The sequence below is a fragment of the Haliotis rufescens genome, unplaced genomic scaffold, assembly GCF_023055435.1.
Source record: "Haliotis rufescens isolate VD_foot unplaced genomic scaffold, xgHalRufe1.0.p SCAF_23, whole genome shotgun sequence".
NCBI lineage: Eukaryota > Metazoa > Mollusca > Gastropoda > Lepetellida > Haliotidae > Haliotis > Haliotis rufescens.
The window spans coordinates 1508293-1652471 of NW_025963924.1; the positions used below are offsets into that span (position 1 = coordinate 1508293).

The 144179-nt window shown below is 41.1% G+C and overlaps 3 protein-coding genes across 6 annotated transcripts; 1 reads left to right on the forward strand and 2 right to left on the reverse strand.

Moving 5' to 3' along the window:
* Positions 1-7078: 7078 nt before the first annotated feature.
* Positions 7079-44289, reverse strand: LOC124140149 (glycine receptor subunit alpha-2-like). The gene is made up of 8 exons (XM_046507560.2): positions 43943-44289; positions 19864-19970; positions 18704-18771; positions 15824-16044; positions 13859-13941; positions 10358-10495; positions 9268-9620; positions 7079-8749 (listed from the first exon to the last, which is right to left on the reverse strand). The coding sequence occupies exons 1-8, from the start codon at positions 44002-44004 to the stop codon at positions 8570-8572; spliced, it is 1212 nt and encodes a 403-aa protein (XP_046363516.1). The 5' UTR covers positions 44005-44289; the 3' UTR covers positions 7079-8569.
* Positions 44290-55514: 11225 nt separating this feature from the next.
* On the reverse strand, positions 55515-83151 carry LOC124140148 (glycine receptor subunit alpha-2-like). Of its 2 annotated transcripts, none has more exons than XM_046507557.2 (8): positions 83034-83151; positions 79603-79824; positions 62901-62968; positions 60811-61031; positions 59554-59636; positions 58669-58806; positions 57131-57477; positions 55515-56051 (listed from the first exon to the last, which is right to left on the reverse strand). In XM_046507557.2, exons 2-8 carry the CDS (start codon positions 79775-79777, stop codon positions 55857-55859), a joined length of 1227 nt encoding a protein of 408 aa, XP_046363513.1. In that variant the 5' UTR covers positions 79778-79824; positions 83034-83151; the 3' UTR covers positions 55515-55856. The 2 variants fall into 2 exon arrangements, with proteins under 2 accessions (XP_046363513.1, XP_046363512.2); XM_046507556.2 differs by having other exon boundaries at positions 83025-83138.
* A 10311-nt stretch (positions 83152-93462) lies between these two features.
* LOC124140150 (alpha-L-fucosidase-like) lies at positions 93463-120858 on the forward strand. 3 transcript variants are annotated; one of them, XM_048401619.1, is made up of 9 exons: positions 105596-106042; positions 108447-108553; positions 109451-109581; positions 110689-110822; positions 111907-112004; positions 113210-113342; positions 117093-117263; positions 118538-118785; positions 118818-120858. In XM_048401619.1, the coding sequence occupies exons 1-9, from the start codon at positions 105690-105692 to the stop codon at positions 118823-118825; spliced, it is 1383 nt and encodes a 460-aa protein (XP_048257576.1). In that variant the 5' UTR covers positions 105596-105689; the 3' UTR covers positions 118826-120858. The 3 variants fall into 3 exon arrangements, with proteins under 3 accessions (XP_048257577.1, XP_046363518.2, XP_048257576.1); XM_048401620.1 differs by lacking the exon at positions 105596-106042 and adding an exon at positions 93463-93920 and having other exon boundaries at positions 118538-120858; XM_046507562.2 differs by lacking the exons at positions 105596-106042; positions 108447-108553; positions 109451-109581; ... (4 more) ...; positions 118538-118785; positions 118818-120858 and adding exons at positions 93481-93920; positions 95882-95988; positions 97001-97131; ... (3 more) ...; positions 99900-100070; positions 101281-102831.
* The last annotated feature ends 23321 nt before the right edge of the window (positions 120859-144179 follow it).

Genomic DNA, 144179 nt, shown 5'->3' on the forward strand with positions numbered 1-144179 from the left:
AAGGTATTGGTGGTCACACCTGAAGTGAAATGTGATGAATCATTGAATGGGTGATGTGTTTATACCGATATGTGGTCTCTGGTTTATATGAACGCAACAACAAAAGTTTTTTGATCCTGTGAATTTATTGATAACTGAAAGTGTTGTGGTGATTATTAAACAAGTTGATCTATCATCTATACACCACGAACCACTTGTTAAGACACACCCATGTAGGATTAGGCTGTTTTGATGCAATGGGTTGGTCATACGACATACGTTACACTTCAAAATGTCCTTTCCCTTCTCGGCTGTCAACGGCGCCAAAATTCGCTGTGCAGAGTTGCGTCCCTTGGACAAACTCGAAGCCTATGACCATGCATGGGCGGATACAGGATGTGTGTGTGTGTGTGTGTGTGTGTGTGTGTGTGTGTGTGTGTGTGTGTGCGCACCCCTCCCTTTTTATTTCGAAAAAATCTTTATTTCTGTATAAATTACCACCATAGACAATAAATAGATCTTAATTGTGCACCCCCCCTTTTCAAAAAAGCTGTATCCGCCCATGCCATGGCTTCATATTCACTGATTGTATTTGAAGGTTTGTCACCAGACTTGAGTTTCACAAAAGTGGTAAATGACTAAGACGTGCATCACTAGAGGTTTCATCCGTTTTCAGTTTTTTGACTTACAGATGCAGGATTTCACGTCAGGGAACATCCCTGCTGAAACTTTTGTTGTTGAGTGAAAATGACCAGAGACTTCTAGTCAAATACAGGATCAGTTTGTCATATTTTCCACAAGATGAATATAGAGATATTTTCATGGTTGTCTTGGTTGATATGTATATATTCCATATATGCCCAAATGCTTTTTGACACTTTTCACATTTATTGAATAAATTAAGTTATAAAGTTTTGTGTTTCTGTCAATTGCTTGAAATACTTCTCAGGTGACCATGTTGAATTTTAATGTTAGGGGCCGACAGAGGACGCAGTGGCAATGTTTCAGCCATCTAGAGGCATAGCTGCAAAATGTTTCCAGGTTGGTCAGCACCATACGCTTCCTCGTGGGTTTCCTCCCACATTGTTGTTGCCTTAAGTGTTGAAGAGGTCGCCTTCTGCCTTAGCAAGTTAGGGGGCACGGGTGGCCCAGTCGTCTAAGGCGCCACGATTCGCTGTGCAGAGTTGCGTCCCTTGGGCACGCCAGAAACCAATGATTGTGGGTTCGAATCCCGGTTCGCCCCGATTGTTTCTAGGGTTGTCAGCACAATACCCGTGCTCGTGGGTTTCACCAAAGTGGTAAACGTCTGAGACCTGCATCACTTCGGGCTTTCCTCCCACATTAAAACTGACGCGCCGTGATATAACTGGAATAATGTTAAAAGCGGTGTTAAACCCAACTTACTCACTCACCTTAGCAATTTCAGCTGACCTGTCCATCTTTGGGACTTATGCGTGTGAGTAGGGCACACAGGCACACACACACACACACACACACACACACACACATATATTGCGAGTTTTGGTATTCATAGAATTTTCGTTTTTGTATTGATATGATTTCTATTTTCTTATATTGATATAATTTCATTTTTATCCTTGACTGTTCAGTTTATATACGCTCGAGTAGCTGTCCATCTCTCAGAAATAGAGTTAGTTTTGCCCTCGCTATTGCATCTCTTGGCTTTAGGAGACCTATGACAGATAGCGGATCTAACTGCAATTCTTGTTTTAGCCGAGCCCGGGCTGGGGCATAGTCTTGACATTCTAGTAACACGTGAGCAATGGTTTCAGCCTGATTGCAAGATGAACAAACCTTGTTATAGTGCTTTTTGTGACCGAGTCTGAGGCGTGAGATGTCAATTTCAACTTTCCTTTCAATTGAGTATGAGAATGGCTTTTGGTGGATCTTGGGTTGAATTTTGTATAGCCATCTGCCGATCTTACTTGCGTCCCACTGGGCTTGCCATCTTTGGGCTATGGAGGCTTTGATTTTGCTTTCTATCTCTAGTTTACCAAAGGGAATAGGCTGTATCTCCACTTTGTCTGGAGCTAGCTTCGCCAGTGTGTCGCCCACATTAAGCTGACACGCCCTGGTATGACTGGAATACTGTTCAGAAAGGTTAAAATCCAACTCACTCACTCAATATGAGGGGAAATTGTCGCCTCACTCGTCCAGTGCGCCACTATTTGCTCTGCAGAGTTGCGTCCCTTAGGTGTGCCAGAAGCCTATGATCGTGGCTTCGAATCCCAGAGTCAAACATTCACGTGTTACCTGGTTTGTCAGCGCTAAACTTCTAAGATCTGTACAGCCTGCATGACCCCCTACCCAGGGAACCCGACTGAGACCTGTATCACGCTGGGCTTTCTCCCACATTAAGCTGACACGCCGTGACATTAACTGGAATACTGTTCAAAGCAGCGTTAATCTATACTCTTTTATCACAAGATCCGGGGTAGAATAGGTCTTCAGCAACCCATGCTTTCCGTATTAGGCGACTATGCTTGTCGTAAGAGGCGATTGCGGGATGGGGTGGTCAGGCTCGCTGACTTGGTTGATGCATGTCATCGTATCCCAATTGCGTGGATCGAAGTTAACGATGTCAATCACTGGATTGTCTGGTCAAGACTTGATTATTTACAGACCGCCGTCATATACATTGTAGCTGGAATATTGCGGCGTTAAACAACAAACAAACAAAAATTCACTTTGTATCGGAGTTACCTCCCATATGGAATATTGCTGAGTGCGGCGTTAACCCCCCCTTTAGTACTTATGAAGACAGGATGCAGGATATATATTTAGTAAAGTTTTGGAATAGCAAATGTTTATATTTTCAAAAGGTTTACATAAGGAGCCCATTTCGTATGAATTCAGTCTGTTTGGCTTTATTAAAGTGTCTATATTTTTCTAGTTGGTAATAATATTTAACCTCATTTTGGAAATGTGTAATGGTTGGTTGGTGTTCCGCACTTATATCTCCAAAGCTGCCAAAACTTGTAAAATGTCTCAGCTTCGTCCAAGTTAGACACTGATTTATATTTTTAGAATCTTAGGATAATGTTTCCCACTAGTTTCTGCAGAATCAAGATGGTTAATTCTGACTCCATCGCCGATTGGCAAGGGCAACTCCATGTTTGTTTGTAAACACTGACAGTAGAACCCACTTCGCCTTTCATATTTGCATCTTTATTTGTAATTGACCTCAACGGATACCGTTTTTATCCCTAGGCTTTATCCTGCCGAGAAACATACTCATTATATGATAAAAGTGACATCTCCAATACCATCTTTCTTTGACGTCATAAGAACTCCACACCAAACCCTGTGAGGAATCCGGATCAGACTGCTCCCAGCAACCTATACTGGTCGTATGACGTGCAAATGGTGGATGTAGCGTCATCATATTATACCCGACGGCGCGGATCGTTACTCATAATATCAATCACTGGCTTATATGGTCCAGAATCTATTATTTACAGGCCGCTGTATTAAAACTTTAAACCATTGCTGAGTGAGGCGTTAAAGAACAAACAAATAAACAGTCTTCCGCTCGCTACAGCTAGACAAAGATCTGAGGACATCCCATTAGGGGTCACGTCAGAACGACCTTTCATCCGACCAATCAGAGCATCGCTTACCAGATCATGAAAGTGACAGTCGGAATGTGATTTCGCATCATGCAACCTAGAAAACTTTAACACGGGGTATTCCGAACGACAGTTACGGGCTTAACGACTGAATCCATACAATCTAGACCATCTTTTAGCCATTCTAGAATGTTCTTTTGTTCAGGTTTCAATTTTTTAATCGAGAATTTGTCCAAATATGTTTCGAAGCCTAGTCGCCAAACTGAAATTACTGCCGTAAAGCACGAGAAAGCTGCCTTCTGATAGGCTTATGTCGACTTCATGTCAGTCATTCCATTGGTCGGTCAAGGTTCGCGCAAGGTCGGTCTGACGTGACCCGTAATCTGGGATGTCCTCAGATCTTTGTTTTGCGGCAGCGAGAACTAAGATCTGCTTTTAATGAGATTGGGAATTTCCCCTACGCGTTGAGAACAGTTCTAACGTATTTACATTTTCATAATGAAAATACGTGGTTATATCTTCAATCAAGGTCATTAAAATGTTAAAATGAGTTACTTTTGCTCAGTTCTTCACTCAGAAGATTTGCATTTGAATGTTTACAGCGTAACACTGTTGTTGATTTCCGACTGAAGGTGCTCCGACCCAAGTCTTTTTACAGCCGTTTCGACACAGTCGACGTGCGGGACTGTCGCTTGACGGTGCTTTGGGCTTCGAAACATAAGAGACATTATTATGTTCTCTCATCTTCCCGAGGCAAGGGAGTTAACTGACTATAATAGTCCAGTTTCTACCCTTGTCGACCTAGGCTGGAATTATGGAGTTATGTTTTGGCTGGACTAACGAGTCTATGCATAGTCCTATCAAAATCGAGTAACGAAATAGATATCCGGTTCGTAAACTGCAGTGCAGATGTCGGCCGATTGCAGGATTTGCAACACATGTGTACCGACAACTTAGCGTCAACCGATGTTTTCCAAATCTTTTGATGTTTTCAATCAATGTGCTCACGTGATTTGATGCACCTAGGAAAGTAAGACCCGTTTTATTACAAAATATCGATCAGATCGTCTTCACTTGGCGACGCCATTTTATTTGAAGCAAGTGCAAGTGATATGAGAGGTGGAATCTAATTGGTCAATAGGAGGGACATAGAAGGAACATAACTCGTAAAAGCCACTAGTGGCACTACGATTGAGCTCAGAAATTCCAGCGTAGGGTAGGCAAGGGTAGAAACTGGATGTTTACAGCCAGTTAACTCCATTGCCTCGGGAAGATGATGTTTTCTGTATGAAAGATGTCTTCCAGGGAATGAATGAAATTGATATATCTGGAGCAGGTTGTATAATCAATCTCGAATATCCGCCCAAACAGATTCCATAGGGCGGGGGAGGCTAACTGTTGATGGAAGCTATATGAAAGGATCACTGACAATCAGTGATGACACCAGGTGTTCGCGAAAACCCACTACTAACCATTGTCATTGTTAAAAGTAAGTGTTTGTTTATTGCCTCCAAGCTTTGCGCTACTCCGGCCATACGGCGGCGCTCTGCACACGTCCGAGTCTGGACAGACAAGCCCGTGATTGATATTATGAGCAACGACCCAAACCGTTTGGATACAACGAACGCCATGAACCAAGACACCGAGCCCGACCAGTGCCAGTCATTATCACCTTAACTGACTGGTTAAGGAGCGGGCAAATATTTTCCATCGGAGAAATCAATCGTAACGCACCTTAGGTAACTTGCTCATCTCGTATATGTATCGTTGAGCTGAAATAAACCGATGTATATCCGAATGCATTGGGTTAAGGGAGGTAACTCGGTTCGTTATCGTCGTCTGCTAGCTGTCCAAATGGCTGAATCAAATCGTTTTACGCGGAGATTTCGGACATGTCGTAACAGGCGACTAACGGGATCGGGTGGTCAGGCTCGCTGACCTGGTTGATGCATCTCATCGTATCCCAGTTATGTAGATCGATGCTCATGATGTCAATCACTGGGTTGTCTGGTTTAGACTCGATTATTTACAGACCGCCGTCATATAGCTGGAATATTGCTGAATATCGTTCAACAACAAACAAACAAAGAAACAAAGTAAACATCGGCTCACACACAGGGTACATTACACCATATACCTCACGAGATCGGTTGACAACTTCTATTGTACATGTATTGGAAACAACGTATCAAGTCAGATTAATGTTTCACAAATATGTTTAGATTCATTTCTATGAACGTTTTGGCTTTAGGCAAAATTTGGTTTACAATAATAATGCGTATTGAGCAATAACCGCCCTGTCGTTTTTGTGTAGTATGGCCTCTTGAAAACGATTTTATTGGGAATATCGAGAATAATCGAGAATATTACTGGAATATTACTGCAAAAAGTTCCTTTTGCAAGAGTAGTAGTAATATCACTTCAAAACTGTTCAGATGAAATTACATGTATATGTCACCCTATATATCAATAATTAATTTTCATGGTTATAATACATTTTAATAGCCTACGTTTTTGCCTTCACGTTTTAAAAAATCACTTCAGAAACAAACACGGCAATATAACCCCTTCACACAATCTTTACCGTCATGCTTTTTTTAAAAAAGCCACACCATCAAATCGATTTACTGAAGATCAAAGTATATTCTCAAGGCATTTTTAAACAAATCAAGATATTTTTTCTGTATTCCCCTATAAGTCAAATATTCCGAGCAAGTCAAAGTAATTGTTTCTTGCTTCAAATCTAAAGTCACCCACCATCAAGGATGTTTTTATCCATTCAAAAATATAATCAATATCGTTAAATCGGCTGGAGATGATGACAAGAAGAAGACTTCAAATGTTTTCTTACCCGGACTTTCATCAATATTTTGATTCTTGTTTTGCTTGAGGGCAGGACTCTGGCTTACCAGGTTTTCTTTGTGTCGTGTCTATTTCTATGACATGAATCACTCTTCACAGCTTCGTGTTTAAAAGGCATGAAGATGAAGTATATAACTTCATACATATTAAACTAGGTACCACCAAAACACTTAACAAGACGTTCCCCGTACAATGACCGACATCTATAAGGACTTCCGGTTCTGGTCGATGACATCGTGGAGGTGGTCAGGACAATCAACATGGCGCACTTCCGGTTTGGATCAATAATGGACCTAACTAACCCTTCAGCTAAGGAGAAGCGTGGTCCATTCTTCTCAATGAAAGCACAAATCACTCCACATCAAAATGTTTTATCGATTGGTAATGTCAAAGCTCAATATTGTGTTCTTAATGTGGGGCACGAACAGCATGTTTTACGAGAGTATTGGTCTATTGATATCAGGATGTATGTAAATATTTACCTTGTTACCGCGAGGTCCTTTGGTCGATTCCAATCGTTTATAGGTGTCTGAAAGATAACAAACTTATTTTTTTCCTTCCTCAAACATATTGATACTGCAAAATCTATAGACTGTAACTGTTTTGCAACATACTGTTTACAAATAAAAACAACAAAAACACGCCAGTTACCAAATATATTGTATATTTATTATGAACTGTGACTCCCCCCATATATATACTAAAAGTCCGCCGTCTCTTCGACAAAGGTACTCCATACACTCGATTTGATAAATCCGGAAATTGCTAACCCAGACGATGAGACAGTTTGGCAGCTACAAAGCCAGATATTTTTTATTTAAAAATGAGCCTCCAAAATACCACCTTGCATCAATGTTATTTATGTAGCAGTCAATTTTGTTTTTTTCAACAGTCTCAAGCAAAATTCCCATCCCCCCACCCCAGAATATCAGATGGTCGGTCACAAATCAAACATGTCAAAAATAAACATATCTCTTCTACAAAACAGAGGACGCCCTTAGTCTGGCGTTGCTTTGTGTAGACTGATTAATTTGAGCAAGTGTTTCAATTTCTTCTTTGTGTTCTTCCCTCAGCTGGACACTTCTCGTACTTCACAATAGCTAAATTTTATTGTTCTGACACGTGTATCCTGAGATCTAGAAATCACAAACTGATCCAATGTACAAAACATATATACACGTTCATGAGTTCTGCATTACTGTGAAAGGAATGTGTTTTGTGTGGACGGAGATGATTATGATGATGAACGGTTTCATCAGTATCCGTTACGCAAAGGTAATCTCTGAATAAAAATATATATAGGTGTCTACATATATATGTACATCGAGTTGTACATTTTATCAACGATGACATCATTTTTGCTGTTCTTAATTTGAAAAACTATGGTATGAAACGTTGAATTTGACGTAGATTAGAACACTTCTACGCTTTTACGTAGAATAGCATTCAAAAAGGTAAACCGACTTTTGACAAACAGTGAATTTGGTTTAACGTCGCTTTGAACAGTATTTCAGTTACATCACAGCATGTCAGCTTGGGAGGAAGGAAACACCAACAGGGATATATTCCTTATATTTTTGACAGTTTGGTGAAACCCACAAGTGAGTGAGTATGGTTTTACGCCGCATTTAGCGATGTGCCAGCAATAACACCAGAAATGAGCTTCACACATTGCACCCAAGTGGGGAATGGGACCCGGGTCTTCGGCGTGACGAGCGAACGCTTTAACCACAAGGCTACACCACTGATCCGAAACTCACCAGGTCATGGTGCTGACAGATAAAAAAAATAATAATGTTGGCAGATACGGGATTCGATCCAATAAAACTGACAATATTGTTGAGGTATCGTATGAATGACTGAGTGAGTGGGCGAGTTTTAATTGCATTGAACACTATTTTATGTGGGAGAAACGCCAGGAGTGGTGGGTCCTAGACATTTGCCACTTGGTAAAACCCACGAGCACGGGCATAGTGCTAACAAACCGAGGAACATAAGCAGGACGAATAAGGAATTCGATCCCACGACCATAGGTTTCTGGCACGCCTAAGGGACGCAACGCCGCACAGCGATTCGCGGCGCTTTCTACCCATGCCCCTCGTATTTACGGCTCCTTGAGAACGCCAGTGTTGTCGACACTATGCAATGTGGATATACGAGATCCAGTAGCCAACGTTAAATATGAGGAACGCCAGAGGGAAAATGAATCGAGAGAGTTTGTCCACGAAGCGACCAGTGTCCTTGTCCTTGGGTTTCTTGGCCTGGTCAGTGATGGTCAGGTCCACGTCAGAAACTGTAGCCATGGTCGATTTGGAATTCTGAAAATGTAGATAAACTAATAAATATTACGTGCACACTTTTTTCAGGATGAAAACTACGTTATTGCAAAAATAGATGTCACCGCTTGCTGCTGTTGTTGAACGGCGCACTCAGCAATAGTCAAGCTATATAACGTCGGTCTGCAAATAATCGCCCATCCAGTGCATCGATCTATGCAATTGGGATACGATGACATGCGTCATCCGAGTCAGCGAGTCTGACCACCCGATCCCGTTAGTCGCCTCTTACGACAAGCATGGGTTTGCTGAAGACCGATTCCAACCCGGATCTTCACGGGGAGCTCAGCTTTTAATCGTTGATTGTTTCATCATTGAATTACTGAGGTACCTATATGTTAATATTCTGGTGGTAGGAGTGAAACAGTTTTTATTGCTCACACCACATTGTTTTACAGAACATCCAGCATGTCCGATGAACCATTTTTGTTCGCAAATCCCGAGGAACAGATCATAAATTTACCTCTAAAAATAAAGCGCGTTCATAAACAAAAAAATACCTTTTTTAGTTCTTGTCTCGCCTTCCGCTTCCGGTAACTTCGAGACAGCACCGTGACGACAGCATACTCCATGTAGGCGGCAAACACAAACACGAGGCAGGACGACATCCACACGTCGATGGCCTTCACGTAAGGAACCCTGGGAAGTTGTGCGCGCGCACCTGAGCTCTGGGTGGTGATGGTGAGCACTGTTAGGAGCCCCACGGAGATTCTGGCGGGAACTGCCTCGTGGTCGATCCAGAACGAGGCCCAGGACAACACGACGATGAGGATGCTTGGGATGTAGGTCTGTGTAGCGTAGAAGCCGATCTCTCGTTTCAAGCCCAGTCTCGCCTGAATACACGTGAAGCTACCTAGAACAGGTCACTAAACTCTTATACAAAGGTCAAATAGTGAGTGAGTGAGTGAGTGAGTACGGTTTTACGCCGTGTTTAGCAATATTCCCGCAATATCACGACGGGGGACACAAGAAATGGGCTTCACACATTGTATCCATGTCGGGAATCGAACCCGGGTCTTCGGCGTGACGAGCGAACGCTTTAACCACTAGGCTACCCGACCGCCCCAAAGGTCAAATAACGAACTGAACTTGATCCTCAGGGTAAAACATCGATCTTGTTGAGTCCCTTTTGAATGGGCATCTCATAACCGTTATCCAAGAGTGAAGAATATATCATATCTATATCCAGATTCCAAAAACTTTGCAAGTGTCCTATGCAATTAATTCTGAAAATTCATAAACTTTGCTAGTGACATAAACATTTAATTCAGAGATTCCATAAACTTTTCAAGTATTCAAGGCAATTAATTCAGAGAATTTACAAACTTCACAAATATAAAAAAAACAATTATTTCGGATACTTCATGACTTCTGGAAAACTCTTTGTTAATTCAGAATTTATAAACTTTGCAAGTGTCATATGCTACTGATTCTGAGAATTCTTAAAGGTTGTCAATAATTAAGGCATTTAATTCAGAGAATGAACGACTAACCAATCATGAATCCGGAAATTCGTAAATGAGGACAATTACATGTGGACGATATCGCCCGGATAGACGAGGTCTCTCTGTATCATGAAAGATAACGTACCTGTTTCATATTTAGCCGTGCAGTCGTGTGCCGTGACGTTCGTGAGGGTGAAGTCAGGGATGTAGGCGTTTGGCATGACACTGGTGGACTTCCGTTCAGATGACCACGTGAAGTACACATCGTCAGTAGTGTAACCGTCTGTGGACACACAGTAGGACGGTCAGTAAGTGGTATCTTAGCAGCTATCGTATCAATGAAGAGTTATGGAGTTAACATCTTAGTATTTGATGGGGACGTTTCTGTACAGACGCTAGTACATGCGCCTTCACCAAGCAGTTTATGATGGCTCACGCCATTACCGTGTCTGGCGCCTAAAGACATTACAATGAAGATCCGGGGTAGAATATGTCTTCAGCAACCCATGCTTGCCGTAAAGGGCCACTATGCTTGTCTTAAGAGGCGATTAACGGGATCGGGTGGTCAGGCTCGCTGACTTGGTTGATGTATGTTATCGTATCCCAATTGCCTAGATCGATGCTCATGATGTCAATCACTGGATCGTCTGGACCAGACTCTATTATTTACAGACCACCGTCATATAGCTGGAATATTGCTGAGTGCGGTGTTAAACAACAAACAATAATTAATGATGTTTCATGTCATCCGAGTTTTATTTATAGTAAACAATCTTGTAAAAATCTCAACAGTATAAGTAATACAGTGATACAGAATATATAATGAACGTGTTCTCGTCTTCTTACTCAATATACTCGTCATCAGACACTGTCAATTACCTAATCTTTCTCGTGATGCAATTTATCATGACTACATCGTCAAGCACGAAGAGAGAACACATCGCAAGCATCGATATCACCGCTAACTGATGAAGTATTCAGCAGGCCTTCAATCGATGGCCGGAGAGGAAGCAGAGACAACTACTGCTGAGCTTGTTCAGATAAACAATTTAAATCAGATAAGATGAAAAAACCCAAGATTGTCTTGTCGGGATTATGACTTTAATCAATGAGCTTATAGGAATTCTGAATGTTTTATGTCGAGCTTGCCTCGATAAACAAATTAATGAGACAAGTTGGAATAAAAGAAATCTTGTCTTGACTTTATTGGGAACATACCCGACACACCACGGTCGAGGCTACTCTCTCTCTACATATATAAAACTGTAATAATATCATCTGCATCGCATGAGTTAAATATGTGTATGATGCATTATACATTTCATTTGTTCTTGAAGATAGTATTGAAAAAATTAATTTTATCTTATGTTTGTAACCAAAAAATGAAAATTGTACACCGAGCACGCTGGGTGTCTTAAAGAATGTATTACGGTACTCGAAACCTTTTATTTGTCCAATCCTTTTAGAGACAAAGTTGTAAGTTTGAAAGTACTGTCCGCAAACAAAAACATTCAAAATTTCGGCAGTATGAACAAGGGAAACTGAAATATGTGAAGTGTGACCATGAAATTATGAAATTACCCTTCTGAGGCATAGTGTGTCTCTCTCTTAAGGCGTGAGTTAGTCACGCTGACAACTTCCGGTTAATTCCCACCATGTGTTTGGCTACAAACGGCGGACACCAATATTCATTCATTCACTTCATTCGTTAAATGTGTTGCAGATGGAGAGGGAGAGATACTCTCTGAGTGACTTTACAAAAAATGGTCAGCTCAGATCGACCTGGGTGCAGCTTATAGTTGGAATTAATTTTGTATTTTTGTTTTTCAATGATGCCAATGGTTGGGTCAAGCTCCTCACAGCGATAGCCCGTTCGCGGAGCTCTCTATACAAGCGTTGCCACCAGTCAAAACTCCCTACTGTGATGGGTGGCCACAACCATGCTTGGAGTTGAACTCGCAACCAAGTGACCGTTATGTTTACAAACAAGTGACGACTGTCGTGACGCCGAATACACTTACCCCTGCTAAATGACTTTCTTTGTTTGTCAATTGGAATTTCAATTTCATTAAAACTATCATGTAATTGATATAGTAAGAATGTAAGGGAGAAGTTAGTTGATATTCCGTTAGTCTGCAATCTCGAACCAATCTGATTATACAGACAACAAAGTAAATTCATCTGGAAAACATGGTCAGTCGTAAACCTTTTCAAAATGAACTATAATGGTATTCACAAAGACACAAACAAGGGGTTAGAGGGCAAATTTCAAGATTATTTTAATGGCCGCGCCCACACTGGTGGCAGCGATGTTACCGAGAGTGTAACGAAGGTGTCACGCTCTGAAGGAGCTTGTGGATTGGGTGTCCAAAGATTCACGTGTCATCGACACAGCATTTGGCAAACAAACATACACAAAAACACCTTTGAACAATGTGATTGGAAACTATGCAAGCTGCGTCTTCCAAACCTCACTTACAGCTTACGAAAAGAATGCATCCCAAAACTAAAAGTGTGTATTAGAGTCAAAGAATACAAATTTTTGCACCGTAAAATTAAAAGCACACAACCTTTCCTTATTATCGCTGTCGACTGTACGATTCCGACTATATCATGAGCATGTGGCTATGAATCACTATAAAATAGTGACGATACCAGGTGTTCGCGGAAAGGTGAGCGTATCCCGTCACAAACACATGCAAAAGCAAGTCAACTGTTCACTTTAACAAACAAAGGCACACACTGTATAAGCCTAGACAGGGAGCCGTTTCTATGCCTCTTTTAACCCTGGTCTTGTATAGGGGACCATACAGATCTGTGAAGCTTTATAATATGTTGTTAATGTACCCTTTTAAAGTTTAAGGAGCCCAATATAAGGAGCCCAATGGATACGAATATACGAATACTAGAATATTGACGTTGACAGCAATTATCTCAAGTGGCCAGCTTGTCTTTCTCACAGTACCTCAATCTCCAGTCCATTAACTGCTAATTATATTTTCAGAATATTCTAGTTATTGAATGTTAAAGTCATGGCACCGTGCAGCCAAGTGTTTATGTGGGACAAAAACACCGAGTCTAATGGCTTTGTTTCTATACAGCTACTGGCGTGAACTGACTCGGCAACATGTTTAATGTATGGAACAGTGGATCTTTTTGTTGATTTCAATATGGTGAAATAAAGTGCAACAAAAATGAATAAATATTGAGGCTAAAATGAACAAATAATCTGAAAAACCCTAACACGAGTATCGCAATGGTAAAATATTTAATAAGCATTTGTTTGAGTATTTCAATGTTATATAGGGTAAAGAAACATATACTCAAGTTTGTTATTTAAAATAAGGAAAATGTTAACGAAGGTTAACAGGTAAGATATTTTCTAATATATCCATTTAGATTGTTGTTACTGTTTCACAATATGTTGAATCGTGGTTTTTAGAATAACAAGGCTAAAATTACTCCAAAATCTAAAAAATGGCAGGTACGTGTGTGGTTTCAATACAAGACACACACACATGCATACATCAACTTACATTTTTAAAGGTGTTTGTTCATGAACAGGGAAATGAAGTATGTGACTTTCTCTTTGATCCTTTGATCCCCCTCTCTCTCTCTCTCTCTCTCTCTCTCACTCTATACTTACAGCTTTCCATCTTTATGCCACACTCTTGCCGATCGAGTGGAAACTTGCTTAGATCCATCCGACACTGCATAGTCACTGACAACCTACGGCAAAAGACAGGGCGTATCTTATACTTATCATTTACTAAACGTCTTGGTCATTTCATCATATTGGAGCATTTTGCCAAGAGCGACGTAGAACCATACTCACTCAATTCATCATACCATTAATTCTGTGTTTTGAAATAGGACCTTGTTCGTCCTTGATGCAAAAAACCCCAAAACAAACCCGTTGGTACCATTCCAGATACCATTCCAGGTGAAATCGTTTGAGATGAGGTCCAGACCATTTGAGATTATTGTGTGGGAGTATCGCTGGAGACACACAATTGTTTCCTGTTTAAGGGGGATGCGGGCAATGTTTCCTCCTTTACAACACGATTTCTTCAGTATATTTAACAACGGACAATCTTTCTTTCGTAAAACCGACCCGTGAACATCCGGGGTAGAATAGGTCTTCAGCAACCCATGCTTGCCGTAAAAGCGACTATGCTTGTCGTAAGAGGCGATTAACGGAATCGGGTGGTCAGACTTGTTGACTTGGTTGATGCATGTCATCGTATCCCAAATGCGTGGATCGATGCTCATGATGTCAATCACTGGATTGACTGGTCCACCAGACTCGATTATTTACATACCGCCGTCATATAGCAGGAATATAGCAGCAGAATATAGAGTGCGGCGTTAAACAAACTAACAAAAAAATCTTTCGTAATACCCGAGGCTGAATTATGTGTCCAGTTTTTCGTGGAATGAATGATTGTTGAAATAAATATCAAAATAATCAGTCCCTAGCCTGCCTAAAGCTACTTAAACTATGTAATATTTTTGGAGATCCTGGGTTTTTCGGACGCTGTTTCAAGAAAGATATTTATTTCAAATGGCGGTCTTGAACAATGGACGAGGTATGATAAACCTAAACCTGCGAAATATACATCAAGAAAGTAATTCCGCCCCACTACAGTATATGTCCACAGAAACATCCATTTGTTATAATTGTATCCTGTATTTGTTTTCTGACGACACACATTCCCTTTTGTTATATAGTGACATGTTCGTATCCAAATGGTGACCATGCAATCGATGGCGTATTTACTTGTTTTGTATTATTCCATACAAATATACAAATAATTACTCTTGACTATGTCAATAAGCGAAAACAAGGCCCGAGAATCCGACCCATAAGGTGGTCAGACCGCCGAAGGGGTCGGGTCCGAGGGTCGTTGTTTTCGCATATTGACCTCATCAAGAGTAATCATTCGTTTTGTTACACCGAAATTCACTTTAAAGTTTATGAAGTCTTTAAACCGTCTTCTGTTTCGTTACGGTGACTTAGCTGCGAACCGTAAAATTATCGTACCAAACGCCATCTTGTTTTCTAGCAGACGAGTCAATATTCATCACGTGACAGATCAATACTGATCATGTGACGAGTCAATATTTTAGTTCAGTGTCAGTAACATGATTTCGGGGTCAACATTGAAATGTATTGTTTTGTCACGTGGTACAGATTAACCAATGGAATTGCCATATAAGGTGCATAACACAACTGTGACACCCATATCAAATACATCTCCATCGAACAACAATTTCTTGTTTGTTTCATTCTAAGCCACCATCAAACATGGGTGTAAACTTTGTTATGCCCGTCAGTATATTTTCAAAAGATACGCGGAAGTTCGGGATAAATACAAACTACAAAGAGTAGTGCTCGACGTTTTGTAAACATTTGTATATCATATATTAATTATATATTTTGATACATTTCCTGATTAACGCACCACGGGTACTCGGTATTGGTACTTCTCAACGGTGTTCGTGAGGATTTCGTTTTGATTCCAAATATATAAATTTATCTTTTTTCAATCCTCTGTCATAATTATTTATTTTGATATTCATTTATTTGTTTAGGTTTATTGGTCCTTACCTCTGGCTGTAGAGGATGGAGCCATCTGGATGAAGACGAATGAGAACGTTTGGCGTCGTGATGATGTGACGAGTCTCCTCTGTCGACTCTGGGAAGAAGATGTCTGGCACCCACATCCGCGAGAGTCGCTTCTCGCTCAGGACGATGCTGTGGTTTAATTCGTTGAATTTAAGACGTGGGTCAACCCATTGTTGACGGAGAAAAAAGCTAGCACGAAACACCTGAAACAAACAAAATACAAACTCGGATTTGAACATATTGCTTTGCCTACTTAAGTGAGTGAGTTGGGTTCAAAGCCGGTTTGAACAGCATTCTAGTTACATTACGGCCTGTCAGCTTAATGTGGGAGGAAAACCCGGAGTGAGTCAATCAGTTGTCAGGATCTCGCAAATATCAGTCAACTCGATCTGGTAATGCAAGGGTCAAGCACGTCTCTTGCCGGACTACAATTGACAGTGTTATGTCCAGTCTGCAATTGGTGACGGTCAGATGTTTATGAACAAACTCAGTTCAATAATAACTATGCAAGACACAATTGTGTCGCGTCGCGTCGCGTCCTCTCTCGGGATGATTCATCGTCACGAAAAGCATACAATTACTTGATGAAGATATTTCCAAGGTAAAAAAAAGTGAGTAAGAAAATTATAGATAACATAACATTTCATAACCGATGCAATAATATCAACATAATATAAGTGTAATACGCAACAACCGATGAGTGAGTGATTTGGATTTAACGCCGGTTTGAACTGTATTGCAGCTATATCACGGCGTGTCAGCTTAATGTGGGAGGAAAACCCGAAGTGATGCAGGTCTCAGACGTTTACCACTTCAGTGAAACCCACGAGCCCGGGTATGGTGCTGACAATTCCAGAACATAAGTTAGGCGAATCTGGGATTTGAACCCATGAGTATAGGTTTCTGGCACACCTAAGGGACGCAACTCTGCACGGCGAGTACGGCCACTTTGACGACTGGGCCACTGTATGGTATCCGGCTTACAATGGTAAAACTGTATCTTATCCGGTTTAACAATGATAAGACTGTATTGTATTCGGCTTAAAGCGATTAAACTGTATCGTATCCGGTTACAATATTAAAACTGATCTTATCCGGTTAAACAATGATAAGACTGTACTGTATTCATAGCACTCATTACAGCGTCTAGACAAAGCCTGGGAATGATCAATATGTCCCGAGTCCGGCCCCCGGTCGATGGTGGCACAGCTGGACAAACAGTACCTATTGATGACACTTCCACTTTGTGTCCTGATACTGATGCTGATCCCTGATGCTGGATACGTATACACGGTTAATGACACAAATATCCCAACGAACCAAAATAACGCCATTAGTAGATATAATATGTAGAAAAGATATGTTATTCGGTGTCTTCCCAAATATTTTTTTCATCCACCTAAAACATTGATCACAGGAGGTATTAGTTTGAGGATGTAACCGTGAGTAATTTTAACAGCTTTGTCGATCTGAAAATCCTCATGCCGTAATCTAAGAATGAAAGAAATAATGGAAGAAGTGAGTTTCTTGCCATTGTCACTTTTATTTAGTCATTCTGACCGAGTATTCTAATTGGTGTGAGTGAGTGTATTCCACTTTTGAGATACAATCGAGCGTGCTCCTTCTTGGAATAATTCAAGCAGCATCACACGACTCACAAGTTGCCTGATTAGGCTTTCAGTACAGGGGGCCTTAGTTTGTTTGTTTGTTTGTTGTTTAACGCACCACTCAGCAATATTCCAGATATATGACGGCGGTCTGTGTAAATAGTCGAGTCTGGACCAGACAATCCAGTGGTTGATATCATGAGCATCGATTCACGCAACTGGGATAGATGACATGCATCAACCAAGTCAGCGAGCCTGACCACCCGATCCCGTTAGTCGCCTCTTACGACAAGCATAGTCGCCTTTTACAGCAAGCATGGATTGCTGAAGACCTATTCTACCCCGGATCTTCACGGTTAGGGGGCCTTAGTAAGGCTTTCAGAAAGTATTAAGATAACATCATCCAAATTTGACGCATCACTGACAAAACTTAAGTCTCATGCAGTTCCCTATTTTGAATCGTGCTGTGTGTGTCGGTGTTTGTTTAAGTGTAAACTTGCCTTGCCTCTGCATGTGTTTGCGACGGGTGCAACCAGAGGGGGAGGATACGCTCACCTTTCGCGAACACCTGTTATCATCACCGTGTGATATACATTCATAAACAACAGATTACGATATAGTCGGAATTATAATAATAATGGACTCTGCTGTTATCAGTTGTTTATTTTGATTATTGAAATGATTTTGTCGCTTTATTTACGCTGCTCTGAACAAAATCAGTTATACATCACGGCGTCAGCTTAAAAGTGTGGAAGAAAAGCACGAAGTGATGCGGGTTTTTGACGTTTGCCACTTTGGTGAAACCCACGAGCACGGGGAAGATGCTTGGAAGACATAATTAAAAGCAGGAAGAACCAACAATCAGAGGATCCTTACATGCCTAAGGGACGTAAGCGAAATGCGTCGCGAAAAACGACAAGTCCACTCGCGAATCAATTTTGAAGTCATCAGCTAATAAAGTGGGTTACATTTCATCATTATTTTAGTGTAGTTACATTTGTGTAACTTATTTAAATTGAACAAAATAGGGATCAAAACATCTATGCTAGCAAATAAAACAATTTATGTGGATAATTATTATTTTATGTTTTCATAAGGTCATCTGTTTGTTGGCATGTCCGATAAAATCGCTTCTATTGCTTGACAGGTAATCAGTTCTATCAGCAAGCAGTTCATTTTTCGCAATGTCTTGAATTCATCTGGATCTCTCAGACACATGGTGGTAGATCGTGGTGACAACTTGACGACATCTTACCATATCAATATCGTCCACAGGTCCGACTGAATTGAGCACGAGGTCTATTTCAACTTTTGTGGGAACCCCTGAAAAAGAACACATATTATCACATATAGATCGTAGAGTATATAGGGTTGTGAACAGGTTTGCCACTGACTCCGGTTTTCTTACTACGAATAAAAGAACTGGAGAGTAATTTGTGATGATTGAAAGAAGTAACATTAGTTAATTTTGCAGACGAATTGTTTGTATCGAACAAGCGGAAACAGCATCAGCAATAGTAGTTTGTTTTCTTTGTTTTTTTGGTTTGTTTAACGCCATACTCGGCAATATTCCAGCTATATGACAGCGGTCTGTAAATAATCTTTATCTGACCAGACTATTCAGTGATTGACATCATGAGCATCGATATACGCAACAGGGATACAATGACATGCATCAACCAAGTCAGCGGGCCTCACCACCCGATCCTGTTAGTCACCTTTTACGACAAGTATCGTCACTTTTACGACAAGCATGGGTTGCTAAAGAGTGCGTGCGAGTGCTTGCGTGTTGTTCTACTAGTTATACTGTAGTAGTAGTAGTAGTAATGATGATGTAGTAACAGTAGCTGCAGTAACAGCAACAGCAGTAGTAGTTGTTGCAACATCAATAATTGTAGAATGTAGTTCTAGCGGTGGTAGTCGTAGTGGTAGATGTATAGTAGTCGTAGTAGTAGTAGTACTAGTGGTAGAAGTAAGTGAGTGAGTTAGTTGCATTAAACGCCGCTTTAACATTATTCAAGTTACATCACGGCGTGTCAGCTTAATGTGGGAGGAAAGCCCGAAGTGATTCGGGTCTTAGACGTTCACCACTTCGGTGAAACCCACGGGCACGGGTATGGTGCTGACAATCCCAGAACATAATCTAGGCGAATCTGGGATTTGAACCCACGAGTGTAGCTTTCTGTCACACCTAAGGGACGCAACTCTGCACGGCGAGTACGGCCACTTTGACGACTGGGGCACTGTATGGTATACGGCTTACAATGGTAAAACTGTATCTTATCCGGTTTAAAAATAATAAGATGAACAATAAAAAATGCTTGTAATGAACCACACAACTGGAAACATTCATTGACAATATACAATAGGAAGGAAAGTGTGGGCATATTTTACATCGGGAGTTATCTCCCTTACCGGTAATTGATGATGGTTGAATGCTGGCATCGTATCTGCTAGTGTCAAGCAGCCTGCTGATGATGTCTCGCTCCATCTTCCACGAGCTGTTGCCGAATCCAGGAGCACTGAAGTGAAAATAAGAACATGTCATAGATACATACCTGTGACAAGACTTGCAAGTAAATTACTAACTAGACTTAGATCTATACTGTTTACGGAATTCATTTGAAACGATAGCATACTATGACCGTCCAAAGCGTGCCGCGTTAGTACTAAATTCTGACAACAACGACACTCAGAATGCACAGGATCTCGTTATTGGTCAGTAAATAAAATATGTTCCCCCTATCTCTGCTTACATATAGGTGGTACGTATTTTATTTACTGACCAGTAAGAGGGGACTAACGAGATCGGGTGGCCAGGCTCGCTGACTTGGTTGATGCATGTTATCGTATCCCAAATGAATGTCAATCACTGGATTGTCTGGTCCAGACTCGATTGTTTAACTGACTGTTAAAGTTCAGTTTCCACCCTTGCCGAACTTAGCTGGAAATTCTGGGCTTGATCGTACCTTCTATGTTCCTCCTACTGACCAATCAGATTCCATCGCTGATATCACTCACATGGAAACAAAATGGCGGCGCCCAGTCAAGACGATCTGATCGATCAAGATCTATGTTGTAATAAAACCGGTCTTACTTCGCTAAGTGCATCAAATCACGTGATCACCTTGATGAACAGATTTGGAAACTCTCAGTTTACAAATCGGACGTTTATTTCGTTAAGCGCTTTTTATCAGACTATGAATAAACTCGTTAGTCTAGCCAAAATATAGTTCCAAAATTCCAGCTTATTTCGGCAATGGTGGAAACTGGACTTTTATAGTCAGTTAACTCTCTTGCCTTGGGAAGATCTCGGTCTTGTAATACATGTACAGTCAGTCGTCTTGTCATACTGTAAGGAACATCGCTGCTTCGAATTTTATGAACATGCATTCACATACAACCCAAACCATAGTTAAGGAAGGGACAGATCCGCGTTACAAATCAATCAATAGCATCCCACACCACAACCTCACCATATCAATATCCGGAAGCATTAAAGATGAAAGACGGAGCTGCATCAATAAGTTCGATTTTGTGTGTGTTGGAAATCGCAAATGATTTAATAGCATGTGCGTTAATCTCCTTTACGCTTGACCGATCGCTTTTTCACCACATTTGTCGACCAAGCTATAATTACCTTTGAAACCAGATCACAGTCGTTCAATAATTCATGGTTATTAGAGGACACAATATCACCTCAATAATGAGGTATTAATATATTATCTGTATCTTCCAGTGAATGATGAACGGCAGATTCTTTTGACGAGATTAAGTCAAGCACCTGATGCTTCGCGATTCGGCCCAGATCCGTCGGACGTGATTGACATCTTGTACCTAATCGGGTATTTTCCTCAGAGGATGCTTACAAGCAGCTACGAATAGAGCAAATTAATGATCGTGCTCGCTAACATTTTCCTTTATATCTGAACGTATGTTTTCACATATGGTACGTATTACGTTTTCGACAAGTGATCATCCATTTTGTTTTCCGAATCCGGCTGAGGACTAGCCTAGCTTTTTAAGCGTTTGTTGTCACGCTTAAGATCCGGATTTAATTCCCTACATTGATACAACGTGTGAAGCCAACTAGATGTTAATTCATAGCCCAATCGAACCCGGGCTTCGACATGACGAGCCAACGCTTTAACCAGTAGGCTACCCCACCGCCCATAGTAAGGATAAAAACCATAGAGATTATCTTGATTGAGAGGTATATCCGCTCTGCAGAATTCTTGATAATAATTTCATTATATTATCAGTTTAACCGCATGCGTGTTTGTATTATACTTAGCGATTTATTGTTCAAGAGAGAGAGAGAGAGAGAGAGAGAGAGAGAGGGGGGGGGGAGGAAAAAATAATGTTTATTATAGTGTCACATGTTATATACCCTATATACTGAGAGAGAGAGAGAGAGAGAGAGAGAGAGAGAGAGAGAGAGTGGGGGATAGATTGTGTGTGTGTGTGTGTGTGTGAGAGAGAGAGAGAGAGAGAGAGAGAGAGAGAGAGAGAGAGAAAGAGAGAGCGAGAGCGAGAGAGAGATCAAATGATCAAAGAGAAAGTCACATACTTCATTTACCTGTTTATGAACAAACACGTTTAAAAATGTATTTTGTTGGATGCATGTGTGTGTGTGTGTGTCTTGTATTAAAACCATACGTACCTGCCATTTTTTAGATTTTGGAGTAATTTTAGCCTTGTAATTCTTAAAACCTCGATTCAACATATTATGATATCTAAAACAACAATCTAAATGGATATATTAAAATATCTCACCTGTTAACCTTCGTTAACATTTTCCATATTTTAAATAACAGTATCTGTTTCGTTACCCTATAACACATTGAAATGCTAGAAAATAAATGCATAATTAGATATTTTACCCATGCCATACTTGTATTAAAGTGGTTAATATTACTTGTTCACTTTAGCCTCAATATTTATTCATCTATCACCATATTGAAATCAACAAAAAGATCCACTGTTCCATACATTAAACATGTTGCCGAGTCAGTTCACGCCAGTAGCTGTATAGAAACAAAGCCATTAGACTCGGTGTTTTTGTCCCACATAAACACTTGGCTGCACGGTGCAATGACTTTAACATTCAATAACTAGAATATTCTGAAAATATAATTAGCAGTTACTGTACTATCAAATGGAGATTGAGGAACTGTGAGGAAGACTAGCTTGCCTGTCAACATCAATATTCAAGCGCGTATCCACTTGGCTTTTATAAAGCATCATTCATTAACGAGAATATCCTGGATGTACATTTACCCGTTAATGGACAATCACACGGAGGTGGGGGTACTTTGAGAAAGAACAGCAAACCACATAAGATAATTGCTGCCAACATCAATATTCTAGCACGTATCCATTACCTTTTAAAAGCGTAAACATGTTTAAGCAAATTACTAAGCTTTACAAATCTGAATGGTCCCCTATACAAGACCAAGGTTTAAAAAGACGTTTTTTTTATAGTTAAATCTATTTTCTAATGAAAACAACTTGCAACAATGTTATTTTTGTGGCAGGCAACGTCTCTATTTTAAACTGTCTAAAAAATAGGTCTTCAGCAACCCATGCTTGCAGTAAGAGGCGACGATGCTTATCCTAAGAGACGACTAACGGGATCGGGTGGTCAGACTCGCTGACTTGGCTGATGGATGTCATCGTATCCCGGTTGCGTGGGTCGATGCTCAAGATGTCAATCACTGGATTGTCTGGTCCAGACTCGATTATTTACAGACCGCTGTCATATAGCTGGAATATTGCTGAGTGCAGCGTTAAACAACAAACAAACAAACATCTGCCGGAAGGATAATTAAGGGTTTTTAAGAATTTTAGGGATAATTAATATTTTCGATTAAATCCCAGATCCCCAATATTATCAAATGGTTGGTCCCTAGGTTTGCAATAGTGAAATATTCAGCTTCACAGTTGCAAAGCTAATCTATTATTTCCAGGAAGCCTTGAGATGTTTGTCGAAGTGAAAGGGTCAAATAAAAAAATCGATGTTTCATTCTCACACAAGTGACTAATTACTAAACATCCATTACAATAACATCCACAATTTCTGGTAGCTATTTTCATGATAGCAATTGAAATTTCAAAAGGAAAGGCCTTGAGTATATTTGATTTGAATTTAAGGCTATGACAGACGTTTCATCAGGGTCAGCATTCTGAATCCAGTAAAACAATGCCAAAGATGCTGTGCTCAAACACATATTACCAGACCTTGTGAAGATCTGGTTTAGAATAGGTCTTCAGCAGCCCATGCTTGTCATAAAAGGCGACTATTCCTGTCGTAAGAGGCGACTAACGGTATCGGGTGGTCAGACTCATTGACTTGGTTGATGCATGTCATCGTATCCCAATTGAGTGGGTCGGTGCTCATGATATCAATCACTGGATTGTCTGGTCTAGACTCGATTATTTCGCCGTCAAAAAACTTGAATATTGCTGAGTGCAGCGGAAATCAACAAAAAAAAACACACATTGTCCAACACGTGTCGCTTACTATTGGACAAACAGAACTGTAACATTATTGTAGCAGTGTAGACACTGCTTCCATGCAATAGTTAAATTTGATGTACACATCCAGGTTACAAAGCCGCCTAACTTCTGAAAAATAGGTTTGATTTTTTAAATTGCTTACCGAAATTCAAGATTAATTCTGATGCCTATAACAAAATAAAGAACGCTATGAAATCAAAATCAATACTGAAATTGAAGCATATGTGTTTTAACGATTTTTGAAATAATACGATGGAAATCTATTTTGCAATATATCTTCTATAAGGTTGGCCGTTGACTGCAAACCGCAGTGCCTTGAGACAGATCATCACTACTTGTTTGTTCTACGGAGGATTTGTGCTCTTATATTTAATAATCTGGTGATAACATTCAGTGTGTGATGCAGTTTTATGCCACTGGTGGCAACAGTCCAGTTAGTCCACGGTGCGGGAAACCATAAACAGGAAATCGAACCCGGACCTTTGGCGTGAAGAGCGAACGCTTTCAACGCTTAGCTAGCCTGGCCCCCGATGATAAGAGTGCTTGATTGAGTATGGCTGTGCTCCGTTGTTAGCAATATTCTAGCCGTATGACGTGGAGCAGCAGACTTGAGGTCCACACATTTTACCCGTGGGATCGAACCTAGACCTTTGGTGCGACGAGTCAACGCTTATTCAACTAGGCTATCATGTTGTCCTCTTGTGATAAGAGGGTCAAACAGATGTCCGCGTAGATGGACAGACACAGACAAGGTTACACGTTGAGCATTTAGATTGGTGCGATAAGTCACAGAACTGTTGCAAGGTTTTCCCTTCGTCATCTTTGTAAATGAAAAAAAAAATCTTCTGGAAAATATCGCTCCCAAATGGTTCAAAACTATGAAAGCCTAATGGGGCCACTTTGGTACCACAATTATATTTCTTAATCAAAATTTCTCGTTATTTCAATTATGTTCTCGAAATTACGATATTGTTCTCGTTACTTCGATTTCATTATCGTTATTTCGAGTTTGTTCTCGTTACCTCGATTATGTTTTCGTTATTTCAATTACTTTCTCGAAATTTCGAGTTTTTGAAATATACTTGAAGTACGAGAAAATAATCGAAATAACCAGAAAGTAATCGAAGTAACGGGAAAATAATCGAAGTAACAAGAAAAGAATTGAAATAACGAGAAAAAAATCAAAATAACGAGAAGCGCTATTTAAACTATTTAAAGCCATAATCGTTAACACACGTTAAGGTCCAAAACATGACTAGTGTTAAGGATCGGAACATGTTTAAAACCTAACCATGCTTATCAGCTTAGCATGTATACAATCTAAACGTGTTCAGAAACAAACATGTTTAGAGTCTGAGGATGTTTCACACACATTCCTGGCATGAAACAAATTTGTACAGCGTAGGTCCGATAAGTCGGTGTGGTGATTGTTGTAAAGTTATGGGGGAAGAGTTTACTTCAAGACCATCGGTGCCAGTTTCAGATGGAACTCTTCACAGACAATAATGTACGACGGAGAGAGGTCATTGACAGCTCAGCTGGTCTTACAGCCAAAGTGTGCTGAAGAATTGAATTATTTTGAATTTGTTTCTGTTATTGCGAACATACAAATACCGAGCTCCCCAAAGGATAGTAACGAATAGTTACGGAAAGTTACTTAAAACAGATCACTACTTTTAGATTTTGAAAAAATAAATAATTTTTTTGACATTTTTTTCCATCAAAAAGTAATTGAGTGTAAACACAAGAATGTAGTTCCGTCTATTCCATGTGTACATTAATTAAAATGTGTGTTCAAAATAATGTGGCATGAATAATTGACAACCAATTGTCCATCACAAATAATTATGGTTGGTTTACACAAAAGAGTGACGACACAGACATGTTTGAATATATCGATGAAACTCACGTAGCTGTGTACAGTCTTAATGCACATCATGGCGTATATTGATAAAGGCTTGGTTTTTTTTGCATTTGGTCTGAAATAGCTGGACTCTCGTGAGTGACGTTCATTGGCAGATCGAACATTCGATTTATTCCTCAATTCTGTTTGTGTTCGAATAATTCTCCAGGAAACTGTTTTTTACCCTACGTTTATACACAATCAGCCACCATTTAGAAGCATTCATGTCATGAACACACAATGCCATTTAGAAAGTGGTCAAATGTAACAAATGTGCCATTTTACACTTATCAGAGGGGTACACAAAGTACGTGATCTAGACTATCAGTTGTCGGACTTTCATTTTTGTGGAAGCCTCGTTGGCTGAGTGGGTCAGAACGCTGACTTTGTGTATTGGCGATTAGTTGCCTCACTCTGGCAGTGTGGGTTCAAATCCCGATGGGACTCAACCTATAAAAGTATGCGAATCTGTACTTCACTAAGAAAGTGTTATCCCAAATATAACATTTGTTACACTAATATCATGTTTATATTTTTAATCGTTTTGAATTTTGTTCGTTGTCAATTCTTTTTCTAGATTTAAGCGAAAGTAACCCAATTTACAATGAACTGCAGGAAAAATAAATTTTGATTTGACTAAAATAAAGGATGAATGTCTGGTCTGGTATCCTTGAACTGGCTCCAAATTATCATGATAACACCTGCTTCCCTCTGCTCTTTTACATGGCCATTGAATAACCATTTCTTGTTTGTTTATATTTAGACACCATGAAACATGGGTGAATACTTTCTTTTGCCTGGCTGTTGAGTTATTAATTGGAAATTGGATGCTTGTTATTAATAATAATATTAGTCTGGGCCATACATGGGCAGACGCGCACAGACGGACACGTCAGGCATAGAAAAGCTATGCTTGAGGGAATTTGGTTTTAACGCCACTTTGAACAGCAGTTTCAGTGAAATCACGGCGCGTCAGCTTGATGGGGAGGGAAGTGATGCAGGTCTAAGACGTTTACCACTTTGGTAAAGCCCCGAGGACGAGTATGGTGCTGACAGACCCATAATCATAATCATTCGAGCCACGACCACAGTATTACAGTACGTCGGAGGGATACAACTCTGAGAGCGAATTGTTTGTTTGTCTGCTTGTTGTCTAACGCCGCACTGAGCAACATTCCAGCTAAATGACGGCGGTTTGTCAATAATCGAGTTTTGACCAAACAATCCAGTGATTGACTTCATGAGCATCAATCTACATACCTGGGACACGATGACATGCATTAACCAACTCAATGAGCCTGACATCCTGATCCCGTTAGTCGCCTCTTACGACAAGCATAGACGCTTCTTACGACAAGCATAGACGCCTCTTACGACAAGCATAGACGCCTTTTATGGCAAGCATGGGTTGCTGAAGACCTATTCTAACACGGATCTTCACACCCGTGTTCCACAGACCAGGGGCCCGTTTCACAAAGAGATCGTAGCACTAAGACGGTCGTAAGTCTATGTTAAAGTGCAGGAGTTACGGTAGTCGTAGCGCTACGATCGCTTTGTGAAACGGGTCGCAGGAACAATTGTACAGAGACAGGTGGACATGAGATATGACAGACACATAGACACACAAGGATGTTCAAGAACTGACGGGCAAGATCAAGCTGACATGGTCAAACCCATCGACTTTCACATATGGCACAGTGTGACGTCATCATAAAAACCGGGGCACGGGTGGCCCAGTCGTCTAAGGCGCCGCGATTCTCTGTGCAGAGTTGCTTCCCTTGGGCACGCCAGAAACCTATGATTGTGGGTTCGAATCCCGGTTCGCCCCCATTATGTTTGTAGGTTTGTCAGCACCATACCCGTGCTTGTGGGTTTCACCGAAGTGGTAAATGTCTGAGACCTCCATCACTTCGGGCTTTCCTCCCACATTAAGCTGACACACCGTGATATAACTGGAATGCTGTTAAAAAAGCGGCGTTAAAACCCAATTCACTCACTCATAAAGACCAGGTTCACAATATAGGTGTGATTAAAAGGAAGGATTCTCCATCCAAATAAATCCATACCCCGCCCTACATGAACATACAGCACAGGGTGTGGATCCATGACTGCATTGAACGCAAGCCAAACAACTAAATGTTGTCATTGTCTGTGTAAACACATAAACCAGATGACACTGCCGCAAATCTGTATAGACCCGCGGATGTATATTGTGTACTGACACCCCGGGGGTTGGGTAATGTCGATATATAGAAACCGTCGGATGTCGGCGTATGTGTATTTTTGACGTTGATGTGGGTGGGTGTGCTCGGGCGAGCGAGCGACCGAGAGTGAACCCAAATAATATACGGCTTTAGGAAACAATGGAGCCAACAAACCAAGGATCATAATCAGGTCGAGTCTTGGATTCGAACCGACAGACATCGGATCCTGGCATGGCCAAGGGACGTTATAATGCACAGCGAATTGCGGCGCCATAGACGACTGGGCCACCCTTGTCAAACAGCTGACGGGGGCAGGTCAATTGGACGATTAAAGGCTTAATCTGGCTGTATAAGGTGTGACAGAACGGGATGACCACACGGACCTAGACGAATGCTAAGATACTGATACTGAACGGGTAACATAAGGAATTAAACTGATGCACAACGGGTCACACAATAAATTAAACTGACGCTCAACGGGTCACAGAATACATTAAACTCATCCTCAACTGGTCACAGAATACATTTAACTGATGCTCAACGCGTAGCAGAATAACTTAAACTGACGATCAACGGGTCACAGAATACATTAAACTGACAATCAACGGGTCACAGAATACATTAAACTGACAATCAACGGGTCACAGAATACATTAAACTGACGATCAACGGGTCACAGAATACATTAAACTGACGATCAACGGGTCACAGAACACATTAAACTGACGCTCAACGGGTCACAGAATACATTAAACTGACGATCAACGGGTCACAGAATACATTAAACTGACAATCAACGGGTCACAGAATACATTAAACTGACAATCAACGGGTCACAGAATACATTAAACTGACGCTCAACGGGTCACAGAATACATTAAACTGACGATCAACGGGTCACAGAATATATTAAACTGACGCTCAACGGGTCACAGAATACATTAAACTGACGATCAACGGGTCACAGAATACATTAAACTGACAATCAACGGGTCACAGAATACATTAAACTGACGATCAACGGGTCACAGAATACATTTAACTGACAATCAACGGGTCACAGAATACATTAAACTGACAATCAACGGGTCACAGAATACATTAAACTGACGATCAACGGGTCACAGAATACATTAAACTGACGATCAACGGGTCACAGAATACATTAAACTGACAATCAACGGGTCAAAGAATACATTAAACTGACAATCAACGGGTCACATAATACATTAAACTGACAATCAACGGGTCACAGAATACATTAAACTGACGCTCAACGGGTCACAGAATACATTAAACTGACGATCAATGGGTCACAGAATACATTAAACTGACGATCAACGGGTCACAGAATACATTAAGTTGTTGCTCAACGGGTCTAGGAGAACATTAAACTGATGCTCAACGGGTCACAGAATACATTAAACTGACAATCAACGGGTCACAGAATACATTAAACTGACAATCAACGGGTCTAGGAGAACATTAAACTGATGCTCAACGGGTCACAGAATACATTAAACTGACGATCAACGGGTCACAGAATACATTAAACTGACGATCAACGGGTCACAGAATACATTAAGTTGACGCTCAACGGGTCACAGAATACATTAAACTGACAATCAACGGGTCACAGAATACATTAAACTGACGATCAACGGGTCACAGAATACATTAAACTGACGATCAACGGGTCACAGAATACATTAAGTTGACGCTCAACGGGTCACAGAATACATTAAACTGACGATCAACGGGTCACTGAATACATTAAGTTGACGCTCAACGGGCCACAGAATACATTAAACTGACAATCAACGGGTCACAGAATACATTAAACTGACGATCAACGGGTCACAGAATACATTAAACTGGCGCTCAACGGGTCTAGGAGAACATTAAAATAATGCTCAACGGGTCACAGAATACATTAAACTGACGATCAACGGGTCACAGAATACATTAAACTGGCGCTCAACGGGTCTAGGAGAACATTAAACTGACGCTCAACGGGTCACAGAATACATTAAACTGACAATCAACGGGTCACAGAATACATTAAACTGACAATCAACGGGTCACAGAATACATTAAACTGACGCTCAACGGGTCACAGAATACATTAAACTGACGATCAACGGGTCACAGAATACATTAAACTGACGATCAACGGGTCACAGAATACATTAAGTTGACGCTCAACGGGTCACAGAATACATTAAACTGACAATCAACGGGTCACAGAATACATTAAACTGACGATCAACGGGTTACAGAATACATTAACTTGACGCTCAACGGGTCAGGAGAACATTAAACTGATGCTCAACGGGTCACAGAATACATTAAACTGACAATCAACGGGTCACAGAATACATTAAACTGACAATCAACGGGTCTAGGAGAGTGAGTGAGTGAGTATGGTTTTACGCCGCTTTTAGCAATATTCCAGCAATATCACGGCGGGGGACACCAGAAATGGGCTTCACACATTGTACCCATGTCGGGAATCGAACCTGGGTCTTCGGCGTGACGAGCGAAAGCTTTAACCACTAGGCTACCCGACCGCCCCGGGTCTAGGAGAACATTAAACTGATGCTCAACGGGTCACAGAATACATTAAACTGACGATCAACGGGTCACAGAATACATTAAACTGACGCTCAACGGGTCACAGAATACATTAAGTTGACGCTCAACGGGTCACAGAATACATTAAACTGACAATCAACGGGTCACAGAATACATTAAACTGACGATCAACGGGTCACAGAATACATTAAGGTGACGCTCAACTGGTCTAGGAGAACATTAAACTGATGCTCAACGGGTCACAGAATACATTAAACTGGCGCTCAACGGGTCACAGAATACATTAAGTTGACGCTCAACGGGTCTAGGAGAACATTAAACTGATGCTCAACGGGTCACAGAATACATTAAACTGGCGCTCAACTGGTCACCGAATACATTAAAAAGATGCTCAATTGGTATCAGAGAAGTAGGTGGTTAAACAGATAATTACTCGCTCTGTGCTAATATTAGACATGCACTTCCTGCAATATTTGAACAGCCATAAGTTGATTGGGTTTCGTCTGTTTAAAGAGGATAATAGTACGTTATTTACATTATTACGTCATGTAATATCAGCTACAAGGCCATGAAGCAGGGTAAATCAATTACATGTCTCTTCTGACTATAAATAAAGATATTTCGCTCGTGGGTTTCATCTTTCAGTTTGATGCAGAGATGTAATGGGATGGGGACGTAATCGTCAGCATCCACTAACAGGATAGATCAATTCTTTATTGATACTCCCTGTTCTATCTTGTCTGAAATCATTGTCTGGCCCAAACAACTAATTAAGTATCGCATGATCAACACAGTTTATAGAACTTACCTTACCGTTGGGTTCCACTTTATCTATTACAGGGCCAACTTGACAGAACATAAATGCATCGACGTGGAGGCATCTTATTAGTAAGAATTATTTTTTATTATGAATTGTGAATGCTTTTGATAAAAAACATAGATTCTCCTTAAACATTATTTACAGTCTTCAACGCGCTGCCCTAAACATATACATAAACTATGGATTTGCAATCGAAGAATTTCGATGATATTGAAATTCACGTGTGTACAGAGAAGTTTTTTTACCTTGATTCATTTAATAATTCAGCAAGCGTCAGAATGTTTTCAGACATAAAGCTAATCGTTAACTCGAAGTCTATATTTCACTTTTCATGGGGATATATGTGTGATCGTTACATAAATTTCATACTATGGAGTATAATAGCAATTCGTGTGACATGATAATTAATATATCGACTTCTAGATGTCCTGAACACTGATAGGTCGATATTTGGCTGAAGGTGGCGTTCCTTCATGTCTGTTCCTTTCATTTTGAACAAAGTACATTGGAATATTGACTTTACACATAATCACACCTGACAATCCGATTGACTTAAAAACAAGTAATTTTAGATAGTGTCGAATTACAAAAATCGATCCATCTTTATTAGCATTATGGAATTACCAACCAGTTATTATCTAGCAAAATGGCATTGCGATACATTAGTTTTTTTGTTTATTGTTTAACGCCGCACGCAGCAATATTCCAGCTATATGACCGCGGTCTGTATATTATCGAGTCTGGACCAGACAATCCAGATTTGACATCATGAGCATCGATCCACGAAATTGGGATACGATGACATGCATCAGCCAAGTCAGCGAGCCTGACCACCCGATCCCATAAGTCGCCTCTAACGACAAGCATGGGTAGCTGAAGACTAAGTCTAAAATCTTTTGATCCCAGTGTAAAATGTAACGCTCACATTATCTGTGACATCGTCTTTAAATGTTTGTATACATGTTTTCATATCAAAAGGCATGAATTTGGTAGAAATCGACTTCGCAAATACGTGTTCTCAGGAAACATCAGCATCCAGGATAAAATGGTGCTATAGGAATGTTTCAGTGCTCCAAAATCGATGCCCACATCTGCATCTTGACAAGCTTTTCCCACTCTTTCTCCTTGTTGTTATTAGTGATAGTAATCATTTTGCAATCAACGAGCTCCTCGAGGTCATATGAAATATTATCAGTAACCCATTCCTCTGATGGGGTTTTCAGATTATTGGGAAAACTGAATTGTGTAGATAATTAGGTGAAGTGAGGTGAGGTGAGGTGAGGTGAGGTGAGGTGAGGTGAGGTGAAATTGGGTTTAACGTCGCGTTCAGGATTAGCGAAGTTCATGCACGTGTGTGTGTGTTGCTTCTTGTACTAGTCCGGACTGATGCCGATTTATATTGCCAGCCCACTGAGATACCATGCCGCAGTTTAACATGAATACCCAACTCAGACACAGTATACTGACTCCGAGCCGACCAGTCCTTGTTTTGGCCTATTAATGCCGAGCGCAAGGCAACAAGTACCATCTTTTCACGTGTTTGGGATGACGCGGCCTTGGATCGAACTCGCGACCTTTCGCTCTCCGGGCGGACGCTCTACCACTACGCCACGGAGGCGGTCTGCAGATAATTAAGACATACTAGTTACTCAAACAGCAACCTATTTAATCGTAAGAGGCGACTAACGGGATCGAGTGGTCAGGCGAGCTAACTTGGTTCATGCATTTTCATCGTATCCCAGTGGCGGAGATCGATGCCCAATCACTGGATTGTCTGGTCCAGATTATTTAGACCGCCGTCATACAGCTGGAATATTGCTTAGTGTTAAACAACAAACAAACAAAAACCAAAGCTTTGTTTATTGGGACGAAATGCTTCTAAACATGTGTACATTCGTAAGTACTTGGGGAGGTTCACTTCAAGGTTATGTTTATTGTTTGTATTAAATCAATTTAAATTAAAAAATAATTTTTGGGCAACATAAATTACATATCGCGTTATTTCTACATTTACGTATTTAGTACTTGACAGTGCTTACCTATCCTAATATGACACGTTTATTGTCTGCATTAAATTAATTTAAATTGAAAATTCATTTTATGACAATTAAACAAGTCGATATATTGCTTCATTTCAATTTACGCATCTCAGTACATGGCAAGGCTTTGCATAAAAATATATTTATTTTATGACAATTAAAATACATATTGAATGAATAATTATTCCATAACAATATGTTTTCGTCTAACAAATATTAAAATGAAGAAAGTAAACCAAGCGGCAAAGGAAAGTATAGGTTGGCAATTTGTAATTTTCCTAAAAACAGCGATATCTAGTGGAAAGTTGGTATTGGGAATATGACTGCCCAGGAACAGGTACCAAAAAACACCTCACCCGAACGTGCCACCCTTGATGGCGCTCGTGCGGTGACAAAAAAATGGCGAAACAGGTTTCCCGCCCATGGCATAAACTGCACGTGCATGTTAGCTGCATACATGCGTTCGTCTGCAGGGTATAACAACACGTGATGAAAGCGCACAAAAAAAATGCCACGACTGTCACAGGAGCAGAGGTCCAAACTGCCAGAAGGTTTGGTTGTACACCATTGACACAGGACAGGCCTAGAACCGGAATACCACGAGTGACAACACCACTGGAAGACGGTCAGATACGGCTCATTCACCTGCGAACCAGATTCGTAACGGCGACGGCGACGACAGCAACAGCGTGCTGCTGGAATCCGAGCGTATCGTCCTTTCTGAGGAATGGTACTGACTGCTCAACATCGACGCCTGAGACTGCGATGGGCGAGGCAGGTTCGACGCTGGCAAGTAAGAAATTGGCGTCGAGTGCTGTTTACTGATGAAAGTCGGTTTAACTTGTTTCGAAATGACGACAGAGAACGAGTTTATCGACGCAGAGGGGAACATTTGGCTCATGCGTGTATTCGAGAGGTCCATCCATTCGGCGGGGGAGATGTCATGAAGTGGGGCGGTGCTTGTGGTGATCAGAAGACTGATTTTGTGATTATACAGGGAAACCTGAACGCTGTGCAGTACAGAGACCAAGTGTTGCAGTCAGTTGTGCTTCCGTTCTTACAAAACCAACAGCAGGGGACATTGTTTCAACACGACAATGCCAGGCCCCAAACTGCAAGACTGACTCGGAACTTTCTAAACCAGCAGAACGTTGACGTTTTGCCCTGGCCTTCCCACTCACCCGATATGAATCCTATTGAACACCTGTGGGACCATCTTGACAGACAGATTAGAGCACGCCATCAGCCTCCCGTCAACAGACAAGAATTGCAGCAGGCCCTGAGAGACGAGTGTCAACGGATTCCAGTCAACGTCATCAGAAGACTGACGTCATCGATGAGGCGGCGTATCACAGCATGCATTGAGGCAGCTGGAGGTCATACACGCAATTGGAGGCAACTGTGTCGACAATGAACTTGTTGTGTGTCTGACAATTTTTTGGTGACATTTCAGACAACTTTTGAAAATGAAATTTCTTACCCCACCATTGTTTACCTTGAGCTTACATTACCTGTGATTGCACAATTTAATTCAAACTGTGGTTGATCAATCATTTGTTACCCCTCCCTAGATGATATAAAATTATAATTCACAACAAAACCTCTTCTTGGTATTTTTTTTATCGATCATTGAACTCGACCTATACTTTCTTTTGCCGCCCAGTTTAATATTGCAAACCGACATATTGTTTATCACTCAGAAATGGGCTATTCAGTCTTAATCAGGGTATTGTAGTTCGTGATTTATTTTACATTAAGATATTGTGGCTTCTAAAAGGGTTTTCTTTTACAGATAGATTGATGTACGTAATCAATTCTTAGTAAAACAAAGTTGCATTTGATGGACTAGCATCACATTTGCTGGGACTACAGTAGGCTTTTAAGTGCAACTACTTTGGCCTCATGTATATTTATTATTCTTAAAGATACTTTGTTAGAGTTAATGGAATGACCTCCGTTGAGGTCACCTATGTCACCTAGACATTCCTTCACTGACGTTGTCATGGAAACCGGAAACAATCAATATTCTTCTGTGTACCTTTGTATGTTGTATTCATAACAGTCTTATTGTACGAAAACAGTGAGTGAGTTGTGTTTAACGCCGCTTTTGACAGTATTCCAGTTATATCACGGCGTGTCAGCTTAATGTGGGAGGAAAGCCCGAAGTGATGTAAGTCTCAGACGTTTGCCACTTCGGTGAAACACACGAGCACGGGTATGGTGCTGACAAATTTAGAAACATAAGGGAAGGTTGATTATCCACAGATTACAAGCAAAACTAAGTATTACAAACCCTAGTAACTAAGTTTAGTTCAGTGCAACCAGACTAAGTCAGAATCTAGATCGACATAGCCCCGAACCCACTTGCCGACGAAACCTGAGTTCCGACCGTGACCACTCCAATAGCGAGAAAATCGTGAACGATTGAACGAAGTCTGGAGGGGGGAAATTACCAGATCTCGAAAGTCTTTAAATATACTGCGCGCGGACGTCGGAGGTGACATTTTCTCCTGGACCGCCGGGGAATACAACAGACTGAAGCGCCTAGATATCACATACAGTCAATACATGATTTGAAAGTGTCATTAGATCATCAGAGAATGAAATAGTTGGGCCATTAATTCTCTGACACAGAATGACCTCACCAATGACGCCCGCCGGACTTTGCCGAGCGGTGTCGAAAATAAAGCCGGGGAACAGAGCGGCATGAGACCATGACATGGGTAAACACGAGCCACGGTGACACAGACCGCCAACGTCTCCATACAACATGTATCTAAACCTTGCATATACATTACAACATATGAGCCAAGGTTTTGCAAGCCTTAAAATGCAACCTCAGCCATCTGAACATATGACTTGGCAATTTGATCCGGACCATGCTGTCACAAGACGGACCAACTGCCTGTATTTTATATTACAAAATACGTCAATCTATTGTATCTTCAGAAGTATATATTAGGAGATATCTTTTGTTGTTTTACAAAGACGCCAATAAAACCACTCACGCGTGTTTTGCTTCATTGTAGTACCCGCGATAGACACTATACACTTAGTCACGAGAAGACGTCATTGTCCAGCTATAAGGTGATCAAGCTCTGTCATCGGCCAATTTATCCCCAAGTGGCAGACATTTTGTTCATAACAATTTCATGCTTTCATATAGAAGTTTTTTTTTCTACAAAAATAATATCAAATCCAAACTCCCTCGACTGAACAAAGAGGACCGTTGCGAGATTCGGCCCTGTACTTCAAGACAAACTGCTACTTAAAATGGGCGGGACCTGTTTTAGGAAAATATGGCGTTCTGGAAGATTCCATTTCCACTGAACAGGGGACCGTGGTAGTGAGTGAGACGCTGCACGTGGGGATCATGCTCAATATATATTCGTCCATGCGCCATGTTTTGTCTGTTTGTTTGTTTGTTTGTTGTTTAACGCCGCACCCAAGCAATAATCCAGCTATATGACAGCGGTCTGGAAATAATCGGGTATGGACCAGACAATCCAGTGACTGACATCATAAGCATCGATCTACGCAATTGGGATACCATGACATGCATCAACCAAGTCAGCGAGCCTGACCACCCGTTCACGTTAGTCGCCACTCACGACAAGCACAGTCGCCTTTAACTGCAAGCATGGGCCTTTTCCAACCCGGATCTTCACGGGCCCCATGCGCCATGAGGATACAGTTGCACTGTAGTCCACGGACGAACCTGTTGTTATAGACTGCACGGATTATGCAGGTGCTCGGGTTCAGTTGTCAGGTCGCCTTTTTTCATTGTTTGGCACTTGATGATACTAGAGAACACGACATTACACACTCAGTATTACCCACACACGCATTGGTGTTCAGCAAACATCCTGATACGGAGTACACAATTGGACAATGAAACGTTATTATCGACGTTCAATGTCAACGTTGATTCTGTTTGGAATTTAGTTGCATTAGTTCTTCTCGGACACAGGCGAGTCACCAGGGCATAAAAGCTTGCATTAACACGAGGCCAGCTTCTGACGCGACCCGTTATACAATTGCAGGATGTATGTTATGGAATACTGGAAGGGACATTGTCGCGTTGACGCCCGTACTATAACAAGCAAAAATTACAAAAGCACGATAATGCGACAACGCCACATTTGACCATTTGTCGCATTGTCGCCCTTTGAATAATTGTTTTCACTTGAATCAAAGGGCGACAATACAACACGTGGTCTGATTTAGACACCCACACCTTCCCCTACCAAACAAACTTTAAAACTCCCGGGTCTACCCCTGAGACCCGTGAAGATCCGGGTTAGAATAGGTCTTCAGCAACGAATGCTTGACGTAAAAAGCGACTATACGTCGTACGAGGCGACTAACGGGGTGGTCAGGCTTGCTGACTTGGTTGATGCATGTCATCATCCCTATTGCGTGGATCGATGCTCAGTATATCAATCACTGGATTGTCTGCTCCGGACTCAATTGTTTACAGACCGCAGTCACATAGCTGGGATATTGCTGAGTGTGGAGTAAAACAACAAACAAACAAAGATCTACCCAATGCAGCACGCTTGCCTACCATTTCGGTGCACGACGGGGATATCCTTTCCGGTGACATATTTTGGTACATTTATTTTACTTGATCCGCTTTGTTGCTGTTGGAATACTAAATGTTAGCCATTCTTGTGATTTGTGCACCAACACTTTTGTAATACTTGTATGCTCCCATCAAAACACCGACTAAAATACACCTAGTCTGTTAAAAGGCTTCGTTAAACCCCGTGATTCATCTATTGCTGGACACGACATGGGTACAATGTGTGAAGCCCATTTCTGGTGTCCGTGATATTGCTGGAATACTGCTAAAAACAGCATAAAACCAAACTCACTCACTCACTATTGCTGGACATAATGAGTCAATTATCAAACACCAATATCCTCGGAAATGCTGGGACTTTTGCGAAAACATAGACTGTCCCCGACAAATCGTGAAAACATTAATAAAGTTCAGACTCCTGAAAAAGGTTGTCTACTTCCAAAGTCATCCGTTAAAACAAAGATATTTATTTAGTCTCGCCTACACAATAACACGCTCGATGAGTTTCAGTCTCTACCTTTGGATGCCAATCAAAACTTTCTCACGGTTAATCCTGTCGGAATGTTGAATAACGGTAACGGTTGAGAGAACTAATCGCCCTAACGGTGACCTCATCATGCTGGTCCATTCTTGTTCTTTCTTCTGGTGTCTGATTAGTGGGGGTTCCACAAAGCGACCTTAGTGTTAGGACTATCTCAGCTTAAAAAGTAAGTAGTGCATGCAGCACTAGTTGTAAGACCCTTTGTGGAACGGCCCCAGGGAAACTGCACTGGGCCAAAATAATGTGTTAACCAGTTGGCCGTGTCGGTTTCAGTTCACGTGATGTAAGATTGCAGTCAGTGGGATTAATGACCCATGACCATGAGTTGAGTAGACTTTGAAGTGACATTGAACAGTTTTCGGTTATATCATGGCGAGCTAGCTTCACGTGGGAGGAAATCCCTTGACTAAAGTTTAGTCTCAGACAAAAAGTTATGTCATTTAATTTCATAGCTGAGACAATTTAGACTTGCTAAATAATTCCGGACTTGAATTGGATTCCTCTATTAAAATATTCTCTCGTGAATGAGTTTGGTTTTACGCCGCTTTTAGCAATATTCCAGCAATAGGCGGGGAACACCAGAAATGGGCTTCACACATTGAACCCATGTCGGGAACAGAGTTGCGTCCCTTGGACACGCCAGGAACCTATGATTGTGGGTTCGAATCCCGGTTCGCCCCGATTATGTTTCTAGGTTTGTCACCACCATACCCGTACCACCGAAGTGGTAAATGTCTGAGACCTGCATCACTAAGGGCTTTCCTCCCACATTAAGCTGACACGCTGTGATATAACTGGAATACTGTTGAAAGCGGTGTTAAACCCAACTCACTCACTAATAAAGATGGTGATCGTTTGAACTTTTTAAGTTTGAAGCGTCCTTTGAAACAATATTTGCAAACAACATTATTAACGGCATTGACAAGGCAACTAGTGCAATGAACATGCCGAGCTCTGGTGATAAATATTTCACAGTGTTAAAGCGTTTGGTCTTTTTTACCGTTATCTCCCAGGAGACAGTGAACCAATATGCACCAACTCTAAAGGCGACGTCGAGAGACTTGACATGAACGGGCATTTGATTATTCAACTTTGTGTCAACTGAGTCACTTAAGGTTACCAGGTCCCTGCTAAACAGGCTTGAGGACTTCATCCTGAGTGAGCCAGTGTTGAACAACCATAGCTTCAGGTGTAACAAATGTTATATTTGGGATAACGCTTTCTTAGTAAAATACAGATTCTCGTACTTTTATGGGGTTGAGTCCCGTCCGGGATTCGAACCCACACTTGCCAGAGTGAGGCACCTAATCGCCAGCACACAAAGTCAGCGATCTAACCCATTCAGCCACCGAGGCTTCCGCAAAATGAAGTGGTAGTCTAGATCACGTACTTTGAGTACCCCTCTGACAAGTGTATACATAACTTCAGGGTTAGAACTAAATTTAAGAGATATTTAAAAGAAAAATTGCCTTTGTAATGTTGAACAATGGGGAAATTTGGAAATTTGTACGAGCCCACAGAAATTTATACTAGCCCCGGGCTGAACTTAGGGCAGAACCCGAAATAAAATGCTTTGAACGCAACCTCAGATATAATAGAACTACATCCATTGCGATAACACACAACTCTGAGAGGCAAACAAGGTGGCATTGCTCGCCACCGGTGGGGCAGAGTACGCTCAGCTATTCGCGAACACCTGGTATAAACATCCATAAATAAAAAAATTAAAAATCAATATTTCAATATCCCCTCACATGATCATATCGTTGGAATCGTACAGTACTCTTATGGATTTGTTATGGTTACAGAAATGTTTTTTGTCGCTTTTATTGACAAAACTGACATTTTACCCCTTCCATTTGAAGCAAATGACAAGAAGTTCAAAGTAACATGTATTGAACTCCAACCAGGGATACAAAACCTTAATCAAAGTTGAGTGATATATATCAACAATCCAAAGTTAATTTTCCCTGACGCATATCAGAATGCTTAAGAACTGACTTTAATATTATTTGCTTTCTTGGAGGTATAAACGTAGAAAACGTTGTGCAAACTGTGTAAATTTCTATTATCAGCCAATCAGGAAACAGTAGTTTCTAAGTGGGCGTGGCCTAACATTACTTTCGGAATTATAAACACAAAAATTATGCTTGGTTAGCTGATCGAGCCTGCCCACCCGATCCCGTAAGTCGCTTCTTACAACAATCAGAGTCAACGTTAACCGCAAGCATGGGTTGCTGAAGATCTATTCGGTTACCCCGTGAAGATCCGGTTAACGTTAACTCTGCTTGTTCGGGTCCCTGACTTGGTTGATGCATGTCATCGTATCCCAACTGCGTTGATCGATGCTCATAATATCAATCCCTGGATACCCGATTATTTACAGACCGCCGTCATATGAATGGAATATTGCTGAGTGTGGCATTATAATATGTCGAGCTGGCACGCCGTTATATAACGGAAATACTGCTCAACGCGGCGCTGAAAAAACTCCCTCACTTAAAATTACGAGGGAGCCTTTGAATACCAAAACGTTTACGGTTTTTCAATCCCCACCCAAATACATACCAGCACAGTTTCTTAAGAAGATATCTTGTGGATTCAGCTTTGGGTTTACCCTGTTTTCAATGTAGAGCTATGCCACGTGTTAATTGGACGGTGCTAAATTGAATTTGAAGGTTTCGAGGTATTAAATCCGTTTGAGTCCTGACGCTATACCCTATACTTGAAGCAATAACCAGCACATGGATGTACACATTCGATTTTCTCTCTTCTGTGAAACAGTCTGTTCCTGAGGATGGTAGGCCTTAAGAATCGACCATTTGGTATATTTTTAATATTCTGGTGAATGTTGCAGACAGGCTATTGAGTTATAATATTTTTGTAGTCAGCAGCAATACAATTTATTTGTTTCTCAAATGGGGTCTTCAAAAATGGGATTTTGGAACCACAACACATTTATTTATGTCATGTTTGTTGTTTGTTGTTTAACGCCGAACTCAGCAACATTCCAGCTATATGCCGGATGTCTGTAAATAATAACAATGAGACTGGACCAGACAATCCAGCGATTAACATCATAAGCATCGATTAACGCATTTGGGATACGATGACATATATCAACCAAGTGACCGAGTCTGACCGCCCGATCATCAGTCGTTTCTTACTCAAACCAACGCCATACGCTACATTATTCAAATAAATATATTGCTGGGCTCGTATGTCCAAATATTCGTGTAAAATCAGTTCCAATTCATATTATATCATACCGAGTCTGACTAACGAGATCCTGTTAGTCGTGTCTTTCTCAAACTATTGCCATACGCTATAATATCTCTTGAAATACCTGCACACCGACGCAAGTTTGCTAATAACCGACAATCAATCTACATTTTATGACATTCAAATAATTGTATTGCCGAGCTCGTATGTATATTCGGGAAAAATCAAATCCCATTCATATCAATGAAAGGTCATGGAAAAATCAACTTGTAATAAATGTACAATATGCACGCGTTCTATTTTCAACGACAACGTCTTGATCTGTATAGTATTGAATAACGTAGAATAATTATGCAATACAAATGTAGATGGCTTAAATAAACATGTCAGTATATATGTGCAACGTCCATTATTAGTATACTTGGATCGCAATGACGTGTCCCGACCCTACACAATACGGTCAATTGTGAAGCGATTGTGTCCTAATTGCGTCGAACGATGCTCATGATGTCAATCACTGGACTGTCTGGTCCAGACTCGATTATTTACAGACAGCCGTTATAGAGCTGGAATATTGCTGAGAGCGGCGTTAAACAACAAATAAACAAAAAATAAAATTGTGCAGCGCTTACTGCATACGGGCATTATGAAGGCCAATGATTACTGATACACAACCGCGAGAAACGATTGCCGCTGGTCGATGTAAAAAGGTGAGAATACAGGTGAGAACATAGGTGAGAATACAGGTGAAACACGTGAGAGTTACACATTCAACAGGGAAAATCAAACAGGTAAATTTTAATTCTATGGCTTCTTACCCGAAGCGACACCGTAATGTAAGTGTTCAATCACCCATCACAAAAGTCCTAGCATGCCAAGTGCCTATTAGATTGAAGACGCCCGTTATAAATTACGTCTCATTTTGAATCAAATGGCACGATTGTTTTGTTGGTTGCTCTGTCCTATTCAATACCGGGCAGTTTCATGTGATTGGTAAGCTAAGCAAGTGCGCTGGTGATATTCATTTACTTTCGGTATTGAATAATGAATTGAACTAGCTTTAATCTGCGCGTATTATACGGCATTATAGATAATTCAACGATTGAATTCCAAAAGTTACTCATTTAAAATTGACACTGACATTAAAGCTCGTAACAGCAACAAGCTCGGGTATTCTGAACATTGCTCAAATAATAAATAGACATGAGTTTCTATAATGATTTGTATTATATATTACAGTAAACTACGTTTATAACAAACACGCTTATAACGAACTGGCGGATATAACGAACTGTTTTTGGGGTCGCGGCCATTTGCTGTACCTATGCTGTATATATGCTTATAACAAACTACGGTTATAACGAACTAAAATTTGTGGTCCCTTTCAGTTCGTCATAACCGTAGTTTACTACAACTGCCAGGCAAAAAAGTAGCAATTTGAAACTGGGTTTGACCGAAACATTACAAACGTTATCAAAACGTGACTAGGCTAAAACAGTCGTGGAAACACTGCAAGCTTAGCGTCCAAAACACAACTATGATACCCGTATCAAATACATCATAACAGAATAACCATTTCTTGTTTGTTTCATTTTTAGCCACCATGAAACGTGGGTGCATGTTTTCATTCGCCGGGCTGTTTATTATTAAATGTTTTGTTTGTTTTTATTATCTTAGAACAGGTCCTTTTCTTTTACGCGTCCAAGGTACGCTATTCGTTATATATTCTACGACCCATACATATTACACACTTCTATACATGACTATCTTTACATAATTTTATGAGCGTATGTAGGTCACATGCGACATACAACAGATTTCATAATGAATACATTTGCAGTATATATGTATCTACTATTGTCAGGTTGTATAAATATAAATGGGTTGACATTTAAAACTGACGTCACTGTCTTTTGTACGTTTAAATGTAGGTTTCATGGTCCTCGCAACATGTAAACAAACAAACAACTGTCAAAACACGTTTAGCGTTAACCTGATGAAATCAACGTTAAGCAGGTTCAAACAGACAAGTATTTCATAACACAAATAAGAACAATGTTACTCACCTGAACGCCACGGTGATCAAATAATAGCAGAAAAGCACAAGCGTCCCTCCCATGCGCGCCATCCTCGCTTTTCCACAGAGAATGTGTTCCGTTCCACAGACAGTGGACACACGGCTTAAATAGCCTGGCTTATGTCAGACAGGAACCCCGAGTCGACTGGAGATTTATATCCTGTGGATTATCACCTTCCGCGGGTTATAACTGGGAGTGGATTAACTGAATGACGGACGTACGACTGGAGCGCCCTTCGCTCAACAGTGCGGTGTTCTAGTCACATAGGTATTGTTAACCTTGGCTGAGCCGTATATTATTGAACCAGAGCAACGCGTCTAGGGCACACTCAATCACTTGGCGGGGATTCTGTCATTAAGAGTTGTATTGATGTCAAGTTGTATTTGAATACGCAAGTTTCCAGTCATTCCATTCGATTGAGTTTGTTTTTTTAAATTCCTAATTGCGTTGACTGTTTGATTTAATTAATCAGCTTGAAAGATGAATAATCTGAAACTATTGTATATCGTGTGAGTGAGTTGTTGCTATTTAACGTCACGGTCATCATTACCCTAGCATATCACGACGGTTGTTAAAAAACCAGTCTGGGTCTGACAAACCAGTGATTGATAGTATGGGCACACCACAATTCCTGATCATTTTACCATTTTATTCAGCTCTTTCGACAAGGATGGGGTATTAGGGGCCACTTCAGTCCCCGACTGTCACGGGGTAACACGGTGTGAAGGAATGGCCATTTGAAACACAGTGAAACCCCGTTATACCGGACTAAACTGAAGGGCAAAAGAAAGTATACAACTATGTTTCATAGTGGCTAATATGACAAAAACAAGACATGGTTATTCGACGGTGACGTAGTTGACACGGGTATCATAGTTGTGTTGTGGACCTTCAGTTTGCAGTTTTTTTGGCGACTGTTTTCAGCCTAGTGTGTTTGTTTGTTGGGGATCTGGGATTTAATCGAAAATATTAATTATCCCTAAAATTCTTAAAAACCCTTAATTATCCTTCTGGCAGTTGTTTGTTTGTTTGTTGTTTAACGCCACACCCAGCAATATTCCAGCTATATGACGGCGGTTTGTAAATAATCGAGTCTGGACCAGGCAATCCAGTGAGCATCGATCCACGCAACTGGGATCGATGTCATGCATCAACCAAGTTAGCGAGCCTGACCACCCGATCCCGCTGGTCGCCTTTTACGACAAGCATAGTCGCCTCTTACAGCAAGTATGGGATGCTGAAGACCTATTCTACCCTGGATCTTCACGGGCCTTTTAGCTTAGTAACGTTTTCATAACGTTTGTAATGTTTTAGTCAAATTAATTTTTCAATTGTATATTTTCTATACGCGGTTTATATTGTTCCGACTGCGCACTGTCTTTCAATTATTGAATCAATGTATGGATATTTGGATTGTTTCGTTGTGATATACTCACTATTAATAAAACAAAAGTAATAGAATATCTGTTACGGTGTACGACCTGATGTCGTTAATATGGGTTAAACAGCTATTAGGATTGTCTCAGTATTGTCACGTTTCCAGTCTGTCGAGTTTGGGATTATCATTTGAAACCATTGTTCAATTCAGTATCGTTGTAAGAAATGAAGATGAATCAATATGAATTAACGTGAATATTTATGTAAGGAAACGATGAATTTGTTTGCGTCATGGAAGGATGGTTTATTGAAGTCGAACAATAGGGAATGCAATGTCGGAATCCATTACACCCTGACATGCAATTAACATTGATCTTTTAACACAAAAAATAACCCTCGCGATGCAGTTATTACCACTTAGAACGCGACCCAATGCAAAAAACTCTCCAGGCGCTTATGCAACAGCCTGTGCAGTTCCAGGGTAGAATAGGTCTTCAGCAACCCATGTTTGCTGGAAAAGGTGACTATGCTTGTCGTAAGAGGCGACTAATTATAACTGGATCGGGTGATCAGGCTCGCCGACTTGGTTGATGCATGTCATCGCATCCAAACTGCGTGGATCGATGCCCATGATGTCAGTCACTGGATTGTCTGGTCCAGATTCGATTACTTCCAGACCGGGGTCATATAGCTGTAATATTGATGAGTGCGGCGTTAAACAACAAACAAACCAAAATTTGTATTTCAAATGTGAGTATGTCATTCTGTAAACAAAAACAAACGTATTTCGTCACAGATATAATGAAGGATGCCATTTTAAACAGTTGCAATATTATATGGAAATATATGGTGCTTTTTCGGGTGATATGTATTTATTAAGGTTAACTAGATTACCTAGATTTGTCTTTGACTATTTGGACATGTATGGTTTAAATGTACGCCGGTTAAACAATGGTTACTGTATTACGTTCGTCAGAACGCTTTGAACATCACTGATCATTACAAGCGAGGCTAATAATATACACAGCAGCATCATTTGACAATACATTCTTTGTCTGCAAACACGTGTTGTATTTAACAGGCAGCCTGTCAATATTGTCTCTGCTCTAAAACAGTTTTAGCTCTGTCGGTGAGGCAATTATCTATTATGGTATTGGCATTATCGCATTTACATGAAGTTTCGCCTGAAGGAACTCAACATCACATCGGACCATTTATCAAAAGCTAGAATTGTGGGGTATGACTTTTGACCTATAAAACTTCACAAAGTTTTCAGATTTCACATATTTGCCATTGTAATAAATTACATTTCCCCTAATTGTTGAATGCTCATTGCGGAGTGAGTGAGGGAGTGAGGGAGGGAGGGAGGTTATACGTTAGACGTTTTCCACGAGCTCTGTAATGTAACTGATGAATCTTGAAACATAAACAGGGCGAATCTAGAATTCGAACCCACAATCAGAAGATTCGGGCACTCACAACTCTTCACACAAATCAGGGGCACGGGTGGCCCAGTCGTCTAAGGCGCCGCGATTCGCTGTACAGAGTTGCGTCCCTTGGGCATGCCAGAAACCTATGATTGTGGGTTCGAATTCCGGTTCGCCCCGATTATGTTTCTAGGTTTGTCAGCACCATACCCGTGCTCGTGGGTTTCACCGAAGTGGTAAACGTCTGAGACCTGCATCACTTCGGGCTTTCCTCCCACATTAAGCTGACACGCCGTGATATAACTGGAATACTGTTAAAAGCGGTGTTAAACCCAACTCACTCACTCACTCACACAAAGAATTACGGTGCCAAAGACGTCAGGTCCCTTGTGCCTTCGCCAGGGGCATTAAATATTTGTTCTCACATCCCGGCCAAACAGCTTGGCCATGTGAGTCAGTGAGTATGTTTTTTACGCCGCTTTTAGCAATATTCCAGCAATATCACGGCGGGGTACACTAGAAATGGGCTTGCTTCACACATTGTACCCATTTTGGAAATCGAACCCGGGTCTTCGGCGTGACGAGCGAACGCTTTAACCACTAGGCTACCCGACCGCACACTAGATTGGCCATGTATATCAGTTACATCATAGCAAGATGCGGGAGGATGAGAGCCCGAAGTGATGCAGGTATTTTACCTCTTTGGTGAGACCCACGAGAGTGGGTATGGTGCTGACAAACCAATGCTCATTATCAGGGCAACCTAAGATTCGAACACTCTACCATATAATCATGGCATACACAAGGGACGTAACTCTGCACAGTGAATTGCGGCGCCTTAGGCGACTGGGCCAGCCGTGCTCCTGATGTAATAATAACGCGATGTCACAAACTATTTCCGACAAAATTGTGCAAGCGAGCTGGAGAACGTCTTGACGTCCATGTGTTATTCTTGCACGATTGACACATTTTTTATAACACCCTGTAGCGGTTCGTGTCCCGTAGGACTTACCAGAAACTATTCTCTGATGTAATTAATCTATACCAATTCCAGTTTGAGAAAACACCACCATGCTTGACTGCACCACGTGACTGAAGCCATTATCGTTGAACGATTACATTCTCTTAATTCCTCGTTCCGATATACACGGCAAAAAAGAGTGTATTATGTTTAGAAGTTTAGAGGCTCATTGCTTACGTTCACGCATGGGTGTGTTTGAAGGTATGGCTACTGCACCACCCAATGTTAATCAAGGGGCCAATAGCTGCGTCATGTTGTGCTGTTCATGGGTGTGTTTGAAGGTATGGCTACTGCACCACCCAATGTTAATCAACGGGCCAATAGCTGCGTCATGTTGTGCTGTGCCGGAGACCTGCTCAATTACAGTTGTATGGAAGTCCGTGTGGTCATAATTCTTTGATGCTCTTGGTTCAGTTAGTGAGTTGGAATTAACGCCGCTTTGAACAGTGTGAATGAATGCTTTATTCAGCAAATAGGACGCCGGCCCTTTTTACAGTGAAAGCTCAAACAGTTTCAGACGGCTTTGGACAATATTCTAGTCATATCACGGCATGTCAGCTTAATGTGTGAGGAAAGTCCGAATGTCTTGAATTGACTAAATAGAGCAAATATACGAAAACGATGCAGTTCTTTATCGAGTACTATTCTAATGAACGTTCAAGAATGAACAAAATCAAAATAGTTCTTGTTTTTGGTCTGATTCGTTGCTGCTCAGTACGATGAATAAATAATCGTATATACTGTATGTGTTTTTTCACCTTTTCGTCACACAGGCAATAAATCTTTCCACCGATTCCTTGGGGGGCACGGGTGACCCAGTCGTATGCAATTCGTTGGTCTGGCTACACCGGCAGCTACAGTTGGGTGAATACGTTGAGTTTTACGTCGATGTTAGCAATATTCCAGCAATTCCAGCTTCACACACTGTACCCATGTGGAGAATCGAACGTTTAAGATACGGAAGCAGTGGAGTGTTGTGATCTCTAAAACAACACAGGTGGTGAAGTTAAGAATCTAGTCTATACCACATCTATCAATGTAATTTATATACACATCATGAAATCAGTTGGAATGATGTACTGAAAATATGGGCTGATCGACAGGGGGTTTCTTGGTCAGAATGGTTATTGACCAACACCGTTAAAGAACATGAAGATCCCAATGGCGTGGATCGATGCTCACGATGGCTATCACTGGATTGTCTGGTCATGTAGCTGGAATATTGATGAGTGCGGCGTTTAACAACAAATAAACAAACAAACAAATATTAATGTCCTGAAGCTTTAAAAGCGCCCTCGCTAACTTTTGGTTCGATGTTTCTCCCATTCGAATTGAAACCGGGTGATATGAGAACCTTCCTGTCGATCAACGAATGTGCCCTTGTTGTCTTTTTTGTTTTTGTATTTTTATTTGTTATTTAACGCCGCACTCGGCAATATTCCAGCTATATGATGGCGGTTTGTCAATAATCGAGTATGGACCATATAATCCAGTGATTGATATCATGAGCATCGATCTACGCAATTTGGATACGATGACATGCATTCAACCAAGTCAGCGATCCCGACCGTCCGATCCCGTTAGTCTCCTCTCAGGCTCGCTGACTTGGTTGAGGCATGTCATCGTATCTCAAGTACGTGGATCGATGCTCATGATGTAAATCACTGGATTGTCTGGTCCAGACTTTATTATTTCATGAACGCCGTCATATAGCTTACGACAAGTATAGTCGCCTCTTAGGCAAGCATGGGTTGCTGAAGACCTGTTCTTCCGGATCTTCACGGGTCCTCAAGCAACCGTTACGTGGGGGCATAGCGGGGGTAGACCACCTGGACACAGTTCACACACACCGGGCCACGTGTAGCTCCATTGGAGCGGGCTATAGCCGGCATTGGAGTGAACAGACACAGACAATCCGCTTAATCTACTGGACCATATCGTACTGCTGCCGGCATTCCGAGAACCAACAGTCTGATTCTTTAAACTCGAACATAAATCTGACATAAGAGGCAGCTGTTTGACACAGAGGTCCAATCATGCATAGATAAACACGATAGTTTGAAAACTGACCTGTCACTACCTGCTTCAATGTCCGCCTTACGGTGAAAACCCACTTAAAATAAGAAGCCACCCTAGTGTTTATTATACAATCTGCGTTGAGTGTTGAATAACGGATAATCCCGCTTATTGATACCAAGACGTGACCCTCGACACCCACCCCCTCCCCTGCTGATCCTTTCTTGTTTCCTCTGTCGGTTAAGGGTGGTGGTGGTGGTTCGGGGGAGGGGGATGGGAGAGGGGTGTCTGGGGGAGGGGGAGTGCGGGAAAAAACCCGTGTCAACTAGTAATGTGATCGTGGTATGTGATAGTGACAAAGGAGTTTGCAGATATATATGAGGGGATCACTCTAGTTGATGTACCCTTGTGCTTTTGTTTACAGTAATCATGTTGGAACTATATCTTCAATAAGTTGTTGTCTACAAGTATCCTATGAATATGTTCAGAATAAAAGACTTGAATAAGTGACTACATATATATATATGTATATACGAAGAATATACGAAGAAAAAATTCACAGATGAACAGTTAACGCGCACAAAACGTGCGAGTGTTTAACCTGAGACCTGGTAGAGGCCCAGGCCACAAGTTGTCCCAATTCTTACATTAAGAGCCGAGTCTTCTTTGTCTCTATGGAAAGCATCCATGTTGGCCGATTGGTCCTACAATATCACGTGACACAATACAGTCCAACAGACGTTTACATTTAGCAAGGGTCTTCAGCTCGCTTACCCAGTCGATCACCTTGAGAATGCAACCAAATAAATCTATTAACATGATCTCTAACAACGCCATGGGACAACAAGATGCGCATGCGCACATACCCAAACACCCACAGCAAATTAGAATGTATAAAGACATAATAGAGCTAACGATAAGAACTGGTCATGGGTCTCTAACTCAATCAAAAATGCAATCGATATTATCCTGGTTTTTTTTGCCACAAGAATATGTCTATTCCGCTGAGCATTTATACCTTAATGGCTCGCAGCACTTCACGTGTAAAGGCAGAACAAACACACCGTGTCTGTGGCATCGATTGGAGCCTGGCATGACAACCTGGTTACTTACCCTGGAATACCATGACGGACTATTTACAAGGCCGAGATAATTCGCTTGGTGCAACGGAAATTAAAAGCAGTTTTTGATTAAGGACAATTGGAAACAGAACCAAGGGATTCATAGAGTCTGTAATTAACATCTCTTAATCTTACGAGTGACACAAGCCATTATCTTCGCGGAATACGTTTACCATTTACGATATAATGAAAACGGAGGATATCCTGAGCGGAAGGCATCACGTAAATAATTTTGATTTATTTTATTTCTTGATTGCATTGATCTGTCAATGCTTTATATTCATCATCGTATATTCACTACAAATTCATCATCGTATATTCACTACATATTCATCATCGTATATTCACTACATATTCATCATCGTATATTCACTACATATTCATCATCGTATATTTGCTACATATTCATCATCGTATATTCACTACATATTCATCATCGTATATTTGCTACATATTCATCATCGTATATTTGCTACATATTCATCATCGTATATTCACTACATATTCATCATCGTATATTCGCTACATATTCATCATCGTATATTCACTACTTATTCATCATCGTATATTTGCTACATATTCATCATCGTATATTCACTACATATTCATCATCGTATATTCACTACATATTCATCATCGTATATTTGCTACATATTCATCATCGTATATTCACTACATATTCATCGTCGTATATTTGCTACATATTCATCATCGTAAATTCACTACATATTCATGATCGTATATTCACTTCATATTCATCATCGTATATTCGCTACATATTCATGATCGTATATTCACTACATATTCATGATCGTACATTCACTACATATTCATGATCGTATATTCAATACATGTTCATGATCGTATATTCACTACATATTCATGATCGTATATTCACTACATATTCATGATCGTATATTCGCTACATATTCATCATCGTATATTTGCTCCATGAACACAGTTGAGTGAGTGGGGCTGGTTTAACGCAGTTTTAACAGTATTTCGGTTAGATCACCGCGTGTCCGTTTGATGGAGGATGAAAGACCGAAGAGATGCAGATCTTAGACGTTTACCAACTTAATGAAACGTAAAAGCAGCGATAGGTTGCTGGCAAACCTTAAATCATATTCAGTTTGGATCTGGGATCCGAACCCTAGACATAGGATACTGGCACGCCTAAGGGGCGCAACTCTGTTCATCGACTAGTCTGGTAACAAAGCTGAGCTAGAAATTAATTATACCATACACTCGTGGATCTTTTAAAATTGCAATGGCGGCGGTGACAAGGGATCCCAAATACTGCAGATAAAGATTGAACGGGAGTTTCCACACACATTATATATCTAAACCAACCAATATTTTCTTTCAGAAGTAACTAAGTGTTTTGATTGCAATTATAAAAAAGTGGTTTGGGCTGGCATTGGGCATTTTTATGTCCTAATTGCTGCGCCTTTTTGCATATAATGGATTTGCTCATGTTTTAAAACCAAGAATGACATTTGAATAATTTGCGTTTAAACATTAACATAATTTTTGTGAGTGATTGTGTATATCTTCCTGAGGGAACGTAGTTAATGAATTTAAAAGCCGAACTAGGCTGGAAATTCCAGGCTCGATCGTAAAGCCACCAGTGGCTAGTGCGAGATATGTCCCTTCTATGTCCCTCCTATTGACCAATCAGATTCCACCTCTCATATCACTTACAATTGCTTCAAACAAAATGGCAGTGCCCAGTTAAGATCATAGATAATCAAGATCTACTTTGCAATAAAACTGGCCTTACCTCGCTAGTGCATCAAATCACTGGAGCACCTTGATTAAAAACATGAAAAGATTTGCAAAATATCTGTTGACGCCCAGTTGGCGGTACACTTCAGTCGACCGAAATCTGCACATTGAAGCCCACGTTGATTACGAACTAGATGTCGAGTTCGTTACGCGATTTTGATTGGACTATACAGAGACTTGTTAAACTCGTCAAAATGTAACTCCGGAATTCCAGCCGAGTTCGGCAAGGATGTAAAAAATGGCCTTTTATAGTCCGTTAACGCCCTTGCCTCGGGGAGATGGTCAGGCTCGCCGACTTGGTTGATGCATGTCATCGTATCCCAATTGCGTAGATCGATGCTCACAATATCAATCATTGGACTGTCTGGTCCAAACTCGATTATTTACAGACAGCCGTTATATAGCTGGAATATTGCTGAGTGCGGCGTTAAACAACAAAGAAATCGTCGTTATGCTCTGATAGCTTATTAAAGTATTTAAAAGCCTTCTTCGAACTATTTATTGATCGGTTTTTGATAATGATCTTTCCGTCGCAATGCTTGCCGAGTCAAAGTATAGCATTAAAAGCCCAATACTGTCACCAAGTGCAGTTATAAAAGGTCAGGCGAGTACAAATCCAAATCCAAATATTTTACGTTCGCTTCTAGTAGGTTTGTTTATGAGTAATGTGTTATTCTTACAAATGAACACTGGTATTTCTAGATTATATGATAATTACTTGTTTACCTGATTTGTTTTACGGGATATATATTCTGATTTCTTCTGACCCATGGCCTGGCATATATACACGAAAATCGGAACAAATCGAAATCTCGTTCGTCAGACCCATGTTTCGCTAACAAAAGAAAACACTGTTTGGCTTTGTTTACTTTCTGGGATATTTCTGTCATAGGTATGCTGAAAATTAATGAGTGAGTGAGTGAGTGAGTTGGGTTAAACGCCGCTTTTAACATTATTCCAGTTATATCACGGCGTGTCAGCTTAATGTGGGAGGACAGCCCCAAGTGATGCAGGTCTTAGACGTTTACCACTTCGGTGAAAACCCACGAGCACGGGTATGGTGCTGACAAACCTAGAAACATTATCGGGGCGAATCGGGATTCGAACCCAAAATCATAGTTTTCTGGCGTGCCCAAGGGACGCAACTCTGCACAGCGACTGGGCCACCCGTGCCCCCTGAAAATTAATGAGTTAAAATCATACTTCGCGCAGAAATGTTTCAGCCGTACAGAGACGAGAACAATTTATGGCAAAAAACAACTGTCCAACTCAGTTACCTCAGCTAAAGCGTGCGAAAGTGTTTGTTGTTTAACGCCTCACTCCGCAATATTCCAACTTTGACGGTGGTCTGTAAATAACTGAGTCTGAACCAGACAATCCAGTGATTGACATCATGTGGATCGATCTAGGCAATTGGGATACGATGACATGCATTAACCAAACCAGTGAGCCTGACCAGCCGATCCCCTTACTAGTATAGTCGCCTCTTTCGGCAAACATTGGTTGCTGAGGACCAATTCTAACCCGGATCATCACTGATATCCCTGTGGGGAAACCAGAACTGCGCTTCACACACAGTAGCCACAGAACCCGAAACTTTGGCTTGACGCGCGAACACTTTACCCATTGGACTACCGACCGCCCACCTTAGCTAAAGAAATAATATGAAGTCGTCATAAAAACAACGCCGTTGTTTCATTAAACCAACGGTTGGTTTAATTACAAAAATAAAATCCATAATCCAGATCGTATGGCCACGCAGGGAGATTTTGCGGAATAAACGCCGATCAGTTATAAAGATTTTTCAGCTCGTCACCACTACTCAATATGTTGTTTTATCCTCGGGAAATTGTGCAATGGATATGATTAATTCCTTTCAGACATGGTTGGTTACGTTGTTATATCATTTTAGTTTCAAATTGGACTCAAAAGTGTTGTCGGTGAAATGAATAAAATTGGAATACATGAAAAACGTATTTTTTAGTCAAGATCAAGGCTTATAACCTTCCCATATTGACTTACGTTTGTTTAAAGTTTTGTACAGTTAACTTCAATGTAGATCAAGGTTCCTTCATCCTATCAACCAAACATCATCTCATCAACTAGAATATTTCTCTCTACACAAACCCACTCTCTCACACGCACGCATACTCTCTAGCTCTCTCATACACGCACAAAGCTCTCTCTCTCTATCACCACTATGCCATCTTAAGTATTTTAAATGGCGACAAGACAGTTTTTGTCAGCTACAGCTGGAAAACACAGATGCACGCACGCACATGCACACATACTCTCTCACAATCTATCCCCCACTCTCTCTCTCACACAATCTATCCCCCACTCTTTCTCACAATCTATCCGCCCCCCCTCTCAGTCTATCCCCCCCTCTCTCTCTCACACAATCTATCCCCCCTCTCTCTCTCTTACTCCCCCCGCCCTACCCAGTCAAGTTTTGAAAATAAGTCACGAGACTAAGAATATGTTTTTCATTAATCTTATCTTAATATATGTTCCTTCATAATTTCTAAAAGTAGCTGTTAATGGCATTATCTATTATTTTAAATCTAGGGTAATTGTGTTGAGTGTCCCTGGCACAGTGCTACGACGATTCCAGCTCCCATACTTTGACGGAATTGGAGTCGATAGACGTAGCGCTAAGATCGCTATGTGCAGGTCGCGATCGGTCCAACTATTCTGGGTATTTCTGCTCGGAAATCTGGACTTGAATCATGATACAAACAGAAAGGTCTAGAAGAAACAGATGCATGCTGTAGGACTACTTATTTCTTTAACATTGATAAGAAGCGACATTGTGTTTTCATAGTGTTTATTTACATGTAAATATAACAAATATGACCAAAGAAGAGAAGTATTTAAAGAAAAGCCTTAACATGTTCATGAACATGCATTACAGATACACTGCTGTGCAAAAGAAAGTATACACTTGAAAAGGGATTTGACCCAAAAAATTACAAACGTTCTCAAAAAGTTACTAGGTTGAAAAAGGTCGTCGAAACACTGCGAACCTACGGTCCAAAACATATCAAGATTGAATAACCATTTTGTTTTTGTTTCATTTTTAGCCACCATCAAACATGGGTGTATACTTTCTTTTGCCCGGGGTGTTTGAACACCCAGAGTGCATCGCGCAATCAGTCAACATGGATATAGAACACCCAGTACACGATGTTAAATATGAGGAAGGACAGAGGGAATCCGTATCGTGAAATAGAGTCCACCCTCACTCCAGCATCTTTGGGCACTTTTCTGCTGTGCGCACCATTGCTGCCATCGAGGGATGACGGTTTCGAGGGGTCAGTGTCTGTGAAACTTGTGTTGCTAGAATCCTGGATAGATAAAAATAAAACCATGTTGTTGTGCCGTAATAATAATGTGATGAAATATATGTCGGAACAATAGACCTTTGAAGATCCGGGTGTCGTAATAGGCGACTATACTTGTCCTAAGAGGCGACTATACTTGTCCTAATAGGCGACTATACTTGTCCTAAGAGGCGACTAACGGGATCGGGGGGTCAGACTCGGTGATTTGGTTGATGCATGTCATCGTATCCCAATTGCGCTGATCGATGCTAATGATGGTCTAGACTCGATTATTTACAGACCGCCATGAAATAGTTGAGTGCAATAACAAACAAACTAATCATAAAAATGAAACGCAGTGATGTGTGTTTTAAACATAACATGGTAATTGGGACAGTAATTTCAAATTAACTCTGGATGATGGTGAAATGTATGCAACATTGCGCAGAACGAGATAATGAACCATTTGGATGTCTTTCCGGGGGTTCAAATCAATTCGCAAAATAGTAATTGGAAGGATTGCCAAACTCCGTGAAAATCCCCACCAGTACAAATTTCAGTCATGTCAAGTCTTGCTGAATTGAATTGCACAAGGGATTAGTCCATGTTCCAAAGAGAGCACGATTGGCTCGGCCGCTGTACAGAGTTGCGTCCCTTAGCCACAGCAGAAACCTATGACTGTTGGTTCGAATTCCGGTTTTCAGCGATCATTTTCGTGCACCTTTGGTTTCCAAGAGATTGCACGGTGCTGTGACTTTGTCGGCGATGGCCGTGCAATTAGCATTTTGTTGATGTGAAAACAACTTTGTTACACCTCCCTATATACAAAATGTGGAATATTTCAGAAGTTTAAACACAGATTATGGTCGTTTACGGATTGTTTTGTTTTTAACAAAAATAAAGGTCGTTCTGACGTGACCTGTAAGGTGATGTCCTCCGATCTTTGTCTAGCGGTAGCGACTAGCGGATCCTGCCACAGCAAAGCGACACAATTACATGGGCATCGTTTCAGACTGCAGGGCCAAGTTCCAATGCACCCACTTCATTCAGCGTAAATATTTCTGATAAAATTAAACGAATTAATCAAGTATTAAAGTATTTACTTTGGAGCTGTATCTGTCCCCCTTCTTGTGTCGCCGGGACAGAACAGAAACGACAGCATACTCCATGTAGGCGGCAAACACAAACACGAGGCACGCCGACATCCACACGTCGATGGCCTTCACGTAAGGAACCCTGGGAAGTTGTGCGCGCGCACCTGAGCTCTGGGTGGTGATGGTTAGGACTGTTAGGAGCCCCACGGAGATTCTGGCGGGAACTGCCTCGTGGTCGATCCAGAACGAGGCCCAGGACAACACGACGATGAGGATGCTGGGGATGTAGGTCTGTGTAGCGTAGAAGCCGATTTCTCGTTTGAGGTGGAGAATTGCTCTTAAGCATGTGAATGTCCCTGAAGGTTAAGAAAAACAGGTGTGTATCTTTTGTTTGTTTTTGTTTGTTGTTTTACGCCGCACTCAGCTCTATTCCAGATATATGACGGCGGTCTGTAAATAACCGAGTTTGGACCAGACAATCCAATGATTGATATCATGAACATCGATCTATGCAATTGGGATACGATGACATGCATCAACCAAGTCAGTGAGTCTGACCACCCGATCCCGTTAGTCGCCTCTTACGACAAGTATAGTCGCCTTTTACGGCAAGTATGGGTTGCTGAAGACCTATTCCAACCCGGATCTTCACGGGCCAGGTATATATCAATCTATCTGGTATATTGTAGATCTTATGTCATATTTTATAAATGGATTCAAGTTTAATCGTGTATGACAGCTTTCCAGCGTCACATGTTACGACAGCCTTAATTTTCGATGTCGCACATACTAAGCACTTCTTGTATTATGAGGATTCAAACGGATACGAACACGAAATGCTTTTAACTCCCGCACAAATTCGCACTGTGAAATACTCGGCCCTCCGGCACAAAAGTGAGGAAAAGGTCATGTCTTTCCCCAAGTCTGAACTGGCCTTTTTAACCATACTTGGTGGTTCCGAACGTTTGTTTCTTCAACGCTACTTTGACCAATACTTCAGTTATATAACAGCGCACCAGCGAGGTGTGGGTGAGTGAGTGAGTTAGGTTGAACGCCACTTTGAACAGTATTCGCGATGTGTCAGCTTGATATGTCACGAGAGCCCGAAGAGGTGCAAGTCTTTCACAAGGTGATCGCGAAAAGATGAACGTATCAGGCCACACTGGTGGCACCCGTCGCAAACACATGCGAACACAAATCAATTGATGCACGTTTACCACATGAGCACGGGTATGGTTCTAACAAACCCACGACCATAGGTTTCTTGCGTGCCAGAGGGACGCAACTCTGCTCATCGAATTTCGGCGCCTTAGGCGCCAGCCACCCCCGCCCCCGAATTTGGGAGTTAGCCCTAGGTGATGCAGGTCTGGAACATTCTCGAGCCCCGGATGGTGCTGAGAATCCAAGAATCATAACCAGTTCCAGTATAGGATTGAAACCAAAATCAGCGTATCCTGGCACGAATACGGAACACAACTCTGCGGCGCTTTACACGACTAAGCTCTTACCCGTCTTGAATTTGTCGTACGACGTTTAACACTGTTTACCTGTAGCGTATGTGACGGAGCAGTCTTCGTGAGTAATCCCCGTGATGGTGAAGTCGGGGATATCTGCCCCTTTGCCCTTCTCTACAGGGGGCCTTTCAGAGGAGAAAGCAAAGTAGAGATCGTCGGTTGTGAAACTATCTGTAAATAGAAAACACGGTCCCGTAGAGTATATACTACACGTACATGTGAAGTGAAATGTTGTTCAACACCGTTCAAGATCGTTGCAGTTATAAATACAGCGTCGTGTGTGTGTGTGGCTGTTTGTACTAGTCCCGACTCTCTCATTCACACATTGACCCCCCTGAAGATCCGGGGTAGAATAGGTCTTCAGAACCCATGCTTGCCGTAAAAGGCGACTATGCTTGGTGTAAGAGGCGACTAACGGGATCGGATGGTCAGGCTCGCTGACTTGGTTGATACATGTCATCGCATCCCAAATGCGTGGATCGATGATCATGATGTCAATCACTGGATTGTCTAGTCCAGACTCGATTATTTAAAGACCGCCGTCATATAGCTGGAATATTGCTGAGTGCGGCGTTTAACAACAAATAAACAAACAAAACGTATGGTGCCTGAAGTCCTTTTAACACGAGCAGTGAGTTATATAATATATATGTATAATTGTATCGCGCTACTTATTTTAAGAACTTCTTCCATAGAAAGTGTATGGAAACAATAAATGTTTATCATTTGTTGACTTTTAATAACATAAATCCACGAAAAACATAGGACGTGTCCCAGGCCCAAAATATCAATACACGTACGAGCGCAATTTAGAAGAGTTTTCAATTTCTAGTGCTATATTTATAGTGGCATTGTGCCTTGCAGATACGATCAGTGTGGGAGTCAAACGTTTTCTATTCTTGTGAATATCCTACTTACAACTTTCCATGTCAATCTGACACGTCTGTTTGTCCATGGGAAACTTGACAAGGTCCATGTGACAATCAAAGGTTACCGACAATCTGAAAAGTTGAACTCAAGATGTTAGAGCTACGTTGAAACATGTTGTTTGCAAGACCCTGGTGACGAAGAACACAAAATAATATGAACAGCAACTTCTTTATAAAACTGTTATATGATCCTTTTACCGTTGTCAATCAAGACTCTACTTTGAAATCCGCCAACTTCTAAGAAATGCCAATTAAACAATAAAAGACCCTGATGGTTTGTCAAGAACTAATTATAACCCAACTCAAAGTTACATGTTTGTTGTTTAACGCCACACTCAGCAATATTCCAGCTATATGATTGATATCATGATCATCGATCGATCCACTCAAATGGGACACGTTGACATGCATCAACCAAGTCAGCGAGTCTGACCACCCGATCCCGTTAGTCGGGCGATGGTAATGGCAGTGTTGATCATTGATATATATGTATTGAGTTCAAAGTTACATGACTATTAACTCAATTGTGAATTCCAATGAACAACACATGACCATTACTATCGCCCGAAGCCACATGCCTTTGTTTGTTGTTTTACGCCGCATTCAGTATTATTCGAGCAATCAAACGACGGCTGTAAATAGGCCTAGACCAGACAGTCAAGTCCTTGGTAGCCCCGTCCATTGCCTTCACGTGTCCCTAATTTAATCAGCTCTTAAGGCAAGCATGACAAACTGGGAACTTCGAATGCCAACAGGCGCTTACACATCTTCCCGAGGCAAGATAGTCCACTAGCCCTTTAAACAAAGTCTTGTTTCCACCCTTGCCACATCAAGCCCACTTTCCTGTGCTAAATATGATTGGACTATCACACATACCGATAGTCCAATCAGAGAACGTTTCACAAAATCAACATCCACGACTGGTACACCTTCGTATAAAAGTGATTTTCCGCCGCCTATCTTTGTTGACAAGTTGTTGACAGATCCTGTTACGACGATGGGAGTGACGCAACTTGCACAACTGGGCCACTCGAGCACGCAGACAATATGCATATTGTAACAATAAGAACACGCCAGGTTTACATTTATAGAAAACAACACATGCAAATATCGGAATGACACGACTTTCAGGAAGATATGCTGCTTGCCGCCTTCCCTGCAACCTCGACCTCCGTATGCCCACAGCGGGAAAAATTAAACCACATGGCAGTAAAGTGATCATTAGCCAGGCATCTTGGTAACGTACCTCTGCGAGTACAAGATGGATCCGTCGGGAGACAGACGAATCATGACATTGGGAATAGTAATGTCATGTCTGCTCTCCCGTTTGGACTGGGGGAAGTACAGGTCAGGCACCCACAGCGAGTCCAGGCGTTTTTCGCTGATGACAACGCTGGTGTTCAAGTCGTCGTAAGCCAAGCGATGGTCACGCCAAGACTGTCGGAGGAAAAAACTGGCGCTGAATTCCTGCAACAACGGGAAACCGAAATGAAAATATTTCACAGTGTATGGTCCAAGACACACGGCTCAATCAACATAATCAATATTCTGTTAAAATAAGCATATACAAAGAATAACTGTAAACAAAGCTTGTTTTATGCAGACTACAGTGCACATCTTTAATCGTTCACGAGAAGATTGTGCAGTTATAACCATTTTTTGGACGGTGCTCCCAGTTACACCGACGTTACAAATGAAACCTTCCGAATTAACAAATGTTTGAACAAGCGAGTAGTGGCTACGGATCATAGTGGGAATGTATAATATTTTGACGTCCCAACCGTAATCGGTCTGAAGGACGGGTTTCAGGACAAACGGGATACCTTTTACTACGAGTATATGCATAGGACAATGGCACTTCTTCATAACATTGTCACCACACAAATATCTAGCTTATTTAAATCAGATCTTAGTTTTCGCTACCGCTAAACAAGATCTAAGAACATCCCATTGCAGGTCACATCAGAACGACCTTTCGCGAAATTTTACCAAACAATGAAATAGCCAACAAGAAGTCCACATTAGCCAATCAGAAGCAGTCTCCAGCTATACGGCACTTCTTTCAACCTGTCGACTTCAATTCCAGACTACGCTTTGAAAATATACAAAAATTGAAAACTGAACAAAAAACATTCTGAAATGTCTAATAGATGGCTGAGATTGTATGGCAGTACTTCCCCCTGGCTATGCAAAGTCTCTTCGGTGCAAATGTTTTTCCTATTGAAGCTGGAGATAGACGATGATTTTGACTGAATCGGTCGTGCAGACCGTAATTATCGTTCGGAATACCCCGTGTTAACCTTTCCAAGGTTGCATTATTAGAAGACACATTCGGACTTTCCTGTTCTGGTAAGCTACGCTCAGAATGGTCGGATGAATGTCGTTCTGGCGTGACCCGTAATGGGATGTCCCCACTCCAAGATCTTTGTTTAGCGGTAGCGAGAACGAAGATCTAATTTGAATGAGATTGCTCAAATCTCATTCCATTGATTCGTCTCAGTTGCAATCAAAAGAGTCTTTGAGAACAGAGTAACGGTCTATGTTCAGTAGCAATACATTATGAATGACTGAACTCGAATAACATATATTTCACATGGATAGCTTATTGACCATACAACCATACAACTGTGAACTGTAGAGGTATACTACCATCCTATAACCTACATATCGGCAGAAGAAACACTGTATTGCAATGTACTTCATTGATTTTCTGTGTAGGGTTCCTAACCGTGGCAATTCCTTTTCCTGGACGTAATGTTTGGTATCTTTATACACGCACGCACGCACGCACATGCACACATACAAACTCTCTCACTCACACAATCCCTCTCACACGGAGACACACCCGCAAGCAGGTGCACATGCACACACAATCTCTCTCACACACACACACACCCTCAATCAGGCGCAGGCACACAATCTCTCTCATACGCACACATATAATCTCTCTTTTTTCTCTCCCCCCCCCCCCCCCCCCCCCCCCAACCACCACACACACAATCTCTCGCTCTCGCAATCTATCTCGCACTCACAATCTGTCTCACACAAATACACACCCTCAATCAGGCGAAGGCACACAATCTGTCTCACACAAATACACACCCTCAATCAGGCGAAGGCACACAATCTGTCTCACACAAATACACACCCTCAATCAGGCGAAGGCACACAATCTCTCTCATACGCACACAAATAATCTCTCGCTCTCACACACGCACAAATCTATCTCACACATACAAAGTCTCTCATTCATACAATCTCTCTCACACAGAGACACATCCGCAAGCAGGCGCACACACACACATAATCTCATCTCGCATCTAGTGTTGTATTCACCATCTCGATGTCGTTAACTGGTCCCAGTGATTTGAGGGTCAGGTCCAGCTCCACACGCGTTGCGTCCCCTGCACAAAAATAGATCCACTTAGTCAGAGCTAAAAGTAATGAAAGCTAGACAGTTTAATGAATGAGTGAATGAATCTTGTTCCCATACAGTCACAATATTCCAAACACTATAAACACCCCACTCAGACACAGTATACTGACTCCCAGCCGACCAGTCCTTGTTTCAGCCCCTTCAAAAGTGCCATCTTTTAACGTATTTGGGTATGACGCAGCGGGGGATCGAACCCCCGACCTTCCGCTCTCCCGACGGGCTTTCTACCACTAGACCACGGAGGCGGTCTTGTGATACAGTTCGACGCTAATATTTCTGATAGATGCTAATATCGCTGAATCAACACGCTGCACTGGTTGTGTCGTTAGAGAATATGAATCCGTGACGTACGACCCCAATGTTAAATGTATTATATTTTGGACATTCACACGCATCAAACCACTATTTTCACGAGCAGAAGTGAGCGAAATGTCAATCGTGTGGCCTCGAACATTGTTTGCTGACAAAATGGCCACTCGTCGTCACCAGCTAAGATCCCCAGAGCGATGCAATGTTTATGCATATACCCACTATTGTGGAGATACGTGTGATGATAAATAGGTTTTAAATGAGGACTGGTTGGTTAAAGTGTGACCTGGCAGAGTTCTAGTCTCCAAGACGTTAAAAGATGGTTCTTGTTGTTACCCTGCCTGGCGCTCGGTATTAAGGGGCTAAAACAAGGACTGGTCGGACTGCGGCATGGTACCTCAGGGGGCTTGCACTACAAAATCGGCATTAGTCCGGAATAGTACAAGCACACACACGCATGCACGAACGCACGCACGCACGCACGCACGCACGCACGCACGCACACACACACACAGACGACGCTATACAAGTGCAATAATCTTGGACGCAACGTTAAACTCCATTTCACCTCACCCCACAATATCACAAATTGATTTTATTGATTACATTAACCAGCCTTCATTTAGTTTTTTCATCTGACAATGTGACAGGATATGTCACTGCGGTAAATTTTCAGGTGAATTCATTGAAACACTACTTGGTAAAGTTTGGGGATTATTGCGGTATTCACACCTTTTTCAGCTACCACGTACAATCACGGCCACCACGTGGACATCGATGACTGTGACATTATTTTGACCAAAACAGTATCAAGCAATTGCATGGAAACTTATCCTGAAATGCACCAACAGGATCTTACCTTGACCTACTTAACTAGGGGTCAAGGGGACCCCAATTACTAATTTCAAGGGTTCTTACCGTAAAGTTGTGAAATGGTGTAGTGTACTGTACTGTAAGACTTGATAAATACTTTAGTGAGTGAGTGAGTATGGTTTTACGCCGCTTTTAGCAATATTCCAGCAATATCACGGAGAGGGACATCAGAAATGGGCTTCACACATTGTACCCATGTCGGGAATCGAACCCGGGTCTTCAGCGTGACGAACGAACGCTTTAACCATTAGGCTACCCGACCGCCCCGAACAATACTTTAATAAGAGGACCTTACTATTTCTTGTCAAGAATTTTGTACCATGAATGTCATTGTGCATCCCTCGGGATGCATTTATGTTTTTTCTGCATCCCATGCACTCAAAACAATAATTATTTCAATATGGATATCGATTTTCTTTTCAAGTTGACGGTGTCAGAATTTCAGTTTGATACGTCAAACTTACCACATTGGGAGAATACTCGAAACCGATTGGCTGACACAAACAGATACCCTTGGCCGATGTATTGTGTTATTTGTTTATTTATTGTTTAACGCCGCACTCAGCAATATTCCAGCTATATGACGGCGGTCTGTAAAAAATCGAGTCTGGACCAGACAATCCAGTGATTGACATCATGATCATCGATCCACGCAATTGACTTAGACTTACAGACCGCCGCCATATAGCTGAAATACTGCTGAGTGCGGCGTGAAACAACAAACCAACAAACCAACATTCTTTATCAAAGTCTTTAGAATATAATGCTGTCAAATCACAGCTGACTACCGTCAGGTTTTCGCTTAAGTGTAGGGGGCGGTCGGGTAGCCTAGTGGTTAAAGCGTTTGCTCGTCACGCATGGGTTTAATGTGGATGCTATCGTATACTGCAGGGTTTGACACCACGCAAACATGTGCGTCCAGTACGCACACATGAAAAGAATGGATGCAGAAAAAAATATATTCCATCCCGAGGGATGCACAATTACATTCATGGTACAAAATTCTTGACAAGAAATATTAAGGTCCTCTTATTAAAGTATTGTTCGGGGCGGTCGGGTAGCCTAATGGTTAAAGCGTTCGCTCGTCACGCTGAAGACCCGGGTTCGATTCCCGACATGGGTACAATGTGTGAAGCCCATTTCTGGTGTCCCGCGCCGTGATATTGCTGGAATATTGCTAAAAACGGCGTAAAGCCATACTCACTCACTCACTCGCTAAAGTGTAGGGAGGTGCGTCAGTCTTTAATTTTCCCTCCGGACAAGTGATCCATAATTCCATATAGAGCTTTACTCTGTAACTATCGAACCGGTGGACTCAAAAACTTCCGAAGACTAAATCGATTTCGCCTCGGAAAATGTAAATTCTTAACGGAGACTAGAATTCCAAGAACGATTACGACCTTCTAGAAGCCGTTGTCATCGTGCTGTTTCCTCAATGGAGATGTTTTGTAATTGGAAATGTGGTTTGGTACGTGTTGTATCTTCCCGTTTTTGAAAAATAAAAAACGATTATTTTGAAAGTACACAGTAAAGCTGATAATCAGAGCAGGATAACGGGGGTTAATGATCCCGTGCGCAAACAGAACGGTAGATTCGATTGCCCTTTTCCCGATCCACAGAAATGTAGAAATGCCATTTAATTCCACAAACATTTTATCGGCCGGGTAATACGAATTTCAGTATCTGGATAATTGGGAATTTTAAAATATTCTCACAATGACTCATTTTCAGCGAAATATATGTATGTTATGCAAACATAAACATACCTTAATTTCAATAAAAAAGTAAGATTTAAGAAATAATTATTTTGAAGTTTTGAACCGAAATTGGAGCCGTGGCCATCCTATCGGGCATCGTGTATCACTGAAGACTTTTTTGATTATATTGCCACACGACTGTTACTCACCTACTTATGCATTCAGAAGTTTCAAATGTCAAGAAGGACGCATTTTTATAAATGTAATTGTTGTTGAAATGTGTTCTGTACAAATACTGAGGGCAAAAGTATTCAAAAACATAAGACAACTGATTTCCACTGATTGTTTATATCTGCAATAATGAGTATACTATAATAGTTCCATAAGATGCACAAGTGAAATTAACTTAACACAAACTTGCAACATTAAGTAATTTATGACTACTGAGGAAAATAAATTTTCTAATGCCATACAATTTTCCAAAGTGTTTCACAAAAAACCCTCTAAAAATCCTAAAATCCTCACTAAAATCCTAGTGTTTTTTAACCAAATAACATGTCGTCATAAAGAGATACTTTCATACCAAAGTTTGACTTTCCAGTCTGCTATTTTCAGAGATGTTTATAGAGCCAATTGCCATTTGAGAGAATTTAAGAGGATTTCATTTAGAGTAGTAACGGTTGAGCAGTGGCCATATACAGGATGTGTTGATATAGCTGTTGTGACAGTTGTATGTAAATCCGATACGGATCTCTTGAATAGATTCAGGTCTCACCACGGGTAGGAACAATCATGTGACAAATGTTATATTTGGGATTGTAAACCTATAGAAAGTGTGTTCTGTGTTGTGATTGGCTAATTTGGGTCACATGACCAAATGTCAGAGGGTGAAAATATGATTTGAATTCCCTGAAGCAAGCGACCGAATCACTGTGTAGGAATACATAATTACTCAGCATTTTTTGCATACTAATTAACAATGGACGCAAATTGAAATACAAAATTCATAACAAATGTTTTGATTTTCTCTATTCATGAGAATTATTAGGATTATTGAAATAATTACCAAAATCACAATCACCATAGCGACTAACGCGCTCCTGGCGAATCCTGAGATATCACTGTTCTGTATATCAAACGGCATAAATAAAAATCCAAGACCAAGCCAATTCTTCAAGAAATGTGTGCATATTATTTAACGAAAAATAATATCGATTTTGGTTAAGTTATATCGTCAGTTTTAGTTATAAAATAAAATGAAACGGCTATTCATGGACACTATTTATATGAACTTATAATATTGACTATAACACTCCCTAGAAATACATACAAGATGAAATGTAAATGTACCTGTCACATGTACACTTGTTCAAATTAAAGAAATATCGTATACGACACTATAAACTTATCAACTTCATATGTGAACATTGTTCAAACAAACAGGGGATTATCAAACGTTCATATAATGTTGTGGCCTATATCTACGTATGATATCATATTGAACATTGATTAATATCCAAAGTGAAATTAATTGTGTATCTTTTTTTAGAAAAGATATGCAAGATCTACATCATGAAACAGTAAAGAGCAGTTAACAATGATCGTGTGTACTTTCATTCAAGGACCTTCACCTCAGAGAAATTAGCAAATATGTACAACAAATATGTTGAAGTTTGACATCACTACCGGTGACCGAATTTTACAAAATGGCGTGTTGACTGTCAACAGTGCGCGGGATTTTACGAGGGGCATTTTTGTTGATTCAGGGTTCGTATATACATAAATATGACATGTAAGTAATCAGAAACATTCTGACAATCTGTGTACTGTATTTTGTTGCTGTATTTTTCATTGAAACCAACGAAAATAGTCAGAAATTCCGTTGTCGTTGTGATTTTGCGTCAGTCATGGCGTCACAAAGGACGGGAACTTCGACAAGTTCTGTTGAAAATATCAAATTATTGCAATGTATATATGTTTAATTCCCTAATTCTTCCTACGATTCTCTTCCCGTGTATATTCTGAAAATGCAGATCTCGAGCCAATGTACTCAACGAATAGACGATTGGCTTTGTTTACATTTCCAACAAGTGCAGTTTTTTCAGCGTTCGTTTTCACACCTCATTTATTTTGCTTCATTACATCTAGACAATTAGTATTGGTGACAAAGACCATTTGGCATTTGATTCTAAAATGTATGAGGAATTCAAGGATGTAGGTATCGCAGCTGAAATATACGTGATGGTATTTGCGTCTCATTACCGGTGTACGTTATTACCAAAATCACAATCACCATAGCAGCGACAGAACGTCAGAGCGACAGAAGTACGAGGTGTTAAAGAGTGCGCATGTTTTTTTCTAAATAAAACAATAGGTTTACAATATCGATAAATACTATGTGTGTGTCTATTTCCGGGATTTTATCGAGTATTTGCATCTTGGAAATTTTCATTCGAGCCCCTCAAGCTAACGCTTTCGGGTCTCGAGATGAATTTCCAAGATGCAAATACTCGATAAAATCCCGGAAATAGACACACACATAGTATTTATCTTCTAATTACACTTTCTTCGTGAAGTACAGATTTTCGTACTTTTTTGGGGTTGAGTCCCGGATTCGAACCCACACTTGCCAGAGTGAGGCACCTAATCGCATGCACACACAGTCAGCGATCTAATTTAACCCAACAATGAAAGTCCGACAACTGGTAGTCTAGATCACATACTTTGTGTACCCCTCTGACAAGTGTAAATTGACACGGCTCCCATGGCTGAAAGTTATGAACACACAATGCCATTTAAAAAGTGGTCAAATGTAACAAATGTTATATTTGGGATAACACTTTCTTTGTAAAGTACAGATTCTCGTACCTTTTTGGGTTGAGTCCCGTCTGGGATTCGAACGTTTCAGCTTTATTGGTCTAGTGGCTTCTGGGGAGATGTGTACAGTACAGTACATGCATTTTGAGATGATTTAGGAATATGGTCAAAGTGCAAATGTCAAATTAAGGTCAAAATTCAAAATATCGCGAAAAACGGAACCTCAGAGCCCCACTGCTATGTTGTCCTTAGATGCGACCAACGGGATTGGGTTGTCAGGCTCGCTGTTTTGGTTTATACATGTCATGATATCCCAGGTACGTAGAACGATGCTCATTACGTCAATCACTGGATTATTTACAGACCGACGCCATATACCCGGAATATTGCCGAGTGCGGCGTCAAACAACAAACAAACAACGCTGATATTGTAAGGCTGCAATGACTTTGGTGCACATTGCTGTTTGGGATTCAGTTGGAGACGGATTAATCTTTCAGTCAGCCCTTTTGGGCAGTGAAAGGTGACGCCGAATAACTGCATAGCAGGTCATTCACCCAGCATGTCAAGTGAACGGTTTGTTGTAGTTGGTGAACATGAGGACAAACTACTTTATTCCAGAGTTTGTTTCAAAGTACTCACTGATTTGATTTTATCCCTCAAACAGCTTGGCAGTTTAACATTATTTTTTCCGTCCCAAAACATCATGTCAAAGAACACTTTCAAAAGGTATGTTAAAGCACGGACCTTAAGTCCGTGGTTAGAGCAGCGGCAGTTAGCGTCGTGGTATTAAAGGGTTCGTGAAACATTGCCAGGGATAGTCCTGTATTAATAGCATAATACATTATAGAGACTGTGTAAACATACACCGGTAATCATTAATAAAATTGTTATCTGTTTGTATGTGCTCTAAAATGGCGTGTGGTCAACAACGAGTTTACACGTGGAGGTATTACTATAACGGGATTGGGTGGTCAGGCTCGCTGATTTGGTTGATGCATGTCATCGATCCCAATTGCGTGGATCGATTATCATGATATTAATCACTGGATTGTCTGATTATTTACAGACCGCCGTCATATAGCTGGAATATTGCTGAGTGCGGCGTAAAACAACAAACCAAAAGGAAAAAAAAAAGATGTATTACTCTCAACTCGCATCTCCGTGTGTATTGGGGAGAAGTCTTGTCAGTGTCAGTGTCAGATAAAAAGTCAGACAGACAGACAGACAGACAGACAGACAGTGAGGAAGCAATGAAAAAAATACATGTCTTTTGAATCTGTAATAATTCATGCTGCGCGGACAGTCATTCAAAGGGAATTTCCTCAGCTGGCTTCCGTGACAGACATTTAACGGTAAACGTATACTTGATCACGTTTGTATAAATGCAAAATTTTAATGCAAATATGTATACATGTTAATATGTACACATCTGAACTTAAACCTGACATTGGAATATTGCTGAGTGTGGCGTTAAACAAACAAGCAAACAAAACAAAGCAAATATAAGCAAATACACGCGTACGTCAAACCGGTTATATTAACTGTTATACCATTGTACATATACGGTTGAATGTGTAAAAATACAAGAACGTAAACGTGTTAATATAAACAGTGCGTATGTGACCAGCAGCTCTGCTGATTAGTTCAATAAAAACCCAGCTGCCTTCGTTGTGCAGTTGTACGTGTGCATGATAGATGCATGATACAGCAAACTACGGTTATAACGAACACGCTTATAACGAACTGACGGATATAACGAACCAACTTTTAAGTCCCGGCTATTTGCTGTAGTTATGCTGTATATATGCTTATAACGAATTACGGTTATAACGAACTAAAATGAGTAGTCTCTTTGAGTTCGTTATAACCGTAGTTTACTGTATATGCATGTCTGATTGGAATGAACTGTTTTGCAAGCTCGGCGGAAGAACGGATGGTAATAAAGTACGTACATATAGAATGTTTAAAGATGGGTATGGGTGTGAAAGTTATGTAAGTACGTATATGCCTCGTTCTTACCGCTCTGCCTTATCCAAATTTAGAACAGGTACTGCTCCTCTAAAGTTGGAAACAGGCAGATATACGAATATGAATGTGAATGAAAGAGTGTGTTTTCAGTGTAAGGAAAGTATTGAGGATGATTGCTGGATTGCCCTGTGTACGATGATTTGTGTTAAAGTTTATACGAAAAGGTCAGTTTTAGCTATCCCAACTTCCTGGAGTTATGTAATACTGATAAACTTATTTTACTTTTTAAATATTATGACATTGTATATTTTACAGCCAAAACCTGCTTTTGAATTCTCTAACGAAGAAAAAATATTTTATATGGCTAGTGGCGGGTAGGATATTTTATATACCCCTTTTACACTAATATATTTATGCTGCATATACTGTGATATATTTTAAGTCTCTCGTAACCCTTAACGGGTGGCACACTTATACGTCCTGATATGTTTTTTCTCTATATAAATATTTTTGTGAGGTGAGACTCAAATAAACAATCTGTCTGTCTGTCAACATGTAAAGATAAAAGTGACTATGTTATTGTATCGCAAATGTGCCTATATAATATAATTGACTACTCACCCCTCTACTCAGACGTGCACTGCCCTCTCACCCTTACGTTTAGCGCAGTCAAACCTCCTGTCAGTAATCCATGTAAAGGCCTACCATGCATCTTTACAATTGCCGCTAACAAACCTAAACATTACAACCTTGAAAAATCAGATAAATACGTAAAGAATATAAAATTGTTGAACAGATAAATAAAATGATGACGACTGTGCACGAAGACTGGTCACGGACAGGTCACGGCGACCCGTCGAGTGTAAACAGACTCGCAAATGAACATTCTGAGTCAGAGAAACCAGTGTTAAATTCAGACAACTCGAAAACGATAAACCTTGGTTCGGAATAGAATGCAGACGATCCCGTAAGAGATTTAATAAAGCAAAACGTCGTCTTAAAAAGCGAAAACAGTATTTAATCAATTCTTATTTGGCATATCTCCAAGAAGCAAAGGCTTACAAGAAATGTATGGATAAAACTATACGTAAATATGAAGACAATTTTAATAAGACTTTTCGCCAAAACCTTCACCACTCGCCTAAAGAATTTGGCAGATCCTAACAGGATGTAAGAAAGAAGCATATCCGAAAGCTCCTGATATAAATTCCTTCTATAATTTTTATAAAAACTTAAATGAAAACAAAATTGATGATTCTGAATTAGAAAGATGTGCAACTGCAACACTGGTGTATGATTGTAAAATATTAAACGATGATATAACGACTGAAGAAATTATAAAGGCTGCAAAGAAACTTAAAAGAAATAAGGCTTCCGGGCTAGATTTTGTCGAGAATGATCATATAATAGATAGCATTGGAGTACTTGCCCCACTATTTTCGGAATTAATCTTGTTCTTTCGTGTGGTGTAATCCCTAAAACGTGGCTGTCGGGAATTATAAAACCTATCTTCAAAAATAAAGACGATCCATCTGATTAAGCTGTTTCGGAAAACTATTCACCAGTAACTCCAGCACAGTCGGGATTTAGGAAACAATTTCAAACTGCTGATAATATATTCGTTATCCATTCTTTGATGCATATTTTTGAAACTGATGCATATTTTGAAACTATAAAAAAACAAAAACTTTATTGTGCGTGCATAGATTTTACAAAATCATTTTAATACTGCCTGGAGGGTAGGACTGTGGTCTAAAATACAAAACAGTGGAATTGAGGGCCGATTTCTAACTTAAGTTAAAAATATGTACAGTAATATTACATCAATGGTACAATTAAATAATGCAGAATCGGAGTATTTCCCTTGTCAATCAGGTGTTAGACAGGGCGAACATCCATCACCACTACTGTTTTCAATTTTTTAAAAGATCTTGAACCGTATCTAAAAAACATGGATGCCAAGGGATCTCATTTGATTTATATCAGGAAATGACATCACAGTATGGTTACATATTTTAGTATTACTCTACGCAGACGATACAGTCCTATAAAGCGATACCCAATCTGGATTACAAAAATCATTAGATTCCTTTAATCAATAGTGCTTAAAATGGAAGGCTTAGCTAATCTTTGGAGGGGTCCAGCCAAATCAACCAAATCAATATTTTATTTTGGGGGAAAGATACTGGAGATTGTTGATAATTATACATAATTAGGTATAAATCTTCACAGAAATAGAAAATGTGTGTTTTGTATGACATCACTAAGAGCAAACGCGACAAAAGCAATGTACTGCCTAATAAAAAGAGCACGAAATGTTAACCTACCATGAGATTGTTTATTGAAGGCGTTTGATGTGATGCTTGTGCCAATCCTACTCTACTGCTCCAAAATATGGGGTTTTGAAAATTAAGAAATAATAGAGAAAATGCAACTGTAATTTCTAAAAATAGTAACTGGTCTGAGGAATTCAACACCCAATTTTATGGTTTATGGGGGACTTGGCAGGGAACCCCTCAAAATTAAAGTATTTAAACGGATGATTTCCTTCTTGCATAAATTAACGAATTATAACGGACCCACAAAGTTATCTAATATTTCAGATAATTATTTGATAAAAGACTATGATGCAAATACAAAATAGTTTAAGTGGATATCTACAATTAAAAAAATACTAAATGATAACGGACTGTCAGAAGTATTCATAAACCCGTCTATTTGCTCAACTTCATGGCTGGTTTCAAAGGTCGAGAGAACTCTTAAAGACTAATTTATTCAACATTGGCGAGAATGTATCTTATCAAGTTCAAAAGGTTTATACTACCTACAGTTAAAAGAATTACCAAAATTCGAAAATTTTCTATAACTTCCCAAAACTATTTACTTGCCAATTTTACAATTTCGCACATCCAATCATCATTTGCCCATTGAAACCGGCCGATGGCGAGGGTTACTGAGAGAAGACCGTGTCTGCACACTATGAAGTTCATCTGCTGTTGGAGACGAATTTCACTATCTTTTTAGGTGTGAAGCACTTCTCCAACAACGACTTCTTTACATCCCAAAGAATTGTTATATCTAGCCAAATATGTGTAAACTGTGTGAAACGTTATCACCTAAAAATATATCCACTTTGAAACATATATATACTCTTGTACCACCGTTGGTGGTTTTTCAAAGAAATAAAATGAACTGATCTGTTTTACCCGTGGCTGGGAGTGCTGGGAGTAATTGGCATGGTGATATTTACCAGACCAAAGCAAACAGACAACTAGGACCATCTTCGTGGAAAAAGCAGCTTCGTCGGTAACATGGTCTGTTATGAATGTTTAATGTTGTTTCAGTTTCACGGCCGTGATCACAAATAAGATGACAAAACTTAATGTTCCGACTTTCTAACACTTTAGCGTTAGTGGCATGACACAATACTATTATTTAAAAAGAAACAATAAATTAATCAGTTCACTTCCAAATCAATATGGCCTCAGAACTGTTAAAAAGATGTTTATCTTGTCTGTGTTTTTAATTTGCTTTTGTTCTGTTTTCTTTGTTTCTCTCATGACATTATTTAATTTTTAATTACACTGTCATGCGTCAAATTGAGACTTCATCTCTAAGATCACGTAACCTTCACCTTTCATCGCGATGCCATATTTGTTATTTCTACATGGAAACAACAGTATCAGTGAAGCTGAAACCTTGCACGAGGTCAAATCTAATTCTGTCCTGCAGGAATCTTTTCATGACACGTGAAGATCCGGGGTAGAATAGGTCTTCAGCCATAAAAGGCGACTTTGTGTGTCGTATACGTAAGAGGCGACTAATGGGATCGGCTGGTCAGGCTCGCTGACTTGGTTGATGAATGTCATCGTATCCCAATTGCGTGGATCGATGTTCGTGATATCAGCCACTGGATTGTCTGGTCCAGATTCGATTATTTACAGATCGCCGCCATATAGGTGGGATATCGCTGAGTGCGGCGTTAAACAACAAACAGACAAACAAACTATTCACGACAAATTACAAGTACTGAATTGAACTGTATTGTTCTTTCAGTGACATTTTTTTCTGCACTAGAGCAACACCCTTTGTCAAATTGGATTAACAAAAGGTCCAATTAATTATATGAAGCACATGACGAGAACTTATGAGTCAGATTTGCTCTAGTTCAATATGTACTGATTATAAATAACGGCCGAAATGTGAAAACATGAGAAACGGACAATTTGTCCATTACCAGCGACATGATGAATGTTGTTTATGAAAGCTGTCGGCAATATTCCCTATTACAGTATAGATTTGGACCCGTGAGGATCCGGATTAGAATAGGTCTTCAGCAACCAATGCTTGACGCAAAAGGCGACCATGCTTGTCGTAAGAGTCGGCGGTCAAAGGTCGACGAACCCACGGTCATATAGGTCTCTAATACGAAACCCTTCTCTCCACATCAACATAAAATTAATAATATATTATACAATAACAACCAAGTAAAAATGTACCGTTTACAGGTGGCGATATATCCTTACAGTCATTGTGTAGGTTACATATATAATGGTCTAACGTTGGAACTGCGTACCTCTCTATCTAATGATAACTCACTGTGTTATGCGTGGTCCCGATAATTGCGATAATTTAATAACATTGGAACGACTATATAACGAATCCAAAGGATATTTTCAAAAGATATATATTATGTTTATAATATGCAGTGCATTTTCCGTAGGTGTTACTAAAATGATACTGGCGTCATACATACAATTTTTTGGATTCAAACACAACCTCTATCTGTTTAGGGCACAGCGTATATTTCAGTAAATGGCAAATTGAAAAATCCAATGTATGAGAAAAAACGCATTTCATAATACAGTTTTGATTTATACCTATGCACCCAAACAATACATACACGATAAAAATACGATTAAAAGCTATTATTGTTTCACCTAAATTATAAAAAAACCATGACATTGATTAGTTATAACGCCACCCCCCAACACATACTATTCACTAATACCACCTCCTACCCTAAAATGAGTGAGTGAGTTGGGTTTAACGCCGCTTTTAACAGTATTCCAGTTATATCACAGCATGTCAGCTTAATGTGGGAGGAAAGCCCGAAGTGGTGCAGGTCTAAGACGTTTACCACTTCGGTGAAACCCACGAGCACGGGTATGGTGCTGGCAAACCTAGAAACATAATCGGGGCGAACCGTGAATCGAACCCACAATCATAGGTTTCTGGCGTGCCCAAGGGACGCAACTCTGTACAGCGAATCGCGGCGCTCTAGACGACTGGGCCACCCGTGCCCCCACCCTTAAATGTAGAAGAAAACACCAACATTATAAACTTTTATCCAACATCCAACATTTGAAATGCTCCCTTTTATCCTACATCCGACTTTTGAAATGCTCCCTTTTATCCTACACCCGACTTTTGAAATGCTCCCTTTTATCCTACACATGACTTTCGAAATCCTCGTGCGTAGAAGGGAATCTTAAATGGGAGGCTACATCCGTCTTCACATACAATTCGATGCCATGAATACATCGCGCCTGCAGATAGTGTGACACAGTACTTCCTTCTGAGACTTTAATCAATACATCATACCTACCCTTGGTAATACAAATAACACGCCACTTAACCCATTCAATGTGAAAGTGGAAATTTCCAAGTCAAGTCGAGTGCAGATCATTGATCATCTTCAATTTTGTACAGTATCAATATATAGGCGGAACATGTTCAGGAATACTTCAGTATATTGATTTGGACCCAAGAGCCCTGAGACGTAAAAACATTTTACGTAACCAGAGATTCCTCGAAGATCCGGGTTAGAACAGGTCTTTCGCAAGCAAGGCTTGCCGTAAAAGGCGACCATGCGTCGTAAGAGGCGACTAACGGGATCGGGTGGTCAGGCTCGCTGACTTGGTTGATGCATGTCATCGTATCCCAATTGCGTGGATCGATGCTCACGGTATCAATCACCGGATTTTCTGGTCCAGACTCGATTATTTACAGACCGCCGTCATATAACTGGAATAGTGCTGAGTGCGGCGTTAACAACAAACAAATAAACAAATAAATAAACGTAATCAGAGACTAATTTCAATTGACGTTTTTGTCAAATCAAGACCATTTTCACAATCAACAAAGATTCGCAAAGACTGAATGAAACAATGACCCTGAAGGCGTAAACAGAGGTGCAGCCACCAATTTTAAGAATATACCAAGAAACATGTATGTGAATCATTCGCAAACTTGGTGATCAGATACACTAAAGGTGGACGCCATAACCATGCATTATGTTCACAAAAGTACTAGATCACTGAACCAGAATTGCTAAATCACAAAATGCAACCCTCTTTTGTAGAACTGCTGAGTTCGAGCTTGCTGTGCAAGGGGTGTCGGCCCGGGACAGCTACGTTTGATAAGAAGAAGAAGACGATGTTTTTCTCTCATGAATCACCATGGTGACATAAAAAAAGTTGACAAGCGAGACATATATACAAAGAAATGAGACAATAGTTACTGGAGCATTTTACATAGTGGGCTAGTCGTAAAGGGTGAGGGAGTGAGTGAGTATGGTTTTACGCCGCTTTTAGCAATATTCCAGCAATATCACGGCGGGGGACCCTAAGAGTAGAGGTTTATAAGAAAAAGTCATAAGGGAAACATTTTTTTCAGTATTCGGATATTTACAATAAATTATAAAAGATATTTATTTCTTAAATGATCCAATTCACGGCATTCTAGTATAAAATGAAATTCATCACCAATTTTAATTTTACAGAGAGAGAGAAAAGTCTCTCTTCTCTATTGAGGTTATACCATCTACCAGTTTCAATTGGGAGTTGGTGGTTGGTGGTTCCTATTTTAGTAAGCCAAATGCGTAAATTATGAGGTAAATACAATAAATAGTCTTCTACTGAGAGGATATCCTTATACAGATTATAATAGTGTCCTTTTGAGGAATTAACTTTACTTCTCCTCCAACGTTGTAAAAATTGATCTATAAAGGACAGTATTGACGTTAGCCTTTATCCACTGTACACTGGGAAATGCCTGAGACAGCCCAATGTGATTCAGACCTGTACTTTGTAAAATACGTTGCATTTCATTTACAAGTGGGAACTTAAGCTCGAAGTAGGCAGTTTGGACTTTCAACGTAAGTTTGTACATTATACCTGATAATTTTGTTTCTGATAGAACTTATTCCAATTCCTACACCAATTCTTAACCTAACATGAATGTTTAATGGGTATCTCCCCGTACACCATGAAATCAGGGGTAGTTTGCTTAACCTTTAAAATATATTTACAATATCTTAAATGTACACGTTCGAGTATAACAGTATTTTCGAAGCCCGGACTTGAGATCTATACAACAATATAGGTTGAACAAGATAGTCAAAGAGTTTAAGTTGACAGTCAATTGGTACTTCTAATACTCGTATTTTTCTAAAAATAGCTCTAGAAGATTGGTCAGATAACCGTTTAATAGCTTTACAAAATCGACCGATACTTGAAAATAAAATACCCAGATAAAACAAATTGTTTTTCAATAAGGAGAATCGTATTTTGAAATCTAACTGTACAGGCAGTTTTAAAAGATCATTTAACAAAAGCTACAATTCTTGTTTTAGCAGTGTTCACCTTGAGTTTCCTATGATTACAATTATTTTCAAATACTTTTAAACATAAGTTCAATTCGGAAGGTGCCTCAGAAACTAAGACTGTATCGTCCGCGTAAAGAATTACCAATAGCTTAATAAAACTTCAATTTTTTCTTTAGAACACAATCATTTACTATTTCAAGATCAATAAGGCCCGTGAAGATCCGGGGTAGAATATGTCTTGAGCAAACCATGCTTGCCGTAAAAGGCGACTCTCGGGATCGGGTGGTCAGGCTCGCCGACTTTCTTGATGCATGTCATCGATCCCAATTGCGTGGATCGATGCTCATGATGTCAATCACTGGATTGTCTGGTCCAGATTCTAATATTAACAGACCGCCGTCATACAGCTGGAATATTGCTGAGTGCGGCTTTAAACAACACACAAACAAAATCAAGACCAATGACATCATTATCTGACAAAAATAACCCAATATCATTCAGATAAAGGGCAAAGAGAAATAGTGATAGGTTTTCGCCTTGCCTGACTCCAATGTTACAAGGTAAGAATTCAGTGACACTGCCATTATGAGAAACACATGATTTTATGTGTTTCTACACTACATGTTATTGATAACATTAATACAGCCTCTTATTATGGTTTATTATATATATAAAATCAGTTGTTGAAAAGTCTTTCCTGAATAACATAATTTGCCAAACAGAAAGTCCCGGATACGCCCAAAACAAAAAAAACGAGAGTTTATGTTGGTGTTCCCGTGAGCTACGTCAATGGATAAGCCGTGAATGCGGTGAGCCGTGAATGTTTACTGTTACATGATATGAACAAGGTACACAGAAATACATCAGTACAGATACGTTTTATGATGTAAAAAAGGCACACAGAAATACATAAAATGCGTAAACACAATTAATTTAAACAGATCATGATCAGGGGATTACCAGTTTCCAACTATGAGTCGACTTGAGTCTAACTTCTAACTTGCAGTGAGTCTACGCACGATGCAGGTGTATTTACAACGATCTGTACAATCTATTCAGACTGAGACGTCATCATGCCCCCCCCCCCCCCCCCCCCCCCCCCCCCCCCCACACACACACACACACACACACACACACACTAATGAATAACTAGTCCCTGAATAATGTTCAAATTCATTAAAATATATCATAAACAAAACTGTCATTTTACAAAACGTGGCATTTACAAAATCACGAATACTTGTTGCCAATGCGATGTTTTGATAAATATATAACAAGTTGATTGTCAGACGGAACAAATAAATGTTGTAGCTAAATATATTTCCTACCTGATTCCACCCTCGGTCGAATTGTTGCATCATAAATTGTGTCGTTAAGCAGACGATTTAGAAGATCACGCTCTTTGGTGGTGATGTTGCCAGCTGCGGTGGTCGGTGTCAGATTAAACACGAGACACACGAAAATCACGTGCAGGATCATACTGTTTACTCCAACTGTCTTCATCTGCACGTGCGGCCCGGTACGTCCGCTGCGTTTCCCAGACGTTACACCTGTAACAGATCGAAGACTTAATTTGACTTCGTCACAGAAACATTTATTTTATTGTTGACAGTAATCAATATAACCATGGCAAACTCTTTGATTTCTTTATTAATCCATTCTGAATATTTAATAAATACAATTTCATTTAATCACACACATCTTCAAGGATAGGTAATTACAACATTTATATATCAAGTCCATTTACTTTACCTTAAGTACATAATTCATGAAGCGCAAACAATTAATTAGTCACTTTCGATTGAAGATGTCCTTGAATAATAGAGAAAACAACTTGATTATATTGAAGTTAACGAATCAATACTTAGAACTGTTTAAGAATCAATAAACCGTGAAGTTCCGAGATAGAATAGGTCTTCAGCAACCCATTCTTCCCGTTAAAGGTGACCATGCTTGTCGTAAGGGGCGACTAACGGGATCGGGTGGTCAGGCTCGCTGACTTGCTTGACGCATGTCATCGTATACCAATTGCGTGGATCGATGCTCATGATGTCAATCACTGGATTGTCTTGTCCAGACTTGATTATTTACAGACCGCTGTCAAATAGCTGCAATATTGCTGAGTGCGGCGTTCAACAACATACAAACATAACATTGAGCATATATGCTTTGTCTAACAATATTATTGAATCAACTACTCTTTTCACACTTAATAAAGAATTCGGGTCCTCAGTAACATATTTTGAATCGCAGTTTAAATGATCTGTTAAAATGACAAATGAGTGTTGTTTTACGCCTCATTCAAGTGCACTGAAACCTCGTTTGAATGGACCCTCGTTAATCTGGAAACTTCAAATTCTAAACGATTACTGCCGAGAACGCTTATATTGCCATGTAACAAAGATTCGTTACTATAGACGATTTCAATGGGGATGATACCGTAAATGTAGATAATCCCCAAAATAATCCCCTAACGCACACGCACACGCACACGCATATGTTTAAATGATCTATGCCTCATTGAATATATTTTCACGGCGTGCAAGAAAGAATACCCCTATAGAGCCGGAACGACAGGTCGGGGGGGGGGGGGGGGGGGGGGATTTTTACGGTATTAGATATTTTATCTTATCCAGCTACAAAACCAGATACTTTTTAAATTTATAACTATGAGCCTGAATCAATTCTTAAAAGAAAAAATACCTTGCAGCTACGTTATTTTCGTGGCAAGCAATTACTTTTTTGCCAAAAGGATATATCTTTTTCAAGTATTTTGGGGGACAGTTTTTATATTTCAATAAAATCCCATATCATCTTAGATTCATATCGACAAAACATGGACGTTAAAAATGTAAAATAAATTATATAATTTATATAATTAAATGTAATAATTTTATAGACTTATGAGCTACTTAAATAATAAATAAAAACATTGAAATGCTTTCCCCACTCCCAGTTTTGCATATCAAATGTATATATTAAGTCAACGCAAGATAACAACCAGTATCGATCATCCACCGAAACAGATTCCCTTGGGCGAAAAAAGGCAAAACAGTGGTGAAAACTAAATGAATGGACCACTGAAAATCAGTGATGACACCAGGAATGCCCCGCCCTATCGGTAGCACCCGCTATAGTCGCCTTTTACGACAAGCATGGGTTCCCGAAGAGCTATTCTACCCCGGCTCTTCACGGGTCTTGTCGTAAGAGGCGACTAACGGGATCGGGTGGTCAGACTCACTGACTTGGTTAATGCATGTCATCGATTTCAACTGCGTGGATCGATGCTCACGATGTCAATCATTGGATTATCTGGCCCAGACCCGATTATTTACAGACCGCCTTCATATAGGAGGAATATTGCTGAATGCGGCGATAAACATTAAACAGTCAGCCAGGCGTTAAAAGTAAGCGTGTGTTTGTTTGCTTATCCATAAACTACAAAAAGAATGGACTGTTCTCTTTGTCAGATATGATTGTGTGAACCAAGTTCCGCCTCGCCATTTGAGAATAGGCTGCAATGTATAAAGTGTACTCATAAAAGCAATGTTTTAGCTCAAAGACATAGTTCTGTCAACACTCTTAGGGGCATGGAATAACACATTGTTGAAAGAGGAGTAAAAGAACTGGTGATATTGAAGTCATCGAGTCGATACCGTGCTGTAAGTGACAATATTCTGTTTCCCATGCGATCGGTCAGGCTCGATGACTTGGTTGATGCATGCCATCGTATCCTAATTGCGTAAATCGATGTTCATGAAGTCAATCATTGGATTGTCTGGTCCAGACCCGATTATTTACAGACCGCCTTCATATAGGAGGAATATTGCTGAGTGCGGCGATAAACATTAAACAGTCAGCCAGACGTAAAAAGTAAGCGTTTGTTTGTTTGCTTATCCATAAACTACAAAAAGAATGGATTTTGACAAATTATTCTGAATAGCTGAAAGCATCCCTTCGGCTGTTCAGTGTGACGCCGTGATAACTGGAAAGTTGCTGACTGTGGCGTTAAACAACATGCACTCACTGTTTCTACATAAAGGAACATATATGTTACTTTGCTTTCACAAAACATTCTTCAATGAAATAGACCCCAAGTTCAAAATAACCCTAAGCTAAAGCTCTGACAGGGGCGGACGGGTAGCCTTGTGGTTAAAGCGTTAGCTCGTCACTCCGACGACCCGGGTTCGATTCCCGACATGGGTACAATGTGTGAAGCCCATTTCTGGTGTCCCCCGCCGTGATATTGCTGGAATATTGCTAAAAGCGGCGTAAAACCAAACTCACTAAAGCTCTGACAGAGGTACATGTGAAATCAATTACATGTATATCTGATCTCAAAGAAAATTGTAAAAAAGCAACCTTTCAAAAATATGACGTTTTTAATTGTCCTTTTCAAAATAAGTTTATTCTCGTAAGTTATACACTGTATACATTGTACTTCTTCTTCACGAAATTGAGTCTTGTTCGTTTGTTTGTTTGTTGTTTTATGCCACACTCAGCAATATTCCGAAATTTAGTCATCATAGATGGTGATCTCATCCCAGTGAACTACAATCAGGGATGATATACAATGATATCAAATGAAAAAGAAATGTTTGTCCTTAAACGATCTTATTTACCGTGCAAGGTTTCATCATCATACACCACACATGACAAATTCGTAATTCTACAAAATTAGCCTGTGGAAGGCAGCAAGACAAGCTCAGCGTCAAATTCCGTGGAATAAGTAGAAATGAATTATACACACATACAATACCTGTAGGTTAGCAATCATTCCACCGAAACAACTGTATTCCTGAAGGCACAACACGCACAATACAGTAAAAGATATGAACCAACGCAGTAGCCTTGCGGTACACCACAAGCTTTTTGTTATGTAATGGTTCGTTGCTTCATTGAATTGAATACGTCCTTAAAAGCAATTGACCTTTATGGCAATGTCTATTGAAATAGGTGTCCCGTGTACACACCTATAAATATACAACCGAATCTAGCCTGCCAAACAGCTGATGCCAAGTAAGTGCTATGGATTCATCTCTGGGAAACGTGTTGAACAGCGCAATAGTTTATTTGACATTTCCAAGACATTAGGACCAGAAGGAACGATGATAGTTCTAACAAGCAGTTTTCCATTAGTGGTATGTTGAGAACACGACAGCCTTTGCAAATATTTTGTCATGTCAAGTTATGTATATGCCACACCCTCTTTCTTTAGGTTGCCGTCACCCGGTCATAACCCGAGACCTGAAGCACAGCGATATCTTCCCTCAAGACGCCTGTCAACACGTACGTTCACTATTGATTGGAGATCGTAAGGTATTGTATAACAAGGTACGGAACTACATAAACATTCTTACAAAGTAGATCACTGTATGGTTCTCTCAAATGAATATATAAATGTATTTATAGGGACTACGACGACAGTGGGTGTGTTTATAAAAGGAGTGCTTGACAGTCCCAAACTTTAAAAGGTAACCTGTTTATCAGTCGTTAAAAGAAGTGTCTTTTTTACTGAGCATAAGATATTGACCGAGGAACGAATAGATAATCAACACGTTTAATAAGTGGAATATACATTGAAATAGTTTACATAGCGAAGACTATTGGTTTGACTGTGGTTCCTTTTGTTTGTTAACAATATGACGAAGCGAGATTGCCTAGCTATCGTCGCGGGAGATCTCATGGCATTGTGTATTTTTAGGCCATGTTTTAAACGACTTTTTGTTGTTGTCTCGCGTTGTTGCTGTGATATGTTGTTGATGTTGTGAAGGATAGCCATCAGAAATGCCAACGAACAGGCACATTGTTGATGAATCAGTTTGAGATCAGACACAACCGTTATGGTCACCCGAACGTGTTGTTATCATGGATCACAGTGTGTTTGTCATAAAGAGACTATTCTCTTTGTCAGATATGATTGTGTGAATCAAGTTCCGCCTCACCATTTAAGAATAGGTTGCAATATATAAAGTGTACTCATGCAACGTTTTAGCTCAAAGACATAGTTCTGTCAACACTCTTAGGGGCATGGAATAACACATTGTTGAAAGAGGAATAAAAGAACTGGTGATATTGAAATCATCGAGTCAATACCGTGCTGTAAGTGACAATATTCTGTTTCCCATGGGATCGGTCAGGCTCGATGACTTGGTTGATGCATGCCATCGTATCCAAATTGCGTAGATCGATGTTCATGATGTCAATCATTGGATTGTCTGGTCCAGACTTGATTATTTACAGACCGCTGTCATTTAGCTGGAATAGTGCTGAGTGCGGCTTTCAACAGCATCCAACCAACCAACCAAACAAACAAACAAACAAACATTAAGTCGCCTCTTATGGCAAGCATAGTTGGCTGGGGATCTGTTCTAATCGAGAATCTCCTATGCGCGATTACAAATCAGCATGACTGTCAGTATCCCACTACTTAAAGAACACATGATATGCCACTGCACTTGATGTCAGAATGGTGTACCGTAACGGATGTATACATATTTTAAGACTGCTTCATTTACTAATATCCTTATTTACCGAAGCTCATGTTTGTATATTTCTTTGTTTAACGCCGCACTCAGCAATATTACAGCTACAGTAGAACATGGATACAACGAACACGGATATAGCGAACAAACGGATACACACGAACTGTAAAAAAATCTCCGATTTATCTCCTATATAACATCATATAAAATTTACTTATATAACGAATTCTCTGGTAGCTCTTACTTAAGTGCTTTCACAAGTGCATGTTGTTTAACGCCACAGTCAGCAACTTTCCAGTTATAACGGCGTCACACTGTGAACAGCCGGAAGGATGCTTTCAGCTATTCAGAATAATTTGTCCCAATCCATTTTGTAGTTTATGGATAAGCAAACAAGCAAACGCTTGCATTTTACGTCTGGCTGTCTGTTTCTTGCTTAACGCCGCACTCAGCAATATTCCAGACGGCGGTCTGTTAATAATCGGGTCTGGACCAGATAATCCAATGATTGACATCATGGGCATTGATCCATGTAACTGGGATACGATGACATGCATCAACCAAGTCAGCGAGCCTGACCACCCGATCCTGTTAGTCGCCTCTTACGACAAGCACAGTTGCCTTTTACGACAAGCATGGGTTGCTGAAGACCTATTCTACCCATTATCTAGGCACGGGTGGCCCAGTCGTCTAAGGCGCCGCGATTGGGCACGCCAGAAACCTATGATTGTGGGTTCGAATCCCGGTTTGCCCCAATTATGTTTCTAGGTTTGCCAGCACCATATCCGTGCTAAGTGATAAAGTCTGAGACCTGCATCACGTCGGGCTTTCCTCCCACTGGACCGAACCTGAGAATGAGAATGAAGAGTCAACTTCGCGCCTTTACTTCTATACCTCTTAGGAGACAAAGTTACCTCCGTTTGTTGTGCTCTCCGACGTTAGAATAAAATAATTTCGTTCTTTCAAAAATTCGTCCCTCAAACGAAAGAAATTATATATCCCGTGGTATCGGATTAATGTTTGTTTACAAACACACTTAATAGTCTTGGTTGGGCGCTAAGGGTAAAAGACCACTCCGACGGCCGCGTCATGGCATGGACATATTCAGGTAACATGGTGCATGGTCAGTTTGTGAAATAAAACCCCATGCAGACACTAGTAGCTGTAGGCCTGTAGGCTGGGGCATGACCGGGGAACATCGTGGGGCATGATCAGGGAACATCGTGGGGCATGACCGAGAACATCTTGGGGCATGACCAGGGCACATCGTGGGGCATGACCAGGGAAAATGGTAGGGCATGACCAGGGAACATCGTGGGGCATGACCAGGGAACATCGTGGGGCATGACCAGGGAACATCGTGGGTCATGACCAGGGAACATCGTGGATCATGACCAGGGAACATCGTGGGGCATGACCGAGAACATCTTGGGGCATGACCAGGGAACATCGTGGGGCATGACCGGGGAACATGGTAGGGCATGACCAGGGAACATCGTGGGGCATGACCAGGGAACATGGAAGGGCATGACCAGGGAACATCGTGGGGCATGACCAGGGAACATCGTGGGGCACGACCGGGGAACATCGTGGGGCATGACCAGGGAACATGGTGGGGCATGACCAGGGAACATCGTGGGGCATGACCAGGGAACATCGTAGGGCATGACCAGGGAACATCGTGGGGCATGACCAGGGAACATGGTGGGTCATGACCAGGGAACATGGTAGGGCATGACCAGGGAACATCGTGGGGAATGACCAGGGAACATGGTTGGGCATGACCAGGGAACATCGTGGGGCATGACCAGGGAACATGGTAGGGCATGACCAGGGAACATGATAGGGCATGGCCAGGGAACATGGTGGGGCATGACCAGGGAACATGGTAGGGCATGACCAGGGAACATCGTGGGGCATGACCAGGGAACATGGTGGGTCATGACCAGGGAACATGGTAGGGCATGACCAGGGAACATCGTGGGGAATGACCAGGGAACATGGTAGGGCATGACCAGGGAACATGGTGGGGCATGACCAGGGAACATCGTGGGGCATGACCAGGGAACATCGTGGGGCATGACCAGAGAACATCTTGGGGCATGACCAGGGAACATCGTGGGGGATGACCAGGGAACATGGTAGGGCATGACCAGGGAACATCGTGGGGAATGACCAGGGAACATCGTGGGGCATGACCAGGGAACATCGTGGGGCATGACCAGGGAACATCGTGGGGCATGACCGAGAACATCTTGGGGCATGACCAGGGAACATCGTGGGGCATGACCAGGGAACATCGTGGGGCATGACCAGGGAACATCGTGGGGCATGACCAGGGAACATCGTGGGGCATGACCGGGGAACATCGTGGGGCATGACCAGGGAACATCGTGGGGCATGACCAGGGAACATCTTGGGGCATGACCGGGGAACATCTTGGGGCATGACCGGGGAACATCGTGGGGCATGACCGAGAACATCTTGGAGCATGACCAGGGAACATTTTGGCGCATGACCAGGGAACATTGCGGGGCATGATCAGGGAACATCGTGGGATATGAACTTGGAACGCCATGGAGCATGAACTGGGAACATAGTGGGGGCATGGCCAGGGAACATGGTGGGGCATGACCAGGGAACATGGTAGGGCATGACCAGGGAACATGGTAGGGCATGACCGGGGAACATCGTGGGGCATGACCAGGGAACATGGTAGGGCATGACCAGGGAACATGGTTGGGCATGACCAGGGAACATCGTGGGGCATGACCAGGGAACATGGTAGGGCATGACCAGGGAACATGATAGGGCATGGCCAGGGAACATGGTGGGGCATGACCAGGGAACATGGTAGGGCATGACCAGGGAACATCGTGGGGCATGACCAGGGAACATGGTGGGTCATGACCAGGGAACATGGTAGGGCATGACCAGGGAACATCTTGGGGCATGATCAGGGAACATGGTAGGGCATGACCAGGGAACATGGTAGGGCATGACCAGGGAACATGGTAGGGCATGACCAGGGAACATCGTGGGGCATGACCAGGGAACATTGTAGGGCATGACCAGGGACCATCGTGGGGCATGACCAGGGAACATCGTGGGGCATGACCAGGGAACATGGTGGGTCATGACCGGGGAACATCTTGGGGCATGACCAGGGAACATCTTGGGGCATAAGTGAGTGAGTGAGTTGGGTTTAACGCCGCTTTTAACAGTATTCCAGTTATATCAGTTATTTTATTTTGGCGTACCATAAGTCACACGTAAGTGAGATATCGATATTTGACCAAGCTGAGTACAATTATAACGTGACATGAACTCTACGGACAATTTCCCACAGGGGTAAGTGTGCTGCACGTGTATTCCGTGCAAAATGTGATGATCCTGCTTCGAGTAATACAGCACGGTAGGATGCAGTGCTGCACGTGCATTCCATGTAAAATGAGATGACAGTACACTGCCAAGAGATTTTGGGACACCTGGTAGGAAGGACTGCTGCACGTGTATTGTCGTGCCTAAGTTATTCTAACAGGGACAGAAAGGTAGTACGGCTATAGGTTGAAATGTGTGCATTTCATGACATTTGAAAATAAAATAGACAACCTTGTGGCAGTAAAGTATTAGGACATAACGTCCCAGCCACATGAATCTATTAATACAGTTTGACCTTACAGCGCATTGTTCTATTGCTATGATTCACAGTCACGGGTTTTCTATCTGCACAGGGGCGTGATGACGAAGAAGTCGACTCGACACAGCATGTTTAAATTGTGTTTCAACGATACCACAATGGTGACAGCTTTGACGAATCGTTAATTGTCGATTGTAGCGTGAATCACCCCAAACGTGACTGCAACATTTCGCATCTCAATGTCAAGTCGAGCACAAAGCATTCTGAATGCTGTTTACACGTTGTTCAAAGTGCTTTGGAACCGACCATTTGATGTCCCGGAGTGGGTGGGGGTGGGGTGCGATGGGGTTGGGATTTTCTTTGGATATTAAATATACTCTTCAAAAAAAAAAAAGCAAAGCCAAATTTGTGTGAGGTAGGAATCCTTGATTCGTCGCTGAACCAGATATCTCTCCATCGCAGATGAGGCCATACCCTGTGTTGACGACACCAATGCAGTCGTTGTTGACGATGTTGTCGACTCAATATGACGCGTCGAACAGGACGTCTTGCTCGTAGACCTGCAGCTCTTTAACGGTTTCGTACGGTCCGGGTATTTGGGATGTGGCTGTGGTCGTCCTTTCGCGTTAGCGATTTTGGGCGGGGTTTGTTACTCTTGGTCGTCCCGACCTTGGCCGATCACGTGTTTACCCATTCTGTTGGAACCGATCCCATGCCTTGTGAGGGGGCACGGGTGGCCCAGTCGTCGAAGGCGCCGCGATTCGCTGTGCAGAGTTGCGTCCCTTGGGCACGCCAGAAACCTATGATTGTGGGTTCGAATCCCGGTTCGCCCCGATTATGTTTCGAGGTTTGTCAGCATCATACTCGTGCTCGTGTTTTTTACCGAAGTGGTAAACGTCTGAGACCTGCATCACTTCGGGCTTTCCTCCCACATTAAGCTGACACGCCGTGATATGACTGGAATACTGTTTAAAGCGGCGTTAAACATAACCTTGTGATGGTGCTGGGCGCTGCATTGAAAACCCTGGCGACAGCTGATCGGAATTCCCCTGCCTATGACATTGTTTCTTTTTCACTTTGACAATCTTAGCATGCTGTTGAACTGTCAATGGTCGATTGACACTGATGCCAGGTAATCAAAAACCCTGCACTTAAATACCGTTCATAGTGCTGCTGCACGTGTAGTACGTGCAGCTCCATGGCCCTTTTGTTAATGCACTGGCTGCGGTTTCCCGACTAAACGTTTCCTTTTTTTGAAGCGTATATTTAAAAAATAACACTTTGCAACAATGTAATTTTTGAGGCAGAAAATTGTACATCAGTATAATAATATTGTTTCAAGAATTGTCTGGCACAATTGAATTTTTTCGATATAATCTCAGTCCTGCATCCCCCACCCCCATCCCGAATATCAATTGGTCGGCTCCAAAGATGATCGCATGCTTGAATCACGAGTTATAACAGAAGCCATGCGTGATCTTTGTAAGTATACATATACTATATTGCTTGTTTCAGTTTACACGAGCGTCTGTGGCGGTTTTAACAGATATTTACGTGTCATCAACATGTTCTGTGTCATAAACAGTCACATGCGTCAGATTCGTAACAAAGGAATTCTAGTCGGTGTTCAAAGAAAAGCATCAAATACTCCCAACAATCACCACCCGCCCTCTCCCCGTCATCGCTTACAATGTTCGTAATGGGCTGTTAACTTTGCGCTGGTGTTAGATTTCAGTTTACAATGTACATATGTCACGGGTAGTCAAACACTGGTGTAGACTGATACACTTGCCCCAAAACAGACTTCCACATCAGTGTTACCTAATGTTAAGATCTTTGGGTGATGTAAGTGCGACTATGCTTGTCGTAAGAGGCGACTAACGGGATCGGGTGGTTAGGCTCGCTGACTTGCTTAATGCATGTCATCGTATCCCAATTGCGTGAATCGATGCTCATGATGTTAATCACTGGATTGTCTGGTCCAGGCTCGATTATTTACAGACCGATGTCATATAGCTGGAATACTGCTGAGTGCAGCGTTAAACAACAAACAAACAAACAAACGAACAAACTGATGTAAGACATATTACTTGGGCATCAAAAGTCAGGCAAATACACTTTCAGTATGGTTTTGGTTATGTTGGGCTAAGACAAGAAATTGGGAATGTAAACTATTTTTTACTTAATTTAAGCAGAGATTAGGTGATAATTTAAAACAGTCATGGTATTCATCAGTTTATGAATCTTCAAAGTGTGTATTTTATAAAGACTACAAGACTGTGTTAGATGTTGACAGATACCTTTGTGGTGATATTCCAACACATTTAAGAATTGCCATCTCTTGGTTCAGATGTAGTAATTATATTTATGCACTTGAAACTGGTAGATATACTGGAATTGAATATACTGAAAGATTATGTTCATATTGCAATCAAGGGTCCATTCCTGTATTGAAGATGAATTTCGTGTGTTTTTTGTTTGCAGTATTTATAAAGAAATTAGAAAACAATATATTGGTAAATTTATTCATGAACCGTAAACCATGCACACTATATATAACATTGATTTATTTCTGTATTATGTCTATGAAACAATCATTGCTAGAAATTAAAAAAAAAAGAAAGAATCTGAAAAAAGGATACATGTTTGTAAGTGCGTATGCACAAACGTTTAATCTATCTGTATTTTGGACCGAATAAATTTGTCTTGTCCTGTCTTGTCTTGTCTAAACGATTTCAGTTTACAATGTACATAAACACTACCGTTAATACTAATGTATTAGACGAAACTGATCACATATATGAAATAAGTGTAAATTTGAGCACCAGGTGATGTCGCCTTTATTATAGAAGCAGCAATTCCAAACCTTATTCCAAGCACGAGGGCACTCAAGTAAATACATTATATTCCGCACTGTAAGCTGACCATGGCAGCAGAGTCAAAGACAAGCTACCCGTGAAGATCCGAGATAGTAATGGTCTTCAGCAACCCATGCTTGTCGTAAGAGGCGACTATATCGGGTGGTCAGGCTCGATGACTTGGTTGATGTCATCTTATCCCAGTTGTGTGGATAGATACTCTTGATGTCAATTTCTGGATTATCTGGTCCAGATTCGATCATTTACGGACCGCATTCAAATAGACAAAACCGTTTTATTTGTCTTGGTTACCACTGTTTTGCCTGAGTGAGTGAGTGAGTTGGATTTTTGTCGCCTGGAACCGCGGAAACTGTAACGCTGATCGGTTCATTGTTTTATATCAATTTTGCCACAAACCCCGGTAATATAGGACCTATGCTTGCCGTTCGATACAACAGAACTGATCGTGTTATAAACGAATGAGTGAGTGAGTTGGTCTTAACGCCGCTTTTAACAGTATTCCAGTTATATCACGGCGTGACAGCTTAATGTGGGAGGAAAGCCCAAGTGATGCAGGTCTCAGACGTTAACCACTTCGGTGAAACCCACGAGCACGGGTATGGTGCCGACAAACCTAGAAACAATCGGGGCGAACCGGAATTCGAACCCACAATCATAGAATTCTGCACAGGGACTGGGCCACCCGTGCGCGACGATTTGCCTTGAAATTGCAGGCAAGTAATACATATGAATTGGCGTTAGAAATTGTTCATGTGAAATCGATATTCCCGGAGTTTTGTTCATGTTAAAGCTTTCCCCTGGGTAAATTGTTCCACAGAGACAAAACTCCTGGTATATCGATTCCACCAGAACAAATATTCAGCGGGAACATATTTACGCCCAGGACCGCCTCCGTGGTCTAGTGGTAGAACGTCTGCCCGGAGAGCGGGAGGTCGGTGTTCGATGCCAGGCCGCGTCATACCAAAAGACGTTAAAACTTTGTTAATTATTATTACCCTGCCTGGTGCTCGGCGAAAACATGGACCAGTCGGCGCGGCCTCAGTATACTGTGTCTGAGTGGGGTATTCATGTTAAACTGCGGCATGGTATCTCAGTGAGCTTGCCCCATTAAATTGGCATTAGTCCGGACTAGTACAAGCACACAGACACACACTGCTAAATATGTCGAACATGTCATTGATCCCCATTGCGAAGTGTACTAGGGCCTAGCTGTTTACCACTTTGGTGAAACCCACGAGCACGGGTATGATGCTGACAAACCTAGAAATATAATTGGGGCGAACCGGGATTCGAACCCACAATCCTAGGATTCCTGGCGTGCCCAAGGGACGCAACTCTGCACAGCGAATTGCGGCGTCTTAGACGACTGGGCCAACCTAGGACCCCAGGGCCCGCTTGCACAAAGCGATCTTAACGCTAAGATGATCGTAACTCCCATACTTTAACATAGGCTAACAATAGTCGTAGCACTGAGATCACTTCGTGCAAGTGGGCCCTGATCGGGTTGTGAGGCTTGTGACATGTGGATTGCTTGTCATCGTATCCCAACGGCGTAGGACGTTGTTCATAATATAAATCATTGGTCTGACTGGTTCAGAATTGATCATTTACAGACCACATTTGGTCTTCAGCAACCCATGCTTGTCGTAAGAGGCGACTAACAAGATTCGAGTGGTCACTGTCGCTGACTTGGTTGATGCATGTCATCGTATCCCAAATGCTCATGATGTCAATCACTGGATTGTCTTGTCCAGACTCGATTATTTACAGATCGTCGTCATTATAGCTTGAATATTGCTGCTACAAACAAAAATACAAACAGACCACCTTCATTTAGTTGGGGTACGGCGTTAAACAACAAAGAAATAAATTTAATATGCCGCTACCCCATGACATACAGGAAAACCCCGATATTCTACGATGTACCGATGAGGTTTGCGGTAACCGCCGCAAGGTGTCGCCGTGATAGAACATTGCCAAAAGCGAAGCGAAACCTGACGCTCGCAGAAGGCACTAAGCTTGTATAACAACACTTAAGGCAGAAGGATTGCATCATACCACACAGTTATATGAATAATATCCGATTAACGATTGTATGAAAGACAACAAACTGTGATTTCCTAACTTTGACAAAAATATGCGTGTCACCATCTGTTAAACAAACAATGAGACACCACGTGACAAAAACATCACGAGACCTCGGGTATCGTCTGCAATTGCCGAAGCATGCAGTCACACGGCTAGAGTCACAACGCTTCAGAAAATATCTTTACACTGTTCGGGACACAAATAGCTTGAGTCATGGCGGTGTTCGGGGTGGTGGCAATCTTCCTCCTTGTTATATCGGGTAGCTGGGGTCGCTATGACCCAACGTGGGCGTCGCTGGACACCCGGCCCCTCCCGGTGTGGTATGACGAGGCCAAACTAGGTATTTTTATTCACTGGGGGGTATTTTCCGTGCCCAGCTACAACAACGAGTGGTTCTGGTATCAGTGGAAGGGGTCAAAGGTGAAGAATGTTGTTCAATACATGGAGGACAATTTCAGACCAGATTTCACTTATGCAGATTTTGCTCGGGGATTTACAACCGAGTTTTTCGATCCTGCGGAGTGGGCAGACATTATTCAAGCTTCCGGTGCAAAGTAAGTACATATTGAAGGTAAACACGGACACTGGGCACGGGGTTGTAACAATAAACGTATGTTTTGAGTATGTTATTAAATTGCTCGTTGATGATCAATAATGCATAATTGTGTTGTTAACAGGAACCTCAGCTGACTGTGCGTTTGATATATATAATATATTATATGACAGTTTTTGAGAGATTCATAGATTCACGTGACGTGTACGATGCACTTGAATGAATATGTATGAGTACTTTCGAACTTGGCTTCGTCTTTGCGTTACTTGATCTTCAGCAACTCATGCTTGTCGTAAGAGGCGACTAACGGGTTCTGGTGGCCAGGCTTGCTGACTTGGTTGATGCATGTTATCGTATCCCAATTGCGTAGATCGATATTCATGATGTCAGTCACTGGGCTATCTTGTCCTGACTCGTTTTTTACAGATAGGCGTCATATTAGGTAGAATATGGCTGAGTGCGGCGTTTAACAACAAACAAACAAACACGGTGGGGCGCGCCCCATGGGGCCATGGGTCAGGGTGTGTTGGGATGTTTAAGTCTCGCATGTAAAAGACATTTCACAATACAGCATAAAACAGAAGTTTAAATACAATCGAGAAAACGTATGAAAACACTGAATAAATAATATTTTAAAACAAAAAAATAAAACATAAATAGGGATGTTTAAAGATAATAGTACATGCATATGTACCCGACAGTGATTGGTAAGCATACAGAGACATTCACATATACACAAGCGTCCACACGCACACATACATGGACGTATAGATACGCATGACTAGGTTGATTGGGTGGTCAGATTCGGTAACTTGGTTGATTGCCTGTCACCGTGCCCCGTCTACATGGGACGTTGCTCATAATATCAATCACTTGTTTGCAGACTCCATTATTTACATGCCGCCGTGACGTCACAAGAATATTTCTGACTGTTAAACAATAAACAGACACAACAGCAATGGGCGAATTAAATTATCGACAGCTTAAAAAAAAAAATGCTGGATGAATGCAATTAATTCAGTCGGGCATAATTTGCGTTTGTAAGCCGATAAATAGTCAAAACTAGTCAATTGCATCAACCAAGTTAGCGAGCCTGACCACCCGGTCCCATTAGTCGCCTGGGGGCACGGGTGGCCCAGTCGTCTAAGGCGCCGCGATTCGCTGTGCAGAGCTGCGTCCCTTGGGCACGCCAGAAACCTATGATTGTGGGTTCGAATCCCGGTTCGCCCCGATTATGTTTCTAGGTTTGTCAGCACCATACCCGTGCTCGTGGGTTTCACCGAAGTGGTAAACGTCTAGGACCTGCATCACTTTGGGCTTTCCTCCCACATTAAGCTGACACGCCGCGATATAACTGGAATACTGTTAAAAGCGGCGTTAAACCCAAATCACTCACTCACTCATTAGTCGCCTCTTACAACAAGCGTAGTCGCCTTTTACGGCAAGACCCCGGATTCTACCCCGGATCTTTCTGCTGCAGTGCATAATGCACAAAACGGCTACGTCTCGCTTATGGTAACTGCAACATGTGTCGCTGATGTGAGCTTATGTGATGCAGCACATGAATACAACGAAAAACTTGGGAATATATGGCACAAGTCAAACTTGGTAATTGCATAAGTTTTGTCAGTGAGGCGTCAAATTTAGAAAAGTCCGCCACATGTATACAATAAATCTTTTTGAAAGCTTCTCGAATGTTTTAACCCTGATCAAACAACATTTAAGCAAGACTTATATGACGATCTTTGAAATCTTCGTGGAAAAATAGACAATCATGCTTGTTGCTCTGAAGAATGATATGTTGAGGTTCCCTGAAGGGTTTTTGTTTCCTCCTTTTGGGGACAAAGAATGATATGTTTTGAAGATCTGATTGAAAAAATACCATGTCTCCAAAAATCCACGTCCTCTCCTTCCCGCTGACTTCAGTTAAAACAATATTCATTCACTCGCTTTCTGCTTCAGATACGTTGTGTTGACCAGCAAGCATCATGAAGGCTTCACCAACTGGCCGTCCAAGTACTCCTTCAACTGGAACTCCATGGACAATGGACCCAACAGGGATCTTGTGGGTATGGATCTGCTATCAATACTTTTTTATATGAACACCATACCAACGTCATCCATGTCCTGTGAGAAAAGATACAGATGGTGGACATAAGTGGGTGTCTTATCCGACGGCAAATCACAGAGACATGTCCGGCACCAATTGGTTTTCACAAGAGAAGATGGGTATATTGTGGCCGTGATGGGTGTCACGCCAGTCAGATAAATATTATGTTTCTCATGACTGGGAAGGGAAGACAATTGTGTTTCTTGTCTTCAGAGGCTAACAAATGTACATGTATTGTAAACCTATGTATTGTGTCATCTCTCTTGGCCGCGTCCTTACGGCTCGAAGTATGAACAGATGGTTCGGTGGTCATGTTGGCCACGGCTTGCTTCCCCTGCGAAGACTAAAATCAAGACATGCGGAAAAATCGGAATCCGGTGTAAAACGAAATTTGAGTTGAAAACAGTGGTTAAAAAATAAAAAGGATCAGGGCAATTGGAGAGTCGGTTGCGTCATGAGTAACAAGAAATCTAGTTTATCAGGCTTTTGTGTAGAATTTATAAATTCTGAAGAATATGGGTCTCCAGTGTCCTATGCGTGGCATACATGCCGACTACATAACCTAGTGTTACCTTGCAAATAGCGTGTCGTATCCTTAATAGGCGTGGGTCATTGCTCTTGCTATCAATCAATGCTTTCCTGGCCCAGATTTCCTGAGTTACATGTTGTCTTGATATACACTACCTGACAAAAGAAAGTTTACTCTTGAAAACTTAATTTGACAAAAACAATTACAAACGTCATCAGACCGTTACTCGGCTGAAAACAGTTGCCGAAACAAGACAAAGTTAAGGTCCAAAACACAACCATGATACCCGTATAAAACATTTCACCGTCGAATAACCATATTTTGTTTGTTTTATTTTTAGCTACGATCAAATATGTGTGTATACTTTCTTTTGCCTAGCAGTTTAGTCCGAATATTGCTGACTACGGCGTAAAACAACTTCAACTGATTGTTTTCTCTTCAGGTGAGCTCGGTATGGCAATCCGCAACAACACCGCTGTCCGCTTTGGTCTGTACCATTCCTTGTTTGAGTGGTTCCATCCTCTCTTCCTCAAAGACAAGGCATCCAGGTTCAAGACCAACGACTTCGTAGCTGTGAGTTACTTAACGATCAATCTTATTAGAAAAAGATCTTATACTCAAATACCGATAGTGTCAATGAAAAGGCCACTAATGTCTATCCGTTTTACTACCGACCCTCATGGCGGGCATATTGAAAATATCCTTACTTGTTCCGTGGTTCCTTTTTACAACGTGTTCAAGTCAACTGCGTGAATAATATTTTTTCTGTATTACACTATCTCTAGCTCTTTTTAATGTTTCAGTGACTGTTATTAGTTTTTTTTTGGAGAAAACAGCTGTCATGATATTCAGAATGTGTACTAACCCCGTGCATTTCGTTGCCATGGTTCCAGAGCAAGACGATGCCTGAGCTGTTAGAGATAGTCCAGCGGTACAAGCCGGAGGTTGTGTGGTCTGACGGGGACTGGGAGGCCCCTGATTCATATTGGAACTCAACCCACTTCCTGGCCTGGCTGTACAACGACAGGTTAGTATAGGAATTATACAACGCCTACTGTTCTCCAATGTTTCATTTATATATGGTTGTAACCGTGTAGATTCCGGGTCAGAATTGGTCTTCAGCAACCCATGCTTGTGGTAAGAGGCGACTGACAGGATCGGGTGGTCAGCATTCGATAAATATGTAATGAGGGAACGTAGCAGAAACCATTCGTCACCACTCGAATGACACGAGTTGGTCATGAATGAGCAGGAACTACTTTTTATAAGCTCCATAAACTGTTCCCAGTGGTAAAGACACGTGATATGCGGTTTAGAATAGGTCTTATACGCACAAACCCATGCTTGTCGTAAGAGGCGACTAACAGGATGAGGTGGTCAGACTTTCTGCCCAAATGTATGGCAACAATACTGCCAACAATGATTGAACCAGAAGTCACGTCTTTCTTTGAATATAAGCTTCCACGGTGATTGATTTGGCCGTCAAATCAGTGTTTCAATCAGAGGTAGTTGTTGAAATTTGAAACTGACCAATCAGAATCGAGTATTTTCCAAAGTTATGGCAGAATGCGTGTTGAATACATATATGTACTGACTTAGTATTGATTGTTGTATTGTGTATTGATTGTTGTATTGTGTATTGACTGTTGCATTGTGTAGTGACTGTAGTATTGTGTATTGATTGTTGTATTATGTATTGATTGTTGTATCGTGTATTGATTGTTGTATCGTGTATTGACTGTTGGATTGTGAATTGACTGTTGGATTGTGTATTGACTGTTGGATTGTGTATTGACTGTTGGATTGTGTATTGACTGTTGGATTGTGTATTGATTGTTTCTCTGTCCTTGCAGCCCCGTCAAGGACACTGTGGTGACCAATGACAGATGGGGAGCTGGGATCAAGTGTAAACATGGCGACTTCTACACCTGTCGTGACCGCTACAACCCAGGTCAGTACTTCCGGTCAACGACTAGGAGATTACAATGACACTACATTAACTATAACCATAATATCCGACTATCCTTACAGTCAGGGGAAAGAGACACTCTGTGTACGAAGTAAACAAAACGTATTCGAAAACAAAATTTTACAGAATGCCCCGTGTTACCCTGACTGTGGTTTTGTATGGAGACTAGAATCTTTTTCAGCGACAGCTGCACAACCAGATATTCATAACCATGAGCTTTCTATCAACGGTGATTTATTTTTTCATCAGTCTGAAGTGTATTTTTTTTCAATCATCATCTGGAACAACTCGATACCCCCCACCCACCCATATACACATATACACACACACACGCGTTGGTGCGAATCCCGGTTCGCCCTGATAATGTTTCTAGGTTTGTCAGCGTCAAGGGTTTCACACTTCGGGGTGTCCTACTACTTGGTGCTGACACGCCGTGATACTGGTTCGGTTGTGTTAATCCTATCTCAATCACTCACTCACTCACTGGGAACACTGATGTGTGGCAGGTAAGCTCCAGCCCCACAAGTTTGAGAACGCCATGACCATTGACTCCAGGTCTTGGGGGTTCCGGCGCGAGGCGAAGCTCAGCGACTACCTGTCGATTCAGAGGCTGATCCAGACGTTTGTAGAAACTGTCAGGTGAGGAGAACTTAACGTTGGATCTTTGGTTTTTTTTAACTTGGTGTTCCTTTGCCAGCGCAGTGAAGGATTGCTGGTATGTTAACACCTTACCCTAAAGTCTCGACTCTGATCTGATAAACAATTCGGCACTATTTGACACTATATCACAGATTGAACATATGCTGGTCATAAAAAAACAAAGTTAATAAGGCCTTACATCTTTTGGTTTGTTTACGACCTAAAAATCGATGAAGGTTTTTTTTCATCACCTACTTATCCAAATCAAACTTTAAAGTGATCACAAAATCTTGTACAATGCTTTTCTATTTTTATTTGTTTTCGGCCAACCTACCATATTTTAGACCATCAAAACCCGTAACCCCACAAAAAAAGTTGGGCCTAAATATATTCTTTACAACATTACCCTTGAAGATCCGGGGTAGAATAGGTCTTTGACAGCAACCCTTTCTTGCCGTAAAAGGCGACTTTGCTCGTCTTTAGAGGCGACTAACGGGATGGGATGGTCAGGCTTGGTTGATGCATGTCATCATATCCCAATTACGTAAATCGAGGCTCATGATGTCAATCACTGGATTGTCTGGTTTAGACATGATTATATACAGACCGCCGTCATATAGCTGGAATATTGCTGTGTGCGGCGTTAAACAACAAACAAACAAACTTTACAACATTTACATGAGGATGAACATTGGTACGTGATAGAAATCATATGGGGATGTTTACCTTACAGCTGTGGTGGGAATATGTTGATGAATGTTGGCCCCACGAAGTACGGAAAGATAGCGCCTATCTTCGAGGAACGACTGCGGCAGATGGGGCAGTGGTTGAGGCTGAACGGTGACGCCATCTACTCCACCAGACCCTGGACTCATCAGAACGACACCGTCAACAAATTTATATGGTGAGAACGGACCTTGCAACTTACAGCAGCTGTCGAATATTCAGTGAATAATTAATATGGTGATTAATAGCTACAGGGTGCCTAGAAATCTAAGGCGCTGTAATTTTCTGTGCGGCGTTGCGTCCCTTTGTTGTGTCACTCACTCACTTAGAGCTGACCCGTGAAGATCCGGGGTAGAATAAGTCTTCAGCAACCCATGCTTGCCGTAAAAGGCGACTGTGCTTGTCGTAAGAGGCGACTAACCGGATCGGGTGGTCAGGCTTGCTGACTGTTGATGCATGTCGTATCCCAATTGCCTGGATCGATGCTCATGATATCAATCACTGGATTGTCTGGTCCAGACTCGATTATTTACAGACCGCCGTCATATAGCAGGAATATTGCTGAGTTTATCAACAAACCAACCAACTGTTGCTCGATCAATTGGGCGGACAGTCTCAACCCCAAACCTCAAATTCACCAACTCACGTGACAGTTGAAAGTTCCGATGTGATGGCATGATGATAAGAATCATACCTACTTCTCTGACAGCGTTACCAAAGAAACGAAAATTATACCTTACACGAGAATACACGAGAACGTTAACGTGTTTCAAATCGTTTCTTAACGCGAGCGCGCGCTTTATGATAATTCTGTATCCATTTCCGAGTGAACATAGGCACCCAGCACTCCATGCTTGTCCTATATGAACCGATTAGAATGAGGCTCTGATGGTCACAATGTGTGCAACGCTTGTCGTAAGAGGCGACTAACGGGATCGGCTGGTCAGACTTGCTGACCTGGTTGATGCATGTCATCGTATCCCGATTGCGTGGATCGATGCTCATGATGTCAATCACTGGATTGTCTGGTCCAGACTCGATTATTGACAGACCACCGTCATATAGCTGTAATATTGCTGCGTGTGGCGTTAAACAACAAACAAACAAACGCTGTACACTGACAGTGTTGGACTATGATGTCAGTCACAGGTGTCCTTCAGCTGGACGCAATTAAACACAGGTCGCAGTCATACAGAGGGCAAACGTTCTTGAACAGAGCAATCCTGGCAACGACTCCGAAGCAATAACAGAGGCATACAACAGTCCTGACTGCAGTCGATTTGTGCATGCGGGCCGACTCGATTATTTTCCCGTCGTAATGTAGCTAGAATTGCTAACAGGCGTAAAACAACATTCACTGAGTGGTCTGCTTTGTTTTTCTCCAACAGGTACACAAGCAGCAAGAGCGCGACCGGCATGGACGTGTACGCCATCTACACCCGCGACATCACCATCGGCAACATTACCCTAGGGGCACCCAACCCCAGCCCACAGACCCAGGTAATGCTGCTAGGTAACAATAAAGGACTGTCCTGGAGCCGTGGCGCTACGGGCGGAATGGTCATCCACATTGCCGATATTCCTTTCTACGAGGTCAAGAGTCAGTGGGCATACGCATTCAGGCTTACTCATCTTCAAAATTAGATTATTTGGAGTCTGTTATCAGTGGAAATATCCACGTAAACAACACCGGTAAGACTTCCGTCCGAACACCCCCCTTCCCCTCTCAAAATCATATATGGTTGGAAGAAACACGTTATATGTAAACTTTTGGATGGGGGATACGGCCGGAAGTCTTTTCGGAACAGACCATTTGAAATTCTTGGCGGGGCTGAAAGAGAAAGGATTTTTATGGAAAAATATTATTAGAAAATGTTGGGAAAATATTTTAAATAAAATAGTAAAATATTCGCTTAACAAAAAATTATTTGACAAAAATAATTGTTCAGCTACTACTTTCTCAGACAATAATTGTGTGTCTTGAAGCAGTGGCCGTACAACTATTCTATGTCTGACAAAAATCCAAGCTCCCTCAAGATATTCAATGGTTGTCCCTTAAGATGGATGACTGTATGTCTTCATATCTAATCTTAAGTTGAGATTAATGAGCATTTAACGAACGGTTCTTACAAATATTGATTTCGCACTTGATATAACGTGTCATGTACAGTATGACATGTGGGAGCGTCCGGGTTAGAATAAGTCCCCAGAACCTCAATGGTGGTCGGATCGGGTGGTCAGGCTCTGTGTCGTCGTTACTTGGTGGCATTTACAGCTGGGGTATTTCTGATCGGGGTTTTAAACAACATTTACTTACTCATATATGCAAGAGTATGTGTTATTGGTTTTATATGAACGCACTTGGGGTTTGACTGGCGTTGGCTCTTATAATCATAGATATACGGCGGTAAAATGCTGTACATTACGTATTTGGTGTTGCAAGGAATTCCCAAGAACTGTAAGGTTCCTTGTTCAGACTATGGTAAAGTGCGCATGCTTATTAATTCCGTGTTTCTTTGTGGAGCACACACTGATCAGGACGTGTCGCTTACCTCTAAAGCTATCACTCGTATGTGGGTTCGAACCCTGCAAACATTAGGCGCACAATGCGATTTGCACGGTAAATGATATTTTATTTTTGGTTATTGTTGGTTGGTATTGCATTTGCTATTTTACAACCTTTTTACTACCGCTGAGTATTTTTAATTCAGCCTTAACTCACACATGTATTGACGCGCGACCCTAATTTTAATGTTTTCCCAAGCAACGCGCAAGAGATTAAGGAAAGAGTCATGCAATGAACACTCAAATAGATTGGGGGGCACGGGTGGCCTAGTCGTCTGAGGCGCCGCGATTCTCTGTGCAGAGTTGTATCCCTTGGGCACGCCAGAAACCTATGATTGTGGGTTCGAATCCCGGCTCACCCCGATTATGTTTCCAGATTTGTCAGCACCATACCCGTGCTGGTATCGAACGGAAGTGGTAAACGTCTGAGACCTACTTCACTTCGGGCATTCCTCCCACATTTGGCTGACACGCCACGACATAACTGGAATACTGTTAAAAGCGGCGTTAAACCCAACTCTCGCACTCACACACTCACACACTCACACACTCAAATAGATTGCGAATTTGACCATTATGCAATGCATTTGTGAGTTATGATAAGGGGGTTTGTTGTTATGGTGATAACACGTAAGGTTATGTCATATATTTTTTGTATCATGTCCTGTTGTCCTCATATATACATTGATGTACAATGTTTACACGTAATGTTTTATATCAATAAAAGTTACATTCTTGTTGTGCGTTATTTGTTCATGGACAAGCATATGGAGTCGGTTTACCAAATATTGATGTACATGTGCTGTCTGGCCTTAGGGTATAAAGGGCAGAGCTTTTATAAATAGATAGCGGTTCCCTTGTTTGTACACGCAGTCGCCTTTAATAATCGGCATAGATACTTGTAAATCTAAGCGTTGACCCCGATGTAGTCTAAAATACAGACCCTGAAACAAATATATCCAATACAGCCCATGCAAGTCTATAATAGTGGGCAAGTCTAGATTACTGCAGTATCTCAAAAAGAGAGAGTCTCTGGGCTCATTATTATCATATTTTATTAAGAAGGTAATTTAACAACTATTTTTTTCTGAAAAAAATATGTTCATTTCAGAGACAAGATGTTAGTGTAACCCTGATGTCGCACACGAAGATAGATATTGGAAGAAAGTTCAGATAGCACAATCATTCTATTCTGACAATTCTTATTTCTTTCACTTGGTTAACGGACACACATGCAGTAAAATCTTTTTCAGTCCATTGTTAATTCTTGAAAACAAACAATATGGCTGTTTAAAACGCTGGTGTTAATATTATATCCATGTTATTACTCAGAGGATGGTCGATTGTGACTTCTTATTTTCACCTACCAATACCATTAAATATCAAAGCCCCTAAACAAATCTGGTAACATCTGGTCGGAACAGGTCTTCATCACCCCGTGCTTGTCTCAGCAGCCGATTCCAGTGAGGATCTTGTAGTGACCTAGCGGACTGTTTGACATCGTATTATGCCATTGTTCGTGTTTACAACAGGGGCGGTCGAGTACAATTGTGGTCAAAGCTTTCGCTCGTTATGCCGAAGGCCCAGGTTCGATTCCCCACATGCATGGGTACAATGTGTTAAGCCAATTTCAGGTGTACCCCGTCGTGATACTGCTGCTTGTAATCTTGCTAAAAGCGGCGTAAAACCATACTCACTCAAGTTATCAACAACAATGGTTTTCTATACCAACACCCAGCGGGGATTCTGGGTAAAAAAAGCTCACGAGCAGTCTGAGATGGTCGTAAGAGACGATGTAATGTATTGGGTGGTCTGGCTCGGTTACTTGGTTGATTGCTCATCATCGCTGCTCATAGCATCAGTCACTGGTTTGTCTAGACACTTGATTGACTCAGTTCAACGTCATATAAACATTGGCTGTACACCACATGATGACTGACCTCTATGGTGAAATGACAGGGGCAACATTGGTTGGTTGGTTGTTAAACGCCGCACTCAGCAATATCCCAGCTATATGACGGCGGTCTGTAAATAATCGAGTCTGGACCAGACAATCTAGTGATTAATATCATGAGCATCGATCCACGTATTTTGGATCGATGACATGCATCAACCAAGTCAGCGAGCCTGACCACCCGATCCCGTTAGTCGCCTCTGACGACAAGCATTGTCGCCTTTTACGGCAGGGGCGCAACATTGGATTATGGCGCGGACATATGACCGGTTAACGCAGTCCATCGCAGAGCCTATGCGTTCCTTCCTTGGTGTGGGGAGCGCCTCCGTAAAGCAGGAGGTCGGGGGTTCGATCCCCGGCTGCGTCATACCAAACGATAAAAGATGGTAATTTTTATTTGTTGTTACCATGTCTGGCGCTCGGCATTAATTAAGGGGATAAAACAAGGACTGGTCGGCTCAGAGTCAGAATACTGTGTCTGAGTGAGGTATTCGTGTTAAACTGCGGCATGGTATCTCAGTGGGCTAGCACTATAACATCGGCATACCGATAAGTCCGGACTAGTACAAGCAGCCACACACACACACACACACACACACACACACACACATACACGCCCATATAAGGGCAACAATCTTGATTTCACCTCCCCACCTAGGTGTGGGAAAATATACCCGAAATGCTACTATTGGTGGTGGATTTGCTTGGACACCGCCCTTTGCAAGAGTGAGTTAGTGAGGTTTCAGTGAATATCCTGGTAGAGAATAGGTCTTCAGCAACCCATGCTTGGCGTAAAAGGCAACTAACGTGATCGGGTGGCCAGACTCGCTGGCTTGGTTGGTAAATGTCATACCCAATTACGCAGATCGATGATCATGACATCAATCACTGGATTGTCTGTTCCAGACTCTGTCATTTACAGACCGCCGTCACATAGCTGTAATATTGCTGAGTGTGATTTTAAACAACAAATAAACCAACGACTGTGGGGTCAAACAATATTCACTCAGTCGTTCTGTCTTCGGACACCAGTTGCGCACAACCTCAAGAGCTTGCAGTCTTGAAACATTTGTCGGAAACAGTCGAATTGTTTCTATCCATTCGTCACCACTCGCCCCTTTCCGTAACCGGCTTGTCCCGGAATAACACGAGTTGGTCACGAATGACCAAGCCCCTCACAGTGATAGCCCTTTCGCTGAGCTTGACGAACGGTGTCACGTGCTGGGAAGAAATGTAAACACGCGTGACACGCCTCCCTGAAAGTCACATGATAACAAAATGGCGGCCGATAAAACACTGCTTATTTTATCGCTGCTGATATTCGTGTTCTCCGCGCGTGGTTTGAAAAACTATTCTCCTACCTGGGAATCTATCGACTCACGGCCGCTTCCTCCTTGGTATGATGAAGCTAAATTAGGTATTTTCATTCACTGGGGCGTGTTTTCTGTTCCGAGTTTCCGGTCAGAATGGTTTTGGAACGACTGGAAAGGAGGTAAAACTAACGACACAGTGAAGTTTATGCACGACAACTACAGGCCAGACTTCACGTATGCTGACTTTGCAGCACAGTTCACTGCAGAGTTCTTCAACCCAGCGGAATGGGCGGAGATTTTTAACTCATCCGGAGCGCAGTAAGTGTCTACAATAATTTAAGTTGTTATCCTTGTTATTGTCTTGATATACTAGTACTTTGTCGACCGTCAACTTCTAATAAATATAAATCAAACAATACAATCACTTCCTAGCATAACAATAAGAATCTTAATCTTGATATCCGTTGAAGCATGCTCAAAGCGCAAACACCTTTTAACCCAGACCCTGTCAATGTATCGGTAGACTCGATTTTCCTTCTCATCTCCATGGGGAGTATACAACCCAAGCTGCCTATCTTTTGCGATGTTGCATTTGATATTGGCATGGAGTAATCAAACATTTTTTTATTTCATTTCTATTAGCATTATATTTCAAAAGGACATATATGTCCCTCTGGCATCCAGGGGGGTTAACAGTCACATAACCATCTCATCCTACTGGATACCCTTCCACTGCTGTTGATGATAAATTTGGATTAGATAAAAAAATGTATAAGTAATAAGTAACTTGTTTATTCCCAAGGGGGATATATGGTAGGGACTTATCTAGGATTCTAAACTTAGTGCCCATGGCAGGCAAATTTAAAAAAAATTTTTTTTCAAAATTGGTATTGTTTTAAACATGTTAAAGTGTTTATTTTCCTACATTTGGAGGTATTATCACATTGCATTCAGTGATATAATGTAAAACTAAGCATCAATGCCTCTTAAACTTTATTGGCCCTGTTCATGTCAGTGATATACAAAACCATAACATTGGTAATAACTACATTAATGTGGATTGGGAATTTTTACTGACATGTGCATAAGACTAATGGCCGAATATTGGATTTTGAGCAGATCTAGATATAAATACCTGTGCAGTAGCGCAATCATCACACCAAGTTACGTTTACCCATACCGTATTCGACGTAATAAGTGCACAGGCGCTCTCAAAATAAGAAATAGGGGGCTCTTATTAGAATATTATTTTGGTGAAAATAACAGTTGAAAGATAAATTTTGTGGTTTATGCTGACAGTGACAGCCTGAAATGTTTCTATACGACATATTTTTCCAGAATTTAATTGCCCATAATTAAGGGTGCATATTACACACGAGTGCGTTTTATACACGAATAAATAGGTCTTGTGTACATTGATCAATCAGAAGGGGTGCTAATTGAGATTGTTCACTAGCCAATATAAGAGTAAATATCGCTGTGGGCTTATTAGAGCGGGATGCTTATTACGTCGAATACAGTATTTGTACAATTACTTTTCCTGTGGTTTGTTGGAACGTCATCTGAGGACATCATTGTGAAGTCTTAGCACTCTCTCATTCCATTTAGAGACCACTTTCGTAGTCTAGTAGATAGAGCATCTGCCCGGAGAGCGGAAGGTCGGTGATTCGATCTGAGCCACATCATCCCAAAAGATGTCAAAAGATGGTGCTTGTTGTTTACCTGCCTGGCGATTGGCATTATGGTGATACATAGGGGGACAAACAAGGAGAAGTAGAATCATGTTGGTCACGGTCACTTCCAGTGTGGTAATGATTATTTTATGTGGATCAATGTGCACATGGTGCATGACAAAACCACCAACAGCCGCAATCAACAATGTGACAGCTGAACCTGTTTACACACAGTGAAACTGTGACACAAAATACCTAATCATACCTAAAGGCAAACTTATATGATTTGATTTATTTTCGTCCCCACCTACCATGCATGCCTACAGCACTAGAGGTGTATCTAGACCTCAGATGTGAATATTTGACCCCAAGAGGAGCAAATGTCTCTAAAAATTTCCAAATTAATATTAATACTTTCCAAATTGATGTTTATACAATTGTAACTATAGTTATCATGGTTAATGGTTATGACTTGAGGTGACAAAGAGGATCTAGATTAATGCTTAGGTTTACAGTATTGAAGCAGTAATAAAATATTTCTGACCTAAAAAAATTATATCCAAGTTTTGAACAAAGTAATATTTTGTCCACATTGCCTGCCAACATGTCCATGGAACCTGTTTGTAAGCCCAGATCGTTCCTTTCCCTTCTTGACATAGTTACCGTATTCGACGAAATAAGCGCCCAGGGCGCTCTCACAATTAGAAATAGTGGGCTCCTATTAGAATATTATTTTGGTGAGAATTTTGAGATGAAAGATAAATTTCATGGTTTATGCTGACAGCCTGAAATGTTTATGTACAACAAATATATTTTTCCAGAATTTAACTGCCAATAATAGGGTGCATATATCACACGAGTGCATATTATACGCGAATAGGGGAAGAAAGCAATACGTATTATATGCGAAAAGGGGTCGGAAGGGGTGCTTATTGGGATTGTTCAATAGCCAATATATTAGCAAATCTCGACATGGGCGCTTATCATCCTTATTAGAGCCGGGTGCTTATTACGTTGAATGTGGTAATGTGTCTGAATGTTGTCATCAGATACGTGGTGCTGACCAGCAAGCATCATGAAGGCTTCACCAACTGGCCGTCCAAGTACTCCTTCAACTGGAACTCCATGGACGTCGGACCCAACAGGGATCTTGTGGGTAAGACAGCGTGCATGTTCTATTATCCATGGTGTTATATCTCCATTCTATTATGGTAAGTACTCTGGACGTGTATGGGTAGGCATATTGTGTTAAACCTGGTTCAGGTTGGTGTCGGTGTTCCCATCCTATTCTGAACCATAACTTGAAAACTGTTCGATGTTTTTCAACACAACTTTCTATATGCATTGCTTATCAGCTTAACTGGTGCCTTTTGCTATTTTGAATTTTTCAAAATTATATTGTTTCCATGGACATGATGGAAACAGTTTTGACTTAGTCTCACAAGGGTAGTGTTCTTGTCTGGGCCATATCTTGAAAAACGTTCAGTATACAATGTATTTCAATGAAACTTGGGATATGCATTGCTCATCAGCTTCACTGGTGCCTTTTGCTATTTTTAAATTGTTCTAAATTTATTTTCTTATGTTTCCGTGGCAACAATTTTGACTTAGTCTCAAACAAGAGTTGGATTTGTTTCAGGGCCATAACTTGAAAACTTTTCTACATTTCTCAATGAAACTTGGCATATGCATTTGTTTATCAGCTGAACTGGTGCCTTTTTTGCCTTTTTGAAATCTTTTAAAATTTTTTGTTTTGTTTTGTTTCCATGGAAATAGTTTGGACTTAACCTCAAACAACTCTGGCTTTCAGTCGTGCAGTGAACACATGCTCAATTGTTGCCTTTTCATATTTTTCAATTTTTATTTTTTTTAAATTGTTTTGTTCCCATGGAAACAATAGGACTAAGTCTCAAACAAAAAGCGTTTGTTTTCCACCAAAACTATACAGCTAATGAATATTTCTGCATGAAACCATATCTTTTCAGGCCATAATTTGCTATCATTGATTTTCGGATTTGCAAACACATTTTGAACACATGGACAATAACTTCAGGTGAACTGGCAGCAGCCATCAGACAGAAGACCAAGATCAGGTTCGGGCTGTACCACTCCCTGTTTGAGTGGTTCCATCCTCTGTATCTCCAAGACAAGGCCAACAACTTCACCACCAACAACTTTGTCAAGGTCAGTACTAGAACTCTGTGCTTGTGAATTTACCAAATTTATCAAAAATTATCTGATACAGAATTACTATCTACTTAATAGTAAACGGTAAAAATGGTGGACCACAAGGAAATGTCCTTCCTGAACTTTATAGTCTTAGACTTGTGGACAAGCATGTTATATCTTAAAAACTGTTAGAAATCTAAAAGTTTATGTAAGTAGTTTATGTTAATATAAGTGTTGCTACAGCTAATGTGAGTGTTTGCTACAGGTAATGCAAGTGTTACTACAGCTAATGTCAGTGTTACTACAGCTAATGTAAGTGTTACTACAGCTAGTGTAAGTGTTGCTATAGCTAATGTAAGTGTTGCTTCAGCTAATGTAAGTGTTACTACAGCTAATGTAAGTGTTGCTATAGCTAATGTAAGTGTTACTACAGCTAATGTAAGTGTTGCCTCAGCTAATGTAAGTGTTACTACAGCTAATGTAAGTGTTGCTACAGTTAATGTAAGAGTTGCTATAGCTAATGTAAGTGTTGCTACAGCTAATATAAGTGTTGCTATAGCTAATGTAAGTGTTACAACAGCTAATGTGAGTGTTGCTACAGTTAATGTAAGCATTGCTATAGCTAATGTGAGTGTTGCTACAGTTAATGTAAGCATTACTACAGCTAATGTGAGTGTTGCTACAGCTAATGTAAGTTTTCCTACAGCTAATGCAAGTGTTACTACAGCTAATGTAAGTCCTGTATGATGATGTTGAAGGGAATTACAAAAACCTGAGGGCTAAGAATAAAAATACAATATTCACTCAACAAATGCAGCTACAATACTTTTGAAAAGGTAGGGTGATCATTTTGTGTTCACAAGTTAAGTTAGATAAATGCAAATAATCCTCGAAGAAATGTGCAGTTTATAGTGGAGTGCTTTTGTTGAATACATATTACCAAATGAGAAAGCAATAGTTTAGAATTAATAATCCGGGTTGCCTATAAAATGTATAAATATTTAGACTAATTAAAAAATGGATCCAGAAGGACTCACTCTTTTGGTGCCTTCTATTTACTTTGTTGAGTACTTTATCCATTAATGAAACATTTCAAAACAGCAACCACGATGAATTTTCCAGTTCAAGACGATGCCCGAGTTGTACGAGATTGTGAACGCCTACAAGCCCGAGGTGATCTGGTCTGACGGTGACTGGGATGCCCCTGACACATACTGGCAATCTAAGGAGTTCATTGCCTGGCTGTACAATGACAGGTTAGTTCTAACATAGACCAGAGTAATGGCAGGGACAATGATGCCAATCTGAAAACACTGTTCTTGTCAGGCTTCCCGATTCTCTATTTTGAGATTGTTAGCAGGAGGTCTTTATATATATTCAGAGGAGAGTTAAAGACCAACAGAAACAGTGTCTGTCTTTACCAGTTTGCCTTTTCTCGAGCATCTTTGATGATCCAGTGTGTTATGTCTCTATGCTATAACATCGCTGTATAATTGCATTAACCTTGAACCCGACATTGAACCCCACTTCACCTCACCTCCCTCTATCCTATTGTGACAAATACCCTCATACAAAATACAAAATGCTGTAGATAGCAATCCTATCCATGAGCAAGAGAAATTCTGTGCTACATCAGTGATAGTGTGTGAGTGATTTATAATTTAAAGTCGCATCAGCATTATTTCAGCCATATAGCAACACGTCAGTGATAAGAGGGATGGAGACACTGACACTGTCTGCTTGCTTGTCTGTGTCTGTCTGTGTCTGAACAAAAGCTGTGTTGGTGAATTGGTTCAGGGTATTTATCACAACAAAATGGAGACTTGATACACTATTGTCAGGTTTGGGGGGCACGGGTGGCCCAGTCGTCTAAGGCGCCGCAATTCGCTGTGCAGAGTTGCGTCCCTTGGGCACGCCAGAAACCTATGATTGTGGGTTCGAATCCCGGTTCGCCCCGATTATGTTTCTAGGTTTGTCAGCACCATACCCGTGCTCGTGCGTTTCACCGAAATGGTAAACGTCCGAGACCTGCACCACTTCGGGCTTTCCTCCCACATTAAGCTGACACGCCGTGATATAACTGGAATAGTGTTAAAAGCGGCGTTAAACCTAACTCACTCACTCACTATTGTCAGGTTAGAATTGGTCCCCAGAAACCTATGCTGGCGGTAAGAGGTGATCTTTTGGATTGGGTTGTCAGGTTCAGTGACCTGCTTGATAGCATGTTGTAGCAATCCTGACAGTGTGGACTATTGCTGACAATACCAACCACTGGATTTTCCGGATAAGACTCGATTATTTACAGTCCACCATCATATAGCTTGAATTTCTGTTGTCCAGCCCAGTGCGGGATTCTGTGGTGACCAACGACAGATGGGGAAACGGGATCATGTGCCACCATGGCGGCTTTCTCACCTGCTCAGACCGGTATAATCCAGGTAAGCAATCGACTGCCTGGAGCCCAAACCACAATCAGAAAATATCATAGGCATAATTTGATTTGATTTTTATTCGTGGAACTGCACTATTTCTGGTGGATTGGAGTAACTTATATATAGAAGTGCAAAAATCTAACAGATTATTAACAATTAACTGGTTAATAATTATGAGTGTGGCCTCTGCATACCTCTGTCGAGAGCAAAGTCTGCTCAGACATAAATACATTTATAATATACTTCAATGTGAAAGAGTTTTCCGAAGTTGAGAAAAGTGATATTTTCATTGCAGTGAACACAACACTTGATGTTTCACTGCAGTGAACATAATACTTCACGTTTCACTGCAGTGAACATAACACTTGATATTTCACTGCTATGAACATAACACCTTTGACGGAACTATTGTCATGCAAGAGTTACCTCCCCTTAAATTGTCTCCCTTTATTGTAAGTGTCTGACCCGTACACAAATTGTTGACTTCCTCTTTTATGTTAGTTCCACATTGACAAGGCAAAATATTGTTTGTTTGTTTCTTTCTTTGTTTAACGCTGCACACAGCAATATTCCAGCTATATGACGGCGGTCTGTAAGTAATCGAGTCTGGACCAGACAATCAAGTGATTGACATCATGGGCATTGATCTATGTAATTGGGATCGATAACATGCATCAACCAAGTCAGCGAGCCTGACCACCTGATCCGGTTAGTCGCCTGTTGTGACAAGCACAGTTGCCTTTTACAGCGCGTATGGGTTGCTGAAGACCTATTCTACCCCAGATCTTCATGGGTGACAGATGGTCATATATGGAGTTAATATAGCTTCATGCCGTTTGTTATTCTCTTGAAAATGTTTTGTTACAAACTGTAAATTTCTCATTTTATTTGTCAGTCAAGACCGTCCATTTCGCAAGGCGCCATTGTTACTTGTCCAGCATGTATTCTTTAGCTTCCAACAGCAGGCTCGTAGTTTTCAAGAATAATAGCCACAAGTGATAATGTCTCCTTTTCTCCCATCATACGATGAGAAAAACATGATATTTCACTCGACACATGGAACACCCTCTATGTATGTCACTGAGATAATGGCGAACATTCTGCACTTAGCATTAATTGTTTCACACATAACCAATTGATCCAAACAAATAAAGTTATATATCTTATATTTTAATTTTTTTTATCAACTTTTGATAATATTGATATTCCAGGCAAACTGCAGACCAGGAAGTTTGAGAATGCAATGACGATTGACAGTCAGTCCTGGGGGTACCGCCGAAACACAACCCTGACCCAGTTCCTCACCATTGAATCCCTGCTGGAGACATTTGTCTCCACTGTCAGGTAATGTCTGGTTGTTTGTCTGTGTCTGACTGTCTGTCTGTGTCTGTGTCTGGGTGCCTGTCTGTGTGGTTGTCTGTCTGTGTGTGGTTGTCTATTCTGGTTGTCTGTCTGTGTCTGATTGTCTGTGTGTCTGTGTCTGGTTGTGTGTCTGTGTCTGGTTGTGTGTCTGTGTCTGGTTGTCTGTTGTGTGTCTGTGTCTGGTTGTCTGTCTGTCTGTGTCTGTGTGTGGTTGTCTGTCTGTGTGGTTGTCTGTCTGTGTGTGGTTGTCTATTCTGGTTGTCTGTCTGTGTCTGATTGTCTGTGTGTCTGTGTCTGGTTGTGTGTCTGTGTCTGGTTGTGTGTCTGTATCTGGTTGTCTGTTGTGTGTCTGTGTCTGGTTGTCTGTCTGTCTGTGTCTGTGTGTGGTTGTCTGTTGTGTGTCTGTGTCTGGTTGTCTGTCTGTGTCTGTTGTGTGTCTGTGTCTGGTTGTCTGTCTGTGTCTGTGTGTGGTTGTCTGTCTGTGTCTGTTGTGTGTCTGTGTCTGATTGTCTGTCTGTGTCTGTTGTGTGTCTGTGTCAGGTTGTGTGTCTGTGTCTGATTGTCTGTGTGTCTGGTTGTCTGTCCGGTTGTCTGGTTGTCTGTCTGTGTCTGATTGTCTGTCTGTGTCTGATTGTCTGTCTGTGTCTGGTTGTCTGTCTGTGTCTGGTTGGTTGTGTGGTTGTGTCTGATTGTCTGTGTCTGGTTGTCTGTCTGTGTCTGGTTGTCTGTCTGTGTCTGTTGTGTGTCTCTGTGTCTGGTTGTCTGTCTGTCTGTGTCTGTTGTGTGGTTGTGTCTGATTGTCTGGTTGTCTGTCTGTGTCTGTTGTGTGGTTGTGTCTGGTTGTCTGTCTGTGTCTGTTGTGTGTCTGTGTCTGGTTGTCTGTCTGTGTCTGGTTGTCTGTCTGTCTGTGTCTGTTGTTTGTCTGGTTGTGTGTCTGTGTCTGATTGTTTGTGTGTCTGGTTGTGTGTCTGTGTCTGGTTGTGTGTCTGTGTCTGGTTGTCTGTATGTGTGTGGTTGTCTGTCTGTGTCTGTTGTGTGTCTGTGTGTGGTTGTCTGTCTGTGTCTGGTTGTGTGTCTGTGTCTGGTTGTGTGTCTCTGTCCGGTTGTGTGTCTGTGTCTGGTTGTGTGTCTGGTTGTCTGTCTGTGTAGTTGTCTGTTTGTGGTTATTGGTCTGTGGTTGTCTGCCTGTGTCTGATTGTCTGTGTGTGTGGTTGTGTGTGTCTTATTGTTTTTTTTTTTGTCTTTCAATGAATTCGCCCCTCTAGTAGTCACGGTAGGTGATTTGACAGAAGAGTTGAAGTTAAAGCAAACCAGTTTTGAGTGAATGAGTGGATGTTGTTTAACACCATACTTGGCTATGTCATGGCAGCGTCTGAACCAGAAAAATAAGAGTTAAGAGACAGAGGGAAAAACAGGCAAAATAACTACACCCTATGGCTGATGATTGAAAAAGTACTAAAACAAGTTCAAAATAAATGTATATAGCTATTTCTTGGATAAAATTAGTCAGTAGTGAATGAAGCTTTCACTGGGTTAAATGTTTAAAAAAAAGAGAAAAGATTACCCGGTAGCACATGTTTGTATCCTTGGCAGAGATGACAAATTCTGTGTAAGGGGAGGTAACTTTTGTTACCTTAATAACCATGCAGGGTCTTAGCAGCCTTGTGGTTAAATGTTGGTTCATCCCAATGAGGTGAGGTTCAGTGAAATGGGGTTTAACATCGCATTCAAGATGATTGCACTTATATAGCGACGTGCATGTACGTGTGTGTGTGTGTGTGTGTGAGTCTGCTTGTACTAGTCTTGACTGATGCCAATTTATAGTGCCCTCCCACTTAGATACCATGCTGCAGTTTAACATGAATACCCGACTCAGACACAGTATACTGACTCCGAGCGGACCAGTCCTTGTTTTAGCCCCTTAATGCCAAGCGCCAGACAGGGTAACAACAAGTACCATCTCCTAACATCTTTTGGTATGACGCTGCCGGGGATCGAACCACGAACCTTCCACTCTACCACTAGACCACGGAGGCGGTCCCTTCATACCAATGAACTTCAAGGCTTGGTGAATGTGTGAAAGCCATTTCTGGTGTCCCCTGTATTGCCAAAATTTGCCTAAAATTGAACTCACTCACAATGAGATGTTGAAGCATCAGTATCTTGAATCTAAATAATATAATATACTCTTATTCCATCAACAAATTTTGAGATGATGCCACAGTAAATTAATGATTAGATTTTCATCCAAATCTTCGGGGAAAAAATGAGGTTATTATATTTTGTTTTCTTTTATTTTAATTTAATTTTATTAGACAAACCCATCACCGTTCAAAGCATCTGTGTATATTAATTGTCAATGGGTATGATTCACATAGAGCGCAAATGTTTGGTTGGAATATGAGGTGGTGTAGTTTATCATGGAGACATGCTATGCTATAATCTAAATATGTATATCCTTGTCTGGTCGCCAGACCGCCTCCGTGGTCTAGTGGTAGAGCGTCTGCCCGGAGAGTGGAAGGTTTGGGGTTCGATCCCCGGCCGTGTCATACCAAAAGATGTTAAAAGATGGTACTTGTTGTTCCCCTGTCTGGCGCTTGGCATTAAGGGGCTAAAACAACACTGGTCGGCTCGGAGTCCGTATACTGTGTCTGAGTGGGGTATTCATGTTAAACTGCGGCATGGTATCTCAGTGAGCTAGCACTATGAAACTAGCATCAGTCCAGTCTAGTTCAAGCAGCCACACACACACACACACATGCATGCACGTCGCTATATAAGTGCAATAATCTTGGACGCAACGTTAAACCCCATTTCACCTCACCTTGTATGGTCTCCCTATTTCATCTATTACAGAGACCACTTTTCACCTACATGGAGTGTCTGCCCGGAGAGCGTAATGTCCGGAGTTCCATCCCCTGCCAATCATACCAAAAGATGTTAAAAGATGGTACTTGTTGTTACCTTACCTTGTGCTCGGCATTAAGGGGCTAAAACAAGGACTGGTCGGCTCGGAGTCAGTATACTGTGTCTGAGTGGGATTTCCATTTTAATCTGAGGCGTAGTAGCTCAGTGGGTTAGCACTATAAAACCAGCATTTGTCTGGACTAGTACAGGAAGCCACCCACACATTATCACAGTCAGTCAGTCATCATGGTTTTTTTTACATGAAACTAAAGGGTGTTGTACACAAATGCAGAGAGTGAGTTTCATAAGTTATGTGTAAGTGCAGGGTGTAGGGTTACATCCCTTAGCAAAGCCAGGATCTGCTGGTTGCTGTTTCCAGTCCTGGATCCACCCAATTATGTCTCCTTGAAGTGGTAAATATCGACAACCAGCTTCACTTTGGGTCTTCCTCCTCTTTTATACCCTGACACTTTTATGGACTAATGCCGATGTTATAGTGCTAGCCCTCTGAGATACCACGACATGAATACCCCGACATGAATACCCAACTCAGACACAGTATGCTGACTCCAAGCCAACCACTCCTTGTTATAGCCCCTTCACACCGAGCGCCAGGCAGGGTAACAACAAATACCATCTTTGGGTATGACGCAGATGGGGATCAAACCCCAGACCTTCGAAGGCGGCCCATTCACTCACAAAGAAACAGCATCTTTTAAACATGGACATGTTGATATTTCCACTGTGGAGGCAACGACCACGGAGGCGGTTCACTCACTCACAAAAAAAAAGCATCTTTTAAGCATGGACATGTTGATATTTCAGCTGTGGAGGCAACATGCTGATGAATGTCGGCCCCACCAAAGATGGACGCATCATCCCGCTCTTCCAGGAGCGCCTGAAGCAAATGGGAGACTGGCTGAAGGTGAACGGGGAGGCCATCTACTCCACCCGGCCCTGGACGTCACAGAACGACACGCTGACCAGTAGAGTGTGGTGAGTGTGGTCTGTCAGGGATACTGTCATGGTACATAGGAATATTGTATCTATACATTGTACATATTGTATATGCTTGCTGTAATAGGCGCTAACAGGATCGAGTGGTCAGGCTTGGTGACTTGGTTGATGCATGTTGTTGTATCCCAGTTGCATAGATCATGTTCATGATGTCAATCACTGGATTGTCTGATCCAGATTTGATTATTTTTAGAACATCGTCATGTACCTGGAATATTGCTGAGTGCAGCATTAGACAACAAACAAACAAAACAAGCTTCAACCATTTTGAATATAGGGTATACAAGACAATTGGCATGATAGGACATCACCTAGTTTGTAATTAGCAAATTGGTGATATTTTAAGGCATATATATATAGATATATCTAAGTCCTGTTGAACAAGTTAAAATCAGTTGTTTTACCCTGTCACAAGTTCAGTACATATCATGAAACCTGTGAAGATTGGAATAGGTCTTCAGCAACCCATGCTTGCCGTAAAAGGTGACTATGCTTGTCGTCAGAGGCATCTAACGGGTTCAGGTGGTCATACTCGCTGACTTGGTTGATGCATGTCATCGTGTCCCAATTGCGTGGTTCGATGCTCATGATATCAATCACTGGATTGTCTGGTCCAGACTCAATTATTTACAGACCGCCGTCATAAAGCTGGAATTTTTCTGCGGCGTTTAACAAACAAACAAACAAACATATGAAGATCTGTATGAAGATCCTACATTGGATGTCGCGTCAGGTGAACTTTCTAATCAGCCAATCGATCAGCGTCAATGCTTGGACTGTTGGTACAACCTAGCAAAGCTTTCAGAGCAGCATATCTGATTTATTTGTCTCAAACACAAACTTAAATGGACAGTTGCAAATGGAAAAAATCAAGGTTGCACTAGGATAGTGTTGTGGACGTTTCTATGTGGTTTTCTATTGACAGGATCAAAATTTTGATTTGGAACAAGAGCCCATGCTCTCTTCTTTGGGCAGTCTTAATTACACTCAGAATGTTGACAGTCACATTACCTTCTCACAGGTACCCATACGTTGTTGGGTGGACAGAAGCGTGTTTCTAACTAAGTCTCTTGCTTAAGGGAAACACCACATGTAACCTGTGAAACTCGCATAAGTCAAGCATGCAGAACAAGGCCACCGATCCACATAGTTTTCATGACTTCATTCATTCATTAACCTCACATGATTTGGGACCTTTGGGGAGTACACACGCACCCATACCACCATAATTAATCCCCTCATTTATGTCACAGGTACACATCCAAGAAACAAAATGGCGGAACCAGTGTCTATGCTGTTGTCCTTGATTGGCCAAAAGGTGACACTCTTTCCCTTGGCGACCCGCTCACCTCCCTAGCAACCACTGTTTCCCTTCTCGGTTACCCTGGTAACTTCAACTGGCAGAAGCGGGAACCCAAGGGGATAGACATCGAGATTCCCCCAATTCCCTTCAACAAGATTCCATGTCAGTGGGCCTGGACCTTCAAATTTACAGGACTTGCAATTTAACCTTGCCCTTCTTCACATAGCATACCATGTAATACTTACAGCACAATGGCAGGGACATCTTTTCAGTAGCATTTTCTCAGTTTTGTTCAAGACTTTTGATAGTGTGAATGTTGAAGCCAAACATTCTCTTTGTTTAACTTGAACATGCTAAACATACCTTTTGTTAAAAGAGGGGCGGTTGGGTAGCGTAGTGGTTAAAGCGTTCGCTCGTCATGCCGAAGACCCGGGTACCAATGTGTGAAGCCCATTTCTGGTGTCCCCCGCCGTGATATTGCTGGAATATTGCTAAAAGCGGCGTAAAACCATACTCACTCACTCAATTGTTAAAAGAATTTATTGTGGTAAGATTTGTGTTCTTAAACTACATCATAGAAGCACTTTTTAAAATGTTCTCAAAAGATATTACCGGTACACATAATAAATATACTTGGAAGAAAAGTGAATAGTTTAAAAAACACACTAAAGAAGACTAAACATGCACAAACTAGCAATCTTGTAAGTTTCCTAGTTTTTGGTTCTCTGCTGACCTCATTAATTGTCACTTTTTATACCCCCGGGCGTATGATGCGGGGGGATATAGTCATCATCTGGTTTGTCTGTCCATCCGTCCGTATTTTGTTTCCGGAACATATATTGAAAACTGAAAAAAAATTCATCCAAATGATATACGGGTATATATTAACCTGAGGCTGAAGTGTCTAGTGTAGGGGCCGGGGGATTTGTCATCTTCTGATGACTCTTGTTTGTAAATTTTCTCGAAAGATGTTGTACATGACAAATGGGAAAGAAATACTTAAGGATATAAAACAAACCTAACAAGAGAAAATGTAGTACTCAATGTGACAAAACAGGGACTCTTGTCAGTTGCTTAGAATAAAAAATATGATTGTTTTCACTGCTGACTTAAATATTTAAAAATCACCATAATGTAACTGGAATTATATATAAGAAAACATCCTCTCACTTACTCACTCACTCTTCTCTGCAGGCTGCAATGAATAAATCATTATTTAGTTTTATTCAGATTTGAAAAGAATATGAGGCATAGCCATATTTTAAAAAATTCAGATTATTTTAATCTAAATGTTCATGACTCGTAAACTAACTGTTGACAGATGTGATTCCGATGAAGCAGGGATGTGTGGTAAGACTTCCCTCTTCCCAAGGCAAGAGTGTCCACTAGCCTATATCACAGTATAGTTTCCTGAAAACTAGACTTTGATGCAGGCTAGTAGAAATTTCCCGATGCAAGGGAGTTAACTGACTATAAAAGTCCAGTTTCCACCCTTTCACCCAGGCTGGAATTCTGGAGTTATATATTTGGCCGGACTAAGTCCAATCAAAATCCTGTAAAAATCCTGGTGCAAATTAAATCAAGTTCCTTAAATCGAGCCCTGCCTTGTAATGAGGCGTTCGGATATGAAAATCTGGTAATTAATTTATTTGGGCCTTAAATAGCTACCTTATGGGAGATGTACTTGTTTGATGGTACTGGTAGTTTGTCGTGCACTATTTATCTAATGTGCCTTAGTTCAAGTGCCACTGTTTGTATGGCTGTGATACTGATAATTGTCCACTGATGTGAGCTTGATGTCTTATTTATTTTCCGATACGAGTATATAATACTCACTGTCAAAAGAAACGCGAACCATAGAAACATATAGAGTCTAGAGAAGTATGAACATTAAGAAGAGATGTTTTTAATGTGTACCAAATAATGACAAAACTAACAATCAGCCAAGTGTTACCAGTGTCCTTATTCTTATCACGATATGTGGTGATTTCCAAACTTTACATGCTAATCCTGCGCAAGACAATTGGTGCATCTCAAGTCATGGATCTATGACATCACATGTGATGCGTTAATGAGCATCGGTTCACACAACATACCAGTTTGTGCATTGAACCAATCTTATATCTCTTGAATATGAGTAATTCTTCATATTTTAACCAACAAGTATGGTATTCGCGTTTCTTTTGTCGGTGAGTATATATAAATGGAGATACCCTGAGCAAAGTTTTAAAATTATAAATATGACTAGGCTACACAAGCTGTATCTGTATATATATATATATATATGTATATGTATATATATATATATATATATATATATATATATATATATATGGTATTGTCATATGGTGTTGCTCATGTCTGGATAGCTCAGTAAGTTGCACATCAAAAGATAGCAATTACTCTTGTTTAAGATCTTTTCTGGGGCCAAATCATACCCAATCTCATTCGAATCACATGGTTCTGGCTACCGCTAAACAAAGATCTGAGGACATCCCATTATGGGTCACATCAGAATGACCTTTCGTTGTGACAGTCGGAATGTGTTTTCTGATCATGCAACCTTAGAAAGGTTAACATGGGGTATTCCAAACGACAGCTACGGACTGTACAACTGAATCAAAATCTTTGTTTATCTCTCGCTTCAATATGGGATAAACATTTTAACGGAAGAGACTTTACATTGCCATGGGAAGTTCTGCCATACAATCTTGTCCATTTATTAGACATTACATTGTGTCCTTTTGTTCAGTTTTAAAATGTTGTTTCGAGAACTTTGTCAAATCCTTTTCAGATAGTATTCTGGAATAGAAGTCCCCAGTTTGAAACTGGTGCCATGTTGATTGAGAAAGCTGATTCTGAATAAACATGTCTGTACGGAAAAAAACAGTTGTTTTCCAAAACTGGAATTGTTGATTCACAGAAACTCACTCAATGATTTGGGCAAGACAAATTTCATTTCTCTTTTAAGGGTACTTACTGATGTATTTTCAACTTTAAAACATTTCACTTGTGGTATTTTACGTGTAAATGTCATATATCGTGTAAATGAAATATCAGGGTTGTAATCAAATATATATTTTTATGATAATTTACTTTTCATTCCATATCAAATGTGCAATCAATGATTTAGTATTTGCTTAGTATTTGTGAGAATATGTAATGTTTGTGGGCAAACATTCCTTGAAAAGTTATTTGTTTGTGTGAAACCAGACCAGTTGAATGCATATCTTTTCGATTATTTTGGTGATATTTTATTACCTTGGAAATAGGGTTGTGGCAATGACATTCATTGGGTCCTATCTTATATATGTTGTGTTTGTAAAAATTAGGGATTTTATGTTATTTAGGTCAGGCAAATGTACTAGTATGTTCTATGTCTCACTTTTTAACTTTACCTCCATATTTTCAGATGAAATAAATCTTGCTCAAAAGCCTGAGTTTTTTCTGCTTCAAGCCATATACATGTATAGCTGAAATAATGCTGATGCGACGTTACATTTTAAACTCACTGCCTCAAGCCAGTTGATAAAAATGTTCTCTTGTTTTTCAAGACTTTTCAAAACTGCCTGGCTAAGGAGGAAGGAAAGCTGAAAACACTTGTTGAAAGTCAAATGAGCTAATGTCGTGATCTGTTTGTCAGACATCCGTTGGTAACATCTTCACCTGAGAAGACACTGGATCAATGAAGCTGGTGCTTCACATATTTGTTTCCACCAATGATGTCACTCCATTTTGTTCAAGGGCCATATTGAAAAACCTGTTTTGGGCTATTACTCAGACATATTGTACAAAATGTAAAGGGGCTGGTGGGATAGCCAAATGGTTAAGCGTCCGCTCGTCACGCGTTGTTCGATTCCCGACATGGGTACAATGTGTGAAGACCATTTCTGGTGTCTGCCACTGTGATATTGCTGGAATATTGCTGAAAGTACACATTTGGTATATGTGTAGTTGCTAGTGGGACTCAACATATATGATCTGTTTTCTTTGCATTATTTCATATTTTGATCCTGAGTTGACCTTTGACCTTCAACCACAATTACAGCTGATTTGTTGTGTAAGTTACTCAGAACACTCAGTACTCAGTGTTGTTTCAAAATTGAATGAAATTTAATTTGTGTTTAGTTAGTAGTGGGGCTCAAGACATGTGTTCCATTTTGTGATAATGTTTTTACCTCTATTTTACCCGTTGACAACTCTCTTAAATGTTCTCAATTGAATGTCCTCTCCCTGAACACCAGCATTGTAACCACTTGAGCAGTGAGGCTGGAACAGGACCTTCTTGTTCCCACCAATAATGACATCCCAATTCAAATTTGAGCTATTTATGGTCATTTTCAGGCATTTTTATGAAATTTGGTATTTTTGTGTGTTAATTGTGGGATTCAACACATAAGTACATTATTTTTATTTTTCATCTTCCTCTGATATATTTTTTTTCAATTTATTATATTTTAGTCTTGGTCCTCATAATTTATGCTGAAGCATTTAAGTGGATGTCTTTTCTTTTCACTGTTGCCTACATATCCAGAAGAGCTACAGTGCCGTGTCACTATTTTTTAGAGAGATTTAAAATAATTGTTGCAATGGGAAAGTCAAATAGTAAGAATCATATTTAAATGTCTATCCTTTTAGAAGCTTTTTTCATAACTGAAATTTAGACAACAGAGTCCTTACAGACAGTGGCTGTGAATATCTACAAGGTTGCTAAGTAATAATCTGACTAACTCACTCACACATCACATCGAATCCCAGTTCACCAGATTGTGTTTCTAGGTTTGTCAGCACCATACCCGTGCTCGTGGGTTTCACCGAAGTGGTAAACATCTGAGACCTGCATCACGTCAGGCCTCCCTCCCACATTAAGCTGACACGCCGTGATATAACTGGAATACTGTTCAAAATGGTGTTGAAACCAACCCACTCATTACTTTTCCTTTCTTGTAAAGCAAAAACCTCTACTGACATGACAATATGACCTATACCACAACGGCCCTTCGATGACCGTCTTGTTTAAACCTGCTTCAGTAAGAAGTGTAACTCTGCCCTGTGCCCCATACACATCACCCCGCCCCAAGTGGGACTGCTTGTGTAGATGTTACAGTCAATGTGTAAAATTGTGTGACTGAAATTTTCACTAATTAACAAACCGCCAAAATATTTCAGTCGTTTTACAATTGCTTTTTCCATTTATTGATATTCCAATATGATAACGAATTCCATAACATTTTATGCTCTATTTCAACACCCAGTTAATGAAAATGACAGGATTAAAAGAAAATGAAAGTAAATATATATGATATTTAATTGTTTGGCTTCTAATCCAAGCATAATTAGTCTATTGTGATGTTTTCATATAACTTTTAGTCAATCTGAAGGAAAAATAATTGTAAAATAATTTTACAAATTGACTGATTTTACACATTGACTGTAACATATATATAAGCCGTCCCCAGGGCGGGGTCGCAACGCCCTCCCAACGTTCGCGGTCTGTAAATAATCGAGTCTGGACCAGACAATCCAGTTACTGACACCATGAGCATCGATCCACGCCATTAGGATACGATGAAATGCATCAAGCAAGTCAGCGAGCCTGACCGCCCGATTCCGTTAGTCGCCTCTTACTGTCGCTGAAGACCTATTCCCACCCACGGGTTCTTCCCTTAGTGTTTCAGTGAGGTCAAGACGGTACAGGTTTTTACATTGATGATATCCAGTTAATATTCATGTGTCGGAACTTTCACCTTCGAAGAATAGGTACCATGTATCCCATGCCTGTAAGAACCCACTAAAGAGCCGGGTGGTCAGGCTCGGTGTTATTCTGTTCCTCGGTGGCGTTGGTCGGGGGCTCAGTCGTCTCGGGCACCGCATTTCGCTGTGCAGAGTTACGGCCCTTGGGGACACCAGAAACCTGTGATCGTGGGTTCGATTCACGGTTCGGCGAGATTATGTTTCTAGGTTTGTCAAAACCATACCCGTGCTTGTGGGTTACAAAGACAGAGACGCGTGACAGAGCTGAACTGTTGTTGACTGCGGCGTTAAACAACATTCACCCACTTGACGGAAATAATTCGCTTGCATTCCAGCTGCAATTGTGCCTGAATGGAACGGTCACGTGACTTCTGTCCTGGGGGTTCAATTTTGAAGCATCTGTTAATGAGGAGCCTGACATTTGTGACAACACGGCTAAATAGGGTCGAAGACACACCAATCAAATTACCCCCTCCCCTCAAGCATTTTACCCCTCCCCCTCCACCGCACAACCCATCCCCTCCATCGCTAAGTACCCTCACCTCTCGTGTTTTATCAGTACGGCAAAACTTCAACTTCCGGTGATTTTGGAAACATTCAGTAGCCGATAGCATCATCTCTTCACAAAGGTCATGTGTTCAATGGATTTCGAGTTGAGAGCATTGTTTGCAATGACGATGCGTGTCATCCGGGTGACTGTGATCAACGATGTGACAGTAATGATTAACATGTGTGTGATGGGGTGTATTAAAAAAAATGATATGACAAAACTATTGAAGCGGACCCCCGATACGCTGCGGACAATTCTGTGAATTATTCGTGATTTTCAAATTTGATTAGATTCTTTGAAGTACCATTTTCACAAATGTGGTTAAAGCGTTCGCTCGACACGCCGAAGACCAGGGTTAAATTCCCCACATGGACATAAGGCTTGACGCCAATTTCTGGTGTCCCCCGCCGTGATATTGCTAGAATATTGGTAACGTTGCGCAAAGCCATACTCACTCACTCACTCATTTTGTAATCGTAAAAGGCGACTAACGGGATCGGGTGGTCAGACTCGCTGACTTTGTTGATGCATGTCATCGATCCCAATTGCGTGGATCGATGCTCATGATATTAATCACTGGATTGTCTGGTCCAGACACGATTATTTACAGACCGCCGTCATATAACTGGAATATTGCTGAGTGCGGCGTTAAACAACAAACCAACCAACCAACCAACATTTTGTAATTCCGAAAAAATGAAATGTTTAAAAAAAGTTGATGAACAATAATTGGCAATTACAAACAGCTCGTCATATGTTCTTTGACATCAAAAACGACGTTAATGGCGACCTTCGTGTCCTAAGTATCTATCTGTTACTGTACCGATTTTGAAGAGTAGACAAAAAAATAACATGGCATGAGCTTTACGGGGACAATGCTCATGCTGTCACCCCACTGTTGAATCTGGCTCAGAATCAATAGGTCTTCAGCAATCCATGCTTGCCGTAAAAGGCGACTATGCTTGTAAGAGGCGACTAACGGGATCGGATGGTCAGGCTCGCTGACTTGGTTGATGCATGTCATCGTTTCCCAGTTGCGTGGATCGGTGCTCACTGTATTGTCTGGTCCAGACTCGATTATTTACATACCGCCGTCATATTGCTAGAATATTGCTGAGTTGCGGCGTTAAACAACAAACAAACGAATAATAACTTACAATTTAGATTATTAGTTTTTTTTATCATGACTGTGTGACATTGACGCACCTTCAAAGGTACCATGTATAAGGCATTTTAACCTGAGCTGAGACTGGAACACCTTCACAGTCTACCTAGAAAAAGACGGACGAGTTTATTACATGTTAGTACGTGCAATAACCGCCTCCCTACGGAGGTTGGGCGGTGGAACTGTTCCCCACCCACAGAAGGAAAATATATGTATGTCGCATCGATGAAAAAGTGAACGAATATCATACTGTCTCACATTGTATCCATTTTAATAACCAACAGGCTGTTGCACATAGCGTGTCAGTATCGCAAATAGACTTCCACAAGTCTCTAAGGCAAATCATTATTAGTTTAAATCAGTTTATATAAGTAATGAGAACGAGTCGTCCCCATAAAAGACTGTCGTCCTTATATACTGTCCGCTTATCTCGACTTGCCTATTATGAGGACAGAATAAATACACATCCATGGACTTATCTTTCATAACAGACTTGTAGCAAGGCTATATCGCAACAAGCGAAACATTTATTAATTTAGTAATCAGTTTAATAGTAGAAAAGTCAGCGTTTAAAGAAAGCTTGGTGTTTTCTGTTCAGTTATAATAACAAAGTCGAAGTTGAAGGGACCCACGTAAGTACTTCGAGTTATCCGATGTTCGACACAACCGAAAATGATTAATATAGAAGAATATACGCAAGGGCGAAACTTTTACTTCGAAATAACAACAAGTTCGACACATCAGAGTTCGACACAACGGTGTTTGACTGTAGATATGTTCCACTTGTTCTATAAACATATTCAGTCTTGTTACACTTCAAATGCCGTTAAACGCAACAAAGCTCTGTTCTGTTTTGCAATCTGTAAATAGCAGCATGAAGCAACATATAATCACTCACTCACTCAAGACATCTACAGAAACATAAAAGAGGACCAACATGTAATCGCACAATCCGTCAGCTTACAGACACAAGGAAGGCATTCATTTGTAACCTCCATGTAATTCCTATTTGTAATAGCCAAAGACAGAAGAATATAATTACACAGGGAGTTTGTTGATTATGGGTTTTACGTGTTATTCCTTCTCGTTCCCAGTCTCCGTTGTTTACCAAGTGTTAGTCACACGGGCGAGCCGAACAAAAAATAATTGGCGCGGTAATCAATTCAGAGCAGTGGTCACCTCACGATGTATAAGGCGTTAGAACGAATGGGAGGGGGAGGGGGTGGGGAGAGGGGGGTGTAGATGAGGATGGGGAAGAAGGGATGACCACGGACAAAACAATAGCGTTTGTCTGTGAGATCATGGGAAATGGGTGGAGACAGAATGATATCATAAGCATACTTAATATTGGTCGCTCGGTCATTTTGTAGTTAATCGCCAACAGAACAGGGAGGCAATGGTGTTCAACTGTATTGTACAACTGTTGATGAATTAACCTCTCAGGATATTATTTCTGCCGAAGGGGATTATTATTATAACAGAAATAATAAATCGTATTTCCTGTGGTCATTGTGAATTGTACTGTATAAGCAGGGAGTCAATACAAAAAGAAGGAATAATTAGCTTCAAAATGTCTTTGATGTGTTGTTTTTTTAGAAATTTAAGTATGCTGTAATACGAGGTTCATTGTATTCATTATAAACGTGTCAATAATTTTCGCAGAGAGAAATACTTTTTATAAAAATTACGAACGGATCAAGGCTTCATTGTCAGAGAGAACACAAACCTCAAGTTGTAGCTTAGATTCAATGGTTTTGAACTTAATACATAATGTAAGGCTTTTTTCGACTAAAATGCTTTGAAATAAATGATAACCTATATATTATTCACTTAATTTGACTGATTATAAATGTTTTTTTCCGAGTTCCTTTTCCAACCGTATTGCCCAAGGCTCGCATTTATCAGTGGCATTATGTTTTTCTTTGTTCCGAATGAAACACGTATTTATTATTCAATGTCCCTGGTACCGATGTTAAATCGACGTACACGTTTTATGGGTATTATTTCAAACGACTCTAAATGACAAAAGTACGACCCAGCGCTTTATATTAACGTGAATAATACGAAGAAATGTCATAATGAATCTATACAGGCGATAGTCATAAGAACAATTACTTTTTTGTTTATGATACCTTATAATTAAAGAATTATTACTAAAAAATAGAACACTATTTAATCAATATCCATGCTCTTGATTCCCTCTGTTCTCTAGAAAGTCATTATCTGAAGGAATCGCATTTTTAAACAAAGGTGTGAAGCAAGGCTGTCGTTTTACCCCTTTGTATTTTACACATGGCGCGGAGATTTGATCGAGCGTAGCTTTTGAAATTGCTACCCCTTTCATATGTGATGTTGAAATTTCATTGACGTATTTGTTACACGTTGTAGGTTATATGAATACACATTGTGTCTGTTAATGTGAGTACACGTTGTGTCCGAAGCGTGATGTTTTTATGACAGAAAAGATAAAAACGCAAATCTTAATTCCCAGATTGTCGAGTTAGACTTATTGATTTGTGAGAATTTGTGTTTGTGTCAAATATTCTAAGACGTTTTTCGAAGGTTTGTATTTCAACAAACGATATATGAAACACACTTTTCATTGAACATATTGCTTATTTATATTATATATAACTATTGTCAACATTTCTTAATTAAAACATTGATGAACATTGATGAATATGGTGGAATTGATTCAACACCAGGATACAAATGTTTGCTTATGGTGAGACATGTAACTCCATCCTACCATTTATGGCCATGGAATGACCCCAAAGCGACCATTCATTATCTTATCAGTCGGCTATGAGGGCCTAGGTTAATATAATGAAATTAACACTTCCCCCGTGTGTACATACAATTTATTACCGACACGCTGGCGTTTTCCATGTCAACACAACCCGCTATAACAGTAACCTTAATGTGGTGACTAATATTTGCTTTTTATTTGGGATTGAAATTGGGATAGAGAAAATAAATAATTATCATCTTAATCCCTTAATCTGGAGTAACCGCGGAAGTTATAGCTCATTCAATTAGCGCTTAATTGATAACCATTTCAACGACACTCTATATTTGATGGTACTGTTACTCTATGAATTCTATTTAGTACCGTAAATTAATACCGTTTGAAATTTATTAAAAGAATTAAATTATGAAAATCATGTAAAACTTTTGTTTCTGTATTGTAGTGTCGTTTCATATTGGAGGGTCCGAGAAATCATCATCCTCCTTCTCCTCCTCCTCCTCCTCCTCATCATCATCATCATCATCGTCGTCTTCTTCTTCTTCTTCTTCTTCAAGCGCCAACTTGTATACATGCAAACTTGGCGCCGTTGCTCTCTGTTCTACGTTTAGCATCATAGTATTAAGATGAATATAAACACTCGTGGATGAGCCTAAGAGAGATATTTACTTAACTACAAAACAAATTTTACACAGGTGATGGTCGTGCGCAGCGAATTTAATCCGAGTTTCGTACACCCGCCGGTGTTGATGACTCATCATAGACAATGGCCGGATGTTGGACTGGCATCTGTCATATTGTGCGCGTGCTCCACCCGTCAAGCGCACCGTACGTGTTCACGTCAATAATTGGCGTTTGGGGTGTGCACACTCTTGTTCCATTCGGGGCATTGTTCGTGTAATGCACGGAAAGGCCCGAGTTCCAACAAATGGTCTTTGTCTGTTGAACAAATGAATAAGATTCTGAAATAATGTGTCGGAGTTTTATTATATTTATCAGTTTAAAGATATATTTCCTACTTTGGGTGAAGATATATTTTACCTATGAAAGTACATTGGTACATAAGGTCAGTTTATTAAATATTCTTGTTTCTTATGTCTTTATTTTAAAAAAATAGTTAGAGAGAATTATATTTTATTTTTAATAACTTTCGTAAAAAAAGTGACAAAGCCATTTCCATAATTATTTAAAAAATCAAAAAAATCAATTGTATGATATAATGTTTATATAATAATCCTGAATTTATCAATGACTTTGATACCAGGTGTTCGACCGTATCCTGCTCCACCGGTGGCACCCGTGACAAACACACGCAAAGGCAACGCAGGAACATATGACCCAAGTCTAAATAGTGAGTTGCATCGGGCATAATTTCTGTCACTGATGCGTCAGAGGTGGTAATGTCAAAAGATGACAAATAATCGTAATGCTTTCAAATGTCCGCCAAAGCTATCGGGCATCAACCAGGCTACAGTTATACAGGAATCAGCCGATTGTTGAGAAAACACGGGCAAAACCACGGACTAAATATTTTGGTCCGTTGTCAAACTAATGAACCGTGAAGGGCCTTCCAAGGTCAGGTCAACCTCCTGTGACGTCACACCGTGAAGAGGGACACAATAGGCGTCGGATCACCAGAAACTCGTGTCACCGCAGGAATGGCGTCCAGGAAAACCCTTTGCGTGGAAAACCCTTTGGTCGGACGAAAGCAGATTCATGCTTTTTTACAATTGAAATTATTAAAATTATGAGCCTAAACATGTATGTTTAGCAAAAGAAATCGCAACAATGTATTTTTTGTGGTAGCCAAATTCTTTTGTTTTCAACAGTCTGAAGAATAGCATTATCGGGGGGAAATATGTTTTACAACAGTCTAAAGCATAGCATTATCGGTAGACAAAAATTAGTCAATGAAAACTTTTCTTTAAAATAATTTAATTCTTCGAAAGAATCTTTCCTCATCTGATAGGAAACTAGACTTGGTTTTGTTTGACCTAGACTTGCAAACGCTTTAACTATATATATATATATTTACTATATATATATTTTACAACAGTCTGAAGCATAGCATTATCGGGGACAATATGCGTTTTCAAATACACCAGTGCACCACCCACCCCTTAATCAAATGGTCGGTCCCTCCCTATGATGTCATATTTAAAGGAGTATGAATCACGAGTTTATATAGTAACCATGCGTGATCTTTGTCAGGTGAACGTAATTCCATTCCGGCACTTAGTCATTGAAACGATTCTGGGGGAACTTAACATATTTCCAGGTTGTGCTGCTGTCTTCTATAATGTATTATACCTCGAACTCTTGTTGGCCAGAGAAAACAGCTCGACTTGTCCGGAGTTCGACATATCCGACTCGACCGTATTACGGCCTGACTTATCCTTCAAACATCAGAAAGCAAACGTACCACATCGTGCATTTAAAAAAAAAAGAAATTAACAGTTTCCTATCTTTGATTTATCACGCTGTATCTTTGTTGTTGTTTGTTGTTTATAAGCCGCAGTATTTCAGCTATATGACGGCGGTCTGTAAATAACCGAGACTGGTCCAGATAGTCCAGTGATTGATATCATGAGCACCGATCCACGCAATTGGGATACGATGACATACATCAACCAGTTCAGCGAGCCTGACCACCCAATCCCGTTAGTCGCCTCTTACGACAATCGTCACTATATGGCTGAAATATTGCCGATGTGACGTTAATTCTTAACTATCTCACTCACTCTGACGACAAGCACACGCTGTGGGTTGAACTTAAAGAAAAACAGATCGACTTTTCAAGGTAATGTTTAACATATTTTTAACAAGTTTAACATATTTTTTTTTAGTTCGTGACAACTGGTAATTCGACACATCGTGATAAAAAAAGTAAGATATTGTCGGGGACGGAATTGAGCGTTCGACATAAACAAGGATTCGGCACATCTGAGTTCGAGATAAAGGGATTCGACAGTAATTACCTCTCTTGAATGACTGACTGACTTAATGCCCGTCAGATGAGTGTTTTCCAATAGATCGCAATCGGCCGTTATTAACGTGAAGGAATATACTCAGTGGTCAATCCATACATACACCCCCATCACATGTCAACAGCCACCGCCACTCGACAGTTATTCGACCTATCATTTTAGCACACGTGTTGCACGTGCTTGACCAGCGTCCGAGAACGATTATCTTCCTGTCCAAACAACATCTGGAAAAATATAGCATGTCAACGGACAGAAGCTGGAGAGAAGGAAGATGCGCACGCATCTGGAACGTGGTGCTAATGATAACAAGCTTATATGTAAACATTTGTCAGAAAATATGGTCTTGATCCGCATCACAACTGTTTTACATTTCAAGGTAGACACAAGTTTATGGATAACAACTTCTTTAATACTGTAAAAAGCGACATTTCGGTATAGATCCTGTTGTCAAGCATGACTGAATAAGGGACATAGTACAGAATATATATAGAAGGTGGAGGATTGCACATATGAGTAGGATAACAGGTAGGTGTTGACAAGGAGGGGATAATACTGTCACAACACGATGGACAGAGAACACATACGCGGAAGCCAAAGGGACCTTCATGATTTCACTAAAAGAAAACTAACAGAAGCAATCCACATTCGCCGCCACAAGCCATCATTCAACAGAGATCAAGGCCATTTCATTCCATCCGCCTACTATGAACTCATCAAGCAATACTCACTTATCCTGTTTAATTGGCTTCATGTCCATTGTGTAATGTTTATTACTCGTAAAACTAAATAGACAATTAACAATTAACAATACAGTAGAGCGGTCCTTGTTTTAGCCCCTTAACGCCGAGCGCCAGACAAGTACCATCTTTTAACGTCTTTTAGTATGACGCGGCCGGGTATCGAACCCCGGACCTTCCGCTCTCCGGCGGACGCTCTACCACTAGACCACGGAGGCGGTCTCATCGATTAAGATGGCCCGGGATTAGCAAACGAGGGAGGATCATTGACGAAACTTGCATCTTGGGTTGTAAACGTTTGTCATAGACAGCCGACTAGACCGCTTCCTGGAACTGCTCTCCATAACCGACGTGACGTGTGTTTAAAACACGTTTATTTGTTATCAGATAACAGTGGAATATCCTTATAAAAACTTGTATCCACAAGCCATCCTTATAATCGGATTAAATGGTGTTAAAAATATACCGACATTTTAATCCGTTAAGCATATGAACACAAACACTACATCCGTCTCAATGAATATTTGTTTATAAACAATCACGTGTGTAATATTTATCAATATCATACATCCTTATCGTGTTTTGCCAGTATTATCAACACACAGCATTCTATCCTTGCGTTTTATGTTAACTAGGACAACTCGCGATGACAGATTAAATATTGCTTTGTTGAGATTTCGTCAATACATTTGGAAACTGAAGTGTTGTCGTGGGGATGTTTGGGGATTTGACATTTGCCTCACTGGAATATTGACAAATTGTCTGTCTTTCCAAGTCTATCTGTCTACCCGTCTGTCTTTCGTCTGTTCATCTTTCTCTCTATCTGACCGTTTTATTCGTGACTCATAGTCTGGCATCGTCTGACTTTACTCAGCCTGTCTCTGTCTATCTCTCCGTCTGTGTGACTGTCAACCCCGTGATTCTCGGTCACTCTGTTCGTCTCACTGTCTATCTGCCTGTCTCACTGTTTGTCTCTATCTGTCCGTCTGTCTTTGTCACAGTCTGTCTGTTCGTCTGTTTCCTGTCTGTCTCACTGTCTGTCTCTATCTGTCCGTCTCTGTCTCCTGTCTGTATCACTCCGTCTGTATCTGAATGTTCGTCTCTGCCTTCTGTCTGTATCACTCCCTCTGTATCTGAATGTTCGTCTCTGCCTTCTGTCTGTATCACTCCGTCTGTCTCTATCTGTCCGTCTCTGTCTCCTGTCTGTATCACTCCGTCTGTATCTGAATGTCCGTCTCTGCCTTCTGTCTGTATCACTCCGTCTGTCTCTATCTGTCCGTCTCTGTCTCCTGTCTGTATCACTCCGTCTGTATCTGAATGTTCGTCTCTGCCTCCTGTCTGTATCACTCCGTCTGTATCTGAATGTTCGTCCCTGCCTTCTATCTGTATCACTCCGTCTGTATCTGAATGTTCGTCTCTGTCTTCTGTCTGTATCACTCCGTCTGTATCTATCTGTCCGTCTCTGTCTTCTGTCTGTATCACTCCGTCTGTATCTGAATGTTCGTCTCTGCCTTCTGTCTGTATCACCCCGTCTGTATCTGAATGTTCGTCTCTGCCTTCTGTCTGTATCACCCCGTCTGTATCTGAATGTTCGTCTCTGCCTTCTGTCTGTATCACTCCGTCTGTATCTGAATGTTCGTCTCTGTCTCCTGTCTGTATCACTCCGTCTGTATCTGAATGTTCGTCTCTGCCTCCTGTCTGTATCACTCCGTCTGTATCTGAATGTTCGTCCCTGCCTTCTATCTGTATCACTCCGTCTGTATCTGAATGTTCGTCTCTGTCTTCTGTCTGTATCACTCCGTCTGTATCTATCTGTCCGTCTCTGTCTTCTGTCTGTATCACTCCGTCTGTATCTGAATGTTCGTCTCTGCCTTCTGTCTGTATCACCCCGTCTGTATCTGAATGTTCGTCTCTGCCTTCTGTCTGTATCACCCCGTCTGTATCTGAATGTTCGTCTCTGCCTTCTGTCTGTATCACTCCGTCTGTATCTGAATGTTCGTCTCTGTCTTCTGTCTGTATCACTCCGTCTGTATCTATCTGTCCGTCTCTGTCTGTATCACTCCGTCTGTATCTGAATGTTCGTCTCTGCCTTCTGTCTGTATCACTCCGTCTGTATCTGAATGTTCGTCTCTGCCTTCTGTCTGTATCACCCCGTCTGTATCTGAATGTTCGTCTCTGTCTTCTGTCTGTATCACTCCGTCTGTATCTGAATGTTCGCCTCTGCCTTCTGTCTGTATCACTCCGTCTGTATCTATCTGTCCGTCTCTGCCTTCTGTATCTGAATGTTCGTCTCTGCCTTCTGTCTGTATCACTCCGTCTGTATCTATCTGTCCGTCTCTGCCTTCTGTCTGTATCACTCCGTCTGTATCTGAATGTTCGCCTCTGCCTTCTGTCTGTATCACTCCGTCTGTATCTATCTGTCCGTCTCTGCCTTCTGTCTGTATCACTCCGTCTGTATCTGAATGTTCGTCTCTGCCTTCTGTCTGTATCACTCCGTCTGTATCTGAATGTTCGCCTCTGCCTTCTGTCTGTATCACTCCGTCTGTATCTATCTCTCCGTCTCTGCCTTCTGTCTGTATCACTCCGTCTGTATCTGAATGTCCGTCTCTGTCTTCTGTCTGTATCACTCCGTCTGTATCTGAATGTTCGTCTCTGCCTTCTGTCTGTATCACTCCGTCTGTATCTGAATGTTCGTCTCTGCCTTCTGTCTGTATCACTCCGTCTGTATCTGAATGTTCGTCTCTGCCTTCTGTCTGTATCACTCCGTCTGTATCTATCTGTCCGTCTCTGCCTTCTGTCTGTATCACTCCGTCTGTATCTGAATGTTCGCCTCTGCCTTCTGTCTGTATCACTCCGTCTGTATCTATCTGTCCGTCTCTGCCTTCTGTCTGTATCACTCCGTCTGTATCTGAATGTTCGTCTCTGCCTTCTGTCTGTATCACTCCGTCTGTATCTGAATGTTCGTCTCTGTCTTCTGTCTGTATCACTCCGTCTGTATCTGAATGTTCGTCTCTGCCTTCTGTCTGTATCACTCCGTCTGTATCTGAATGTTCGTCTCTGCCTTCTGTCTGTATCACTCCGTCTGTATCTGAATGTTCGTCTCTGCCTTCTGTCTGTATCACCCCGTCTGTATCTGAATGTTCGTCTCTGCCTTCTGTCTGTATCACTCCGTCTGTATCTATCTGTCCGTCTCTGCCTTCTGTCTGTATCACTCCGTCTGTATCTGAATGTTCGCCTCTGCCTTCTGTCTGTATCACTCCGTCTGTATCTATCTGTCCGTCTCTGCCTTCTGTCTGTATCACTCCGTCTGTATCTGAATGTTCGTCTCTGCCTTCTGTCTGTATCACTCCGTCTGTATCTATCTGTCCGTCTCTGCCTTCTGTCTGTATCACTCCGTCTGTATCTGAATGTTCGCCTCTGCCTTCTGTCTGTATCACTCCGTCTGTATCTATCTGTCCGTCTCTGCCTTCTGTCTGTATCACTCCGTCTGTATCTGAATGTTCGTCTCTGCCTTCTGTCTGTGTAACTGGGAAAGGTATTTTCGAGATAGACACAACATTAAGTGGGTTTGACATCACCTGCGCTCTGAACAGTCGTTTTCCGGGAAAGATAAGATCCCAAGTCCCCACCTCTTACCTTCCAGGAGCCGAATAAAATAGGGATCGGTTGGACAGTTTCCGTGACTCGGCTGTTTGCGTGTCATCATGCCCCGATCTTAGTCACGAGTTTCTCTGGTCCAGTCACGACTATTTACATGTCTCCGTGATACATCTGGCATTTTGCTGACTGCGGCGTTAAACAACATTCTCCCAATACGTCATCTTGTGGTACTTTAACTACTTGGGTACCATTGTGGTTCAAGCGTTTGCTTGTTACACCGAGCACACGTGTTCGAATCCCCTATTGACATACAATGCGAGACCCATTATTTGTGTACAAGGGGACCTTGCTGGAGACCCGAGAAGATCCGGGGTAGAATAGGTCTTCAGTAACCCATGCTTGTCGTAAGAGGCGACTATGCTTGTCGTAAGAGGCGACTGACTGGATCGGGTGGTCAGGCTCGCTGACTTGGTTGATGCATGTCATCAATCCCAATTGCGTGGATCGATGCTCATGATGTCAATCACTGGATTGTCTGGTCCAGACTCGATTATTTACAGACCGCCGTCATATAGCTCGAATATTGCTGAGTGCGGCGTTAAACAACAAACCAACAACCTTGCTGGAATATTGTTAAAAGCAGAACAAAACTCGCTCAGAAAATCTCTGATAAATGTCAAAACGGCTCAACAACAGAGATACACACACATTTAGTTTCATAAATTACTGAGAAAAAATATGTGTAAAAAATGAAGCCATTCTCCACAGTTTCTTCTCTATTTCCTTGGCGGAACCTTTCAAACTCCTGTGACACAAAATGAATCATTATATTGCATGCTAGGATCTATGTCTGGAGAATAGCAGACTGAAAGATAGATTGCTCCTGTGACAGATCTGTTTTTTAAGGACCACGTGATTGTTAATGTCAGGTCGTCTCTATGCTATTTATACTTTAAGAACACCTCATTACAGATAATTTATTCATGCCACACATCCAGAAATGCGAGCAGCCAATTTGATTCCAACTCAACAAGTCTATCAGTCAGTTATTCACTCGACCTTCAAATAAATATGATTCATGTTTGAAATATTGCTTATGTAAATAACTTAGTTTAAAAAGTTTTGTGACAAAACAAGTAAACAGTACGTAATAAACAGGAATTGGGGATCATTTATGAACTCCGGTGTTTGGGTCAACATGACCTGAGGTACCAATCTCCCCCAGCTGGTGTGATGACGACATTCGGGAGCGTTATGGCCACGACATCGCTGACCGAAGTGTACTTCCACATCAACGCTATGTTTCTGCACTGCGTAAGTCTATTAAGTGAGTAATTCCCTGTAGGCGGTGTCCCAGATGTGGACGTGTGTGTGTCATGCTGTGAATAATATCATTCATTGTGAGTTTATTTAATTCCCTAGCGAAAACATAATTTTGTATTTTTATTTCATTTTAGAAATTGGTGGTTAGGTTAATACATAGATATATACCACTCAAAAGACGTTAAAGAACACCCGATTCTTTCAAAGTTCTATAGTTAATCTGTCATGGCAGTAATATAAAAGAATCGGGTGTTCTTTAACTTATTTTGATTAGTATATGTCCAGATTTTGGAATAGACACTTATTGCACGAACGTCATTATATAATTACCTGGCGCCACGTAGGTACACTTTGTGAAGGCTTCCGCTACTGTGGTCTAGTGGATAGAGCGTCTGCACTGAGTGGTGGTTGTTCGATCTCCGGCCGCATCATACCGAAGACGTTGAAAGATGGTACCTGTTGTTGCCCTGCCTGTCGATCGGCATTAAGGGGTCGAATATTTGATATTCAACAGCTGCAAAACCAGATTTTGGTTATTGTTAAAGAAAAAACCTTGCAACAATGTTACAACAAATTTTTGTGGCAGGTAATTTCTTTTTTTTTCAACAGAATGAAGCATAAATATTTTTTGAAGAAACTTCGAAAATTTATTTTGGATAGAATTCCAGCTGTCATGGGCAAAAAGGGAATTCCATTTGAGACGGTTTTAAGTCACGTGATATTGAGTCTTTGAGTATGGATTGCGACATCTCGATGCATAATGATAATATTCCCACTTCTCTGGAGGAACGTGGTCCATGTATACCGCACAGGTCCCAGATCAGCTGAATTTAGGCAACGCCAGCGGCGGAGGGTAGTTGGATGGGCGCCCGAGCTGGGGAGGCTTGACTCCTGGTAGTTTCTCGGGCTTCGGGCCTGCCCAACACAGAATCACAGATTGGTGTCTGGTGTCTCCTTAGGCAAGTGACTTTTGACCGAGATTTGCCGCTGTACCAAGAAAGAGAATGCGTACCGGGATGGATCAGATGGTAAGATGAAGACAAAACCTACTAGCTCCAAAAATACAACTTGAGAGTTGTATACTCCCCAGGGAGATGAGAATGTAATTTGAGAGTTTCAAGCAAAACACTGCTGCAAATAGACCGTGAGTGGAGAAATACAGTTTAAGTTCCCGCCGCAGAACTTTATATCCACATAATGGGAGGAGTTCTCTGTTTTACCCCCAAAACCGCCTCCGTGGTCTAGTGGCAGAGCGCCCGCCCGGAGAGCGGAAGGTTGGGGGTTCGATCTCCGGCCACGTCATACCAAAAGCCGTAAAAAAGACGGTACTTGTTGCATCCATGCCTGGCGCTTAGCATTAAGGCGTTAAGACTAGGACCAATTGGAGGCAGAATACTGTGTCTGAGTGGGGTAATCATGTTAAACTGTGCCATGGTATCTCAGTGGGCTAGCACTATAAAATTGGCATTAGTCCGGACTAGTACAAGCAGACACACACACACACACACACACGCAGACGCACACACACACACACACACACACACACACACACACACACACACACACACACACACACGCACGCACGCACACACACACACACACACACACACACACACACACACACGCACGCGCACACACACACACACACACACACACACACACACACACACGAAGGTCGCTGTAAAAGTGCAATAATCTTGGACGCGACGTTACACCCCATTTCACATCACCTCTTACTGAAAACAGCCACATATCGCTTTGCATGTATTCCACGTGCAACATCATTTATGATGATTCAAAGCGATCAAATGCAGCTGTTTCATTGAACAAGAGCTTCCAGATGTGGTTCACAAAGTACTAACCAAAAGAGAAATAATAAAACCACTGACACCAAAATGTCTTTCACACGATTAACATGAATGCAGAATCGAACAATATTGTCTGCATGACGTCAAACACACTTCCCATTGGGCTACCCACGTGCACTTTATACAATGCATGTGTAGAATTATTCTATAAGAATAGCTCGTAACCATGATAGAACCTGATTACCAGATGTGGGTATCATATTTACATTCATATCCTTCAGCACTCGCGAGATCTCGAGAAGGTCACACATCCGGTGTTACGTATCAATTTTATATCCATAGTTGCGTATTTTCAAAACATACAAGCGGAGCTAGGTACTCATTTGTGTTTTCGTATCCAGGGGTGGTGTGCAATACCACTCGGTGTTCACATACTGCGAGTACAGGAAGACGAACAAAAAGGAGTTGTAAAATGTGGTGGGATTAGCTTCAGGCTCTGAAGAGAACTGCTTCCTCTCGCTATAGAGAACACGTGTTCTTGATTGTCTTGCACTAGGCTTTCCCTTTCACTTACGCGAAACCAAGGTTACACACGAATGTGTAATATTGAACTATAAGCGTTATCAGCCCATACTGCAGTAATTTCATAAAAAAATATTTAGTATTGAAAGAATGAAAGCGTTAATAAGTGGTCGTGTGTAGAATGGTTTTGTCGAACGTTATTACATTATCACGATGAGTGGGTGATTCAATATACAAAATGTGTAAAGAATCATATTTTGTTCTGCCTGCAAGCCATTACTGCGTGTCAAAATCTGTTCAGTTTGAATATAGTATAAACTGTCCGCTGTGACATAAACCCACTTCTGAAGTATCATGAGACGGGATTGAACATAATTACATCGTAAACACCAAAATAAGAACACCTCTAAGTCACTCTCCAAAACACCCCCCGCCCCCTGCCCCTTCAACATACACATAAACTCACAGATGAACTTTGTCGAAGTTCCGTGCCAATCTAATCATGGGCTAGATTCCTTAACAAGTTAGACATGGTCTTAAAATGTAATTAGTATATCAGAACATTTAGTCAGAATGTCAGTGCGACCGGGAGAAATTGGTCTAATTAAAAAATAAACGCGAAGCTAATTTCGCTAACACCTGCATCTGATCAGACCACGCAAGCAATAGCATTGCCTAGGTGAGGAAGGTAGCGCCAGTTCCGCGCGTGTGCATTCGCAGTTTATTTCCACTTTCCGTCGTGACTAACCATTTGACTGTCGTTATTACTGATACAGAAAAACCTGAGGGTCACGATGACTAAATAAATCAAACCTTATTCCTTATTTAACGGAGGCACAGGTGGCCCAGTCGTCTAAGGCACTGCGATTCACTGTGCAGAGTTGCGTCCCTTTGACACGCCAGAAACCTATGATTGTGGGTTCGAATCCCGGTTCGCCCCGATTATGTTTCAAGGTTTGTCAGCACCATACCCGTGCTCGTGGGTTTCACCGAACGTCTGAGACCTGCATGACTTCGGGCTTTCCTCCCACATTAAGCTGACACGCCGCCATATAACTGGAATACTGACAGTGTTAAAAGCGGCGTTACACTCACCTTGCTTGATGTTCAGTGTAAAGACATTGCTTTCAGAGAACCTCTTTCCAATGTGGGGTGTTTGGTGTAGCCGAGTGGTTAAAGCGTTAGAGACCACTGACGACCCAGGTTCGATGCCAATTACATGGCTACAATGTATGAAGCCCATTATAGGTGTGTCCACAACTATATAGCTGGACTATTGTTAAAAACAATTCACAAAGTTTCTGATAAATTACAAACATATGTCACCACTAAGTAAGACCTATTGAACCCACGCGAATGAAGCCTAAAAAGAGTGGTGCTATCATAATTACAATTATGATGTGCAATAGCGTAACAAATAGTCACGGAATGGCGTTACTTGGTATTTCAACGAGTGGCGTTGGTATAGCGTATTGTGGTATTACGGCTTGGTGTGGTATAATGTTTGTTTGTTTGTTGTTGTTTAACGCCGCAATCAGCAATATTCCAGCTATATGACAGCGATCTGTGAATAATGGAGTCTGGACCAGACAAGCCAGTGATTGATATCATGAGCATCGATCAACGCAACTGGGATACGATGACATGCATCAACCAAGTCAGTGAACCTGGCCACCCGATCCCATTAGTCGATAAGCATGGGTTGCTGAAGACCTATTCTATCCCGGATCTTCAAGGGTAGTGTGATATCATGAAATTGTAAATTGCATTTTCAGTTTCTACCTTACACATACTTGACCTTTGCCGTATCAATCATAAGGCCAATTTCCACGTATTGATAAATATGCTTAACTGATTCGAGCGAATAGGAGAATAATGTTTACTTCGATACAGATAAAACATAATTAGTTTTGCTGTGGTTGGCTCCGTGGTGTCCCAGACCCCTCTCAACAAAATTCAATATGATTCAATACAATTTAAAGTCTATGATAAATAATCCATGGATTAAGACGAATTCAATTAATATTTTTTTTTTTTTTAAATCGAAAATGTTGCGTTTCTTTTATGTTCAGTATACATACAATTTCTGGCTTATACAATTAACAAAGGTTTAAATCAGAATGTCAGATATGTCAGTACGCCTGGTTTAAGGCCACATCGTAATACGACAGCAGGATTTATTTAGCCATTACTTTCAATAGCCGCAGGCTGGCGTCTTATTGAAAGGCCCTCACGTTAAATTTTGACGGACCCTTACACAAATCATCTCACATCAGAAATCAATGTACTGATTGTCTCATCCAGATACTGACATTACTCAGACTCTGCGTGGCCTTGTCTCCTATAGGGTAAGCATTGTATCACCGTCTGCAACATTATTTATATTAATACAGGTTTGACATGTTTGATGCTGCATTTAGATTGTAATTATGGCGTAGATAGACTGCCCTGCAACAGGGCCCTTCTTCACAAAGCGACGATAGCGTTAAGACGATCGTAAATTCACGTTGATGTATGGAGACGGGGATCGGGATTTATGAGGAATATTAAGTGGATGAATTAGGTTTAGCTGTTATATCACGATGAGTCAGATTAATGTTAGAAATCCCAGTGACGCAGGTAGAAGACATGTAGACATTTTGGCGTCATAAAAGATACTCGGATGTTTTCCGGCATATTTTGTGTTCAAAGTAGAACGGGGAACTATTTGTTTAAATCGAGAGCAAAAGTAACGAGAGAATTCAACATCATATTTTTTCTCAACTGAATTCTGAAAATCAATACTACTACGGTTGCTAGTGTTATTGGTTTATTCAATTTTAGAATATTTTTGAATAAAATATAATTCCAAAAACATATTTTAGAATATATGTCAGACACCTATACCATGTTATGAGCAAAAACACCTATACCATGTTAAGAGCAAACCTTAGACGACTTAAACGACTGGGCCACCCGTGTCCCCTGTTACGTTTTTACACAAACACAAAGTATGATAACAAAATTGTCCGTGCAGGCATTGTTGGTACAGCACTGAAGAGAGAGTGCAAACAAACAACATGTTGTTAACAGCGTAAGGTTCAAGAGTTGATGGTAAAGGGCAGATCACAATGAAATAAACACTACATGTATGAAGGTGACTATCAGTGTTATTGTGACCCGTGAATATCCGGGTTAGTATTGGTCTTCAGCAACCCATGCTTGTCGTAAGAGGCGACTAACGGGATCGGGTGGCTGGGCTCGCTGACGTGGTTGATGTATGTCATCGTATTCCAATTGCGTGGATCGATGCTCATAATGTCAATCACTGGATTGTCTGGTCCAGACTCGATTATTTACAGACCGCCGTCATATAGCTGGACTATTGCCGAGTCCGGCGTTAAACAACAAACAAACAAACAAACCTTGTGTTTTTTATGTTAATTAGATGAACATGGAATGTGTTCTCTGCAGCTGTTACACGTGCACCAAGCTCCTCGCCAGATGATCATTATAATTACATGGGGTCCTTAACAAGTGATTTACTAATCCCTGCACGTTTTGAAAACATGCTGAAGAGATAGACAGGAAAACTCAAGCCCTGGACAAGGATACATATGTATATATGTTTCTTAGTTTTTCTCATCAAAGGAGTATCTAATTACTTTAACGTAAACATCGTTATAGGTAACATAGCGTAACGCAACATTATGCATAATGTTTTCTAAACTTCAAGGATTATACAAGTATTTGAAAATATTCTATTGTTAATTTCACGCCGCTCTGTCTTGTGTTGCCAAAGCCAAGGCCGACTTTTATACGTCCGAAATAGTATGATGCGGGTTCAAGCCCCACTGGCGACATATTATTGCCCACAAAATTTGAAATCATTTACTTAAGTATCAAAATAAAAATAGTTCTCTTAATTCCCAGTTTACATTTATAGTCATATGTAAGAACCTAATGAAATCAAATTGTCCATTCGTAAAAAATATGGATCTTTTAAACAAGAGTGTCGTCACAGATGTGTTTTTATAAATATAAATTCAATCATCCACACAAATACCCACATCTCTGATACTTCACACCCCAAGTGTAATTTCCTGCATATTGTCCAAATATCCACGTCATAATATCGTCATAATAAACCCTACTTAACATGAGACGCCCTGAGTTCGCAATCGAAACGTTACTGCACGGAGTGGGATATTTTTGTCTACGGACAGCATTGGTATGGAATTTCAACGTTTGAATACAAGACTACCTACGTCTACAGACAACAAAGAGGAAGGTTATATGATATCAGGATGATGGCAAATCTGCTTTCCTTTGATGAAGGAGTCATTTTAACCGATTGAGCTAACTGCTGAAGTTACGCCATTACGACGCCTCTGACGCGCTTAGGCGACTTGATTCGTGGG

What these genes read in the sequence shown, in the direction of transcription:
- LOC124140149 (XM_046507560.2), bottom strand. Translation starts at nt 44,004, where the DNA reads ATGGCGCGCATGGGAGGGACGCTTGTGCTTTTCTGCTATTATTTGATC. An exon ending in TGGCATAAAGATGGAAAGCT is followed by an intron (nt 10,496 to 13,858) that starts GTAAGTATAGAG and finishes GTGTGTCCACAG; the next exon opens with ACGGTTACACTACTGACGAT. An exon ending in CACGGCTAAATATGAAACAG is followed by an intron (nt 9,621 to 10,357) that starts GTACGTTATCTT and finishes GACCTGTTCTAG; the next exon opens with GTAGCTTCACGTGTATTCAG.
- LOC124140148 (XM_046507557.2), bottom strand. Translation starts at nt 79,777, where the DNA reads ATGAAGACAGTTGGAGTAAACAGTATGATCCTGCACGTGATTTTCGTG. An exon ending in TCGACCGAGGGTGGAATCAG is followed by an intron (nt 62,969 to 79,602) that starts GTAGGAAATATA and finishes ATTTTTGTGCAG; the next exon opens with GGGACGCAACGCGTGTGGAG. An exon ending in CTCCGTCACATACGCTACAG is followed by an intron (nt 57,478 to 58,668) that starts GTAAACAGTGTT and finishes CTTAACCTTCAG; the next exon opens with GGACATTCACATGCTTAAGA.
- LOC124140150 (XM_048401619.1), top strand. Translation starts at nt 105,690, where the DNA reads ATGGCGGCCGATAAAACACTGCTTATTTTATCGCTGCTGATATTCGTG. An exon ending in ACCCAACAGGGATCTTGTGG is followed by an intron (nt 108,554 to 109,450) that starts GTAAGACAGCGT and finishes CAATAACTTCAG; the next exon opens with GTGAACTGGCAGCAGCCATC. An exon ending in ACATTTGTCTCCACTGTCAG is followed by an intron (nt 113,343 to 117,092) that starts GTAATGTCTGGT and finishes TTGATATTTCAG; the next exon opens with CTGTGGAGGCAACATGCTGA.